The sequence below is a fragment of the Lygodium microphyllum genome, chromosome 4 (assembly GCF_053477565.2).
Source record: "Lygodium microphyllum isolate KBCC chromosome 4, Lygodium_microphyllum_v1.1.10, whole genome shotgun sequence".
NCBI classification, from domain to species: domain Eukaryota; kingdom Viridiplantae; phylum Streptophyta; class Polypodiopsida; order Schizaeales; family Lygodiaceae; genus Lygodium; species Lygodium microphyllum.
The window spans coordinates 26261643-26405821 of NC_141138.1; positions in this window are offsets into that span (position 1 = coordinate 26261643).

Consider the following 144179-nt stretch of genomic DNA (forward strand, 5'->3'; position numbering starts at 1 on the left):
GGCTGAAGCAGTTGCTACAGTAGTCTACATAATGAACAGGACTCCCACTGCAGCAATACATGGGATGACTCCAGAGGAGAGGTATACTGGTAGGAAACCAGATATTTCTCATTTGAAAATTTTTTGTTGCATTGCCTATGTTCATGTACCAAATGAGTTGAGATCCAAGTTGGATCCAAAAGCTGAGAAGTGCATCTTTATTGGTTACTCTCTGTAGCAGAAAGGGTATAGATTCTATAACCCTTCCACTCGTAAGTTTACAGTGAGCAGAGATATTGTTTTTGATGAGATGAGTAGCTGGTATAAACCAGTAAATGTGATTGATGATGTAGATGCACAAAATGGTAATGCTGCACAGAATTCACAGCAGCAGTCACAAAATATTAGTGGACCTAGAGTGTCCTCTAGCAGTGGTTCACGTTCTTCGCCATGGACAGGCAGATTGAGATCAGGAGAATCTCCTCCAGACAATGCAGATAGTGGTATCCAGGTTTCATGAAAAGGAAAAGAGAAGGTAGATCAGCCCATGTTTGATGTGAATGCAGGTCACTCTTATGTGGATGGTGAATCCAGTGGCTCAGAACAGAGCATTGATGATGAGTTGGGTATTCCTTCTATTGTTACACCTGGAGTAAGGAAGACCAAGGATGTTTTGAGAGCACCTGGGAGTGAACCTATCTTGCGCAGGTCTACGAGAGCTAGGTATCCTGTGGATAGGCTGAAATATGATGGATTTACAACCATTCACTATGCATATATGGTCAAAGTGATACAGGAACCAGAACCCACTTCTTTTGAGCAAGCCATGGGAAAAGAAAAATGGGAGAAAGCCATGGATGAAGAAATGGATGCCCTGGCAGCAAATGCTACATGGGAATTGGTACCTTTGCCTAAAGGTAAGAATGCAATTGGCTATAAGTGGGTTTATAAAGTGAAGCACAATGCAGATGGTTCTGTGAACAGATATAAGGCAAGATTAGTAGTCAAGGGGTATGCACAAACATATGGCATTGACTATGAAGAAACATTCAGTCCGGTTGCAAGCATGGCAACCGTAAGAGCACTCATTGCTATGGCTGCATCAAAGGGATGGTCTTTACATCAGATGGATGTAAAGAATGCGTTCTTGCATGGTGATTTGCAAGAAGAGGTCTATATGGAGCAGCCACCAGGTTATGTGCATGCTGTTCATCCTGAGTTTGTTTGCAGGTTGAAGAAAGCCTTGTATGGCTTGAAGCAAGCACCTAGAGCATGGTCTGACAAGATAGGACAGTATCTTGTCAATATTGGCTTTCAGATTTCCAAGGCAGATTTCTCACTTTATGTGAGAAAAACAGAGAAAGGTATTATGCTACTTGTCATTTATGTTGATGATTTGATTATCACAGGTGATAGTGAGGAAGATATCCTTCATGTGAAAATGCTATTGAAGCAGAAGTTTGAGATGAACGATTTGGGAGAGCTACATTATTTCTTGGGCATTGAGGTGATTAGATCACCAAGTGGGATATGGCTCTTGCAAAGGCAGTATGGATTGGACATGTTGTCCAAATATGGAATGACAGGCTGTAAGCCTATTTCAGTTCCTTAGGAGCAGAATGTGAAGTTGAGCACAGATGCAGGTGAGCTTCTCGAAGACTCTACTATGTACAGTCGCATAATAGGAAGTTTGATTTATATGACTATTACCAAGCCAGATTTGAGCTATGTTGTTGGATTGGTAAGTCAGTTTATACAGGCTCCAAGGAAACCGCATTTGGATGCGGCTAGATGCATACTCAGGTATGTAAAGTCCACATTGCAGTATGGACTATTTTATGAGACTGGGATTCAGATACAGTTGCATGGATACACTGATGCTGATTGGGCTGGTAAAATTTCTGATAGACGATCTACCAGTAGATATGTGTTCTTGTTTGGAAGTGCTGCAATCACTTGGAGCAGCAAGAAACAGCCTACAGTTGCCTTGTCGAGCACAGAGGCTGAGTATAGGGGTGCAGCAATGGCTGCATGTGAGGTAGCTTGGTTGCATAAGCTACTTTATGATATGGATCAGCCTATAGATGGGCCAATTGTCATTTATTGTGACAACATGAGTAGTATACACTTGGCAAATAACCCAGTCTATCATGCTAGAACAAAGCACATTGAGGTGCATTATCACTATGTGCGAGAGAGGGTTTTACTAGGTCTTATTGATCTAGTTTATGTCAACACAAAGGATCAGGTAGCTGACATATTCACGAAATCATTGGGCGCAGAGAAGCTGCGCAAGTTCAGAGACCTGCTTGGTGTGCAGGAATTGGGGTTGAGCTCGAGGGGGAGTATTGAGATATCGAGCTCCACTCATGATATGCCAGGGTGACCGTTGTGCATTTATGTCACCGACTTGTCAGTTGCAGATGCGGTTGGTACACCGCCCATGAATAATAGCTACATGACAGCTATCCTTATCTACTCTAGTTCGTGGCTCAGTTAGTATGCCACCTTAGTTAGTTGAGTTTGGTTTGAGACTCATATATAGGGTTCTTCTATTTCTCTGTACTAGAGTTCTTTTGGCTTACACAACTAAGAAGAGGAAAACTGTTTTCAGCCTCCACCCTTGTGTGTATTCCCCCATTGTGTAAATGAGAAAGGTACAAGTGAGACTCCTTTCTTCTCTCCCACAATCTTGACATTGCGTCCCCTTATCCCCTTGCTTAGGGTTTTCCTCGACCAGTTTTGCATTATCTTTATCACTCTCTTTAGCCTTTTGGCCTCTTGTCACGGCTCGTAGGTTAGATGTTTCAACTGCATTGACGCGTACAGCCTCGATAAGGATAGCTCCATTGCCTTGTGGCAACTCTTCTATAGTGGTCTTTCCCCTTTCCAGTATTTGTCTTGGTCTGTCATTTTGCTGGAGGTTATTACCTTGCGCTCTATGATTAACTGGACCTGGCTATTTACTCCCTTGTTGGAGGGAACTAATCTTACTCCAACAGGTAGTGGCTAAGTGGCCCGACTTCCCACAAATATCACATTTAACATTTGGACAATTCCTAGGAAAATGTTGTCTGCCACACCACTTACAACTGAATCTTGAGGGACCACCCTCTTCATAGCATCGACTCCCTATCAAATTCTGCTGCTTCTTCAGGAAATTGACGTCAACAGCTATTTGCTGATATTGTTCAAAAATCATGTCGGTGTAATGCTTCATCATATCCTTAACTTCACCAAGGACATTAGATGCACTCGACTCATAGCCTTGATCATCTATCCGTCGTTCCATTGGCTTAACAATTTGATTGGGTATTGGTTGTTGACTCACAGGAACAACATTAGGGTTCGAAACTTGGCCTCCAACATTTGGTGGAGCCAAATGACTAGCCATAGGCATAGTCACACTGGGAGGAGCTGGCAGCAAAGGTACATTTTAAACCATGCTTCCTCTCCCATTAGGGTTATTCATAGGCATCCCTTGACTTCCATTTATTAATGGTAAATTGCCTCCAGATACTAAACCCGCATTAAGATTTATTCCAGAGGAGTAGGCCGTTTGTAATCGTGACTCTACTCCTTCTGCCTGCGTGATGGCGGTGTCTAAATCAGCCAAAGCCACACTGCTCAATTGTACCTGAATATTGAAATCCAATCCATGCAAGAAGTATTGCAATTGGGTAGCCGACGGAATAGGAATGTAAGTTTCTAACTTACGAAACACTTCCTTAAGCTTCTTGGCATAGGCTTTCACATTCTCATAGGGGTCTTGGCGTGTTACATTCAAAACACGCAACCAGTATTGGCTACCTCTTTCAGGGGCATATTCTCCTCGGAAAGCTGCATAAAATTTGTCAATTGTAGTGATGGTTCCAGTCTCTATGCTATGATACCATAATGCAGCCCTTCCTTTTAATGTCATGTTAAAGTACATCATAAGATGTCCCTCATCTTGGATGCGGTAATTAAACATTAGTCTTTGGAACTCACAAATGTGAAACTCTGCATTTTCTTTAGCTAACCCATTAAAAATGGGCAAAGGTACTCCTAAAGTTGGCAGATCCGGCGTCCCTGCAGGAATTGCAATGGGTTGTGCCATGACGACAATCGGATTGACAATAGGAGTTTGAACTGATGGGATCACACCCCCACTTGAAGTGGGTTGACTTGGTGGAAGAGAGGAAGAACTTGCGCTTCCTCCTCCACCTAAAGGGCTATGTGCAGTAGTTGGGTTACTAAGACCATTGCCTCTTATGCGTATCGGGCTACTCCTTTGAGGAGAATAGCGACTTACAATCTCCAACCACCGTCTAGTCCTCTCAGCACATTCTGCTTTTTGTATTTCGGCTTGAGGTCCTTGTCAGAGGACATAAACCAACTTTTTGGTCCCTAAAAACCCTAGATTCGGGAACCACCACTTGTTGGTAGCTCCCGGTAGACGCATCACTGATGGGACCTCAAATGGGCCGGCACTGGCTATGGCACTAGCCGGACCTCATACTCATAACAGACAAACACACCCTCACGGCCTCACGGACTAGGAGCATCTATCTTTTGCTAAAGTACGAATTGTCCTAAAGCCTAATCTATGCGTTTATAGTTTTGTAGTCCCACGTTTCCCTTTCTATAAACTCCATAGAGGGAGAACCCATACACATTAGCAATAAATACCACGATAATCACATACATGGGAGGCAACCTCTCGGTAGAAACCACCGCGGCCCCACTGCAACTCTCCTACATCGCAAGGATTGGCCCCTTGATGCGATGCTCAATATATAGAACAAACGAATAAACTCCACTCTTCCATTTCGAAAGTATTCCAGGAGATACCATGTTTCCTTACCAAATAATCCCCCAAGAAACGAACGTCTATCTTACGGCTTAGGATACCTTTTCACACTCAAGAGTGGGTCATTGTCATTGAAAACAGGTGCTATGCATCCAAGCCTTTTTATTTCGATACCATGATCGTCATGCACATGCAAAGGTGAGTGCTTCTAAAGTGCTCAAACATAATTTTAAATCAGAAACACGTGGTGCACAACCAGGCTTTCCAATGCATTTACTAACCCATGTGGCGATGTAAGGATAGCACCGAGACAACACTCGTGCTACTATCCTCTTAATTAACATACCACGGACTCTATGTCATGATGTACATCGGAAAATCAGCAACAATCAGCACGCAAATCACACCATTCAAACATCCCAACCCCCTACATTTAGGTATTGCTTTCATTGCATAGGTGTAGAGGTTCATTTTGTCATGTTTTGATATATAAAAAATGATAAATCACAAACTTTGACAAGGAGATAGGGCAAACTGAGGCTAAACCTCATACTTTGCCACTACCATACATCCACAAACAATCATTATATTTTTCCTTATTTTTGTAAGACGTATTTCTATTTTTTCCCTTATTTTTTTCATTTTCTTGATTTATTTGGTAATAAAGTATGATATTTTCTGATTTTTCTTGTTTCAATCACTTAAGCATACTAACATTCAATTTATCTTCCATTTTTCCCCCATGGGAATACCTTTCACCCACCCGAAACGGGAAAACTACCATTTTACCGCTAAAAAACCACATTTTGGGTTTTTGGGAATTAAATAGAGCATGTAAATCATTGCAAAATCAAGATTTTCTGATAAACAGCAATTACTCATGGTGCAAACAGCACACAAACAAATTTTCATCCAAAAAAAACATAATTATCATCATAAACTATCAAAAATCCTTCATTTTCTTCATAAAAATGGTCATACCGTGTTTTTACGTAACCCGAGATGCCTTGAATGACTGCATAACTTGCAAACGGAGCCTGCATTACTCTCAATCCAATGTTGTACATCAATCTTCAACATCTCCATCAATCTCCATCACCATTTCCTTCATTCTCCTTCCCGATTTCTCCTTCAAGATGATACACATGAACAACCCATAGAGGGGAGAGAGAGGGAGGAGAGAGAAATACGAGATTCTATTCTCTTCATCCAGACAACCATTCCTCGCGCGAAGACCGGTGATATGATCAGCCAAGAGGGAGAAGTTGAGGCCCAATGTCAGTTGGATAGGTTGCTCACAGCCTAGAATCATCATCCATGAGGATGAGGGCGCAAAAATCGGCGCCATCTGCACACCATGTCTTCACGTTTTCTCCACGCTTTTGTTTCATAAAAAATGAAGGGGGGTTAAAATCCCCAAAGGGCACCCCCCCTTTGGTCCTAAGTTTTGTCCACCTTTTCGTATCTTGGCCAATTTACGTCCGGGCTCCGTTTCAGCCTCTGAAAAATCCTGCGCATCCGTCTTGGCATCCTGCACTGACTGGCAACTCTTGGCATCTCGCAGGGCAGTCAGAAAAATTATAAAAAATCCACAAGTGTCGCTCGGGCGCCTTTTAAAAGCCGTCTTTCACTTGGTGCTTAAAATCGTCCTAGCTATAGTAGTAGCCGCCTTCGATGTTAAATATTTTTTCCCTAAATTTTGGATTTTTTGGTAAATTTTAGGCACATCTCGGGCTCAAAACTCCGCTCTCACTGACTAAAATTGACATATCAAAGGATTTGTATTTAGGCCCTAGACCATTCATGGTCACAGCTACCAAATCCTCATCATTTACCTCAGTCCCAATGGACACTAGTTGATCTATAATAGTCTTTATCTCAATCATATAGTCTTGAATGGACCGTCCTTTCCTATCCATTGTGTTAAACTTCTTCTTCAGCTGTGTTTTTCTGGCACTAGTGGTAGTACCATAGTATCTCATCAAAATACCCCATGTATCCTTTAGTGAGCTGCAATTCATTATTTGCATAACCATAGCATAAAAAAACATAGGGATAGCCAATGTAATGCCTACAATCTCTCTTAGTCCATGGTTGATGTGCCCTAAGTTGATCAGGAGATGCATTTCTATCGAGGAGTTTTGGCTCAGCCTCTACACCTATAACCAAGTCTCAATAGCCCTTGCCAATTAGAAAATTCTCCATTCTAAACTTCAAGATATCATAGTTGTTGTTGTCTAAATTTTCACCTACTGTTTGAGTTATATTATCAGTCCTTTCAGCATTTGTCATCTTTGCAACTCTATGTATTCAATGCAGTCTAAATTAGATAGGGTCTAACTCCCTATAGACCAAGTAAACTGTGCACAAGATAGTTTCCAGTCCTCAGATTTATGACAGAAAGTTGCCTACAAAAATCAATGATTTCTCAACTCGAAAACATGGCAAACATCTCCAGACATATGTCGTAACAACCATGTTCAATAGCATGCTAAGTAGGTTTCATTCACTGCATGCAAGACATATATGTATGTTCCCAAAAGCATTTATAGATCATAGTCTGCAATTTCCAATAACAATTCTCTATGCAAAATTGAAGAAATTTCAGGCCACAAACATCCTCAAATCACATTAGACATGCTTCATGACTCGTAGGGAACAATACATGATTGCATAGGCATAAATGCTTGCTCAATTTTCCATAATTGTAATATACAATTTTCAATTAGTTCAATGGTGTAACTAGTAGTAAATTCTCTATGTAATTTGAAGTATTTCCAACTCAAAATAACCTCAAGACATCATAGACATGTCCCATCACATCAGGGATTCATCAAACAAGCATCAATGCTTGCACCATATGCAAGTAGCAATGCCAAATATTCTTCCAAGAGGCTGTTTACAGCCATTCCACTATTATAACTAGCAATATTTTAGTCCAAATAAAAGCATTCAATGCTCATTTTTATCCACAAAACATCTTACACTCATGGACCAACATCCAAGCATTTACGAGTACCAAATAGGTGTCAGGATACTCCAAAACTTCAAGTGTAAGCTCTCATATATTCAATGATAGATTTCAACTTGCAATTTCAAATCTGTAAAGCATTTCAAAACTGAATTCTTAGCCCCTTTTTATCATGCCAAATGCACATAGTCTAAGGCATATACATTGCCAAACATATCATATACTTGTCTGTGCCCAACACAAGCATTTCAACACTGAATACTTCCCACAATTCGAGCAGCAAGTAGGCATAGTTTCAACCTATTTACAATGTTTTCCATGTTCAAATGGGGGCTTCTCCTACTATGTTTAGTGCTGCCAATAATTCTTGCTTTGATTAACTCCTTATTGAGCTACATAACCATCATTATATCAACTCTTCAAGTTGTCCATTTACACATTCTAGAGCAATCGTAGATCTGCCCACGTTTTTGGGTTTGTTGTTGTCCTTCCAATGAATGCTCATGCAATAGAGCTCATTCATGTGGCAAGGAAACCTCTTGAAAAGCCTCAACAAGCTGTAGGCACCTCCAGCACAAGATACATACCAATGAACAAAGCTATGGCTGCCATTGCTGTAGGACATTTCAGGACATCTCTCTTTTCTCTTGTAGACCACTTCAGATCTTTTGAAATTCTGCCATGCCAGAAAGAGGTCTCAAAAGGCCTATCTAACTGGCTGTTAAAGACGAAGAACATGGAGCAAAGGAGGAGGAGGAGGAAGAAGAAGAAGAAGAAGAAGAAGAAGAAGAAGAAGAAGAAGAAGAAGAAGAAGAAGAAGAAGAAGAAGAAGAAGAAGAAGAAGAAGAAGAAGAAGAAGAAGAAGAAGAAGAAGAAGAAGAAGAAGAAGAAGAAGAAGACCACTAGGAGAAGGACAAGCCTCATCAGTCCTTCTACTCCTATTCTAAAAGACTTTTTTAGCCTTGTATTGCCTAGCCCTCCTATTTGCTTGTAAACTCCTCCTATTTTAGCCCTCCTATTTTCCTTTTTTAGCCCTCCTATTTGCAATACAAGCTTGTATTTAGCCTTTTTTAGCCCTCCTATTTGCTTGTATTTGTACTTCCAATCAAGTCTTGATTCCTGTCATGTCCAAGTACTCATGAGTCTAGTATTGCTCTATGAGCCACCATAGATGCCATGCTCCAGATCCATGTTTTTCACAATTACAACATTCTCCAAGTATTCAAATAGCATATGGCACACATATGGAATTGATCCTCAACTTTTGGATATCATCAAGCAAGACTTACAGCATCTGTAGAGATACAATGGACCCCATCTCAAAGGAACTTGCTATTAGGATTGAATGACCCTTTACTAAAGGAGAAGTGTTATTGCACTCAAAGTTATAAAGCATAGAAAATATTTAGGCATTGATGATCTTTTTCTTAAGGTCTTTCTTAAGCTTTGGGATGTTTGTGGCAAGGATATGATTGAGATGAGATCCTTCCTGAGTTAGATACTAGAATCATTTAATTGGCTTTCCAAATTGCAAGAGAGAAAGAAGCCAAGCCATTGGCACCCCCTTATAATGTAGAATTTTTCTTACAAAATTCTTACCAAGTTTTTGGCCTTGAGAGTTAAGTTTTTGCTACCTCGAGTGATACACTCCGGGCATCATGGATTTACTTTTGGAAGGAAAATACAAGATGCTATTCTTAACCTTGCTCCATTTATAAACTATGCATTGAGCTTTGATGCTAGCTTTATTGTTTGAATATGGATTTAGAGATAGTTTATTATCATATTAGTTGATGATTATTTTATCCACACTCACTAATTTGGGCTTTGGGCCCCAACGTTAAGGAAAATGTTGCGAGCTCTATTCTCTAATGCCAATGCATGTGTATCCATAAATGGGCAAGTGTGTACCCCTTTTGTATTAAGAAGGCTTATAAGACAAGTTTGTCCTCTAGCCCCTCCTCAGTTTGCTATAGTTACTAATCCTCTACAAGAAGGAGTGAAAAAAGCTCTTCTAAGTCCAAAAGCGCAATGAATACAAGCACAATTCTTTGCAAATGACAATAGAAGTATTCTATGGGTTAAACAACAATCTACGAAATTTTTATTTTAGGCCTACCAATAATTCATCCTCCTTGATTCAGGAGAACCCCTACAATTGATGTCATAGTTTGGGTTTTAGTTTTGTAACATGTCTTGTCCAAGCACATTTTTGCAGCCCATAGAGAAATGAGTCTAAGCATCATTGCTCGACACCCCTTGGAATGTTCCGGGGCTTATCACTTAGGGTTTCTCGAGTCCACCTCATAACGGAACGATTGCGGCCAATGAACCCACTAGGATCGACCTGAAATTCAGGTTCCTCGTGGTCAAGGTCTACTGACAACATTCTAGCTTCGGGTCCTGGACATCCTACTTACCTAGAGATACCCAAGCTAAAGCAGATCCATGCCGCACTTGGTTCAAAGAGAATGGGAAAAGACAAGGATGCTCCGCTCAACCTCTCTGCCATGGGGCATAGTCCCATTCCGGTGGTCCCCTAAAATGGTATGAATTGGGTTCTAACTTAACACTACTTAAAGGTCATCAGACATTGATAAAACCTTATAAGAAGCCTCCCAATTCTCTGGGACCACCCTTCCATTGGATGGACTTGTTGGGGGTTCCATCCATTCGCTTCCCTCAATAGGTGTTCTTTAGTTACGTAATTAGATCATACCACATTTAGGTGTGACATTTAAAATCAGCTTCTTTAATTAATCCCTTTTAGGGAACATGGTTTATTCACATAATCCTATGGCACTGACAAGAAAACAATTCAGACAGGTTCCTTGGAAGTAAACTTAATATTAGCATTTTAACTGAGATACAAGTCTTGTTCAAAAGGGACAATTTTCGCAATCCGTGAGGATGCACCTTATTTCTTCCAAGATTCCACCCTTGCACTAGTAACAGGGGCCTTGAGAATCTATCTCAATTCATGCAAATTTTTTGAGTAAGACCTGGAGAGGTAGGGAACTTATAGCCAGAGCCCCACCTGGCATCCAAGCATCCTCCCACGTTCAAACTATCCCACGGAGAGACCTTTCGTGGCGGGTTTGTTGGTCCACGTCCCCAACACGGTTATTTAGAACACCCTTGGTTAGGGTTGGCAACCAGTTGGGGGTAGCTTGGCGCGCCCTCCATGAATTCAACCTGATTCATTATTTTGATTTCTTGTGAGTTTGGGGTCATACAATCCTTTCACAGATGGTGTTCCTAAATTTACAAGCACAAACAATAGTGAAGGTGAGTGCTTGGGACATTTGCTAAGGTGGAGTACATATCTTTGATGTTTAGCATTTTCCCTTCTTGGGTCTTTCTTGCCTTGGTGTTAATTTCCATTATCCTCTGAGGGATAGAGAATACCCTCTTTCTAACCCCACTCCTATGTGATAAGAGTGAGCAATTATGCAATTGGATCTATATCTGATAGTTCTCAGATGGTACCTGCCCTAGCTTGCTAGCCTTTAGTCTAGGGTACTCGTCTTGGGAATACGACACTCGAGTTTTCTTGTATTAGCATCGAGATGTATCATGGTTAAAGGTGATATCTCCAAGGTTGTTTTGGATTTTCCAGATGCAAGATATAAACCAATGAGGGGCTTATTTGTCTCTAGGTTAGCCTGTGTTTATAACAATAGCTCGGCTTGTTTACAACTAAACCCTAATTAAGTCAAATTGAACCCTAGCCTTATGTAACGTATAGGGTTTCATTTATCAATTTGCCTCAGACAATTAAGTTTGGAAATTCATATGCGCATCTTATATCTATCTTTAAGATGAATCCCTAGCATGTAGTGTAACTGAAATTGTCCATGGATGCCACACAAAACGAGATGCAAGTCCTTCCTAAGTTGATGATGCAATGTAGCTCTTCTATTCTTGGGGATTCATTTCAATATGCTCATGCAAATCATAAATAGTGATTGTATTTTTTTTCTTTATGCGAGGAACATGAAATCATCACGCCTAATGCAAATGCAAGTTGCTTCTCTTTAACGGTTTATAGGATGCCATCATCTTGCATGGTCTTGCATATTTGCAAATTTTGTGATATAAAAGTATGATTTCTTCCTAATGATGACTATTCTTTATCGTCTCGATAACCCATTTTTCAGTTTCTCTTACCTCTCAACCATGCCAATGTTAGTGCATAAATCTAATGACCTACAAACACAACCAATAAAGTCCTTGATTTCAGTGTGCACCAATGCATAATCTTTTGTGCAAATTGTTCGTTCTAAAACATGCCAGAGTGCAATAAAACACAATACCAAACATGATTTTATAATACAACCTAGTTGGTGGTTAGCTATCGTAGATTTTTGCATGGATACTCCTCCTAATGTAGTTGATCTATGTTTTTCAAAGATTCCTTCTAGAGTAAGATTTATAGAATGCACTTGGTTACCAAATGTTGCAGTTCTTTGACCCATAGCTCCATTGGTTGATGTGGGATTCATGCTTGATTGGACCTTACTTCACTTGGGAGAGACATTGTATGGTTTGGCATTTTCTTCGCAGATACGTACTCGGGCTACAAGGGAGTTGACCCTCGTGGAAGAAATCCGCTGTGAGAACCCTCTCAAAGAGGGGGGGGAAAGAGAGGAAGCTTGAAAGATTCCAAGGGAAATTTCTCTTTCTCTCTCTCCTCTCTCTGTCTCTCTCCCTCTTCTCTCACTCTCTCTCTCTCTCTCTCACACACGTGCTCTCTTCTCTCACACACACACTCTCTCCCTCCAATCTGGCAGCACAGGGGAGAGTAATGATAGTAATGCCCTCCTTCTCTCGCCTAAGGGGGGATTTTATAGTGGTATTGGGGGGGGGGGGGGGGATAGTATGGCATGGAGCCCCCCCTTATCCCCATCAGAGCGGCTAGGTGGATGACCACCATGCAGAGTATGGGGGAGGGGGAGAGAAGGGGTAGTCATTGCAACTCCATTGCCACTTGTCGTCTCGCCCCACTTGGAGTCATTGGCCACACTGCAGCTCTCCCTCCCTCCACTAGATGTCATCATCACGGCCATCGTCCCATAGCAGCCCCCCGTCCGCTAGTTGGTGGTGTGAGTAGGGGGCATTTAAAAAAATGGTTAATTTGTAAAGGGGGTCTTACGGTTACGGGCAAGTGAGATATTACATCCTTCCCCCCTTAAGGAATCGAGATGTGCTCATCTCGAAAGGAATTGGGGGTATTTTTGGTTGAGAGTACTCTCGCCAATCCATGTGGCATCTTCTTTTGGATAATCCTTCCACTGGATGAGGTACTCCTTGAGGATTCTACTCCTCAATCTCTCTTCTCGAATGTCTATGATTCTATCTGGAAAGAGCTCAAGGACTCCTTGGCTTGGCATTACAACTTGTTGATCATTGAGTAGATGGATAGGATTGGATACATATTTCTTTAGTAGGCTAACATGAAATACATTGTGAGCCTTCACATTCTCAGGGAGTTGGAGGTTGTAGGCATTGGGCCCTAGGAACTTGAGGATCCTGTAGGGTCTGCAATACCTTGGATTCAGTTTTTTAAATTCTCCCAAAGATAAGGAACTTTTCTTGAGTCCTACACGAATAAAAACCATATCTCCCTCATTGAAGAGTTGCTCTTGTCTATTTAGATCGACATAGGCTTTCTTCCTATCCTTGGCGGCTCTAGTGTCTTGTTTGATGGCTTTGACTTGTTCATCCATTTCCTCAAGCATTTCCTTGGAAGCTTCTACCCTTAAAGTAGGATCTGAAAAGTTCATTGGAGTACGACAATCATGCCCATACAATGCTTGAAAAGGTGTCATTTTAATGCTTTGTTGGTAGGAAGCATTATAGGCAAACTCTACCAATGGTAGATATTGGATCCATTTCTTGGGCTCACGACAACAATATGCCCTAAGAATATATTCAATGACTTGGTTGACTCTCTCTATTTGGCCATCAATTTGAGGGTGATAGGATGTACTGAAATAGAGTTGAGTCCCAATGGCCTTGAATATCCTTTACCAGAAATGAGATGTATGAGATGTGAAGACAGCATCACGGTCACTAATGATCCTTCTAGGCAACCCATGGAGTTTGAATATCTCCTTGATGAACAATCTGGCAATATCTGAAGCTTCATAGTTTTTCTTAAGTGGAACGAGATGTGCAACCTTGGTGAGCATGTCTACTATAACCATAATTGAATTGTAACCTCCTTTCACTGAAGGTAACCCAACAACAAAGTTCATGCTAATAAATTCCCACTTCATTTGGGGAATGTCAAGAGGTTGGAGCTTCCTAGGCATCTTGACATGTTTTGCCTTAATGCCATGGCAAGATAAACATTCCGTGACATGTTTGAGTACATCTCCCTTAAGGCTTTCCCAGTCGTAGCTTTTCTTGACCGTGTTGAGGGTCTTGACGTATTTGGGATGGCCCAAAAAGGGGGAGTCATGTGCTTCCCAAAGTATCTCTATTTGAGTTTCTTGCTTGAGGGTATGCATAATCTAGTTCTAAAGTAGAAAAGTTCCTCATTGACAAAGAATTCTTGATACTTGACCTTAAGTCTGGGGTTTTGGTCCTTTTCAAAAATCTCCCTCATCATCTTTAGATATTGTGGGTCATGGCCAGCTTCTTCCTTGGCTAGTTCAAGGATAGGGTTGCTAGGCATTGACACCATAGTTGCCAATGATTCTGCCATTGAGGGTTTCTCCATGATAAGAGAGTTGAGGAATGCCTTGCGACCTAAGGCATCAACGACCACATTCTTTTTACCGGATCGATACCTGATCTCAAAGTCATATTCTTGCAGAACCTCAATCCAACAACGTTGCCTCATATTGAGGTCAGTTTATGTAAAGATCCATTTGAGGCTCTTATGTTCTGTGACCAAAGAGAACTTGCTACCAAGAAAATAGTGTTGCTAAAGTTTGAGAGCACGAATAACTACTAGTATCTCCAGGTCATGGGTTGCATAATTTCTTTCATGGGGTTTTAGCTTCCTTGAGGAGTAGGCTATTGGATAACCTTCTTGCATTAGTGAGAGCGGAGTTTTGAGCTCGGGATGTGCCTAAAATTTGCCAAAAAATCCGTAATTTAAGGAAAAAATATTCAACATTGAAGGCGGCGGCTCGAGCTAGGACGATTTTAAGCACCAAGTGAAATACGACTTTTAAAAGGCGCCCGAGTGACACTTGTTGATTTTTGATAATTTTTCAAACTGCCGTGCGGGTTTTCAGGAGTTGCCAGCCAATGCAGGATGTCAAGCCGGACGCCCAGGATTTTTCAGAGCTCGAATCGGAGCCCGGACGGGGAAATGGCAATGGCCAAGGAACCGGTCAAGATACGAAGAGGTGGACTTATTTTTGGCCAAAGTGGGCATGACCTTTGGGAGCCCAAGTTTTTCATGCAACATGAAATGTGGCATCAAAATGTGGAGAGAGAGAGGATGGGAAAAGCGTGGCAGGAAGGCACCGATTTTTGCGCCATGATCTTGGGAGATGGAGGATGGAGGTTGCAAGCAACCCACCCAATGAACATTGGGCCTTGATTCCCTTCTTCCTGCTAATCATTTCGCCGCCCTTCTTCTTGCTGATCATTGAAGAGAGAGAAAATCAGTCTTTCTCTCTCCTCCCTCTCTCTCCCCTAAGGGGTTGTTCTTGTGTGCAAGAGGAAAATAAAGAATGGTGAAGGAAAGCTTGTCCGGATGAGACCAGATTGCTTCCGAATCAATGTAGACATGAAGATTGCTGATCTTGAAGATGCTGGACATTGAATGAGGGCTGATCCGCAGTCCTGTACCAAAACCGAGATCCCGAGACATGAAGCCTAAGCGGTAATTCAATTTTTATGAAGGAAAAATGAGTTTTTTTACTATTTGGTTGATGAAATGTTGTTCCCATGGGCTGATTATGCATCATGATGTTGTTTATTATAAGTTTTATTAGTCTATGCTTTGAAAATCAGAAAACCATAAGTGATATGGCTGAAATTAATGGTATAAAACCTGTAAAACACTGGGAGTCAAGAAAGAAGCGGTGCATACTATGGATGGAATCAGCTTGGCTGACATCCCGGACCCAGTGGTGAAACTACAAGCAAAGATGATCCATACCCTCTTCTCGGGCCAGCGTTACAATGTGCTGATGAATAGGATCGGGGTCCCACTGTTGGAAAGCATATCAGCGGAAACCCCTGAAGAAATAGACTGGAATGGATTCTTACAGAAGACCATTCAAAGTTCAGCTGCCCTCCTCACTCCGGCGGAAGCATCAGCAGAAGGAGAGTCCCCTGCCTCAATAGCGCGTTCCGCAAGGAAGAAACTGGCGTCGAAAGCGGCTACAATCAGATATGGGGGAATTCTGATAGCCATCATAGACGAAGCAATAAATAATGAGGGCGTCAGGGAGGGGGAAGCGGCGCATCAAAGCTTAGCTCACCATGGCGGAGGGAGATCGAGCGAGAGAATAGTGAGCGACGAGGGAGAGCAGGAAGTGCCACCTCCGCGAGCAACCAAACCCGCAGAACAAAGCAAAAGTGATAAGAAACAGAAGGAGAAAAAAGAGAAATTAAGTAAGGAAGAACGGGCTGACATCAAACAGGCTAAGAAAGAGTCTCGAAGGGCTGAGGAAGAAAGGAGGAGGAAAGAGGAGGAGGAGTTCGCCAGAATAGGAGAGGAGTCGAAGAAGGCTGAAGTGGACAGGAAAAGGAGGGCAGAGGAAGAGGGTGAGAAGCAACGACTCCAGGAACTGGCCGAACTGGCAGAAGCCACCCGAAAGTCGATGGGAGAGACTCATGGGGACGGAGAACTAGAACCCGCGAGCCCCGGCCATAAAACTGAAGCCAGTGCAAGTGTGGAGGCAGCACCAGTGGGGTCGTATGCAAGGGCAAGTCCCTCCTACATCCACTCCCTCCCTCCTTTGTGCCAACAACAGCCGAAATCACGACCACTGCCACTGCACACCCCATGCCTCCTCTCGATGCGGCACAGCTCATGACCATGATGCAGATGCTTGTGAGAAAGGTGGCCGAAATTGCCCCTGAAACTCGATTGAAAAGGCCCGCCGCCGCAGATACAGAGTCTCGGCAAGATCCCAAACGACAGAGGCTAGAGGCATCGACTACCACGCCCAATACTCCCATACCTATTGCAGACTATGACGCATATGTGGCCAAGTTGCTAACGCAACTGGACAAGGCAAAAGAAGAAAAGAAGGTGGCGCTGCTGGAACTAGAGAAAGAAAAGGAGACGTCAGCAGCCCTCAGGCTAGAGGTCTCAAGGCAGGAAGCTGACAGACGGAGAGAGATGAAGGCCCTGCGAGACCAGCTAGAAGAGAAAACGAGGCAAACCCAAACCAATGAAAGCTGCCTTAGGCAAAGGCTGAAGGATGAGGAGCAGAGCCTGGTAGCGGAACAAAGGAACATAAAACTTCTGATGCAGCAATACAGTGATCTCCAGCAAAGGGTGGCCTGAGTGGAATAGCTCTATCGGGAGGTTCAGGAAGGTGAAGCCGCCGTTCCACAAGAATATGCAGCGGAGCCCCAGTCATGGCATGAGCAAGAGGAACAGGACAGGCTAATCAGGGAAATTGAATTCCTAAAAAATGAAGGGCCGGGGGTCTCAGCAGCAGCTGAAGCCAAACGACTATAGGATGAAGTCAGAGACTGCAAGACGCGCTGGAGACCTCCCAGGAGGATGTGGAAGCCCTCATGGCCATGATCTTTAATCAGAAGAGGCTGCTCCGCGCTGAAATCCAGAGCCTAGAACAATTGGTCCAAGAGAAATCAGAAATCCTAACCGAAGCGCACCACAGACTCAGCATTGTTGATCAAGCAAGAGGGATCGCGGAAGAGCAGCTCGCTCAGAAACTAAACGAAAGAAACCAGTTATGGTTCTATTCAAATGAGCAGCAACAGGTAATAACCACCCTGGCAGGCCAGCTAGAGGAACAAAGGCAAAAGATGGAGGAGAGAGCCGTGGAGTGGGAAAGAAAGAACTTTGACAGGGTGAGGGATTTAACAGAACGGCTTGCAGTGGCAGAGTGTGAAAGAATGCTGGCCGAGGCTAGGGTTGAGGCTGCAGAGATAACGACTAAGACCTAGCGACGGGCCTTTCTCAACACGGTGCTCCATGTGACGCAAGTCGAGGGCGATGATACAGTGGAACATGTAAAAAGAAAGTTGGAACTAAGCACCCGGGCACTACGATACAGCCTTCAAGAGCGGGAGCTTCCAACGAGTACCGGAATAACTAAAGAGCAATAGTTCCACTACCTGCACTGTACAGGCCTTTCCACTGCAGAGCTCGAGGAGTTAGGTTTTCAGGAACAAGAGCAGCCACTGCCACCACCACCAGTTGTTCCTCTTGTGGTAGCGCGAAATGCCAAAGAGGTGCCGGACTTCAAGCAAGATGAGGAAGACAAGCCGCAAAGGATGCCGAGTCCGCCTCAACCAGAGATCCTACAGGAGGAACCTGCCGACGCTGAGCTACCTGAACGCATAATTGCAGCAAGGAGAAGGAGGCAGGAGTTAGCAGAAGAGGCCCAACGCCGAGCGCGCGTACTTCCACGATAACTTCCTGAGGAGCCCATGCCACTACGAAATGATACGCATCCGGTAGATTGGCCCCAGGAGTTGGTCATATGGCGCCAGAGAGAGCTACATAAGAGGCCATTCGAGCTCTCATTCGCTTTTCCACAATCCCTGGACCGGTCCCTACCCCTAGGAGTCATAGCCAAGATCAAAGATTTGGCTAACGAACTCGCAAACAAATGGATGGAAGAGAGAAGCATAATAGTAACCAGGTGGAGGCAAGAGCCACGAGAATATTGGGAAGACAAGGTCGGTCTGGTTCCCAAATCCGTCCAAGGCTACCAGGCACAGCCAAAATGGCGGAGGAAGATTTGGGATACCAATTTTGATGCTTGGACCGCATTTTGTAGCTCCCTCCCCGAAGAGCGCAATGATCCTATCTACATGCCCTACCCCCATAGGCATGGAGTGGATTACAACAGAGATTTGCATGGGGATTTTGACTTCCCGAGAATCTATAATGTAAATGCTAGAAGCCCAGAGGAATGCTTAGCATTTAGGGCAGAAGATATACTTCCCTCCATAAACCGTTTCCTTGTAGATTTCTCCTCCTTCCCCGATCCAGCATTCTGAACTAGTTGTAATTACCTTCGACTTCTCAAATTCTTGCTACTCCAGAAACCTACCCCATAGAGGAAGCCCATCTCCCTCCACTCTTTTTTTATCTTAACCTAGGAATAGATAGTAGAGCCATGGTGAGGTTGATGATGCGCGCTACTCTCCTTTCGGCCTTCTGCTTAGAACTATTAGAAAATATGAGTGACACCCGTTTTGCAAGGTGTAATCACCCCTTTTGGTCCACCACTCCTCTAAGAGCTAGAGCCGGTATTAAGGAATACCTACAAAGTTGCGCATTTTTATCACAATGCTTGCCACCACCCCGTGACTAAAGGGGTGCCCCATGCATCCCCCAATGCCCTCTCTCTCATTCACCAAAAAAAAAAAGTGCTTGCTGCCTTCGTTCACTATCGTGGTGCACCATCCTCACTGCATCTAGAGTCCTCTCTAGCCCCTCCCCCACTTCACGCTCAGGGTACATCAAGGGCAGGACTTTCAGACCTGTCACCCTGAGCTTCGCATCGCACCTCAGAAGCTGCACAAACTGGGTCCTCAAGTGTGGGACATTACCAAGGGCTTGCCCAAGGTTAGACCCATCTCCCAGTTCCACTCACACGGGCACCATGCACTGCACAGTGAGACAGACACACCCCCTAGGAAGTGCACCACTTTTCTTGCAGATTATCTTCATCCAAAACGGGCTGCTTGGCTGAAGGCGATTGTCTACTACATCCTCCAATGACGAGGAATTTTTCCAGAAGTCCGACATGACCCCGTTACTGCAACTTCAGGAGCTTCGCTGCGAAGGTTCCAATAGCTCCATAGATTTCATGTTGACAACCATCCGCCCACTGATGGGCTGCCATTGGCATAGATCTTGGAACCTCACCGTCCGATGATCCATGACCACTACATCAAGATCTACGGATCGCTTATTAGCACCACAAGCCTGAAGACTTTCACCTCAAAACCGAAGATCCTCTGCTCCCAGACAAGGGTTTTTCAGCCCATGCCACGGCTTTTCACAACAAACAGCATTCGGGGGTTTCTCCAGAATAAATCCCCCCAATACCATCTTCCTAAGGGACCAGTTCCAGAGGGGCGCCAGAACAGTGAGACAAATGCGGCAATTGTCAGCAAGCCTAAAGCACGCTGGAATCTCTCTTGGACATCGTCATCACACCCCATCACCTCTCATTCACAAGCCTCAGTGTCCTCCAATCGCCAGTCACACCAACCACTAGCATCCCTTATCCCTTATCCCTTATCCCACTACTCGTCTAGGAGGGGGTAATGTTAACCCCAACACGAAGAAAGCAAAAGAAAGCGGGAAAGACACAGGGCAAAGGCGGAAAAAACAAAAAGAAGTAGCCCGACTGAAGTAGGAATAGGAGGGCGCATTTTAAAATATAAAGGCGCACCCTGAAATCTTGTAAAAGAGCGCCGGGCTCTCACCCGTGCAATTTGTAAATGTAGACGGGCAGTGGAAAGGAATCTAGGAAGATAGAGGGACAATGGGAAAAAGGGCATAAGGGCATGTATATAAAGTTAAAAGGTAAATGAGAAGAGCATCCTCGTGTGTGGCAAACAACGCCTCCTTCTTCTCCTCCTGTTTCTCACCTTCGTGCCTCCTTGCTTGTGCTTGTGAGAGGGACTGAGAGCGTGAGAGTATGTGAGGGAGTGATCGTGGGAGGGCAAGGGAACCTGGAGAAGAAGCTCCCCATTCTCCCTCTTCATCTTCTCCTCTCCTCTTCTCTCCTCTGGTCTTGAACGTGGCTATGGGGGATGAAGCTCATGGGAGAGGGATTGAGGTTGCTTGAGTTCGCCTCAAGGATCATGGAGCTGCAGGGGTGCAAGAAAGAGGAGGGTACTCGATCGAGCATCAAGGTAAGCTCACTACACCCACAAGGTAGGCGTAGCACGATGGCTATGTGAGAGGTAGCCATGGTTGCTCAGTTCGAAACACTTGAGCAATAAGTGGTCCGTAGGTCTCAGGGTAGAGCTTGAAGAGCTCCCACAATGTTTGCATCCAATGTAAACATTCTGCCCTTCTTCTTTCCTTTTGCTATCAAGCGACCTTTATTTTTCATATCCTCAACAAAGCATCCATAAGAATTAAATCTGACCTGCAAGCCCTACTCAACCATTTGACCAACAGAAACCAGGTTCTTGGTGATATTCGGGACATGAAATACATCTGACATGTATTTCTTTTTCCCATCCTACATAGACAAATGAATATTTCCAATCTGCACAATAGAATGTGCAGTATCATCACCAGTCTCCACAAATCTTGGTTTTTCGATTTTCCTTGCATCCTGCATCCATTCTGCATGACCTGTCACGTGGTTGGATGCACCTGAGTCAACATACCACACATCGTTGCTTTCTTCTGCACTTGTCATAGAATTGGTCATGTGCTGCACCATAAATAAATGCTCATTTCTGTCATCACCCTATCTACTAGAAGATGCATAATTCCCTTGTTGCAATTTTCCATTCATGATGTCATTCTGCGTTTTATAGTAGTCTTTAGCCATATGACCCATTTTACCATAGTAGTAGCATTCAACATTGTTGTTTGCATTTTGGCCTCTTTGCCATCCACCACGACCTCTTTGGCTCCCCTTGCCTCTAGAGTTATCACCACCTCCTCCATAGGACTAGTTTTCTTGAGTTTGCTGCATATTCTGATTTCTACCATGGCCTCCAGATCGGCCTCCTCTACCTCTGCCTTTACCTCTTCCAGCATTTGAGTAGAAGACAGCTTCTTTTGAAATTCCTCCTGAAGAAGATGCACCACCATTTCTTTGCTCCTAAAAAATTAACAGAGCAATCAACTCCTCAAAATCAAGAAATCTTTCACGGACGGATATGGATGTTCGGAACTGTGTATAATCCTTTCCTAGACCATTCAAGGTCACGGAAACTAAATCATCATCTTCCACTGGCGACCCAATGGAAGCAAGTGCATCTGCAATCTTCTTCACCTTCATGTGGTAGTCATTGATGCTCATACTTTCTCTTTGCACATTGTGCAACTCTTGCTTGAGCTGCATTGTCCCGGCTTGCGTATTTGTGCTATACATTTTTGACAAAGTATCCCATCCCTCCTTTGGCGTACTTGCATCCTGAATATGCACAATCATAGAGTCTGAAATACTGATAGACAGCCAGTACATAACTTTTCTGGCTCTCTCATGCATCCTTTAAATGCCTGCATTTGTTGTTGATTGGGAACATTAGGAAGAATTGGTTCTTCTTCGTTTCCTGCAACAAATTCCCAATATCCTTTTCCCATAAGGAAATTCATCATTCTAAACTTCCATGCTTGGAAGTTGTTCTTTTCAAGCTTTTCAGTGACAATCTGTGAAAGAGAATCAGATGCCATTACAGAACACTGCAAAAAATTCTGTCACTGCAAAAAACACAATTTCAACCTCACAAGGGCAAATCTGCAAAACTGACGAAAGTGGTATTTGACCACACAGTCACTTCCTAGTGACGATTTTGCATCAACAGGAAACAAGGATGATTCTGTACTCCCAATGTCTGTGCGCACAGACATACGATGCAATTTCTACGGTAACTTTTCACCAACCTGTAGAACAGTGGTCGCACATCAAAAAATAGGGTCTTTTCTTGAGTGCGTGCAGAAAACTTCCGCCTCCAAAACAGGCCCCGAAACGGCCTCAAATAAAAAAAACAGAGCAACCAAGGGCTAAAGCCCTTGCCCACAGCATATATTGCCCCTTGCTACACCGCGAAGGGCGTCTCAATCTGAGACAATGCACTCTTGCACTTTCCGGCTGTGCTACCTACAGAGACTTGCTCCCAAAAACAGAAAAATGAAAGCAACACTAGTCCTCTTACCAGAACACCGCGAACTTGGTTTGCTTTCTTGAGCTCCTTACCACAAACAAGGCTCTGATACCATGTCAAGATTGTGGGAGAGAAGGAAGGAGTCTCACTTGTACCTTTCTCACTTACACAATGGAGGAATACACACAGGGGTGGAGGATGAAAACAATTTTCCTCTTCTTAGTTGTGTAAGCCAAAAGAACTCTAGTACAAAGAAATAGAAGAACCCTATATATGGGTCTCAAACCAAACTTAACTAACTAAGGTGGCATACTAACTGAGCCACGAACTAGAGTAGATAAGGATAGTTGTCATCTAGCTATTATTCATGGGCGGTGTACCAACCGCATCTGTAACAACTGACAAGTCGGTGACATAAATGCACAACGGTCACCCTGGCATATCACAAGTGGAGCTCGATATCTCAACACGCAAGTCCTGAATCCTGGCGTGGAAGGACCTCTAAGGCCTGTTGACAAGAAAGTCGATCCTAAAAAGGATGAGAAAGTGCCAAGAAAGAAGGCAAGAGCTAAAAAATAAGCACCAAAGCCGGTCCCGAGACCAAAAGAAAGAATGGTTTGGTGAGAAAAGAGAGCTTTGGCTACCTATCATGATTTTTATTTAGCAAGTTCTCTTTGCGAAGTCAAACCAGATGTAAACCTCTTACAGTTGATTAAATTATCTCCAGGAGTACGCAAGGAATTCAAGAAGATCTTGTGTATTGGGTATATTGTAGAACCTTTGGGCATATCACAAGTAGGGGAAGATTGGTTTGATCATGCTGAAAAGAATTGCTTTAGGGTTCCAACATACATGGATGGGATATTAGTGGAGCATGCTATCGTAGACAATGGGTCCTCCGTCAATATCATGAGTTCAGAGTTGATGGAGAGGTTGGGTCTAGGCATCCAAAAAGATAGCTCCACCCTTCTTAGAATGGTTGATGATAGTTTAAGGCAACCAGAAGGTTGCGTTACTAAAGTCCATATCACAGTGGCAAGTGTGGAATGCTTCTTGGACTTTAGGGTGATAAGATTTGCAGGATGTCCTAGCTATCGAGTCTTGCTAGGCAGGCCTTGGATTTTACGAACAGACTGTTAAGTCAATATACCCGCCGGTCGAGTGGTTCTAGGTAGAGGTGCTAATCGAGTAATAGTCGATGCTTACCTTGAGTCTCCTCAGAGTGAGAGAGCTCCTTTATCCTCCACTGAATTAGAAACAGTAGATGATCCATCTGATAGTGAGACATCATCCAGTGATGAATCTAAAGAGGGGTCCACTACAGAGGATATTTATCAGATAACTCTAAATAAGCCGATAGAGTCGCAAGATAGGATAAGAGACGCGGATGTGATTGAGTTGGACCTTGGCATGCCGAATGATTCGCAGCTAATTAAATTAGGTTCCATGCTCAGTTCAGCAGAAAGGGAGGACTATGTGTCATTGATTCAAGAATTCCGTGATATTTTTGCTTGAAGTTATGACGAGCTGAGAGGCATTCCTCCCAGCCTGGCTGTTCATACTATTCCTATAAAAGAAGGTAGTCCTCCTGTGCGTCAAAAAGTAAAGCGTATGCCTTTTGAATTGAGGGACGGGCTGTTTGAGGAGTTACAAAAGTTACGGAAAGCTGGTTTAATCTTCATTGTATAGCACACTGAATGGTGCTCACCAGTTGTCATCAGGAAGAAGAAAAACAACCAGATCCGACTATGTGTAGATTTTAGAGAGCTAAATAAGCAGACAGTTAAGGATTACTACCCATTGCCGTTTATTGACCAGATTTTGGATCATTTAGTGGGTAGGGAAATATATTCGTTTATGGATTGCTTTGCGGGATACAACCAGATGGCAATTGTAGAAGAGGACAAGTTGAAAACAACTTTCATTACTTTCTTTGGTACTTTTACATACCATGTGATGGCCTTTGGATTGTGCAATACACCTGGATCATGGCAACGAATAGCAAACAAGACCTTTGGTGACAACTCCCCAGATGAGTTGAAAGTATTTATCGATGACCTCTAGGGACAGCCATTGTAAGGAAAAGGATGCTGATTATCTTAAGAAAGTGCTTTGAGTGTTGTAGACAATTTTGTATCGCTCTTAATCCATGGAAGTGTGTCTTTGGAGTGCCTTATGGGCTATTGCTAGGCCATGTGGTCAGTTCAGTAGGGATCGCAACTGACCCTGAAAAGATCAAGGTTATAGTCGCTATGAGTCCACCACGCACTCCGAAAGAGGTACATAGCTTTCTGTCTCATCGATAGGGCACTATCCGAGGCTTATAAATGCCTTGGCAGAAAGGACGTTGCCAATAACGAACTTGTTATCCTTTAGCTGTCTATTTGTATGGAGCGACCCTTGTAAGGTAGCTTTCGAGGATGTGAAACATGAGCTAGTAAAAGCACCAGTTTTAAAAGCACCTAAAAGAGGTGAGGTAATTTACATATTTTCAGCAGCCACCATGCATAGTATCAGCTGTTGTTTAGCCCAAATCTGGGAGGAAAAGTGGTATCATCCGATAGCTTTTGCTAGTCAAAACTTAGGCATATCAGAAATTAACTACACCTACATGGAGAAGTTGTGCCTTGCAATGGTCTTTGTGACTAAAAAATTCACGCACTACATCCTCTATGAGAAGGTAGTTTTCTATACGAAGGTGAAAGGGCTTAGATTGCTTATGAACAAGCTACAACCGCCTGATCATTTAGCAAAGTGGTTAATCACTTTGCAGGAGTTTGATTATGAGATTAAGAGTAAGCCACCGAGGTTGCAGGGGATTGTGGAATGCCTTGTGGATTTCGGGGAGCTGAAAGAGACTTTGGCTAAAGGAAGTGATATTGAAGAAATGTTTAAAATTGATACAGCTTCTATCCCATCTTGGTATGCGGCTATCATGCATTACCTATCAACAGGAGAGACTAGAGCTGGTTTATCAAAATTAGAAAAGAGGAAAATCAGACAACAGGCTTTGAAGTTTTCCTTGATCGCAGGAACGCTATATCGGCAAGGTGTTGATGATATCTATCGCTGATGTGTGATGCCTGACGAGGTTCCTTTCATCTTGGAAGAGTGCCATGACTCTGCGTGTGGAGGGCACTTCGTTGGGACGGTTGACGGCACAGAAAGCTTTAAGAGCTGGATATTGGTGGCCGTCCATCTTCCAAGATTCCTTTGAGTATGTTAAGAGATGTGATACCTATCAAAGACATGACAACAAAGAGAAAATAGGTCTACGGCTCTACTAGTTGATCTGCAGGGAGTATATTTTAAAAATAAGGTTAATCTTAATAAGATTAAACCTTATTATTTCTAAGTATGCTAACATGGAGCAATGCATTGCAGGTCCATGCTGGGCTAATTTGAGACCTGCAAAAGGAGCTTAAAGCTGGTTGATGGGGCGGTTAATTCCTTATTTGGAGCACCCATATCTGGAGCAGAGATACCATTAGGGGAAACTTATCTAGTGGAGAAAAGGATACAAAGTGATTGAGCAAGAAGATGGAACCTTTGTGTGGGAGATCAAAGTCTTTTGCCATCACTGCTTACGAATGTTGACAAGTATCCTTGTTGAGTTTAATGAAGGTGGGATGGAGCCGTCAATTCATCCTCTAAACATGTTAAATTTTGACTATCATAATTACGAATAGAGGAGTTCATGATGTAGCCTATGTAAACCCATTGTGGACATACACATTATATTTTGAAAGAGCATCCAGGGGCCCTAATAAAAAAGGGAGTGTTGGAGTAGTAATCCGAGACCCCCGACGTAGAGTTACGATGAAGTTAGCTACTTATCTCGGGGTAGGATTCGCTAGCAATATGGTGGAGTATAAAGCCTTGATTATCAAAGCATGCAATATATGGCAGGTGATGGTTGATATGGGTGATGCAAAGAGTAGCCGAGACCCATCTACCATTGTTATCCTGGACCCATAGGTTGATTAGACAACATGTTATGCGTACGCCTCTTGCTATATATGTAGGAGGGATGGGTCATAATCTTATGCATTTACCTTAGGGCTGTGAGCCCTATTTTTTCCCCTTGGTAAGGAGTATATTATTGTATATATGTACTATTTCGGGGAGGGATCTATAGATGCTATTTTGTTTGATCTTGTTAGGCCAAGAGGGCCGATCAGTTTTATAGAGAAATGCTTTATTTCATTAGGCCAAGAGGGCCAGTCGTCTGTTTAGTATGGGTGCGGTTAATGGTTTCTTATTTTAGTCCTGTGCTAGACAGGTTCAAAGAAGAGCTTGGGAGGAGCCTATGGATGTGGAGACTTCTTGTGGCCTATCCAGGTGATATCTCTCCTTTACGAGTAACGTGTTTTTTATGCTATATGTGTCTGTGTACTTGTAGGGGATCTTCTTTTCTTGATTGGGGACCGGCAACCAAGGCATGAAGTCCTAGGTTTAGGTTAGGTATGTCTGAGGGAGGGCCGAGTAGTCGTTGCCTCTTGTAAAGACATTGCCAGGCATCGAAAGACCTATTTTTAGAGGCAGTTCTAGTGAACCTGTTCTACTAGCCTGTTAGGCAGCCATTCTAGGAGTTCTTGTTGGTTGTGAGGCAGTTAGAGAAGCCTGCCAAAAGGAAAAACTGATGATGATAGAGCGAGAAAAAACCCTAAATATCTCAAAGAAAATAAATATATACAAAGGTGTGTAAAAAGGGGTTCTAACCCCTATAAAAATAGAAGAGAAAAGAAAGGAAAATCTAGAAGCAGTTGATCATCGCCTTGCGAAGGCTTGGTAGGTTCCTGGGGACGAGTTAGACTCGGGGCCGATGCCTTGTCTTCCTGGGGATAGCGTCTCGCTGGAAAAGAAGTAAGTAAGGAAGGTTGGAGCGAAAATAAAAGTGAGCGTCAGAAAAGGATTAAGTGTCACCTCGCGAGGGCTTGGTAGGTTCTTGGGTACCGAGACAGGACCTGAGGCCAATGCCCTATCCTCCTTGGGTCACTACGCTCAGCTCCCTCCTTTTTACATGCCCAAGTATGGGAAAATCAAAACCTAAAAGAAGAAATGTGTTAAAAGAAAATACTTCTTGATCAAGCTATAGGAGTCCTTGCCTAGTAGGAGCTCTTGGTTGTGTTGTCCTTAGTAAGGTAGGTAGTTCAGACCACCACTTAGGGCAACCTCTTTGATTGTTCTTTTTAGTTTGGCCGTGTTGGAGCAATCTATTAGTGACTAGCGTGGGCCCTTCTATCAGATTACGCTAGGCCTACTCCTTGTAGATTTCATGCCTTGGTTTTGTCAGGGGGTAGGGTGAGCATTGTGTTGTGTTTTAGTATGTATCTATTTTGTATCAGCTTGATACTTCCTTTGGTTGTTTTGTGCAAATCTGTTGTGAGATTCGATGGGCTGAGTCACCCTATCCCGTGGTTGCCAATGAGAGTGGAGTTTTGAGTTCGAGATGTGCCTAAAATTTGCCAAAAAATCCAGAATTTAGGGGAAGAAATTTAACATCGAAGGCGGCGGCTGCAGCTAGGATGATTTTAAGCACCAAGTGAAAGACGGCTTTTAAAAGGTGCCCTAGCGATACTTGTGGATTTTTGATAATTTTTCCGACTGCCGTGCGGGTGCCAAGAGTTGCCAGTTAGTGCAGGATGCCAAGACGGACGCGCAGGATTTTTCAGAGGCTGAAACGGAGCCCGGACGAGGAAGGGGCCGAAAATTGGCCAATATACAAAAAGGTGGACAAAACTTAGGACCAAAGGGGGGTGCCCTTTGGAAATTTTAACCCCCCTTCATTTTTTATGATACAAAAGCGTGGAGAAAACGTGAAGGCATGGCGTGTAGATGGCGCTGATTTTTGCGCCCTCATCCTCATGGATGATGATTCCATGCTGTGAGTAACCTATCCAACTGACATTGGGCCTCAACTTCTCCCTCTTGGCTGATCATATCGCCGGTCTTTGCTGCGAGAAATGGCTGTCTGGATGAAGAGAATAGAATCTAGTCTTTCTCTCTCCTCCCTCTCTCTCCCCTCTATGGGCTGTTCATGTGTATCATCTTGAAGGAGAAATCGGGAAGGAGAATGAAGGAAATGGTGATGGAGATTGATGGAGAAGCTGAAGATTGATGTACAGCATTGGATTGAGAGCAATGGAGGCTCCATCTGCTGGTTATGCAATCATTCAAGGCATCTCGGGTTACGTAAAAACACGGTATGACCATTTTTATGAAGAAAATGAAGGATTTTTTATAGTTTATGATGATAATTATGTTTTTTTTGGATGAAAATTTGTTTGTGTGCTTTTTGCACCATGAGTAATTGATGTTTATCAGAAAATCTTGATTTTGCAATGATTTAGATGCTCTATATAATTCCCGAAAACCCGAAATGTGGTTTTTTAGCGGTAAAATGGTAGTTTTTCTGTTTCGGGTGGATGAAAGGTGTTCCCATGGGGGAAAAATAGAAGATAAATTGAATGTTAGTATGTTGAAGTGATTGGAACAAGAAAAATAAAAAAATAGCATATTTTATTGCCAAATAAATCAAGAAAATGAAAAAAATAAGGAAAAAAATAGAAATACGTCTTACAAAAATAAGAAAAAATATAATGATTGTTTGTGGATATATGGTAGTGGCAAAGTATGAGGTTTAGCCTCAGTTTACCCTATCTCCTTGTCAAAGTTTGTGATTTATCATTTTTTATACATCAAAACATGACAAAATGAACCTCTACACCTATGCAACGAAAGCAATACCTAAACGTAGGGGGTTGGGATGTTTGAATGGTGTGATTTGCGTGCTGATTGTTGCTGATTTTCTCATGCACATCATGACATAGAGTTCGTGGTATGTTAATTAAGAGGAGAGGTCCCATCAGTCAGGGCTGGAATGCTTGACTTTAATGAATTGGTATCCTTACTTATTTATGAAGTGAAATTGGGGTTGGCTACAAGCTGGAGTAGCTCTAAAAATAGAGATTTAGCTTTTTATTCTAATCAAAGAGGCCGTTGGTCTTCGTTGCAAAGATTTTAGCCATGGTAGGGGAATCCAACAACATGCATCTCAGTATGGGTAGAGTCAGCATGGATTTGCTAGTAGAGGTGGTGTGGATACTCTCATGGGAGGGGGAGATCTCAGTCTCTAGGGGAAGAGGATCTTGGCATACTCATTCTACTCATGTAAATGCTAATAAGGATAAAGATTACCATTATTGTGGGGTAAGCATAACCACATTGCAAAAAAGCACTAGAAAAAGCAAGCTGATTAGAAGGGTAGGCAGCAATAGGGACACTATGCATATTCTAGTCATGCAAAACACCTGAGGGTAGGGAGATATTGAGCTCCACTCGTGATACGCCAGGGTGACCGTTGCGTATTTATGTCACCGACTTGTCAGTTGCAGATGCGGTTGGTACACCGCCCATGAATAATAGCTACATGACAGCTATCCTTATCTACTCTAGTTCGTGGCTCAGTTAGTATGCCACCTTAGTTATTTGAGTTTGGTTTGAGACCCATATATAGGGTTTTTCTATTTCTTTGTATGAGAGTTCTTTTGGCTTACACAACTAAGAAGAGGAAAAGTGTTTTCAGCTTCCACCTCTGTGTGTATTCCCCCATTGTGCAAGCAAGAAAGCTACAAGTGAGACTCCTTTCTTCTCTCCCACAATCTTGACACACTATGCATATTCTAGTCATGCAAAGCACCTGAGGGTAGGAAGAAACTATTTGCTATGACTTATGTACGCAACAAAGGTAAGCGACAAGGAAAGTCTAATGATGTTTGGTATATAGATTTTAGTGCCTCAAATCACATGACACCACATGATGAGTGGTTTGATGAGCTGAAAATAGGTGTTAATGGCTATGTATGTACTGGAGATGATTCTTAGCATGACATAGCACACACAAGCATTCCTCCCTTGGTTTTGCTCGGATGGCAAGAAAAAGTAGCTGCATGATGTATTGCATGTTCCATCGATCACCAAGAATATGCTATCTATTGGTTAGATGGTTGAACAAAATCTTGGCTAGATGGTTAGATGGTTGACCAAGAATCTGCTATCTATGCGATTCAATAGAAATGGCTGCTTCTTCATAGAGGAATATGGTAGAGGCTATATATTGGTTGTTAAAGGTCAGAGACATAGTAGGATATTTACACTAGATGCAAACATACCTGAATTAAATGCTGTTATGTTTGCTCATGGTGGGGGAAGTATACGAGACATTGATATGTGGCATAAATGGATTGGATATATAAATATTCAAAAACTAAGAAATATGCAACATAAGGAGCTTATTACATGGCTACCAAGGTTTAAGTATGCTGATTTGGGAATGTAGGCTTAGCATGTCAGTTTGGGAAACAAGGTAGGTTTCCATTTTCTAGGAATACACGGAATAGCAGTAGGCCTTTACAGCTTGTGCACTCAGATGTCTAGGGACCTATGCATAATGCATCACTTGGTGGGTCTCGATACTATGTGACATGTGTATCCAGAGATGACTACAGTAGGTACACATGGATACACATCTTAAAGCATAAAGATGAGGTGTTGGACAACTTTATGAATTTTAAAGCTCATGCTGAAAAAGAGCATAACTATTATGTCTCATGCTTATGATCTGACGGGAGTGGAGAGTATGTCTCTAAGGAGTTTGATAGATACTTAGCAAAGCATGGATTAGGAGACAATTGACTTATAGCTATACTCCATAGTAGAATAGAGTTGCTAAAAGAAAGAATAGGGTGATTATGGAGGCAGTCAGGGCCATGTTAAATGAGAAGGATATGCCTTTATCGTATTAGGCTAAAGTAGCACTTACAGTTATCTTTATTATGAATAGAACACCTATTGTAGGAATACATGAAAATACAGCTTATGAGCAGCTATATGGCTACAAGACGAGCATACAACATTTGGAAGTATTTGGTAATATTGCCTATGTTCATGTTCCTGATGACAAATGGAAGAAATTTGACCCTAAATCAATGAAGTGTGTTTTCATTGGATACTCACAGGAAAGAAAGGCATATAAGTGAATTGTTCCAACTACATGAGAGATATTTCTCAGCCATGATGTCGTATTTTATGAGTTAGTATCTTGGTATGGTGCTAAGTAGGCTACAATATATGATGGCACTCCATAGGGAACATATACTGAAAATGGACAGCAAGGCACTCCTTTTATCAATGGACCTATTCAGGATGCATCTGGTAGTGTAAGTCCTTGGATGACAGGCAGGCTACACAGCCATGGGTCTCCATCCATTGACATGGATATGTCAATGAGGGGGAGAGATACACGAAAAGAAAAGGTTTCTCATAATGTTGTTACAGGTCCATAATTGACTTCAAGATATGACTCTAATGAGAGACTTGATAGCGAGTTTGGCATACCTATAGTGGTTACACCTATAGTTAAGCAAGATATGTACCACCTCATGAGAGAGCGAAATCTAGTTCACCTCTGTGTTGCGAGATTGCACAGAGAGAAAGGAAGCCTGTGGATAGGCTTACCTACAGTGGATACTCAGTGAGACATTATGCATATATGACAGAAGTGCTGAAGTACAAAGACCTACATATTTTTCATAAGCAGTTAAGGATGAGAATCAATGCAAGGCTATGGATAATGAATATAAGGCTTTGGTGAAAAATAGAACATGGGGTTTGGTTGAGTTGCCTGATGGCAAAGTGCCTATTGGATGCAAGTGGGTCTATAAAGTAAGATGTAAGTTTGATGGCTCACTAGAAAGATACAGCATCCAAAGGCTAGAATCTTTATGAAATGGATGTTAAAAATGCCTACATGGCAATTTGGAAGAAGAGGTTTATATGGATCAACTAGAGAGCTATGTGCATCCTGACTATTTGTCATATGTATGCAGATTATTGAAGAAAGCATTGTATGCCTTAAAGTAAGCCCCACAAGCCTAGAATGCTAGGATTACTTTCTACTTGTAGACACTTGGATTTCAGCTAAAAAAAGCTAATCACAGCCTATTTACCAAGAAAACAGAGTTAGGATATTTGATTTTGGTGCTCTATGTAGATGATCTTGTGATCACAGGTGATGATATACAGGGCATTGGTAACATAAAAGCTATGTTGTAGAAAGAATTTCAGATTATAGACTTGGGAGAGCTGAAATTTTTCTTAGGCATTGAAGTTATGCATACACTTCATGGGATATGGATGATACAAAAACAATATGCATAGAATATGTTGGAGAAGTATGGCAGGCTGGAATGCAAACCCATGGACACACCACTGAAGTAAAATGTAAAGATGGATGTTGATATAGGAAATGTGATAGAGAATGTGACTATGTATAGACAGATGGGTGGTAGTTTGATCTATGTCACTATCACTAGACTGGCTTGAGTTATGCAATTGATTTGATAAGCCAATTTATGCAACAACCAAGGAAACCTCACCTAGATGCTGTGAGGAGGATTTTGAGATATGTGAAGGGGTACATTGCCTTATGGACTATTCTATGAGCATGGTAAGCCTGTTGAGCTTATAGGTTATTGTGATGCAGATTGGGCTGGCTATATGTATGACAGGAGATCGACTAGTGGATATGCATTTGATCTTGGAAGTAGCATAATCAATTGGAGTAGTAAAAAAACAACACACTATGGCTCTCTCAAGTTAGAATTAGAATACATGGGTGCAACATTGGCTGTGTGTGAGGTTGCTTGATTGGTTAAGTTGATGGATGACTTGGGGATTCATGTGGATAAATGAGTCAAGTTGTATTTTGATAACATGAGCAGTATGTTCTTGGCAAGCAATCCAATTTATCATGCTTGGTCAAAGCACATAGAGGTACATTACCATTTCATCAAGAAAATGGTGCTTGGAGACAGGATAGACCTCATACATTGTGAGGTGCCCGCCCATCGGCTTTCCAGGCACTCTTTTAGCGGTCTATCGATAAATGAATCTAAGCATCGCTGCTCGGCACTCCCAGGGAATGTTCCGAGTTTTGTCACCCAGGGTTTCCCGAATCTGCCTCGCAACGGAATGTTCACGACCGAACCCACTAGGATCGACCTGAAATTCGGGTTCCTAGTTATCAAGGTTTCCTAATAGTATTCTAGCGTCGGGTTTTGAACATTCTACTTTACGCAAAGATACCCAATCCGAAGCAGACCCATGCCGCACTTGGTTCAAAGAGAATGGGAAACGAGAGGGATGCGCTGCTCAACCTCTCTGCCCATAGGGCATAGTCCCATTCCGCTCCCCTAAAACGGCATGAATCGGGTTCTAACCTAACAACACCTAAAGGTCGAATGACGATAAAAACTTATGAGAAGCCTCTCAGTTCTCTGGGACCACCCTGCCGTAGGACAGACCCGTCGGGGGTTTCGCCCACCCACTCCCCTTAATAGCTTTAGTTTCCTAATTAGGTCCTACCACATTTATGTGTGACACTTAAAATCAGCTTCATTAATTAAGCCTTTTAGGGAACAGGGTTCATTCGCATAACTTATAGCACAGACACGAAAACAGAGCAAAGCAATCTATTGACAAACAAGTTCAAACAAGTTTCTTAACTTATCTTCAAGTTAATCTTTGTCTCCCGCCCATACAGGAGAAATTATGTATCGCTTCTGTCCAACAGAAGTATCCCTTCTACCCTACAGAAGTAATTGGTCCAATTCACATGGCACCACAAACTCAATCCTTTTTCTAGAATAGGATCTCCCAACATGCCCAGATGTTGGGGGCCACAGAGGTCTTCAACTCCATTCTAGACCTAGCAAGGGGTGTCCAGAGCTCCAATTGACCCGCAAGCTGTCTAGGAGTGAAACATCATTCCCGTGGTTGGCCTTTTCACCACTCGACCTTCGGCCCATGAATCGAGTAGTGCCCTCTCGGGTTAATACGCGGTGCGATCATGGAGGTGATCCACCCATGCAATATATCCTTCCTTAATTAAATCCTTTAAGAATCAAACACAAACAAGGCATTCAGCCCTAATATCATTTTCCAAGAAAACATTCCTTTATTCCCATGGTGACTTGTCATCACAGACCCTTGCCATGCATTAACCATAGATCACAAGCACTTGGAATAATCATCCAAACAACAACTAACAACCAGTTGAATGTAAAAGCATTTAGGATGTTGTTTGATCAATCAACAAAACTAATTGCATTGTTTCCAACCAATGTAAGAATAGACGATATAACATTTCCATCGTATATTTGCTCTTTCCCTTGGGATCTAAGAGCAATACTATGCAAAAATGTTTCTTAACACTTCCTTCCTTCGGCTAGAGCATATGTTAAGGATTCAAACACTTTTCATGATATAAGTTCTATATGTCAATTACCTTGATTGATAACCCAACCCTGGATTTGGATTGGCAAAAGTCATCATTATCGGACGGATCTCAATACATCTTAGTTTTAACCCTTATGATTAATTTCTTGTACTAGCTCTTAGTCAAGTCATGAGGCAACTAGAAAATTATCCTCATATATCAAACATGTTATAGGCATAACGTGTGAGTACTTAATAAGATAAGTGCGAGATGATCTCAAGTAATTAGACTCCAATAGGCCTTGCATTGAGCTAGAATCTAGTTTTTCTTAATATTTGGGCTCTTAGGCTAAGTACTTTTGAAGTATCTAAACTTTAAACTAGTACTTTCTATTCATGATTCTCAATATCATATTCTTTTAGTAATTATGCTATTTGTAACCCTTGACTATACTTTAATCTTTCACTTGTATGCACAATCTTTTAATGTCGTTCTTTTGGCGACTATGCCATTCATAACGCTTGACTAATTCTTCCTTGTAATTGCTCTACTAGCAAATAAGTCATATGTAACTGGGTGCAATTATCTTCCCTTGATATATGCACTTTACAAACTCCATCTTCCGAGTAGGTGAGATGAAATTTATCCTTTCCCATGACCTATACTTGTGTAATAGTATGGGGCCTATCATATCTCATACAAGAATCAAGGCAAGCATCTATTAATTTGAAAATACATTACTTATGACCGGAACCTTAGTTGGATTGACAGTGATGCCTTTGCCCAAAGCCTTGTTGCTAGTTGAAGGATTGTCATCCGCATGCGACATTATTCACTTGGAGGCCATCGTCCCGCAAGTAGACTCAAGAGATTAAGAAGGTAGAATAGATTCAAGATGGGAGAGCGTAAGAGAAGACGGTTAAGTCGAGGATCGAGATAGAGGGAATTGAGCTAATTCTCTTCCTTGCAACCTCTCGGGGTGACTCTTCTCTCTCTCTCTCTCTCAAGCTCTCACTCACAATCTCTTGGAGGGGTATATTCTCTCTCTCCCTCTCTCTTGCAGCCTTTCAGGGTCTCCTTATGCTTTCTTATGCCTCTCCCATGCCTCATATTTATAGTGAATTAGAGAAAAGGGCTTGTGGTTGAGAAGTGGAGCTCTTTGTGGAGGGGGATCTTGGAAAGATCAGTGATCTTATGCTCAGATCATAAATCTGATGGTTCCATTGGCTCCGAAAGGGGGGTAAAACTCCAAGACACTTGATTAGAAAGCTCTCAGTTCACTCCTTCTTCTTTTCTCTGTTCAAAGTGCTGTCCACTGCCCGTGTACTGCGATCGCGGCGCGCGCGATTTTGCAAATCCTCTCTTTATTTTTTTATTTTTATAAAATTTCCAAACTAACTAAAATATCACTTGTCTTTTCTTTTAAATGACATTCAGTTCTAAAAATCTCCATATCTTTTTTAGGATAATATCTAAAATATATTAGTTTTGCCCAAAATCTAATATTTTTGGACCATCCAAACTATACACATTAGCCTAGTAATTAATATAACTCATAAGTCTCGTTCACGTTGTAATTTACGTGAAGGGTGAATACGGTCCTTTTCAATCCGAGAAAATATCGGATTTATGACTCTTGATTTTTTGAAATAAAAATATTTAAAATTAAATAAAAATTATTAATAATTAATGTTAGTTAGTTTTTACCTTAGTTACTCTTTAGTTAGTAATCTTACTAACTTATTAATTGACTAGCTAACTTTCGAACCAACCAACTAACTTTTATTGAGCGGAGATATTACATCCTCCTCCCCTTAGAGAAATCGAGATGTCCTCATCTTGAGAGAAACGGGGGGTATCATTTTGGAACCTGTGGGTTATGGACCCACCATGCTTTCGCTACGCTACTCTAATCTCTTATAGACATACGGTCTTTTGAAAAAAAAACAACCTATTGTATTTGATATATCCGAGTCTTGATGACAAGGGAAAATTTATTGTAGTTACATCTCATGGATACCTTCTAGGTTTTTCCTAAGCACTTGGTATATTCTAGATCACTGGAGCTTGTACAGCTTATTTCTTGTAAGCTCAAGTTCTCTTCGAGTTCCATTAGGACAATTGATATAGTTATGTCCAATGTTATAGCACTTGGAGCATCGGTGTTTAGGGTGCTTTGGACATTCCCTTTTGAAATTACCTAAATCCCTGTAATAGAAACAGTGGTCCTTTATCTTGGAAACTACATTCCCAGATTGTCATGTCCTTAGTTCGGGACTGAGCTCCATAGACAATTGGCTTTGCTTGTAATACTAAAGAATACTTTCAAGCTTCGACATTTTGGTAAGACCCAATCTATATTAGTTGAGACGAAATGACTTAAGAAAAATTCATTGCACGTTATAACTATCATTCCTTGCTAGAGTATCTCTAATCATTTGCAAGTTCTAGGCTCAAAATAGATGCAACTCATATTACTCAAGTTAAGAGTAAAGTTTAGTCCGATACAAGCTGTATTTCATGTCGACAAAATTTCTAGGATTTCTAATAATCCTGAAGTGGAGTAGTAGGTTCTAAGTCTTCATCTTCATCTGATTCCTCTATATATTTGAAGACTGCACTTGTGTAGCTTCGTTTTCTTGGAGGCTCTGTAACTTTGGACTTAAGTTAGGGCAATCTGCTTGGACATGTCCTAGTTCATTGCAATGGAAACATTGACGGTAAGGACATCTCCTACGGATGTGCCCTATCTCTCCACATGTATGGCATCTCTTACCCAGATCTCGGGAGTCATCTTTACTAAAATTTTCCGATTTAAATTCTTGGACGATTGGATTCACTCGGAGTAATGCGTCTTGCAAGTCCGTTGGACGCGTTGCTTCAAGACGGTGGTTCAGAGGAGTGTTTAGGCCATGGCAAAACTTGGATACTTGCTGCACAATATCCATAGGTGGTGCGTATTTTAGTAGGGTTACAAACTTTGAGTAGTAAGCTTCCAAAGTTAATTCTAGCTACCTTAGCTTGAAGAATTCATTCATCTTCAAAGTCTGATAGGTTGGCAGAAGGTATCGTCCGCATATAGCATCTTTCAGCTGAACCCAAGTAACATCGGCTTCAGAAACACCTTCATCTTTGCACCAATACTTCCACCATAATCGAGCCTGGCCAACTAACTTAAGTTTGGCTATCATTGCTTGATTGGTAGAGGCAGTTCCCGAAGCAAAGAAATAGTCATCCATCGACTCAATCCATATCTCTGCCTCTGCTGCGATGTCTATCCCTTCTCCATCAAACTTGGGTGCCTTAATTTGCTTGAGAAGGAATTTCTTCTCTTGCATGTCAACATTCGTGGGTGTAGAAGCTGCCTAACAATCAAGCCATATTGCTTAGATTATATTGTTTAGGATATGCCTACAATCCATACATTAATCAATCATGTATCATTACAAAGTTTCGCTCTGATACCAACTCTGAGGTGCCGGTCCATCAGCTTTCCAGGCACTCTTTTAGCGGTCTATCGAGAAATGAATCTAAGCATCGCTGCTCGGCACTCCTAGGGAATGTTCCGAGTTTTGTCGCCCAGGGTTTCCCGAATCCGCCTCGCAACGAAATGTTCACGATCGAACCCACTAGAATCGACCTGAAATTCGGGTTCCTAGTTGTCAAGGTTTCCTGATAGCATTCTAGAGCCGGGTTTTGGACATTCTACTTTACACAGAGATACCCAATCCGAAGCAGACCCATGCCGCACTTGGTTCAAAGAGAATGGGAAACGAGAGGGATGCGCTGCTCAACCTCTCTGCCCATAGGGCATAGTCCCATTCCGCTCCCCTAAAACGGCATGAATCAGGTTCTAACCTAACAATACCTAAAGGTCGAATGACGATAAAAACTTATGAGAAGCCTCCCAGTTCTCTGGGACCACCCTGCCGTAAGATGGACCCGTCGGGGGTTTCGCCCACCCGCTCCCCTTAATAGGTTTAGTTTCCTAATTAGGTCCTACCACATTTATGTGTGACACTTAAAATTAGCTTCATTAATTAAGCCTTTTAGGGAACATGGTTCGTTCGCATAACTTATAGCATAGACACGAAAACAGAGCAAAGCAATCTATTGACAAACAAGTTCAAACAAGTTTCTTAACTTATCTTCAAGTTAATCTTTGTCTCCCGCCCATATAGGAGAATTTACGTATTGCTTCTGTCCAACAGAAGTATCCCTCTTGCCCTGCAGAAGTAACTGGTCCAATTCACATGGCACCACAAACTCAATCCTTTATCTAGAATAGGATCTCCCAACATGCCCAGATGTTGGGGACCACGGAGGTCTTCAACTCCATTCTAGACCTAGCAAGGGGTGTCCAGAGCTCCAACTGACCCGCAAGCTATCTAGGAGTGAAACATCATTCCCGTGGTTGGCCTTTTCACCACTCGACCTTCGGCCCATGAATCGAGCAGTGCCCTCTCGGGTTAATACGCGGTGCGATCATGGAGGTGATCCACCCATGCAATATATCCTTCCTTAATTAAATCCTTTAAGAATCAAGCAAAACAAGGCATTCAGCCCTAATATCATTTTCTAAGAAAACATTCATTTATTCCCATGGGAACTTGTCATCACTGACCCTTGCCATGCATTAACCATAGATCACAAGCACTTGGAATAATCATCCAAACAACAACTAACAACCAGTTGAATGTAAAAGCATTTAGGATGTTGTTTGATCAATCAACAAAACCAATTGCATTCTTTCCAACCAATGTAAGAATAGACGATATAACATTTTCATCATATATTTGCTCTTTCCCTTGGGATCTAAGAGCAATACTATGCAAAAATGTTTCTTAACACTTCCTTCCTTCGGCTAGGGCATATGTTAAGGATTCAAACACTTTTCATGATGTAAGTTCTATAGGTCACTTACCTTGATTGATAACCCAACCCTGGATTTGGATTCGCAAAGTCATCGTTATCGGACGGATCTCAATACATCTTAGTTTTAACCCTTATGATTAATTTCTTGTACTAGCCCTTAGTCAAGTCATGAGGCAACTGGAAAATTATCCTCATATACCAAACATGTTATAGGCATAACGTGTGAGTACTTAATAAGATAAGTGCGAGATGATCTCAAGTAATTAGACTCCAATAGGCCTTGCATTGAGCTAGAATCTAGTTTTTCTTAATATTTGGGCTCTTAGGCTAAGTACTTTTGAAGTATCTAAACTTTAAACTAGTACTTTCTATTCATGATTCTCAATATCATATTCTTTTAGTAATTATGCTATTTATAACCCTTGACTATACTTTAATCTAGCACTTGTATGCACAATCTTTTAATGTCGTTCTTTTGGCGACTATGCCATTCATAATGCTTGACTAATTCTTCCTTGTAATTGCTCTACTAGCAAATAAGTCATATGTAACTGGGTGCAATTATCTTCCCTTGATATATGCACTTTACAAACTCCATCTTCCGAGTAGGTGAGATGAAATTTATCCTTTGCCATGACCTATACTCGTGCAATAGTATGGGGCCTATCATATCTCATACAAGAATCAAGGCAAGCATCTATTAATTTGAAAATACATTACTTACGACCGGAACCGTAGTTGGATTGATAGTGATGCCTTTGCCCGAAGCCTTGTTGCTAGTTGAAGGATTGTCATCCGCACGCGACATTCTTCGCTTGGAGGCCATCGTCCGCAAGTAGACTCAAGAGATTAAGAAGGTAGAATAGATTCAAGATGGGAGAGCGTAAGAGAAGATGGTTAAGTCGAGGATCGAGATAGAGGGAATTGAGCTAATTCTCTTCCTTGCAGCCTCTCGGGGTGACTCTTCTCTCTCTCTCTCTCTCAAGCTCTCACTCACAATCTCTTGGAAGGGTATATTCTCTCTCTCCTTCTCTCTTGCAGCCTTTCAAGGTCTCCTTATGCTTTCTTATGCCTCTCCCATGCCTCATATTTATAGTGAATTAGAGAAGAGGTCTTGTGGTTGAGAAGTGGAGCTCTTTGTGGAGGGGGATCTTGGAAAGATCACTGATCTGATGCTCAAATCATAAATCTGATGGTTCCATTGTCTCCAAAAGGGGGGTAAAACTCCAAGACACTTGGTTAGAAAGCTCTCAGTTCACTCCTTCTTCTTTTCTCTGTTCGAAGTGCTGTCCACTGCCTGTGTACTGCGATTGCAGCGCACGCGATTTCGCAAATCCCCTCTTTATTTTTTTTCTTTTTATAAAATCTCCAAACTAACTAAAATATCACTTGTCTTTTCTTTTAAATGACATCTAGTTCTAAAAATCTCCATATCTTTTTTTAGGATAATATCTAAAATATACTAGTTTTGCCCAAAAGCTAATATTTTTGGACCATCCAAACTATACACATTAACCTAGTAATTAATATAACTCATAAGTCTCGTTCACGTTGTAATTTACGTGAAGGGTAACTACGGTCCTTTTGCAATCCGAGAAAATATCGGATTTATGACTCTCGATTTTTCTAAATAAAAATATTTTAAGTTAAATAAAAATTATTAATAATTAATGTTAGTTAGTTTTTACCTTAGTTAGTCTTTAGTTAATAATCTTACTAACTTATTAATTGACTAGCTAACTTTCGAACCAATCAACTAACTTTTATTGAGTGGAGATACTACATACATGTGAAGACTAAAGACGAAGTGGCAGATATCTTTACCAAATCACTTGCTAGAGATAAGTTCACTCATTTTAGATCGTTTCTTTGGGGTATAGGAAGTGACTTGAGCTTGAGGGGGAGTGTTGAGATATGCAAGCTCAGTCTACCTACTATGTACATGCCGACTGTATCTAGCAGTAGATTAGCTGGATAACTTGTGTGTGTAATAAAGTCAATCAGACTTAGTTGGTACAATTAGACTAAGTCTTTTAACACTACTAGACTTAGGTTGTAGTATATTGTACGTTTTGATACTCAGTTAGAGTAAGTGTGGTGAATAATAAAGAAGAAGAACATTGAGAGTTGTCTGCTCTATGTTGCCCCTATCTCTCTCTTATCTTTCTTTCTAACAATTCCAAAGGTGTTGTCCAATAACACATCATTAATGACTCATCCCTAGTACTTCACAAAAATCATCACGATAGTAGGGTCAAGGTGGCACCAGCACACCCTAAGCTTTCTTTACTCTCTATGAGAGAATGGCCATTGTTGTCATAGGTAGCTGCTAGCTTTGTTTTGGAAGAGTAGGTCAATTTGGTTTAAAAATTTTAAGAAGGTGATCTGAAAAGGCTAGAACCGAATCCAAGAGTTGCCCTAAGGGATACTAGTATAATAAGGAAAATGAATAAGTTTCATTGGTGGGGCTTAAACTTCCACCACATGCCACATCCTTTCGAATTGCATGGTTGATTTTTTTCTTGAATAGGGAATAATCTACAAATTGGCCATGATAGTTGGAGCCCTTGTGGGCCATTCCACCACACTTGATGTTTGACAAGAGTGACCACCCATGAGACCCATGTTGTTTTATTTAGTGCTAGCTTTACTCATTTCACAAAATGAGTAACCCCATTCATAACAAGGTCAAGGAGCTCTTCCAATACCACCATGCTTACTAAAGGCATTGAGGCCTTGTCTTACTCTTTCTACTTCTTTGCATCATATGCTTGAGCCTCAGACATCCAATCCACTAGTGGCCTTCTTGTAGACAAAAGAAGCATTGTTTTCTTGATAATCAAGATGCTTTGCCAACCACCTTGGCCTCAACCTCTACCACCTCATCCCATGTTAGGAGCAAGGAAATCCTATTGGGCATAGATACTATTGGCCTTGATGTATCAATTGGCAAATGCATTTATCCTTGTGCCCTCCTACCTACTAGTACAAGCTATGAGACTATAAGCATTATCTTGGTCCATGTGAGTATTATGAGTAGATGTTTGGTAGATACCACACCAATGTCGATTTAGGCTAAAACTTGTTGCCATGTGGCCTGGACTATTACACTTGGAAAACTACAAGTACTTTGTAGTAAATTTGTGAGTATCGTATGAGGACTTCTTACTCTTTTCATTATTATTCGACTTTGAGGACTTCTTCCTAGACATCATCCTCATTTGAATCCTCTTTTCACCTTTGCAATCTGCCTTTGGGTCCATGCTTGAATTTGAGTCATTGCCTCAAGATGTTTGGACTTTTTAAGGGGGTTTGGAAGATTTCTTGGACTTCTTGATAGGACCACCCATCAAGGTGTGTTAAACCTAAGTGTTTCCTTAAGAAAATGGTCATGATCATGACTAGTTAAATCTTCAGTAAAGCTAGAGCCACATGTAGAGAGTGAGATAAATCCAAAATATAAATAGAATGGAGCATTTTTCCAATTATTGGTAGTAATTGAAGAAAAATATGAAATTGGACCATCTTGGTCTCCTTGTTTTAGGCTCTAGAGTTACTTTGGTTTTTGAGGGTCGGTATGATCCCACTGAAATCAACTTAGAAGAGACTTCTTAGCATCTGCATAGGTGAACATCATTATTCCTTTGCCAACTAGGTAGTAAGTTGTTTCCACATGGTAATTACAACACATTGGTCTTCATCCACTTGACCTAGAGAATTGAATCCATAAGCTACTTCAAACTAAAAGATGTGAGCATTTGGATCCTACTCCACAATACTATAGAACCCATATAGTAGCCACCATCAAAGGGAAAGGAAGAGATGGAATGCCATATGGTTGGATAGTAAAAGCACTAATAAAAAAGACAACGAAAACAATTGATTGGGAAGAATTAATGGTTGAGAAGGGGGGAGTCGTTGTTCTAGATTGAGCCCACCCGCAAGAGGTTGTTAACACATGAATGGAGAGGCTACGACCTCCCAGAAGAGGCATCACAATCCAAAGTGCAATTAGTAATGCCAAGAGAGGTTGTAAGTGTGTCACAAGCTCTAGTGATGCCAAACACCACAACTCATGCCTGAGCCATCAGTCACCACAAATTGGAGTAAGTGATGGGGATAGCGGACCATAAGATCACAGATACATGCATACCCATAGTTGAGGAAAAGATCATCATGGTCGAAAAGTGTAATTAATGTTGGGGTAAACGCCAATGTAGCCAATTTCCATCTTACTCCCTAATCCTAATTCTTTATTCTTTGAGTGATATGACAATAAAGTATTACTCATAAGAGAGATATTGGAGACACCACAAACATAGCTCTCTCTCTCTCTCTCTCTCTCATAGGCCAAATTGGCCTTCAAGTTCATCATGGTCGAAAAGTGTAATTGGTGTTGGGGTAAATGCCAATGTAGCCGATTTCCCATCTTACTCCCTAATCCTAATTCTTTATTCTTTGAGTGATATGACAATAAAGTACTACTCATAGGAGAGATATTGGATACACCATAAGGATAGCATCCTCTCTCTCTCAGCCGACATATACACATTGCACCACTTTATCACAGCCGACAGTTGTTCCCCTATCACAGCCGACATTTGTTCCCCTTTTGTAGCCATTATCTGGAGTACCAGAGCTACATACACACATACACATACACGACACTTATCACACTCACAACACCGTATTTTCAGTTTCCAGTTTTTAGCTTTTCATTCAGCACTTTTATTTTGGATAGCTATACCTCATCAGTTGTATCACAGTTTGTCTCATAGGCCAGTTTTGGTCTTTAGAAGACGTTAATATAACTTTCTTTCTTTCTTTCTTTCTCTCTCTCTCCTTGTGGCTCCAACCAATTGATATCAGAGTGGGATGGTATCTCTAGCCCACTAGTGCCGCCAATAGGAATCTTCCTGGTCTTTATGATTCAACATATGTGAAGAGGTTGAAATTTTCTTGGGATGAGCTCATTAAAGCATAGCTCTATTTTTTTTTATATGAGGCTATTTCAGGCTTCGTTTTTTACTTGTAGGTGCTGCAAAGGTTGTTTTGTCTTTCTTTGTAATTTTGCATAGGTTGTTTAGAAATTGTAAAATAGGTTAGGAATTATAGTGTTCACTATAGAGACACTATATACAATTACTAGGCATCAATAAACTAGTAGAAATAAGTAGCTCCAGGTTGCAAGTAGTTGATACAAGTTGCAAATTATTGTAGATTTAATAGTTTTGGAGGTTGTTGTTGCTTATTGTTATATGTAGCAAGTGCTACTAGAGTGGAAACTTTGATGTATATGCTGTAACGATTCTTGAGCTACATGTATCATTATACTATCTATGCATATTTTCTCATGAATGAGCAATAATATTATTCCTCAATATTTTGTGGTGTTTTCAAGGAGATTATTCTTTTGATGTACTTTGAAAATTTGGATGTTATTATGCTACTGTATTTATGAGGTTTCATTGATGCTATAATACCATGCTTTAATGATATGTAGTGATTGCCATATCATTTGGATAGTGATGTATGCATTATTGCTAAGTACTGGATCATTTTCTATTTTATCTTAGTTTTAGTTATATTCAATAGGTATGGTAGAAAGTTTGATAGCTTTGTGGTGTAATTTGTTGACATTTTGATTGTTGTCACTTGATAGTTGGCTGTTGGTTTGTACAAATGGCTTTATCTTCTGCAATGGATAGGGGATTGTATAACATCATGAAGTTTGATGGTATCAACTTCAATTTATGAAAGGACTAGATCCAAGTTGCCATTTAGAATAAGCAATTAAAGCCCATAAGATCCATAGATGGAAAACCAACATACATGTTTGAAGATGATTGTTCAAAGCTTGATACATTGGCCAAATCCATTATTAGGTTGCACTTGGCAAATTCTATATATTTTATAGTTGTGAATGAGACCACTATACATGGATTATGGAAGGAGATATGTGACACTTATGAGAAGGAAATTGCCTCGAATACTATGTATCTCATGAAAATCATTTGAGTTGTAGATGAAGGAGGGCTCTACTATCACCTCCCATCTCAACAAATCCAATGCCATATTCAATTAGATGTAGGCTCAAAAGTTGAAGTTTAAAGATGAGGATAAAGCAATCTTTTTATTATGCTCCTTGCCTGCACCATGGGATACCTTTAGAATAACCATCAATAATGCATCTTCAAATGGAGAGTTGAAAATTAATGATGTTGTAGGCACTTAATTGGTTAAAGAGATACACATCAAATCCATGGACCAAGGTAGAACTGGTTAGGCATTGGTAACTTAGGAAAAATGACAAAAAATAGTATAAAGACAAGAACTAGGACCGTGGATGGTCATGTAGCAAATCTACGTGTAAGAAATACATCGAATGATTCCATTGTGGTAAAATAGGTTATATCAAGAAGGATTATTACAAATGTAAGAGAGAAAGAAGGTAAGTAAAATGTAAATATTAAAGAAATCAATGCAGTGACTATGCATAATGATGATGGTAAAGTGCTATTTACTTCTACTCTTCCTACACATATGCTAGTTATAGCAAATAGACAATTCCTCTAGATTAGATACTTGATTCTTTTGTATCTTTTCATATAACTCTTCATAAGTAGTGGTTCTACTCATATGGCATTCACAGACGTGAATTAGTCCAACTTAGAAATGACTATGTATGTGACATAGTTGATGTAGGTGATATCTAGTGTGCTTTTCGAAATGGATCTACCTTTACTCATTGAAATGTATGCCATGTACCTAATCTCACCAAGAGCTTAATATCTATTGGTAAGTTGGATGACTTGAGATACTCCTCTACTTTTGGGAGTCAATCTTCTAGGCTCCACAAGGATCATTTGTTGGTGCTAAAGGATCCAAATCTAGCACTTTGCATTCTCTTCATATATCTTCTATCACACTCATAAAATTGTAGTAACTAAGTAGCCAAATATATCTTTGTGGCATTGTTGTTTGGGAAATATATCTAGGAAATGAATGGAAATGCTATCTCATTTGGATTATTTACATCCTCTTGATTTGTCTGATCTTTCTGTTTGTGAGTATTATATATATAGAAAGCATGCATGTTCAGCCCATAACAACAACTTACAAAGAAAAAGGAGTGAGTCACTTGACTTAGAGCATAGCAATATATGTGGGACTACAAAGGAGGCATCCTATTTTATCACATTCATTGACGATGCAACTAAAAAAGTGTGGGATTTCACTAATTGGGTAGGAAAGATGAGACTTTGTCTTGTTTTTAGAAATTTATTGCACTTGTAGAAAATGAATCTAGAAAGAGACTTAAGTGTTTTAGAATTGATAATGGTGGAGAATATGTCCCTCATGAGTTCATAAATTTTTATGAAGCATGAGGGATAAAAGAAAACTTATTGCACTTGGTAATCTTTCCCAAAGTGGTATTATCAAGCATATGAATAAGATGATAAATAAAATGATATTGAGTATGCTATATAATGCTAGTCTTATTCAAGGATTTTGGGGTGAGGCTATGGTGATTGTTGTACATTTGATAAACATGTCACCTAATACTACTATGGATGATGGAATTTCTCAAGAGGCATGGTCACACAAGAATCCCTCTTATGATCAATTAATAGTATTTGGTTGTGAAGATTATATGCATGTGCCAAAGGAAAAGCACAATAAGTTAGAACCAAAAATCCACTAAGTGCATCTTTCTGGGCTATGGATGGTGTGGTGAGATGGATTATTGTCTTTGGGATCCAGAAAATAGAAAGATCATCCGTAGTAATGATGTGATCTTCAATGAGAAGATTATGGATATATCACCTCTTAAGAAAGTGGAAACAAGAAATATTACTTTCTAGGATGTAGTTCCACCTATTATTTTGCCACCTATGGATGACAAGTTTTGGTGCAGTAAGTATGCAAACAAAGGACACAAGTGATTCTTTAGCTATGGTTAGTGTGAAGTAGCGAGATTTATTGAGTAGCACATTAAGAGCCCTATGGTGCCTCATGAAGAAGTGGAGGTTGAAATTCCCACTCTAAGTTAGCCCATTTTTCTATGTAGATCTACTCATATCTCTTGAGCTCATGAGAGATTTCAGCATGGTGTTGACTATGTGATGTTGATAGATTGTGGGGAGCCATTTTGTTATAAAGAGGCCATGGATTATAATGGTAAGCTTAAGTGGATGTTAGCTAATGTAGTCTAAAATGGGTTTTATTATGAAGAACCAAAATTGGAAAAGGTTCCTTTGCCAAACAAAAAAATTATTTTGCCATCCAAGTGAATTTTTAAGCTAAAGGTTGTAGGTGATGATGATTCAAATTACAAGGCAAGTTTATTACTAAAGATTTTAAGCAATACAAAGGTGTAGACTTTGATGAGATATTTTCACATGTGGTGAAATTGAATGCTCTTTGCACTGTGCTTTCCTTGGTGGCTGAAGATGACATGGACCTTATACAATTGGATATCAAGACAATATTTCTATATGGTGACCTTCATGATGAGATCTACATACATCAACCAGAGGGTCTGTGGAATGTGGCAAAGAGAAGCTTATTTACAAGCTATAAAAAAGTATATTTGGTTTAGAGCCAGCCCAAAGAAATGGTACAATAAATTTGATGCCTTTATGCAGTCTCATGGCTACAAGAGAAGTGAGACAAATAATTGCTTATACACTAAAAAGGCTAAAGATGGCAGCTTGATATTGTTGATCCTTTGAGTGGTTGATATGCTAATAGCTAGGAAACAAAAGTGTGAGGTTGATGCCCTAAAGAAAAGGTTAATGAAAATCATTGAAATGAAGGATTTGGAATATACAAATCATATTCTTTGCATGCACATAATCAAGGATAGAACAAAGAGATTTATTCTATCTATCCCAAAAGGATTATGTTAGCAAAGTGTTATAACATTTCAATATGGAGGGGGGAAGATAATTAGTACTCCATTGCCTCCATATGTGAAAGTTAGTGTTGATGATGATTGTCCAAAATTTGATGAGGAGAAGATTGCAATGGCCAAGCTTCCATATTTATTATGTGTGGGTAGTCTCATGTTTATTATGATTTGGACAATACATTTGTAGTGGGGCTAGTGAGCAGGTACATGTCAAATTTTGGCAAAAAGCATTCGGAAGAAGTGAAAGAAATCTTAAGGTACTTGAGTGGTAAAAGAGATATATGCATATGCTTTGGGAGAAGTAGTAGTGTTGTACTTGGATACATAGACACAAACTATGCAAGGAATGTTGACAACAAAAAGTGTTTTTGCCTTGTATGGTGGTGTAATCTCATGGATGTTTTGTTTGTAAAAATCATGAAATGATCTAGTAGTGAAGCTAAGTATATGTAACCACAGAGGTTTGTGAAGAAGCCACATGGCTTCTCATCTAGTGGGAGACTTGTGCCTCAGTGAATACATGGCATTGTTTCACAGTGATAGTTAGAGTGCCATTGCGCTGGCAAAGAGTCTTGTGTTTCGTGTGAAAAACAAGCACATATAAGTGAGGTATCACTTCAGTTCATCAGGTGCTTTGAGGATAATCAAGTTAGGCTTATCAAAATCAATACTAATGATAATCCTCTAGAATTTCTCATCAGGAGTTTCTCCTCCAAAAAATTTACCGTAATGGGAGCTCATGGTCAACCGCCAAGACCCACGGACCGCTTATTGTTTCAAGTGTTTTACATGAGCACAAATAGCTATCTCTGACCTGGCCAACACGCCTTCAATCCTATGAAGGTATAGTGATCTTACCTTGATGCCCGATGGAGTAGCCTCCTCCTTCAAGCAACCCGGTAGCTCCACAATTCGTGATGTGAGCTCAAGCATCCTCAAGCCTCCACCTTCAAGCTCCATCCTCCATAACTGCATCACGTGAGACAAGAGACAAGACAAGAAGAGAGGAGATGATGGAGAGCTTCTTCTCCTCGATCCCTCACCCTCACACACTCACTCCCTCACACTCTCACACTCGCTCTCTCAAGCACACACAAGCCTGCAAGAAGGAGAGAAGAAGAGAAGAAGAAGAGATCACTCTTGCCACACACCAAAGAATGAGCTTCTCATTCACTTTTTGAGTTTATATACAAAACCCTAATCCATTTTGGACAATCATCCCCTTTTTTACATGGTCAATCGTGGCCTAGGCCTTCTTTCCTATTGTCCTCCTATCTTCCTAGCTTCCTTTTCCTACTACCACCCATCTACCCTTACAATTTGCATAGAAAGGAGCCTGGCGCTCTTTTACAAGGATTTTGGTTGCGCCTTTACATTCAAAGGTATGCATTTTCTTTTTTAGCACTTTTTGGGCTCAAGTGGTTGTGCCTTGGACTTCTTGTGGCCATGCCTATGATTTTGGGTGCTTCCATGTTTGATTTCCTTCTGGGCTGCCTCCTTTAGCTCCCAATCCATGCTTTTCCACTTTTTCTTGTGCTGAGGTTAACATTATCCCCTCCTAGCCAAGTGCCAGTCCCATGGCATGGATGGGTACTTGCTAGAAAGTGGGGTGGGTGTAGCCAGATGACTTTTTGAGTTTATATATATGCCCTTGCTGAGGATGGTGTTGGATGGATCTGCCCTTTGAAATTGAAGACGGTGTTGGGGTGGCGGGTACCTCCTTGATGCTAATGGTGGGTGGATCTATCCTTTGAAATTGAAGATGGTGTTGGACGGATCCCTCTTGGAGAATGGCGGGTGGGTGGATCTGTCTTTGAAATTTACGATGATGTTGGATGGATCCCCCCTCAAGAATGGCGAATGGGCGGATCTGTCCTTGAAATCAAGGTTGGTGTTGAACCGATCTCTCTTTGTGCCCTCCGAGGTCAATACAACGTGATCTTAACCTGCAAGACAAAGTTGTGCACTTCCTAAGGGATGTATCTACCTCTCCGTGTAGTGAATGATGCACGTGCCAATGGAATTGGGAGTTGGGTCGAAAGCCTACGATGTTGTCCCACACTTGAGAACCTAGTTTGTGCATTATTGAGGTCCCATGCACGGCTTAGGGAGACAGGTCTAACCATAGGAGAGTGTGACCTCCCTAGGTATGTCCTGCCCTTGATGTGCCCCAAACATGATGCGGGGAATCAAAATGGGCTAGGGAGTTAGAGACAAAGCTGGCCAACTCAAGCCACCGGATGTTGCTAACTTTAGGACCCCTAGGTGCAGTGACTGTGACTTATGTGTGGTACATTTCCCTGGTGATTGTCTTCTTGGGGGTTTTTTTTTCACATGGTTGATTTAGCCATTGCACAAATATATTTGCTGGTGTTTGAGGTAAAAAAGAGTGGCGGGAGGTGGTATTCTTGCAAAGTAGGGTCTCATCTTAAGAATCTTCAACTAAGGAGCCGTGCCCTGCTGGTGTGGGCAAAAGGGCTCCTTGCATGGTACAAGTGTCCATGCAGGACTTCAGAGGCAAGAAATTATGGAGGCAACTAGGAAACTCACACGCTTATTTATTCAGTGTGCTATCCCTTTCAATGTGGCTACTACACATCAATGGAAGAAGACAATTAGGGTAATAAGCCACATAGGGTGTGAGTGGGAAGGCCCATCCGCAGATGCATTATGCACACAGGAGCTTCAAAAGGAGAAAGCATCCATAGAGGCTCAATTGGAGCCCTTGAAGGAGACATGGGTGAAATATGGATGCACAATATTATGCGATGGATGGTCAGATATGTGCCAAAGGAATGTTTACAATGTTTTGGTGTCTTCATCTAAAGCCACCATGTTCATTCCTTTCAAAACTTGGCCATGTGTCTTTAGTCCACCTTTGCCTCTCTTCTCCCCTGTGCTCTGGTGGCTCTGTTTCTTTAGGCCTTGCAATGTGTGGCGATTGGACGTATAGCCTATGTCTTAGATCCCTACGAGTGATCTCAAGCTTTCTCCTTAATGACTCAACGGTCTCCTTTTATTCAAATTGTGTGGCATCCAAGAGAGTGTGGAGGAAGGCGCATTTTATGGCTTCCAAAGTCACTTGTGCGGCCTCTACTTACTCTCTACTAACACCATGTTGCCTTCTACAAGGGCTACCTGGTGCACTAAGTCTCTCTTTCTTCACTCCTATCCACCCATTCATTTACTTTTTTTTGCATTTCTTCCAGGTTTTCGTTGTGCCTATAGAGGCTAATGCCCTTAGCATCCTCTCCTATTCCTCAATTTCTCTTTCCAAGCATTGTTTCTCTTCAAGCTCCAAGGCCATCCTCTTTTCTAGATTTTCTATGTGCTTTTGGTGTCGTCAACTTCTCTCTTCTTTTGCTACTAAAAGCTACTCCATGGCATTTTGTATCTTTTCATTTTCCTTTTGCAATTCTTTATACAATACTACCAGCTCATCATAATGGTATTGTAGGCTCATGAGGCTATGTATTTCCACCGCAAGCTTTGCTTGCCACCTCTCTTCTTCTCCTCTCTTGGCCTCAATCTTCTCCTTTAGCTCCTTGATCTCTTTTTGATATGTGGCCACTTGTTGATAGGTTCTTTCTAATTGAGGCTGCCATTGTCTCTCTTTCGGTCTCAAGCTCAACAACAACTATTTCTTGTCTTCTTTTGCCTGCTCCAGCTATGACAGGAGTTCCTACACATAGTCATTATAGTTTGTAGACAACGATGGCAGTGTGGTGGGACCAATGGTTGTAGATGCTTCTATCTTCTACCTTTTGGGGTCCCATCTAGATTTTTCATTTGCAGTTGCTTGTCTTTTTGCTCCTAACATGGGGGTTTCTCCACTTGCACCTTGAATTGACCAGAAACTACACCCAAGCCACAAGATTGCTAGTATCCATCATGGTAGAAGAGCCTTGGGTGGGTGCACTGACCAAGGTGGCGGGCAATAGGACGGGTTGGATGGGGTTGATTAGACCCTTGCCCTTATCCTTGATTACTAGGGGTGGCAAGTTTTTGGGTGCTTAAGAGCTAGTGCTTGGGCCTTCACATCTTGGTGGACTCATAGCAACCAGCTCTTCTTCACTTGAAGGTTGCTCCACTGAGAGGCGGATGACAAGGGCTATGTCTTCTTCTTCCTTCCTCCTTAACTCCTTGGCCTGCTACTCTATTTTCCTCCTCCTTTCCTCTTCAACCTTCTTGGATTCCTCTTTTACTCTTTTCATCTCCTCTTCTCTCTTCTTTTTTTTTCTTCGGCACTTTTGGACTCCCTTTGGGCTTGTGTCAGATTTGCTTTTTATTTCTTCCTACTCTCTTCTTCAACCTTCTTCTGTGGAGCCTTTTTCTTCAATTTATTGGCCCCTCCTTGGCTAGATTGTGCTTGCCACTCTCCTTCTTCCTCACTCACGGTCTTTTTGTTGGATTGCTCTCATTCATTGTGGGGAGGCGACCATTCTGGTGTCTTGTTGATCCCTTCTTCTTCATCCTTCTGCATCTCTTTCACTGCCTCTTGGATAAGAGCCATTAGAACTCCCCCATACCCAATGAATGAGGCTTTTGATGATGATTTCTTTCTTTCTCCACCTTTTGATGCTGGGGATTCTCCACCTACCGGCCTGCTTTCAAGGGTTAGTACCCTAACTAATTGGTCAATCATCTTTCTCACATACCCATTCCAATCGACCTCATCCAATGGGTGGGTTGCCAAGCTTTCTAACATTGGCACACTGATTCTATGCATAAGCAAATTATACCTTTGGCTGGAAAACAAGGAGTGGATGACATTTTCTTGGAGCCTTATCTCTGGGCCTTGGATGTTGATGCCTTCATTGGTCAGAACTTGCTCTTTCTTCATGTTCAACATGGCATAGACATCTCTTTTTGGTCTCCTTTCCACCTTGGGTTCCAGCCCTAGTGCCTTCTCCACCATCAAGGCTTTACTGAGCTAGACCTATACCTACTTGACTCCTACTCCTCTTCCAACTGTCACCTTGCCACATTCTCTGTCAGGATCATTGGTTCTTAAGAACTCTATGCATTTGGTGTGGTCGGTTTCCTACCCAAATTTCTTGATGTATTTTGCCAAATTACACTATTCTACAACTCTTTTGGCATCCTCCTCCTTGGCCACGACTTTTCCAATGTTATGGATAGTTCTGAAATTTAGCTAGCTATAGGCATGGTTCTTGAGGGAGATGTGGTACCTTGCCGTTTCTTATTTTGTGAATGAAAGCCTATGGGTTTGATCCTACTATGCTACCAGTTTGAGTTCTTGCCATGATACCATAGTTCACCATTAGTGTCCTTAAGATGATTTCTTCCTGAAAGGTAAGTAGGAATTGATTATGCTTTTATGGAAAAAATAAAATGCTTAAGTACAAAAAGAGAATTTTCCCTTCAAGTAGTCCGTTCATTCCAAAAAAATTATGACTTTTTTCCTCAATCACAAGTTGATTTTCATCCACTCTTTTCTACTTTTGGACATTGATTGAGGCTTTTTTCCTTGCATGTTCATTCACCTTGATTCCATTTTTGATTCACCTTAACCCATCTCCTTTGGAATTGAGAAGAATCCTTCCTAGGATTAAGGTGTGAGAGGTCAAGGGCATTTAGTGCATGCTTGTGTTGTTTGACTTTCACATGAGCCAAGCATAGAAGTTTGGATTGCGTTTTAGATTAGCATAGCGGTCCATGTCAAAAGGATGGATGTCTACTTGAGTGATGTAGGTGAGAACATCCAATAGGAAGTCATCAAAGTCGATCTTGCTTGCAATGTATAGCTCTTCTTTAGTAAGGACTCGATCTAGTGAAGGGTGGCTCATGACATGATCTTCCAATGATCGATTGCGAGTGATGGCCAACACCCTAAAAGAGGTAGGAGCTACGTAACTGGGATCATACTTGGAGGTCTTCCTAGTGTGTTATTGCTTTGCATTGGTCATGATTTGGAAGCCTTCTTGTTCCCACTAGAGTCAAAGGGCATACCACTTGCATAAGAAGGATGAGTCATTATTAGCTAGCTTGTGGAGCTCATCCAAATTTTGTCTCATGGCAGTAACTCTACTCTTGCTATAAGAGGTGCTCATCTCGAGATATCTCAGCATTGGAAATCAATTCCTCCATGGACCATGGGGGGTTTTACCGTCACGAATTCGTATTCTCCTGTGTTTTAGTGCTTGATGCAGGTGACCGGGTCATCTCCTATGTTTTCAACTAGGTCTTTAGCCAACATGAGGATCTATCGTCATTGGCTTAAGACTTGCTAGCGGTTAGGGTCGAGGAAAACAAGCTAGACAAGGGAGCTTCTAGTGACCAACCCTTAGGAGGGTCCTTAGGAATATTGGCATCCTTAAGGACCATGGGTTGGGCTTGTGGCTCGCTATGCTCAGCTTGTGAAGTAGCTCGATCTCACTAGGCTCCTTGGGGGTGGTCGAGTCAATGGGAGTTAGCTCCAATTTTGGTCGATGGACTTGCTGTAGTGTCGGCGGTTCAATGATCTTAGGCTTTATAGGTTTAGTAGCTCTGGGCTCTACATGCTTGGGTATGAGGGTCTCTTGGGGCCTTGCTTAACTACTATTCGATCTTGTGTGGATGGGTTTGAGGGTGGCACATGAATAGTGACTTGATAGTTTTGGCTTTAGGCACCTATATACAGGCATTGCCCTCGTAATAGCCTTGCGCTTGCCAATAAGGTTTTGGGAACCCATTGTGCCTTAACCATTCATCTTTGCATGTATCGCTTGTTCTACGGCCTCCTAGCTCTTGGGTGTGAGGTTTTAGCATTGCGAGATTGTGAGCGTGTACTTTTAGGTGGCGGCCCTTGATGTTTAAGCATCCATTTGAGCTACGGTTCCTAGATCTTAGCTCTAGTTTCTATGGTTTGCTAGCATTGAGGTTTGGCGTGTTGTGACAAGTCACAACCCCCCTCCTTAGGCTTTATGGTGGGTTCCTCTACCGGTGGCTTGGCAGACTTTGATAGAGTCACGCATCCCTTGCTAAAAATCATAACTATACGTACGTTGTTGATGGTTAGGTGAATGCATTGTGACTAGTAGTAGACATTGTACAGTGCTTGCTTCTTTGTAATGTTCCCATTACTTAGTTTTTTTAAATGTGCATATACATTCCAAAGAAAATTGATTCATGTTGCACATTTTTAAAAAAAAAACTAGTTCTAATTATGAAACGGGTTCTCATTATGAAGATTATTATTATTATTAATGAGGTACTATATGTCAATTCATAGAAAAAAGACTTGGAAGACCCTACCAAGACTAGCTTATTGAAACTTTGTTTGTAGTATAAAACAACAAAAAGAACTAGCCTAGTGGATAGTCACTTGGCAGTTAAGTGCACTTGGGTGACGACACTGCCGGAATGGGTGACCTCTCGGGAAGATTTTCCTACAAGCTAGTGGGAGCTTCTCACGCGCAGCCAATGGCGCCAACAAAGACTTCGTAGCCCGTTGCTAGTATGCCAAGGTCTATGTCTTGGTCGCTGCCTTAGTCATAAGCCTTGGAGTGATGGCTATTGAGATGACAAGCTCAACACATGCGGACATTGATGATGGACCGCCTGGTTAGATGGGTCCACATGTCTACACTTAGCACGTCGGTGGTCATTATGACTCTCACATGGCCACTGACTCATTACTTATTATATTCAAGTTGTTACACCTATTTACAGCTGGCATAGTTATAGTGCCAGTTAACTAGTGTAGTCGGTTATGCATTGTTTGACTTAGTAGGCAACTTTCCTTTATGTTGTATGTTATCTATACTTTGTGTACAATGTAAAGAGTGTGGAAGAAGAAGAAGAAACTAGCAAGAAAACGTTTTGGCCTCCATCTCTCTTCTTGTCTCTTGAGTGAGCTTCTCCTTGTGCATTCTGTGTGTGTTCGGCGCAACATCTTAAGCAAGTCCCCCCACGATGCGATTCTTGACATGGTATCAGAGCCGTGCCATTGAGAGAGGCTGATTTCGAAGGATGAAGTAAAGGAGAAGAAGCAAGGTTCGAGCAAGCAAGCCACGGGTAAGAAGCTCTCCCATCCTTTCACTCTTTCTCTTGGATAGTGCCTGTGGAGGCACCGGAAGCAGGGCAGAGCAAAAATCTTAGATTGCAGTGAGATTTGGTTGCGGACAGCGGTTTCAGGGTACACTGTGATTTTGATTGTTTTGACCAAAAGTGGATGCGCAGGTTACAGATTGAGAATCTGTAATTCTTGAGGTGTTTGCAGGAAGCAAGCATAAGGTTTATCTGCAAACAGGTTACAGATTGCATGTATTGTTGAGCAGACAGTGAAAAAGGCTGTCTAGTGTATTGCTATGCACTACAGGTCGAGGGTTGCAGAAGATTTGCTTGCTATTTGGTATTAGTTTTGTGATAATGGCAGAGAACAATGGAAACCCCATCATTGAGAAACTCGACAAGAACAACTACCCTTCATGGAAGTTCCGTGTCATGAACTTCCTTATTGGAAAAGGCCTCTACGAGTTTGTTTCAGGTGAAGAAAAGGAGCCGGAGGTGAGTGATCCTCCAACTGCAGAAGAGACAAAGGCACGGAAGGAATGGAATGCAAAAGACAAAAAGGTTATGTATTGGTTGTCTACAGTAATTGACAATAATATGATGGGACATATTAGAAATGCAAAGAATTCATATGCAGCTTGGACCATACTTGAAAGTATGTTTTCTGTAAATACAAAGGCACGAAAGATTCAACTCAAGCAAGATTTGAATACATTGAAGAAAGGGAAGATGTCTATCAATGAGTATGCACTGAAGGTAAGGAGCATTATAGATGCCTTGGCAACGATTGATGCAATGACCGATGATGATGATTTGGTGTCGTCTATCTTAGGTGGACTTAACAATGAAAAGGCTTGGAAGTCTTTTATAACTTCCGTATATGTCAGAAAGCCATTTCCAGATTTCGATGAGTTGGTCTCCCTTATGATCACTGAAGAGATCAACATGCAGAGTGAGACATTTGAAAAAAGTGGTGAATAGGTCCAAGCTTTCTACTCCAGTTCAGGAAGGGGACGTGGTAGATTCTCTTCAAGAGGCCGTGGTACAGGACGTGCTAGTGACAACCAGCAAAATAGATTGAATCAGTAATTTGGCAATATGCAAGTTTCAAGAGGTCGTGGTAACTTTAGAGGCAGGGGGAGCTTTAGAGGAAGAGATGGATGGCAGAACAAAGGTTCTAACAACTCTGGTATTGTGTGTCACTACTGTAGCAAAACAGGTCATATTGCAGCCCAATGTTATGCTAAGAAAGATTATATTCCTAGTGGTAAGTTGCAGCAAGGAAACTATGCATCATCTTCACGACAGAATGAAGAAAAAAATGAACGTCTGTTTTTTATGCAGCATATGTTGAATGCTGTTACAGGAAAGGGAACACATGATGATGTTTGGTATGTTGATTCAGGTGCATCCAATCATATGACCAGCCATGCAGAATGGTTTGGAGAGATGCAAGATTTGCAAAATGCAAGTTATGTGTAGACGGGTGATGATTCATGCCACCCAATTTCACACATTGGAAAAGTTCCCTTGTCCTTGCATGATGGTAAGACAAAGAGTCTTTCAGATGTATTGCATGTGCCATATATTACAAAGAACTTGGTATCAGTCGATCAGATGGTAGAGCAAGGGCTACAAGTCAAATTTAATGCAAAGGGCTGATTTGTAGAAGACTTCAATGACAAGTGCAAGTTAGTTGCAAAGGGAAGTAGAGTTGGACATATCTTTACTCTGGATGCTGGAATTCCTACTATGAATGCTGCTATGTATACTAAAGGAAAAGGTGTTGTTGTAGATATTGAAATTTGGCACAAACGCATTGGACATGCAAATGTACAAAGGCTGAAATTAATGTAGTCCAAAGGGTTGGTTACAAGTTTGCCTACATTTAGAGCTGCAGAATTTCATAAGGTATGCGAAGCATGTCAGTTTGGTAAGCAGGAAAGACAACCCTTTTCACATGACAGAGATGTAAGCAGAAATATCCTTGATGTTGTGCATACAGACATTTGGGGGCCTATACAAAATGTATCTCTTGGAGGCAGTTCATACTTTGTCACATTCATTGATGATTGTTCTAGAAAGCTGTGGGTATATTTTATGAAGGAAAAGAGTGAAGCGTTTGAGCACTTTAGAACTTTCAAGGCTGCAGTTGAAAGAGAAACAGGCTTGAAAGTAAAGTGCTTGAGGTCAGATGGAGGGGGAGAGTACCTCTCGAATGAGTTCAGTGATTTTCTGAGGTCTCATGGGATAAAGAGACAATTCACATGCAGGTATACCCCACAACAAAATGGGGTTGCAGAAAGGAAAGACAAGCATATTGCAGAAGTTGCACACGCCTTGATGGCTAAAAACAATATGCCTAAGCATTTTTGGTCTGAAGCTGTTCATACTGTTGTTTATATTATGAACAGAACTCCCACAGCTGCAGTTCATGGGATGACTCCTAAAGAATGCTTTACTGGCAAGAAGCCTGATGTATCGCACTTGAAGGTATTTGGTTGTGTTGCATATGTCCATGTGCCAAATGAGCTATAGAAGAAGCTTGATCCAAAGGCAGAAAAATGTGTCTTTATTGGATACTCTTTAGAGTAGAAAGGGTATCGTTGTTATAACCCTGTCACATGTAAGTTCAGAGTGAGCAGGGATGTCATCTTTGATGAAATGACCAGTTGATATGCATCTAGTGGTGATGCATTGGATGATGATGATGATCATGACACTCATGTGTAGGCTGAAAAGCAAGAATCACGGACTCTTAGTGGACCAGAGACATCATCTAGTAGTCCATGGTCTGGGAGACTAAGGAGTAGCTCTACATCTTCAGGTGCATCTAGTAGCACTACAGGTAAAGACAAAGGAAAGAATAAAGTGTCAGATGGCATTGATGCAGTTCTTGATGGAGACTCCAGTGGCTCAGAGAGCTTGGATGATGAGCTTGGCATTCCTTCTATCAAGACACCAGGTGTACAGAGAGCTCATACTAATGTAAAGGCTCCATTGAGTGATCCGGTGGTACGCAGATCTAGTAGGGTTAGATACCCTGTTAAAAGATTTGGTTTTGAAGGTTATGCAGATCACCATTATGCTTATATGGTGAAACTAGTTGAGGATATTGAGCCCACTTGTTTTGAGAGCGGAATTTAGGAGACGGCAAGTGCTTAAAAATAGCTAAAAATTATGAATATCAAGGGAAAAATATTCACTGTCAAAGGCGGCGGCTCGATCTAGGACGATTTTAAGCGCCAAAGTGCTTTAAAGGCGCCCGAGCGACACTTGTTGATTTTTCATAATTTTTCAGACAGTTGTGCGGGTTGACACAAGCTACTGGCCAATGCGGGATGCTAAGACGGACGCCCAGGATTTTTCAGAGCTCAATTCGGAGTCCGGACAGGAAAATGGCCAAGGAAACGGTCAAGATATGAAAAGGTGGACACTTGGGAGGCCAAAATTGAGCATGCCTTTTGAGTTTGGACCCCCCCCAAAAAATTTATGCACCTTATGAAGCAAAAAACGTGGAGAGAGAATGAAGAGGCATGAAAAAACGTGGAAGAAGATGGCGCCCGAAAAATGCGCCATGAATGGATGAGAGGCATCATGGCTGCTGCAAACAACCCCCCCAATGGATTATGGGGCTTCATTCCCCTCTGTCTGTGGACTCTATCGCCGCCCTTCGCCCGTGGAATGATGGCCTGGTTTGAAATTTCTGATTCTAGTCTTTCTCTCTCCTCCCTCTCTCTCTTCTAAGAGGCAGTTCATGTGTGGGAAGGAGCAATGAAGAAAGAATGATGGAGACTTGTCCGGCATGGACCGGATTGCTACACGGGCTGAGAATGGTGATTTGGGATGTTGCTGGACATGAAGTGTTGCTGTTTTCCAAATCTACAGCCATGGACACAAAACCCGAAACACGCGTTTAAGCGGTAAACCAAAAAATTACAAAGAAAATTTAGTGTTTTATGCTTTTGATTGATGGAATGCCGTTCATATGGACTAAGATTTGATTATGCTGCTGATTCTTCTGAGTTCTTACTGTTTATAACCAGAAATTATGAAAAACATGCATTTCATGGCCCGAAATAATGTCAAGAAACCCGAAAATGCATGAAAAATGGGGAAAAACAAGGGTTTTAGGCATATAAATGGGGAAAACCGTCGATACACATCAACTAATCTTTCAATTTTGTTGCAAATGAACTAAGGGCCACAGCCCACAAACTGGTTTTCATTTTCAGCAATTTAAAAAAATACAAGAAAATGAAGAAAATGGGGAAAAATGATAAAAACACCATGAAAAATAGGGGAAAAATACATTTGGGGCTACGAAAAATATAGAAAAATAGGATTTATGTTTGTTGATGTATAGCAAGGCTGGGGCATGAAGTTATGCTTCAGTTCAGCCTTGTTTATATGTTGTAGTGTGTGTTTCCTTCCTTTCTCCACATAAAAATGGCAAGGAAACCCTGAAAGAAATGAATGCAATGATGCACTATCAACGGGGAAGGGTAGAGTTGTGGAAAAATGGTTAAATGCCGTTGAGCATGAGGAATAATTTGCTGATTTTATATGCATTGCAACTAGGACGGAATAATAATGATAAAAATTAAAACCTAGTAGCACGAAGATCACTTCGGTGCTAGGTGTTGCAGCGAAGCACAAAGCGGTTAGAAAGAAAAGCATGAAAGAGATGTTTTGCACTTGCACGCTGGTGGTTTTTAAAATGTTTGAGCACTAGGCATCCACCTCTTTGCATGATCATTTAGAGGAAATTAAAAGTATCAGAGTTAGCTCCTGGATACGCATAGCAATTGTTTTCAGTAGGCCTGTGACCCACCGTTGAGAGTGTGAGGTTCCTATGCTGTAGGCTAGTCGTGGGATCCTAAAGGGGAAATTAAGTAAGGACAATGGTACATTCCTGGATACGTTTATTTGGTACCTTGAGTGACGTTTGTGCGAAATGTCTACATGTTGAGCGGCGCATCGAGGGGCCAATCCCCAAGGTGTAGGAGAGTCGCAGAGGGTTGACGGCATTCAGCCGTAGGAGGAACCCCATGTGTATGTGATTCGAGCCTTTTGGCTATGTGAAAGGGACTCCCTCTGAGGAGCAATATTGGGTTAGGATCAGTTGGACTACAACGTATTACAAACGCAATGTTTAGGAAGGCAGAGATTTTGATAGACGCTCCTGGCCGCGAGGCCGAGGGGGTTGTCTTGCGCATAGTGACGAGGTCCGGCTAGTGCATGAGCCAGTGCCGGCCCGTTTTTAGGTCCATCATGTTTTGAGGATGTTGTTGGTCATATTCATTGGGATGCAACAATGGATGAGGAGATGGCTGCATTAGAGGCCAATAAGACTTGGGATCTAGTATCATTGCCAAAGGGCAAGAAAGCTATTGGATGTAAGTGGGTTTATAAGATTAAGCACAATGCAAATGGTTCTATCAGTAGGTACAAAGCTAGGCTAGTTGCAAAAGGCTATGCCCAGACATATGGCATAGATTATGATGAAACCTTCAGTCCAGTTGCTAGGATAGCAACTGTCAGATGTGTGATTGCTTTGGCAGCAGCCAAAGGTTGGAGGTTGCAATAAATGGATGTGAAGAATGCCTTCTTGCATGGTGATTTGTAGGAAGAAGTGTATATGGATCAGCTAGCAGGTTATGAAGATTTAGAGCATCCCACGTATGTGTGCAGGTTAAAGAAGGCACTCTATGGGCTCAAGCAAGCACCTAGAGTATGGTCTAACAAGATCAAAGAGTATCTTGTCAATATTGGCTTTTATGTTTCTGATGCTGATCACTCACTTTATGTGAGAAAGGGAGATGCAGGTTTGGTCATCATAGTCATCTATGTGGATGACTTGATTATTACAGGTGATAATGATAGTGGGATTGCTGAAGTCAAGGACTTTTTGAAGAAGAAGTTTGAGATGAAGGATTTAGGTGAGCTAAGGTACTTCCTTGGCATTGAGGTGATCAGATGTGATGATGGTATATGGCTGTCCCAAAGACAATATGGCTTGGATATGTTGTCCAAGTATGGTATGACAGCATGCAAACCACTTTCAGTCCCGTTGGAGCAGAATGTAAAGTTGAGTGCTCATGTTGGGAATGAGATAGAAGGCCCTACTATGTTCAGGAGGATAGTGGGAAGTTTGATCTACATGACCATTACAAGGCCAGACTTGAGCTACGCTGTTGATCTTGTGAGTCAGTTTATGCAAATACCTAGAAAGCCACATTTGGATGTTGTCAGATGTATATTGAGATATGTGAAGTCCACATTACATTATGGACTTTTCTATGAGGCAGGTATAGATGTAGAGGTATTTGGATACACAGATGTAGATTGGGCTGGTAGTATGTCTGATAGAAGATCTACGAGTGGATACATGTTCTCTCTTGGTAGTGCAGCAGTTACTTGGAGCAACAAAAAGCAATCTACAGTTGCTTTGTCGAGTACAGAGGCTGAGGATAGAGGTGCTGCTGTTGCAGCATGTGAGGTAGTATGGCTACAAAAGTTAATGGTTGATTTGGATGTGCAGGTGGAAGGTCCAGTTGTCATTTATTGTGACAACATGAGCAGTATGCAGTTGGCTAGGAACCCTGTGTTCCATGCCAAGACAAAACATATTGAGGTACACTACCCCTTTGTGAGAGAAAAGGTACTAGCAGGTGAGATTGACTTGGTGTATTGGATACAGAGAAGCTTCAAAATTTTCGAAGCTTACTTGGAGTTGTAGAGATGCAGTTGAGCTTGAGGGGGAGTGTTGAGATGACAATCTCAACACATGCGGACATTGATGATGGACCGCCTGGTTAGATGGGTTCACATGTCTACACTTAGCATGTCGGTGGTCATTATGACTCTCACATGGCCACTGACTCATTACTTATTATATTTAGGTTATTACACCTATTTACAGAGCTGGCATAGTTATAGCACCAGTCGACTAGTGTAGTCGGTTATGCATTGTTTGACTTAGTAGACTACTTTCCTTTATGTTGTATGTTATCTATACTTTATGTACATTGTAAAGAGTGTGGAAGAAGAAGAAGAAACCAGCAAGAAAACGTTTTGGCCTCCATATCTCTTCTTGTCTCTTGAGTGAGCTTCTGCTTGTGCATTCTGTGTGTGTTCAGCGCAGCATCTTGAGCAAGTCTCCCCACCACGCGATTCTTGACAACGGCCATCCGATGACGCACCATGTGGTGCTCGCCCATATATTCGCATTACAAAAATGGATCTCCCTCTCTGACATCATCAGTGATGTCATCAAAAACATTAAAAGAGAGTGTTCTCTCTTTGTCATCGATGATGTCATCGAAAAACACTAAAAATCAAGTGTCCTCTCTTTTACCCCCTAAAAAACTATAAATTGAGGGCTTGGGGATGACCAGGAAAAAGGACAAGAGCAATATTGACGAGGACGAGACGTCGATCAGAAAGGAGAAGACTCTATTCGGCGAGACGAAGAGACATCATTCCATTCAACCCAAGGAAGGGGTTATGCTAAAGGTCTCTCATCCTCTTCTACTCTAATCTGAGAAGAGAAGACACTGAAGAAATTTATCCTATTCTATCAAGCCGGTTAGACGTCATATCTCTACTCTCATCCCTATTCTTTCTACTAGAGAGAGACAGAGAGATCATACCTATTCTCTCGCTCTTGCTCTATATTAGAGAAAGAGCTACCCTTGTTCTTACCCTTGCTTGCCAAGGTGAGAGAGAGAGAGAGAGAATTATTGCTCTTCACGAAGCAAGAAGTTCCATCTGTGAGGCCTACATCAAATCCCACAATAACCATCATCATCATCGTAAGTTTTACACCTTTGCTAGCCGGTATTACTGTCGTGTTCTTCTTCTTCTACGAATCATATTTCCGTCATGGCCCCAAAGAAAAAGAATTCAAAAGCGAAAATTGCAAATGACCCTACTAACAGAAAGCAACAGTTGGAGTCACATGCATGGATAACAATCCTTTATCAATCGCGTTACCATAGGTTTTTCTTCAAAAAATTCTATTCAAATTCAATAGGAATAAGATAAGTTTCTTAATAAATATTGGAATCTTAGAGCATTCACTTATTAAATTATTAGAACATCTTATAGGCTAGAAACTATTAGGGGAACTATGAAAACCTAGAATTCAAGAGAAATCATGAGGAATTTTAATGTTAACCCCATAGAAAAGAAGACTAGTGAATTCAAGACGAATTTACTATGAATGAAACCCTGAAGAAACCAGCCAACGATATAGTTTTAATCTAGAAGCTCTAATAGAATATTTTAAAAATAAAAAATAACTCTAAGTCAAAGAAACTAACTTAAGGCCAAGAAACTTGGTTACAAGAATAAACCTTAAACTGGGAAGTTAGAGACCCCAAAATCTAGATACCCTTAGCCAAATTCCAAGGGGAAGAGTTCATTATGTGAAATTCAAGTGTCAATTGCTACTAGATTAATCATCACTTGAAAGTTGCACGATTGATTGAAGTCATAATTACTTGAAGACATCAATCTTATTTGTGATTTTCTAGATTAGATCTTGATTGAATGAAGTATTGGAACTGATAAATTTGAGGAGTCCTATACCTCCCGCAAGGATAGGTGCTAAATCCCCACACCAAGAGGGGATGTTTTTTTTACCACTGCGAAAGCATGGATTGGCTTTGATGACGAGAGGTCTCCCGATAGGGATCGCATTAAGTAGGAGGTGGTTAGAGTCCCACGGGACTTTGTCTAGTAAATCCTTTACGCACCTAGGAACTACTTGGTCCCCTGTATGGCCCACGTTCTACTTGGGACACCTAAAAATACTAGATATAGGTGGATTTGATATTGGTGATGTGCAGATATGCCAGATGAGGTAGCACGTGAAATTGTAATTTTTATCCTATATGGGTGAGAGAGCACACATTATGGAACATAATCAATGAATTTGTTTTATTTTGATTATATGTCTGTAAGTAAATTATGCCAACAAACAACTGTGCATAAAAGGATTTTGTAATTAATGAAGCTATTTTTATATGTTTCACGTAATGTGGTAGGTAATTAGATAACTAAGAACTTCCATAGAGGGAAGCGGGTGGATGGATTCCCGACGAATCCAATCCTATGGCAGGGTGGTCTCGATTAGTGGTCTCGGTTAGCCGAGAGATTTTTCCAAAAACAAATGCTAGGAAGAAACTCTAGGAAGGGCCGATTCGCTGACTTACATAGGGCTTGGTATTAGAGCCCAAACTATAAATTATCTTAGGGGAAAGGTATAGTGGATGTGGCAGAGCACTGCGAGGGATTTCATAAATCCTTAGCCTACTACTAGAAAAAAGCATTGTACTCCATAAGCCAAGGGTAACGATAGTCACTCCTTTCGGACAAGAAGCCTCTCAAAGGACACCTCCGGATGTGAGCTAGTTATTGATAGGTGATAGTTAGGTCAATTAGGAACCTTCAGGTCATTCCTCCATGGGTAACGGCAAGATGCTTCACCTGCGGGGTAGACCTAGGGTTAACTAGTCGATCATTTTGGTTAGAGTTGGTGCGCAGATCGGTCGCAGATAGCTCACGTGGTGAATCCCCGAAGGTCCCCAAGAACAAAGTACTCTACTTTTTAGCACAAAAACCCATGTAAAAGCAAGCACGACATGAAGCAAGAGACAAATTGGGTTCAATCTCCCCCATGCCTTGTGTGAGCGCTTCACAAAGCATGTATTTAATGTATATTTCCAATCTTCATGCTCAAAAATAGCCCAATTACAAAAATATGACAAGCTTTTAGCTTTTGAGTTTGCTTTCTACCAAAAATAAGAAAATAAAGCTAATGGACGGTGCCCATAGAGTCTGGCACGCCCAATCTCAATGTCCAAATAGAAATAACATATCCAGGCGCATAAGTGCATATAAAATAATAATAAATAATCAATGTCTCTATAGACATAACAAAATATAGGCGTGGCGCCTATCAAAATATAGTCCAAAGGTCGAAAACCCGCTAGACTCCAATGCTTTCCTCCGCCACTGCTGCTATCTCTACACATCAACTGAAGCATTCACAATCGTTAGTAAAATAACACAATTAAACCGACAAAAGTGAATACCTAGCAGCCTTCAGCTACATAAATAAATCAACTGGTTAGAAATAAATCCTAACCTTAATTTATTACGAGTGCGCACTCTAAACTCATAAACGTTTATTAATTTAATATGCATTTTGGGGAATCACCCGCTATGGAATCACCCATGTACACACTAAATTAATGAAACGCCCGAAAAGGACAGGCGTCCCCATCAACTTCTCGCACAAAGAATCCTCTTTGTGTACGAGCCCCGGTCATCTAATTTTACAGAATCCATCGTAAAACCTCACGGAATCCACCGTGGAATATGCCAGGATCATCTAATTTTACGGAATCCACCATAAAACCTCACGGAATCCACCGTGGAATATGCCTCCTGGCATCATACCCCCGGGTGGGATAGCAATTGACCTCAATTGCTATTAGCTCAATGTGGAGCTAACAGAGTGGGGAAAGCATTTAAGTCTCTAGCGTGCATCCATTGTGCTTCCTCTACAGGATGGTTCTTAAATTTCACTAGATATCTAGAATACCTTCGGCCAGTTCTAGTGGTCATGTAGTCAGTGTCTATAATGGCTTCTGGTTCAAGTATTTCAGTCTCTTCTTCTAGTAAAGGTGGGTTTTCATAGACAGGGTGGATAGGTAATTGTCCTCTAAATGGTCTCAATAAACTAATATGAAATGTATTATGAATTTTCCAATGAGATGGCAATTCTAACTTGAATGCATTGTCATTAATCTTATGAATGATTCTAAATGGTCCGTAGAATCTAGGAGCTAGTTTGACAACTGGATGTCTATCTACACTTTGCAGTCTACGCTTTTCTATTCTAAGCCAAACATAATCATCAACTTTGAAATTCATGGCTTGTCTTTTCTTGTTGGCTTGTTTGGTATATGATTGTTGGGCTTTAGCAATCATATCCTTGACCTCATCAAAAATAGTGTTATGCATAACAGCAATATCATCGGCACTTTGTATTCTATTAGACAAAGATGCAACAGGTGTAGATAATCTATATCCATAAATAATTTCAAAAGGTGCTTTCTTTGTAGATGTGTGCGGTGTATTGTTATATGCAAACTGTAATAAATGTAAATGAGAATCCCATGTCTGAGGTTTAGAGATAGTGTATGCACGTAAAAGATCTAGAATGGTGCTATTTGTGGCTTCTGTTTGTCCATTTGTTTCTGGATGAAATGCAGATGAGAAATCAATCTTTGTGCCTAGATTTGCAAACAGTGTAATCCAAAAATTATTACAAAATCTAGAATCTCTGTCTGAAATAATCACTTTCGGCAATCCATGGTTAGTAAAAACAGTTTTCAAAAATAACTGTGCTGCTTGTGATGCTGTTAAAGTTTTCTTACATGCAATGAAATATGCTTTCTTACTAAATCTATCTACAATTATCCAAATCATGTCATGGTTAGATTTAGTATTTGGTAAGCCAATAATGAAATCCATAGATATATGTTCCCAAGGTTTAGATGGAATAGATAAAGGCATTAATAGTCCATACTGTTTACCATGATGTCTCTTTATTCTTTGACAAATCAAACATTCAGAGACAAAATTAGATACATCTGCATCCATATGCGGCCAATAAAAATCTTCAGTTAACATGCGTAATGTAGAGATGATACCTCTATGACCTTGATATGGGGGACAATGAATTTCATTCAAAACAAAAGATCGGAATGGAATAGTAACACACAGTCTCTTTTCAAAAAACATGAATCCATCATTATATGACAATGAATCAACAGGAATGAAATTATTTTTAACTAATTTTTGCCAATCAGAATGAAAAGTAATATCCTGGTGATATGTGTCTTTCATAGCAATTAAAGAATCAAAAGATATGATAGAAATGTTATGAATTGCAGGTCTTCTACTTAATGCATCAGCAACTACATTTTCTTTTCCAGGTTGGTATTGAATGATAGGATGGAAACTTTGAATGAATGAAGCCCATTTGATATGACGGTCAGAAATTTGGGGTTGGCTAAGTAGATGTCTAATGCTTTGCTGGTCGGTCTTTATCATGAATTCTGAACCCATTAAATAATGCTTCCATTGTTTTAATGCTTGTACAACTGCTAAGAGTTCCTTGTCATAAGTGGAATATTTGAGCTCAGAGGGTTTCAGCTTAGAACTAGAATATGCTATTGGATGGTTGTCTTGCATTAGCACGGCTCCTATTCCTGATCCGCTAGCATCAGTCACAACTAGAAAGAATGGTCTGTTAAAGTCAGGCAATTGTAGAACAGGGGCATTGGTCAATGCACGTTTGAGTAAGTCAAAGGATTTCTGCTGGTTTTCAGTCCATTGATAAACAATGCCTTTCTTAAGAAGTTTGGTCAGTGGTAAAGCAAGTAATGAGAAATTACGTACAAACTTCCTATAGAAACTAGCAAGACCAAGGAATGAGCGTAATTCATGTACATTTTTAGGAATAGGCCAATGCAATATTGCATCAATTTTCTTAGGATCAATTTTTATTCCTTCTTTTGATACAATATGACCTAGATATTCTATTTCTGTCTTAAAGAATTCACTCTTGTCAGGATTTGCAAACAATTGATTTTCTTTCAGTAATTGAAAAACTAATGTTAAATGCTCATAATGCTCTTTTTCACTTTGACTGAACACTAAAATATCATCAAAGAAAACAATGACACAATATTGATATTTTAGAAAAATACGGTTCATCATTCTACTGAAAGTAGCAGGTGCATTAGTTAATCCAAATGGCATGACTAAAAATTCGTAATGGCCAAACTGTGTCCTGAATGCAGTCTTAAATATGTCGGATCTATCAAGCCTCACCTGATGATATCCAGACTTAAGGTCAATTTTACTAAATATAGAAGATCCTTGCAGTTTGTCCATAAGGTCATCAACTCTAGGTATAGGATATCTATTCTTTACAGTGATCTTGTTTAATGCTCGGTAGTCAATACACATCCGATAAGTATTATTCTTTTTCTTGACTAAGAGCACAGGTGCACCGAATGGAGAACTGCTAGGTCGAATTAAGCCTCTATTTAGTAATTCTTCTACTTGACTCTGGATTTCTTTTTGCTCTATTTGATTGTGCCTATATGGGGCTTTGCAAGGTGGTTGTGTGCCAGGTATTAGGTCAATCTTATGGTCTTCTGGACGTGATGGAGGTAAACCTGGTGGTAAGTCTTCTGCAAAACAGTCCTTAAAATATGCAAGAAATTCCTTATGCTGAGGGTGCATATGAGTTTCTTTTGCGTGCAATTCATTCACCCAAATGAGATATGATTTAGTGTTCTTGCGTAGTGCACGTTTTGCTTGAGTATGCGAAAGTAGTGGAAACATATGAGATGCATGCATACCAAATAATGTAATAGATTTTCCTTGAAAATTTATATTCATTGTGTGTGTGGAATAATCTATATTGGGATTATGTTGGTGTCTCCATGGCATTCCTAGAATAATGTCGCTAGACTGTAATGGGACAACTAAGAAATTTCTTCTTTCAATATATGAACCAATTTGAATTTCTAAATCTTGAACTTCTTGTGTGCCATTGTACCTAGTGCCTAAAAATGCAGCTTTTATGCGATAGTGCGTAGGTACTGTATGCAATTCCAATTCCTTTACCAATTTTGCTGAAATAAAGTCATGCGTACTACCGTCATCATGCAATATAGTTCTTTCTTTTCCATGCACCATACATTTCATAGTCAACAATGAATGTGAGGTAGGCATACCTGGTAAAGTGTCGGAAGTAGTAGTAGGATCATCTTCTTCTTCAGTGAAATCCGGCATATCCTCATGCTCGTCTTCGTCCATAGCTCCAAGGTAGTTGATATCTGCTGATGGCTTCTTTGAATGACAATTTGCTGCGAGATGCCCTGGCTGGTGACACTTGTAGCATACGATGGGCTTGGCTTTGGTCACATTATTTGCAATGGCTGGGAGTCTGGGTATATTTGGATTTGCTTGTGGAATAGGCTTAGAATTTGGATTGACAGTGGATGGTAATGCAGGTGGTTTAGGCCAATTCTTGCGGAAAGATGGTGATGAGAAACGACCTGGATTAAACCTTCTGAAATTGGAATTGAATTGTTTAGATCCATAATTACCGTTTGCTTGGAATGGCTGTGGTCGTCGATCTCTTCCACGTAACTTATCTTCAGTGTCGTGAGCTAAAGAGATGGCGTCTTCAAGGGTAGCAGGCTTGAACATATTCACCTCAGCGTAGTAATGTCCAAGAAGTCCAGACATGTACTTCCGCTTATGTGTCGTCTCTGGTACGTCTTCAAGCATGCGCTATAGGAGTGCATTCCAAAAACGCTCTGTATACTGTGGAATAGGCTCACGATCGCGTTGTTGAAGTAAATCCCATTGCTTGATAGCCTTCTCATGAAATTGCGGTGGAAGGAAATTTTGCATGAACTTCTTCTTGAAATCTTCCCATGTAGCAGGACATTCTATGCTCTTGCGGACTACAGTCCACCAAAGTGATGCTCTGTCTATCAGATGATTAGTAACACACTTGATTTTATCTTTCTCGGGATAAGTTTCCTCATGGAAATAGTCATCAAATTGGCTAATGAATGATAAAACAGTCTTTCCTTCTCTTATGCCATTGAAAGTGCGAAACTTGAAACTTCGTTTACTTATCTTGGATTCCTTGCGGATGGTTTGTGCTTCAAGAGTGGCGTCGATGGTACGGCGAATCAGATCTTCAGCTTGAGGTTCTTCTTTATCAGTGGACGCTCCTTGTAGCTTTGTCAATTGCGCTTGCAAGGCTTGCCTAGCTCTTCGCTCTTCTTCCAATTGCAGCATGATAAGATCCAGCTTTTGTTCCATGGTAGGCTCGGGTAGATCGTCTTCAGCCATAGGATCATCCATATATGGGATAGTCATCCTGTAAAACTCAACAAACCTTTCTCACTCAAAATCAGTTAGCGGGATGAGCGTAGCTCAAATTTGGGGTTACAAGGCTATGTATTTTTGGGTATTTTCTTCTTCAATTTTCAGAAATTCTGCAATATTTCTGTCTCCGTTTGCTGAAAGTACTTCAACGAACTTGTAGATAGGTAGAACAGCTTGCTGCGAACAACTTTCCAGTTCAGAGTTTTTGCATACGAACAAGTCTTCTATGAGTTTTAAGCACTAGTCAATTCTGATTTAGTCTGACTTGCAGAGTTGCAGACTTAACAGACTTGCAGAGTTGTTGACTTGCTGGACTTAGGCCGACTTGCAGAACTTGATTCCAAGTGACTTACTGAACTTGACTTCTGGAGTGCGAGACCCGGAGTATATCGACTTCTCTGCCCTGTATAACTTGCAAAGTATGGAGTGACTTAAGCTTAATGAATTAGGCTTAAGCTTAATAAGCTTAATAGCTTAAGCTTGTTAGGAAGGGAGAGGCGACTGAAAACGGCGTGATTCGTGGAGGACGAGAGGAGGTGTTTGATGACGTCGCGGATTTCTCGGACATATTCAGATACCTCGTTGACAAGTTTTGTGGGTCTTCTCCAATTTCTTAAGCCTTTAAACTACAAGACTAAGCTTTTTGAAGCAAAAGATATGGCTTCTTACTGTTTTATCCACGACTTGTTCATGGAGATGAAGGAGTGGTCCTCCGCCTGCTGAGATTGGTCCTTCGCGATCTGACAGTGGATATAGGGGTTCTTGATTGCCAGAAGTCTGCCTGTATCGACGGTTCGCGACGAGATTGACTGTAGAGGCCGTTTGTTCCTGGAGCTCCGCCTTCGCCTGAGATTGGTAGCGATTGGAAGCTCTTGATCTCTGCTCCGCTCTGATACCACTGGTGCGCAGATCGGTCGTAGATAGCTCACGTGGTGAATCACCGAAGGTCCCCAAGAACAAAGTACTCTACTTTTTAGCACAAAAACCCATGTAAAAGCAAGCACGACATGAAGCAAGAGACAAATTGGGTTCAATCTCCCCCATGCCTTGTGTGAGCGCTTCACAAAGCATGTATTTAATGTATATTTCCAATCTTCATACTCAAAAATAGCCCAATTACAAAAATATGACAAGCTTTTAGCTTTTGAGTTTGCTTTCTACCAAAAATAAGAAAATAAAGCTAATGGACGGTGCCCATAGAGTCTGGCACGCCCAATCTCAATGTCCAAATAGAAATAACATATCCAGGCGCATAAGCGCATACAAAATAATAATAAATAATCAATGTCTCTATAGACATAACAAAATATAGGCGTGGCGCCTATCAAAATATAGTCCAAAGGTCGAAAACCCGCTAGACTCCAATGCTTTCCTCCGCCACTGCTGCTATCTCTACACATCAACTGAAGCATTCACAATCGTTAGTAAAATAACACAATTAAACCGACAAAAGTGAATACCTAGCAGTCTTCAACTACATAAATAAATCAACTAGTTAGAAATAAATCCTAACCTTAATTTATTACAAGTGCGCACTCTAAACTCATAAACGTTTATTAATTTAATATGCATTTTGCGGAATCACCCGCTATGGAATCACCCATGTACACACTAAATTAATGAAACGCCTGAAAAGGACAGGCGTCCCCATCAACTTCTCGCACAAAGAATCCTCTTTGTGTATGAGCCCCGGTCATCTAATTTTACGGAATCCACCGTAAAACCTCACAGAATCCACCGTGGAATATGCCTCCTGGCATCAAGAGTACGGATGGCGATGACTGGAAGCTAAACTCTGGGAAACTACTAAAATGTTATCCATCACATAATCAAGGACGTTACATTTCATTCTTAAATGTATGTCCTAACAATGATATCATACCCACATCCTCATATTTGGCAACACATAAAAGATCATGGACAAGCTTTCAGAGTACTCAATAGAGATAATAGCCTTGCACTTTCCCAGAAGTGCAAATGATCGGTCCCCCATATGGGCTGAGTTTGGCATTAGTGGACTGTAATTGTGGTTTGCCAATTTAAATCCAATGATCATGAGTCAAGATATTAAAATCAGCACCCTTATCGATCGATGCATCAAATGTATGTGTTTGCTGGGCAGTGACAGTCACTTGCAGGTAGGCCAAAGCTACAGCTTCCTCATCTTCATCTTCAATTTCTGTGATAGTGGCCACTCGTGCCTTGACAAGGTTGTGTTGTCTATGCGAGCTCCTTGCCATCATGCAAACTGGTATAGAGGACGTGTCACTAGGCTTACCAATTGCCTTAGCGGCTTGCTCATACTTCTCATTATTCAAGAATGGCAAATCGATTGTGGCTAGCACATGCATCCAATCTTTCTCATCCTCAAGACAAGGGATATACTTGTGCTGAGTGGCCCGTACAATTTTCTAACTTGCACACCACCCTTTAGCATGGTTAAGATGGCATCTAGGTCGACTAGCATAGTCTTCCAAGTATCCATCTCTACCCTTACCACTTCTATTTGGTTACCTAAGAATATCAAACTTTGGTTGTGGAGGCAAAGCTGGTGTGTTAACGCTTGAGAGATCATTGATCTCGTCCTCCAAGATGGGCGTAATGTCCTTAAGGTGGTCTTGGGCCTCTTTCACCTACTCCTTGACCTTCTCTATGGATTATTTGCCACACTAGAGGGTGGTTTTTTTCTAGGAAATTCAGCAAAAAAGTGATAATCCACATTTTGGGCACCTAAGATCGGTCTTTTCTCAATTAGTTTGCTCCCATTCGGGGCAGCACGAGGAGATGTGTCCTAGGTGATCGCAAATCCAACAAGAAATTGATTCTTGGGTCTAACCCCCTAAGCCTCTACCTCTACCTCTACCTAGTGCCATCATCGGTATTGGTCTATAATCCATGAGGATTGGATTTCCCTCTTCATCGTACGAGACGTAAGCATTCACATAGGGCTCGTTGTCATTGGACTCCTCCATATAGTGGACTGGAGTGTCGCTCAGTGATGGGTTACGAAAGGTTTGGGTGGCCGAGGTATGCCTATGGGATTTATCTCCATCCTAGAAAGCATAACTCCAAGATTGGCTTTGGTCATGGCTTTGGTCAACCTTGTGCATTGATACCTCACATATAACAAAGGTGGGTCTGATGGGCCAATAAAGCATTTCATGAATTTCCTTATCTCAATCACCTATTTATCTTAGCCTACTAAGGTGTCACCATAGTACCCAATGACTATCATCCTATTTCCTACAATTGTCCTACTACCTCTTGCCCCCTGCCAATCCCTCTCTCCCAATAGCGCCCTTGAAGCAAACCCCCCCAACCCCATAGAACTCTTGTTTGAGTAATAATTTCTCCCTTCCTTTGCAACAACATTTTCTTCAACAATCAGTAAATCACTCAAATAGTCTTCAAAGAACACACACAATGGAAATCTCAAGTGAGATGCTAGTGCACCCTAGGATTGCTCCGCAATCGCATACCTTGTTAGTTGTCCCCTTTGGGGAATTGCTTCAAATACTCCATGTTGTAAAGAAGGAACTAGAGGAGATCCTAGCCTTTAAACATGCATGGGTCACTCCCTCTCCAAAGCATAACTCCAAGATTGGCTTTGATCAACCTTGTGCATTGATACCTCACATATAACAAAGGTGGGTCTGATGGGCCAATAAAGCATTTCATGATTTGCCTTATCTCAATTACTTGTTTATCTTAGCCTACTAAGTTGCTGCCATAGTACCCAACCACTACCATCATATTGCCTACAATTTTCCTACTACCTCTTGCCCCCCGCCAATCTCTTTCTCCCAAGAGTGCCCTTGAGGTAAACCCCCCCAACCCCACAAAACTCTTGGTTGACTAACAATTTCTCCCTTCCTTTGCAACAATATTTTCTTCAACAATCAGAAAATCACTCAAATGTTCTTCAAAGAACACACACAATGGAAATCTCAAGTGAGATGCTAGTGCATCCTAGGAGTGCTCCGCAATTGCATGCCTTGTTAGTTGTCCCCTTTGGGGAATTTCTTCAAATACTCCATGCTGCAAAGGAGGAACTAGAGGAGATCCTAGCCTTTAAACATGCGTGGGTCACTCCCTCTCCAAAGCATAACTTCAAGATTGGCTTTGGTCAACCTTATGCATATATACCTCACGTATAACAAAGGTGCGGTTGATGGGCCAATAAAGCATTTCATGATTTGCCTTATCTCAATGGATGCAACACGATAGCTTGACACTAGCTCTTTGATTGCATCCCTTAAAGGAGCTATACACATGGTTTGGGTGGTATAACAATTTAGCCATCTCATCCCTTGGGTGTATCCACCATGTCCACAAATATCCTATCACCCTCCTCTTCCAAGGTCTTGTTGTTGACCTACTACTCATCGGTGGAGGACTTTGAGTGAATTTGACACATTACACCTCACTATATTTGTCAATGCAACAATAAGAGTCAGGATGCCAAAGGTGCATGTGGCGATGGTAGACGTCAAGAAAATACCTAAAGTTTTAGAGATTGTGGCTAGAAAACTCAATTAGTTAGTAGGTCAGAGTCATAGGACCAGTTAGGTAGTAGATACCATGAGTTTGAATACAAGACCTCCAAGTGCACACTCTTTGGATATAAAGGCCACTCAAAAGGAGATTGCTTTATTAGTTCATATTAATGGACAAGGACAACTTTATGGATACCATGCATTTGGATACTACCCCTCCAAGTGCACATATTTTGGGTGTAAATGCCACTCACAAGGAGACTGCTTTACTAAATAGAGGCACATCTGTTAGTGGACAAGGACAACTTTAGCAAAGTCCAATATCACCAACAAGTGCACATGCTTTGGGTGTAAAGCCCATTCAAAAAGACACTACACCATCAATTAGATGCACACCTGCTAGTGGACAAGGACAATTTTACCAAAGTTCATGATCTCCAAGGGCGCACGCTTTGTGTGTAAAGGCCAGTTAGAAGGAAACTACTCTATCAATTAGAGGCGCACCTATTAGTGGACAAGGACAACTTTTGGATACCATGCGTTTGGATACTAGGTCTTCAAGTGCACATGCTTTGGGTATAAAGGCCACTCAAAAGGAGACTACTTCATCAATTAGAGGCACATCTATTAGTGGACAAGGCTAACTTTACCAAAGTCAGCATCTCCAAGGTAGGGGCTAACTTGATCCTTAAAAGCCCTAGCCAAGAGCAAGTGTACCAAATGGCCCCCCACCAACAAGGTCCCTCATAGCGGCAATCTCTCCATGCAAGAGTTTCATCACCCCCTACCTTCTAACTCCGACACCACCTCCTCCTCCTCCCTCCCACCCTTGACATATCCCTCCCCCCCACCACCACCACCTCCATCTCCCCAATGGATCAAGAACAAGTTGAGCCAATACATTGACTACAACAAAGGTAATTAGAGTATTAACCATAAAATGGAAAGGTGGTAGAACCTTAGAGCCAATTAGCAAAGGCCTATACTATAGTAGCAAAAGCAAAGAGAACTACAAATTAAGTAAAGGGTGCAATGCATGCAATAATTTTCTATCAATATCCACACTCACACAATTAATTGTAATATTATTTGAGAGCTAGGTGTAGTGCATGTGCGAGTTGTAATATTTTCTACCAGGAGGATAGACCTATAGCTTGCCAAGGGTATAGATGTCAAAGATGCAGGATCTAGAGCATGGCAAAGGCGGAAGCTATGGAGGATGGAAGATAAAGACACAACTCATGTTGACATGACAATGTAGACAACTGTTACACAAGTGAATTAGGTTTCAAGATTGAGACTTGAACTCATAAACACAATCTTGTGTATGGACAACAATGACATAGACACTTGACAGAAAGAGACAAGTACCATTACATTATCATCATGTGAAAGTAATAGTTCAAGTACATCATTATATAGAGTTCTTTGGTAGCAGTTAACATCCACAGTGCATATGGGATCTATCTCTCTTCCTAGAATGGGCTGCATCTTCCTAACCTAGCTGTCCTATACAAAGGGATTAAAGTAGGTGTGATTGCAAATATCTCAACACCCCTCCTCAATCACAACCAAAAGTACAAAGTGTGTAGAGGCTTTAGTGAAAGCAACACCTGCAAAGTGTGGGCACACCATAAACATGGCAAAACACCAGAGGCTGTCGCAAAAAAGGCTAAATGTGGGTACCACAAACATGATGGACATCTAGAGGCTGTAGCATGGGCCTTACAAAGTGTACAGAGACTATAGTACAAGGATAATTGAGGAGTTTTACAAGCTTATGTTTGAGGCATTAGGGCTAGGAAATACAAAACTAAAAAAGTCTATCTGAATAGAAGGACTGATGAGGTTTGTCCTTCTCCTGGTGGTCTTCTTCTTCTCCTTTGCTCCATTTTCTTCTTCTTATTTGACTGCAACTAGATAGGCCTTTTGGGACCTCTTTCTTGCATGGCAGAACTTCTCAGTGTGTCCAGTCCTTTTGCAGAAGTCATAGAAGAGTTGATCCTTCTTGCCTTTGTACATGTTGCCAACATATAATGCATGCTCATCTCTAGAGGTACTTGGTTCTTCCTTAGTTTTTAGCTTCTTTTCCTCTTCTAACAGTGCTGCCTGGATATCAACAAGTTCAAGATTTGGCATGTTGATTAAAGTTATTGATACATTATTATATTCAGGAGGCAAACTCTTAAGTAGAACACCGATGCAAAAATCTTCTTCCATTTTAATGTTGATTCCTGCAAGTTGGGTTAGAAGTCCTTCCATGTAATTTAGATGTGTGGCAAGTGATGTGCTAGACTTCATTTCAAGACTGAAAAACTCAATCAGGAGACTATACTTTGATGATTTAGACTGTGCACACCGAACAAGGTGTCAAGTCTCTTCCATGTATCCTATGAGGTCTCACAGTTATCCACATGGTGGATATAGCTATCGTCTAGCTCCAGTTTGATAATGGCCTCGGCCTTATCATTGTTCTTTTGCCAAGTTATAGCAAGATCTGCATCATGAGGCTTCTTTTCTTTTTCAGTGTGGTAATGGCCCAGAGGCCCTTCTTCATCAGGATGAGTTTGATGCAGGTCTGCCATGTGTGAAACCCGACTCCTTTGAACAGAGTAGTTGGAGAATCTTTGCCCATGTTAGACTTACAGGAATAGTAGCAAATAAACTTCATAATTTTGAGATTTTTCAGTGGAAGAATAGATTACAATGTGTCAAGAGACACAAGTAATGACAGTGTGAAAACACACTATGTAGAGACTATGTCTGTGTTGATGTTGAGCTTGAATCTTCTTTGTTCGGGGTCATCGATCCTTCTTCAATCTTTCCAGGTCCTTCCCCTCCTTGATTTGATGCTGGGACAATAGATCAGAGTGGCAGTGTGTTGCTCCAGGTTGTAGGAGAGAGAAAATAATGAGATTTTTTAGCTTGAGTGAAAATTTGGCTATGGTGGATTTTAGGGTTTCATGACAGGGGCCTGGTTTTTTGCTGATTGCATGAGGTATGGTTGATCATTTTCAAAAAAAAATTTATGGAAATGTAGCTCTTTTCAAGACCTATCAAATCCCTATGATCCTGGTCCAGATTGCGGCCCGTAGCAATGGCGGCGGCAGCTCAAACGTCAGCAAGCGCAGTCCAGACAGATTTTTGCAATTTCATCAATGCTGATGTATACAGTGGCCAATGTCGAGTTGTGTTGTGCCACGATGATTTTCCTGAATTTGGAGAACAAATTTGTAGAAGACAGCATGGAGAGTTATGCCCCCTATTGCAATATCCAACTCCTCAAAGTTGGCACGGTCTATCTGGCTATGGCAGACACACAGGGCAGCAAAAACTGTGTAGACTCACAATGCTGAGCTTGAAATGGCTAATGTTGAGCTCTGAGGTGATAGAGAGGAGCTCCAGGAGTAGGGCTATAGTTCTCCAGAAGAAATCTTGTCAAGATCTTGTCTAATTGAAGAGATCTAAGAGCTTGAAGCAGGATAGGTGCACGGTGGCTATGGCTGCCACAAGGTCAAATGGAGAAGGAGTAGAAGATGAGCTCCTAGACTTAACCTGAGCTAGACTGAGCTCAAGCTCAGCTAGATGAGAGTACAATGGAGCTGAAGGAGCAGTGCCATGCTCGACTGGGCTCTGATACCATGTCAAAGATGTGGGATCTAGAGCATGGCAAAGGCGAAAGCTATGGAGGATGGAAGATAAAGACACAACTCATGTTGACATGACAATGTAGACAATTGTTACACAAGTGAATTAGGTTTCAAGATTGAGACTTGAACTCATAAACACAATCTTGTGTATGGACAACAATGACACAGACACTTGACGGAAAGAGACAAGTACTATTGCATTATCATCATGTGAAAGTGATAGTTCAAGTACATCATTATATAGAGTTCTTTGGTAGCACTTAACATCCACTGTGCATATGGGATTTGTCTCTCTTCCTAGAATGGACTGCATCTTCCTAGCCTAGCTGTCCTATACAAAGGGACTAAAGTAGGTGTGATTGCAAATATCTCAACAATAGACACTAGCTTCCATTCACTTTTGTGACTGTCAATGTAATCTATATATGTGTGCTTAAATTAGGAAATACCAATCAAGAGCCAAATAGGAGAGATGGGCTTCTTCTTCTTGGTTCTATTATATCTATTTGTGCTCCATCTTGAGAGCAAGAGAGACTTAGTATATGCGAGTGAGGGAGAGAGTGAGAGACTTGAGAGGTGAAGTTTCTTCCTTGCACACACTCTTCTCTTCTTCCCTTTGTTGGGTGGGAGGAAGATTGAAGGAGAGATTTGGTTATCTTTCTTCTTCTTCTCATTTCCTCTCTTGAATCAGTGCTTACTTGCTTTCATCTAATTTGGGAGAAGAATGGATAGATCAATAATAGCAAGAGATGTATCTACTATGTGAGAGGTATCCATTGCCAAATTGGATAAAGTGTTTGAAACATAAGTGTTTCGTCAAGTCCATTGTTTGAGCTTGCAAAAGCTTCGACATTTTGGTTCTAATATCAAGACACAATAGAATCACCCATGATAAAATATATTCTCTTCATCATTTATAGGAATAAAAGCATGATTCCAAAATGAATTAGGAGTGGATGTTGAAACGAGTGTGAGCTAGAGTACGATGGATGGAGTAGAAGAGATTAGATGATTTTGGATTGAAAATTTTGGATTTGAAGTAGATTGGTGAGTTAGCAAAGCCTAGGGAACAAAGCTTAGAAAATAAAAATCATTTATTTTTAAAAAAATATACTTTTTTAATCTTTGTTTTACATCCCATGGAATTGGTAAGGTGAGGCCAAAGCAAGGGGCTTGTGAAAGCAAGGAGTTTAAGACATCCTATATATCTCTGTGGCTTTTATTGATTGAATGAATAGCTAAGTCCTTGCTAGTTGAATTTTCTCTTTGAGATTTTGGGACATGAATATTGTCCTTGGTGAGTTTTAGGACTGGGGAATAAGAAGAGGAGGTATTGTGCCATGTGGACCTTTCCATCATCTATATCTAAAGACAAAGCTGCAATAGTCATGAGTCCTTCAAGCTTTCCACTTGGCCATCTCCCCCTCATCTTGCTTGAACAAGTATCCTCAACCACATTCATTTGAATTAAGGCCTTGGGGACCTTTCCTGATTCAAATCAACCAAAAAGCCAAAAGGATAGGCTCGAAACCCTTAGGCAGAAGGAATTGGTTGCTTGGTCTTTACAAAAGCCATAAGGCTTAAGACCAAGAACTAGGTTGATTATAAGCTGCTTGCTTTTTTAAAGCCATAAGGTTGAAAACTCTAGGCCTTCATATTGGCCTTCTTAGGCTACCGCATGTATTTTAGCCAATAAGGCCTTAACTAAGGTCTTCATGGCCTTGCATATCAAAATCAGCTAGTAGGCCACCTTACTAGCTTAAACAATTGATATTTCCATGAGGCAACCACCATTGAAAATAATTAATCGGCTGTCTAGGCCTTTGTTGATTTGTATAGAATTTTTTGGGGAAAAAAAATAGCAATGCATCACCTTGATCGAATGGCCTTATCCCAAGCAGCCATTTTGGCAAACCAAGAGGACTCCTCCCCTGATTGACTAGTCACTTACTACCCCAAATTTGACTGCCACCCCCATCCCCTAAATCGGCCACCTCATCACACATGTACATACATATGTATCTACCTACACACACATGCACGCACGCACACACACAGATACATACATACATACATACATACATACATACATACATACATACATACATACATACATACATACATACATACATACATACATACATACATACATACATACATACATACATACATACATACATACATACATACATGCAAGCATGCATACATATATGTGGGTGGGTGAAAGCATGGTATAATATATCCTTTTAGTAGTGTTTTTGGCAAAAAAAAAATGAATGATGCTAAATACACTTATAGTACTAAAATGGTGGAAAAAAGAATTTCAAAACTCAATTAAAGTAAAACAAGTCTAGAATTTGTACATGCATGGTAGTTTGTGTCACCTCCCTCTCCACACTTTACGTTGGTGTTATTATTGCATAATTTGCATTCACGTTGTTCTCATCCTCTGTGTACCAACCTTCATCCCTCACTCTTTTGACCAAATCTATCCCAAAGCTCCTGCTTCTACTCTCTTCTGTGTCACTCTTTCCTTGCATCTCCCTTCTATCTAACCCCCTCTCTCTACTTCACTGCCTCCCTTGACCCTCTCCCTCTTTAGCTCTCCCACCAGCACACATATTCTTTATCTCATTTATGAGTATCCAATGATATTAAACAAATGTCAACTAAGCCATGTGTGTCTACAAGATCATCTAGTGGATATTCAAAGTGCTCTGATAGGAGCAAATGTGGTATTGCACTATCTGTAATGCATTACTTTCTCGACATTAACAACAGTTTTGATAGAGAAACATGATCACAAATAGTTGAAAGGATTTTATGATATTTGAAACTACAAAGAATTGTGAAGAAGACAATCTCTTCTAACCAAACAATTTCAAAGGTAATTGTAGAGAACATGAAGACATCACTAGGCATGGTCAAAGCTATGGAAAGTGTAGATACACTAGTTGCAAAGAGAGCAACACTTCACATAGTTGACAATGCAACAGAAAGGAAACACAGCAATAGGAAAGTTGCTAAAGCCTTGGTATCTAAGCAAGAACTTTCAAGAAACTCGTTCCAATGTGAAAGTTCAGAATTTCAAATGGGTAGAAATGGGTAGGAGAAGGTTACAAATATAGGATTGATTGTTCAAGTGAAGAGGTTGTTCACTCCATTATTCAGTTTTGTACAAGCAACATAAGGGTGTCTCCAAACAAGAAGGATGTCTATAAGCAGCAATTAAGTCAAAAAAAAGTATAGAACTCATCCCTGCCATTACCTAGAATTTATCGAGCTATATCTACATCAAACATTACTGCGTTCCCCATAGTATAACTTAGCTTTGCCTTACTTTTTTCAATGAACTATCCGAGACTTATTTTTTCACAAAATAAATGATTTTTTAAAGGATTCTTTGAATGCACTAATGCAAATAGTTTCAACAAATAAATTATCTTGTGAGAGTCCTATTAGCATTGTACTATAACAATTGAAACTCCTCTTGATAGCATTCAAGTTCATCCTTGGTATTTCTTGATTTTGTTCATTGTGTTCTAGTGACATAGGTAAAATTTTTCATGAACTTCAAAGAGCAACATCCCTCTATTTGCATCAAGCTTTGTGCTTCACTATTAGTACTATATGGTACTAGTATCGGTATTTCATATTAGTCTTTTACATTAGTGTCTAGAATTGCGTGGTGGGGGGACTTGCTTGAGCTGCGGCACCAAACACACACTATATACACAAGAGGAAGCTCACTCAAGAACACACAAAGAGAGATGGAGGCCAAAAAGTTTTCTTGCTAGTTTTTTCTTCTTCTTCCACACACTATACAATGTACACAAAGTATAGATAGGATACAACATAAAGGAAAGTGGCCTACTAAGTCAAACAGTACATAACCGACTACACTAATCGACTGGCGCTATGTCTTTGCCAGCTGTAGGTAGGTGTAACAAACTAAATATAATAAGTGATAAGTCAGTGGCCATGTGAGTATCATAATGACCACCAACATGCTAAGTATAGACGTGCGGACCTATCTAGCCAGGTGGTCCATCATCAATGTCCGCACGTGTTGAGCTTGCCATCTCAACACTCCCCCTCAAGCTCAACTCTATCTCTGCAACTCCAAGTAAGCTTCGGAACTTTTGAAGCTTCTCTGCACCCAATGCCTTTGTGAAAATGTCAGCTATCTGATCCTATGTGCTGACATATGCCAAGTCAATCTCTCTTGCAATTACCTTCTCTCTCACAAAGTGGTAGTGCACCTTAATGTGTTTTGTCTTAGCATGGAACACTGGATTCCTAGCTAGCTGTATGCTGCTCATGTTGTCACAATGAATGACAACTAGACCATCTCCCTGCACCTCCAAATCACCTAATAACTTTTGTAGCCATACCACCTCACATGCTGCCATAGCAGCACCTCTATACTCAGCCTCTGTACTCGATAAAGCAACTGTAGGTTGCTTTTTGCTGCTCCATGTAACTGCTGCACTACTAAGGAAAAATATGAATCCACTTGTAGATCTTCTATGTGACATGCTACCAGCCCAATCTGCATCTATGTATCCAAAGACCTGTACATCCTTACCTGCCTCATAAAAAATTACATGGTGTAAAGTGGACTTCATGTACCTCAATATATATCTAACTGCATCCAAATGAGGCTTTTTAGGCATCTACATAAACTGACTAACAAGTCCAATAGCATAGCTCAAGTCTGTCCTCGTGATAGTCATGTAAATCAACCCTACTATCCTCCTGAACATAGTAGGGTCTTCTATCTCATCCCCAACATCAGCACTCAACTTCACATTTTGCTCCAATGGTACTAAAAGAGGCTTACATACTGTCATACCATACTGGGATATCCAAACCATACTGCCTTTGGGACAGCCATATACCATCATCACATCTGATCACCTCAATACCAAGAAAGTATCTCAGCTCACCCAAATCTTTCATCTCAAACTTCTTCTTCAAGAAGTCAACTTCAGCAATCCCATTATCACTATCACCCGTAATAATCAAGTCATCCACATAGATGACTATGATGATCAAACCTGCATCTCCCTTTCTCACATAAAGTGAGTGATCAACATCAGAAATACAAAATCCAATATTGAAAAGATACTCTCCAATCTTGTCAAACCATGCTCTAGGTGCTTGCTTCAGCCCATAGAGCGCCTTCTTTAACCTGTACACATATGTGGGATGCTCTAAATCCTCATAACCTGCTGGCTGCTCCATATACACTTCTTCTTGCAATTCACCATGCAAGAAGGCATTATTAACATCCATTTACTACAAACTCCAACCTTTGGCTATTGTCAAGGCAATCACACACCTAACAATTGCCATTCTAGCAAGTAGACTGAATGTCTCTTCATAATCTATGCCATATGTTTGAGCATAGCCTTTTGCAACCAGCCTAGCTTTATACCTGCTAACTAAACCATCTGCATTATGCTTAACTTTGTAAACCCAATTACAGCCAATAGCTTTCTTACCCTTAGGCAAGGATACCAAATCCCAAGTCTTGTTGGCTTCTAATGCAGCCATCTCCTCATCCATTGCTGCATCCCAATGAGCATGACCAATAGCATCCTCAAAACAAGTGGGCTCAACATCCTCAACTAGTTTCACCATATAAGCATAATGGTGAGTTGCATAACCTTCAAAACCAAATCTTTTAATAGGGTATCTGACCCTGCTAGATCTACGTACCATCGGATCACTCAATGGAGCCTTTACATTACTATGAGCTCTCTGTGCACCTACTGTCCTGACTGAAAGAATACCAAGCTCATCATCCAAGCTCTCTGAACCACTGGAATCTTTTTCAAATCCCAAATGACTGGTAGATGCATCATTACCATCCAGCACTTTCTTCTTTCCTTTGTCCTTCCCTGCAGCACTTATAGATCCACCTGAAGATGTGGGGCTACTCCTTAGTCTCCCAGACCAAGGGCTCACTGTAGGTATAGTACCAGATGATGTTTCTGGTCCACTAAGACTCCGTGATTCTTGTTTATATTTCTGCACATAGCTATCCTGATCATTATCATCATCCAAAACATCACCAGTAGGTGTATACCAACTTCCCATCTCATCAAAGATAACCTGCTCACTCTGAACTTACTTGTGATAGGGTTATAACAGCGATACCCTTTCTAGTCTAAAGAGTATCCAATATAAACACATTTTTCTGCCTTTGGATCAAGCTTCTTTCGTATCTCATCTGGCACATGAACGTATGCAACACATCCAAATACCTTCAAGTGCAATACATCAAGCGTCTTGCCAGTAAAGCATTCTTCAGGAGTCGTCCCATGAACTGTAGCTGTGGGAGTTCTGTTCATAATGTAAACAACAGTATGGATAGCCCCATACCAAAAATCTTTGGGCATATTCTTTTCAACCATTAATGCTCATGCAACTTCTCCAATATGCCTATTTTTCCTTTCTGCAACACCATTTTATTGTGGGTTATACCTGCAAGTAAATTGCCTCTTTATCCCATGAGTCCTCAAGAAGCCACTGAACTCATTAGAGAGGTACTCTCCCCCTCCATCTGATCTCAAGCACTTCACTTTTAAGCATGTTTCTGTTTCAACAGCTGCCTTAAAAGATTTGAAGTGCTCAAACACATCACTCTTTTCCTTCATGAACTATACCCATAGCTTCCTTGAACAGTCATCAATAAATATGACAAAGTATTTGCTGCCACCAAGAGATACATTCTGTGTAGGCCCCCAGACATTTGTATGTACTACATCAAGTATGTTTCTGCTCACTTCTCTATCATGCGAGAAGGGTTGTCTTGCCTACTTACCAAACCGGCATGCTTACAGACTTTATGCAATTCTGCAACTCTAAAAAAAAGGCAACCATGTAACCAATCCTTTGGACTACATTAATTTCAGCCTTTGCACATTTGCATGTCCAATATGTTTATGCCATATTTCAATATCTGCAACTACTCCTTTTCCTTAAGCATACATAACAGTATCCATTGCAGGAATTCCAGCATCTAAAGTGAACATTCGGCCAACTCTACTTCCTTTTGTGACCAACCTACACTTATCATTAAAGTCTTCTACAAAACAACATTTTGCATTGAATCGGACTTGCAACACCTACTCTACCATTTGGCCACAATAGATACTAGATTCTTTGTAATTGATGGCACATGTAATACAGCCGTTAGACTCTTTGTCTGTCCATCATACAAGGACAAGGGAACCTTTCCAATGTGTGAAATTGGGTGGCATGAATCATCACCCGTCTGCACATAACCTGGGTTTTGTAAGTCCTGCATCTCTCCAAACTATTCAATATGACTGGTCATATGATTAGATACACCTGAATCGACATACCATACATCATCATGTGTCCCCTTGCCTGTAACTGGTTTCATCATATGCTGCATAACAAACAGATGCTCATTTTTGTCTTCATTCTGTCGTGAAGACGATGCATAGTTTCCTTGCTGCAATTTACCACTCTCAATATCATCCTTCTTTGCATAGCAATGAGCTGCAATATGGCCTTTTTTGCCACAATAATGGCAAACAATAGCAGGATTGGCAGAACCTCTATTCCGCCATCCACCTCTTCCTCTAGAGATCCCCCTGCCTCTAAAGTTTCCTCTACCTCCAGAAACCTGCATTTCACCAAACTGTTGATTGAACCTGTTTTGTTGGTGATTGCCAGCATGTCCCATACCACGGCCTCTCAAAGAGGATCTACCATGTCCGCTTCCTGAACTCGAGTAAATTCTTGGACCTGTTCACCATTTCTTTCAGACGAATCACCCTGCATATTGATCTATTTAGTAATCATGAGAGAGATCAGCTCATCAAAATCTGAAAATGGCTTCCGTACATATACTGAAGTAACAAATGATTTCCATGCCTTCTCATTGTTAAGGCCACTCAGAGTGGATGAAACCAAATCATCATCATCCGGCATTGTATCAATCGCTGCTAAAGCATCTGCAATCCTCCTCACCTTCAACACATACTCATTGACAGACATTTTCTCTTTCTTCAAGGCATTCAACTCTTGCTTAAGTTGAATCTTTCGTGCCTTTGTATTTACTGAAAACATGCTCTCAAAATTTATCCAAGTTGCATGTGAATTTTATGCATTCCTGATATGTCCCAGTATAGTATTATCAATTACTGTAGATAGCCAGTACATCACCTTTTTGTATTTCGCATTCCACTCTTTCCATGCTTTTAACTCATATGCAGTTGGAGGGATACCCAGCTCTGGCTTCTTTTCTTCACCTGAGACAAACTCATAAAGGCCCTTTCCAATGAGGAAGTTCGTCACAAGGAACTTCCATGAAGGGTAGTTGTTCTTGTTGAGCTTCTCAATAATGGGATTTCCACTGTTCTCTGCCATTATCACAAACAAGGATATAACACAGCAAGCTAGTCTTCTGCAATCTTCCACAACACATGCACAGTAATACACCAAGTAACCTTTTTCACTAATTGCTCAATAGTGCATGTAATCTGCAACTTGTTTGCAGATAAACCTTATGTTTGCTTCCTGCAAACACCTCAAAAATTACAGATTCGCAATCTGTAACTTGCGCACCCACTTTCGATCAATACAGCCGAAATCATAGTGTACCCTGAAACTACTGTCTGCAACCTTGCAGGTCTAAAACGGGGCCTGAAACGGCCTCAGACGCCCAAAATAGCTGCTGGACAGTCCTAAAGGGATGATTTGCAGAATATACAATAATCTGCTTGCATACCAAATCTCACAGCAATCTGAGATTTTTGCTCGGCCTTGCTTCCGGTGCCTCCACAAGCACTATCAAGAGAGAGAGAGTGGAAGAATAGGAGAGGTTCTTACTCGTGGCTTGCTTGCTCAAACCTTGCTTCTTCTTCTTCACTTCAGCCTTCAAAATCAGCCTCTCCCAGTGGGGAAGCTTTGATACCATGTCAAGAATCACGTGGTGGGGGGATTTGCTTGAGCTGCGGTGCCAAATATACACTATATACACAAGAGGAAGCTCACTCAAGAACACACGAAGAGAGATGGAGGCCAAAACGTTTTCTTGCTAGTTTTTTCTTCTTCTTCCACACACTATACAATGTACACAAAGTATAGATAAGATACAACATAAAGGAAAGTGGCCTACTAAGTCAAACAGTGCATAACTGACTACACTAATCGACTGGCGCTATGTCTTTGCTAGCTGTAGGTAGGCATAACAAACTAAATATAATAAGTGATAAGTCAGTGGCCATGTGAGTATCATAATAACCACCAACATGCTAAGTATAGACGTGCGGACCCATCTAGCCAGGTGGTCCATCATCAATGTCCGCACGTGTTGAGCTTGCCATCTCAACAATTAGTACTATACACTAGCCTTTATTAATATTAATTAGTACCCTATGTTAGTAATCTATGTTATAATTAAGCCTAATTACTAATGGTATTCACTATTAGTACTATTTGGTAGCACTATCAACATTAGTACTATCTATGTTGGTACTCTTCTCTACCAATACATTGTGATGGTAGCCTATATTGCATTGTTTTAGTGCTCTATGATTGTGGTCTATGTCAGTGTACATTATGCTTTGTGCAGTATGTTAGCTTAATGTGGAAATAATACATTTGTCTATGCTGGTAATGTCAGGTACCTATCATTAACGAACAGTCGAATGCTACGGAGCCACTTTGGTATTGGGCATGGTAAGGGAGAGCATAATGGTGCAGGCACTGTGATAAAGCATGCTCTAACATCTGAGCAATCAAAGAAAATGGTGCCAAGCTACAGAATGCCCATGATGTTGTTGAATGATTGGCTTGGAAGATGGTTAATGATGGAAAGAAAAGGCTTTTTGTAGATATGAAGATCAATGATGTTAACAGGAGCAATGCATATGCCTACCAAATAGTCAAAGATACTCGCAACACACATTATGTGTTGTGATTTAGTTGCAAAGACCTTGCCCAAGTTTTATTTCAAAGTTTGTCATGATTTTCTACCTTTTGTATTGATGAGTTTTGGGACAAGTGCATCGAAAGACGGGATTGTCTCCTCAAAGCAGAATGAACAATTGGCTTATATTTTGGAGGTTGGAGACCATTTGGTAGTTCTAAAGTCTCCTATGAATATAGACAATGAGGATTACTATATTGTTCTATGCAAAAAGGCCAAGATAGTCCTCATTGAGCAAAACTGAAGGATTCCTATGGCAATGTATTTAATTTTGGAGACACTATGGTGTGAGTGTCCACTATGCTAAATTGCCATGATGCAAAAATAGTTATGCCTTGCTATGAGATGTGCCTATAGCAATGTTACATGATGATGTAATACTTGCAATAACATCTCCAATTATACAAACAAAGCATAAGGTAAAAGGATAGAGAAGCATTTATCATGTTGCTCGGGAGGTGTATGAGCACATCCTTAGCAATGTCGCACCTTCTTAATTCCTAGCCTGGAAGCACAAAATTTGAGGGGTTGCCCAATTTTTAGTTTGAAAGGCCTTATTAGAGAACTCCCCATTTCTTTATAAAGAGATTGGAAGGATGTATAAGAGTTTTCTAAGTTAGCTACAATATATTCAAAGGATAATATATTTAAACCCTTCAATAGCATTTGAGTCACAAATTTTAATTGTAATTGTTGTTTTTTTCTGGAAATGCAACAGCACTTATGCATTAATTGGTAAATTAATTATTATGGGTTAAGAATGCATATAAAGTAATTTTAGAAACTGCATAATTTTTCTCAATTGTATTAATAAATTATGTGGTTTTAAAAAACTAGGGGTTTTAAAGTGTAATAAATGAGGTTGAAATGAGAGAGAAGAATGAGAAAAAAAGAGAGAAAGAGAGGAACAAGACGAGAGACAAAGACTAGAAGAGAAGAGAGAAAGACATGAAAGAGAGGAGAAGAAGAAAAGAAGCCATGTAAGATGAAGGAGAAGGTGAAGAGTTAGTACTTGATTATATCTAAATTCCCTAAACTAAGTCTCCTACACCTTTTATACCATGGTTGGAGGTTGATGTGATTGGGTATCTAACCCTAGTTCCTATGTATCCCACTCATTACATTCTATCACAACTCTAAAAGTTTTTTCCCTCAAAAATAGAAGACAACTAGAGGGACTTGACAAAGTAGGTAGGGAGTGGGGGTGCAGAATACTACTCTAATCCACATTACAATGAGAAGATTTGGTAAAGACCATGGATAGCATGTTATCCACCATATGCCTACTAAGGTAAATATGTCATAACTTTTGATGGGCTCCTCCAAATGCAGTGTTGAGATTTCTGCAATCACACCTACTTAGCCTCTTTGTATGGAGCAGTGAGGGCTCAGGAGGACTAGAATCCCATAAGCATAGTAGGAGAAGTGATACCATCCAGTTTCCTATAAAGCATTGTACTTGCTCTCTTTTCTAATGCAATGTCATAGTACTTTTGTCCTTCAGTAAAGTCTCTGTGTCATTATCAGTCTATACACATGATTGTTTTTATGAGTCCAAGCTTCCATCTTGGAACCTAATTCACTTGTGTAATAGTCAATCATGCCAGTGTCTTCATGAACTCACTCTTTCTCTTCCAACCTCCATAGCTTCCGCCTCAAGCCATGTTCTAGATCCATGTTTTTACATGGTATTAGAGACATGGTGAGCATGGCATACATCAATTCAGATTAGTAAACCCCCCTTCTAGCCTCTCTCCAACTCTGCTCAGCTATGAGTTCATTTTCTTACTCTATCTTCACCAACCTTCTATGGCAGTCATAGCCAAGCAGTACCAACCTTGCTTGGAGCTCTTATATCTCCACATCCATGTAGTATCTCTTGACGCTTCCTTTCGAGGACTTGTTCCCACATCAGGGCTTCTTCTTGTCACCTACGACCTTGACATTAGGCTGTATATGGCCTAGCATTGTGAATTTTTCAGCATGTTGCTCAGAATTGCGCCCACCCTATTCGGACTCTTCTTGTTCTCTGTACACATTGTGTCTCAAGCTGCCATCATAGGGCATTGATAGCCCATGAAGTAAGCTTCATTTCTATAAAAAACGTTTTGGAAATGATGCACTACATTTCTTGCAATCTGTGAAAAACCAAGTTGCACTGCAAACCCTAACTGTGATTGCAATAGCTAAGAACTCAAAGCTTCATCTTTCCATTATTTTCTCTCTCTCTCTTGACACTCAAACCAAGCCTCTACCACTCTGATTCACTGAATCTGAAGTTGTTCAGCACTTTGTTTAGCATCAAATCAAGGACAGGAGATTTTGAAGGTCATTATGAAGGTCTCAAGCTTCGAGCCACAAGCATTAGTATCTCTTGATACTATTCATCTAGTGTATTTTGGCACTTGTGCTTATCAAGTACACTCAAGATCAATTCTTCTGCTATACTGAAATCTAAGAATTTTGAAGCTAATTTTCTATTGATCCTCGAACTCCAGCATGGGCAAGGACTCTCCAACAATTCGCTTCAAAGGGGTCGAGTTTCACACTTGGCAGACCTGCATTAAGCTCATCCTAACGAAGAAGGGTCTTTGGGCCATCACCAGTGGCAAAGATAAGAAGCCTCATGATGCAAACCTTGCAGTCACTTGGCAAAAGAATGATGATAAGGATCAAGCCATTATCAAACTGGAGCTAGACGACAGTTATATCCACCATGTGGATAAATGTGATACTTCACAAGATACATGGAAGAGACTTGACACTTTGTTTGGTGCACAGTCTAAATCATCAAAGTATGGTCTCTTGATTGAATTTTTCATGCTTGAAATAAAGTCCAACACATCACTTTCCACACATCTAAATTACATGGAAGGACTTCTAACGCAGCTTGCATGAATCAACATTAAAATGGAAGAAGGTGTTTGCATTGGTGTTCTACTCAAAAGTTTGCCTCCTAAATATAATAATGTGTCAACAACTCTAATCAATATGCCAAACCATGAGCTTGTTGATATCCAAGCATCTTTGTTAGAGGAGGAAAAGAAGCTAAAAACTAAGGAATAACCAAGCACCTCTAGAGATGAACAAGCATTATATGTTGGCAGTAGGTACAAAGGCAAGAATGACCAACTTTTTTGTGATTTTTGCAAAAGGACCGAACACATTGAGAACTTCTACCATGCCAAAAAAAGGTCCCAGAAGGCCTATCTTGTTGCAGTTAAAGAAGAAGAAGACCATGGAGCAAAGGAAGAAGAAGAAGAAGAAGACCACCAGGAGAAGGACAAGCCTCATCAGTCCTATTCTCATAGACTTTTTTAGCCTTGTATTGCCTAGCCCTAATGCTTCTGACATAAGTTTGTAAACTCCTCATGTAACCTTGTACAACAGCTTTTGTACGCTTTGTGAGGCCCCTGTTACAGCCTCTAGATGTCCACCATGTTTGTGGTACCCACACTTAGCCTGTTTTGTGATAACCTCTGGTGTTTTCCATGTTTATGGTGTGCCCACACTTTGCAGGTGTTGCTCTCACTAAAGCCTCTACACACTTTGTACTTCTGGTTGTGATTTAGGAGGGGTGTTGAGATTTTTTCAATCACCCTTTTTTTTGGAGCAGTGATGAGGGCTCAGGACTAGAATCCCATAAGCATAGTAAAAGAAGTGCTACCATCCACTTTCCTATAAAGCATTGTACTTGCTCTCTTTTCTAATGCAATGTCATAGTACTTTTGTCCTTCAATAAAGTCTCTGTGTCATTATCAGTCTATACACAAGATTGTGTTTATGAGTCCAAGCTTCCAACTTGGAACCTAATTCACTTGTGTAATAGTCACTCATGTCAATGTCTTCATGAACTCACTCTTTCTCTTCCAACCTCCATAGCTTTCGCCTCAAGCCATGTTCTAGATCCATGCTTTTACATGCAACATGCCACATGTTGAAATGGAGCTTATGGCGAGTACTTTCAGTCCATCTAGGAAGCACATTGCTATAATAAATGCATGTACAAAACTACAATAAAACAGTGTGTAGTCTACAAGCAGCGTGGGGCATATCTAGCTAGACTATCGATTCAGCCTCTTGGAGGTGAGGAAACTCTTCCACAATGTTGGATAGGTGCCAAGAGGCCTCTTTTAGGAGGGTAGGCCTTTCCATTTGATGAGTTATTCCTTGATGGATTGAGATCTCAAGTATTTATATCATTGCCCAATGATTGCCTCAAGGATATATTGAATGATGCCTTCTTCATCTATGGGAGATAGCTCTTCCACATAGTCCACTAAGGTGCCAATGAAAGGCTTCAGTTGGCTAATATGAAACACATTATGAATCTTGGTGGTGGAGGGAGCTCTAATCAATAAGCCAAGTTTCCAACTCTCTTGAGGATTTGGTAGGGGCCATAAAAATGGTGGGCCAACTTATTACTATTACCCTCCTCCTTGAGAGTAGAGTAACATGACTCAAACACTTTCAAGAGGACAAGCTGTCCCTCTTGGAATTCCAAATGCCTTCTTTTCTCATCAACATAAAGCTTCATGTTGTCTTGTGCCTTCTGAAGTTTCACTTTGCATTGCTGAAGTAGGGTCTGCATGCGCTCTAACTCCTCTTTACTCTGGGGGTTGATCTTATCATTAAACAAGACCATAGGGAGGGGAACCTTATACACACATTATGCCTCAAAAGGAGAAACCCTAATGCTAGAGTGGGTGGAGTTATTATATGTAAATTCATCCAAGTGGAGTCACATACCCTAATTGTGTTATACATCATGGAAAAAGTGTCGTAAGAAGCCATTTATTTACCCTTTTGGTCTAACCATCAGCCTGTGGGGGTGGTATAAAGTGGATGAAGCAAGCTTGGTATCCATAGATGTGAAAACCACCTACCAAAAGCTTCTCATAAACTTGGCATCTCGATCATGCACTATGACTTGCAGTATGTTAGAATATTAGAATGTACTCAAATGAACATGTACTTAGAGAATATCTAGGAAGACAATATCTAAATATTTAGAAGAACTAGATAATATGGATCTAGACATGTGGATGATACTTCACTAAGAAGAGAACCTACCATATCCACACCTTCATTGTATATATATGTGTACATTCTCTCACCATCATTTTCACTACATGGTATCAAAGCACACCAAGCTCCTGAGAGCCTAGGTTATTAGCTTCCAGCTTTTGTCTACTCAATTAATCCTTAGATTTATTTCTTGATCCAAATCAATTACTTTGTGTATAGATTGGTATGATTTAAATCCATGTCAAGGTAAACTAATCTTATCCACATGCACCTTATCCTCATTATCTTGATCTCATTTTATCTTGTCCACCTACTTTTTGTCTGTTCTTATCATCTTCGCCTACTCTTATCTTCTTCATTATCACCTCTCATTTATATTCATATTTTTATTTATATTTATATTAATTTATTAAGCATTTTCAAACCTTAGAAGGCTTTTATCTCCACATTACATCATCAACAAAGGTGCAAGATTTGATCAAAATCAAGAGGTGACCATTACTCAGCAATCTCAGCCAGGTATTGACGTCACTCAATGCTGCAACCAGGCCACTAGGCTCCACATAAGCCTGTCAGGTGGCACCATCATAGCAATCTGCATCATCAACAAACTATTTCTACATAGTGAAATTCACGTCAAATTTGACAACAAGCTGGTCTGATTTACTGTCATTTTGAGCTGCTTGCATTGTCAACTCCAGCTCATTAGTTAGCATCAATCATGACTTCTTCAACTCCAATCCACATGCACAAAGCATGCGGTGACCTCCAGCATCAGCATTGGCAAAAGTACAACAATACTATCCTGACACAACTAGCCAACCTCAACATTATCGGTTCAGCGTAGTCCAACGGCTATGAGGCGCCAAATTCAATGGACTAGTAGCTTACATTTTCCATCAATGTATTAAAACCTTAATGTAGTAAGCACCTTTTCACATTGAAATTCCCCAAGTTCTTATTCACACTGAGGTTCTACTAAAGTTTCTCAATTCTAGTTCATGTGCTATTGATACATTAACACCTTTTAACTTAGAATCAAAGCTGAAGCTCACCATTTTTTTACAAGAAGTAGCAAAATCTATATCAAGAAGAAGCTTCAAGAGTGCAACATGAAGTCAACTCATGACAAGCATCTGCAATCAAAAGAGCATGGGACCAAGAAAAGATTAAGCTCATAAGCTACACATAAAGGAGAGCTGGAAACACTATTAATGGCCATTAAGAGCATTCATTTTATATCTATCTCTCTTCACAAACTCAATATCTCTTATACAGAGTTATAGCAACTACATAGTCTATGTGTTGACTGATGTATCTACAAGTTATGCCACATGTTTGTGGATGGTCTTGAGAAGTTAATGGGCTGAATTACCCTAATTACAACAGACAGTTAATTGCAAAAAATTATCATGAATAGTCAAATACTGCAATAGGTCAGATAGAATTGTTGGCTTGCAAGAAGCTAGGCACTGACTAGCCATTGTCTATTACAATATGGCAAATGCAGACAGGACCAACAACATAACCCAATTAGTGGGGGAAAATCTTGACAGCAATAATTATGCCATATGGAAGTTCTGCATGGAGAACTTCTTGATAGGTAAAGGATATTGGGACTTGGTGACACGTGTTGAAGCTGAACCTAAAATCCCAGAGAGGAATCCTACACAGCTGATCAAAGATGAGTGCACCGAGCTTAAAAATGGGTCAGCACTGGCTAAGGCACTAGCCAGACCTCAAGCACTCAACAGACAACCCCACCACATGGCCTCGCGGGTGGGCCAGGAGCGTCTATCGAGGGATACACTATCCTAAACACTAATCACTGCATGTTTATAGTCTATAATCTAACGAATGTTCCCTTTCCCCGTCTAATCACTGCACATTTATATTCTGTAATCCAATGAATGTTCCCTTTCCCCGTCTTCTCAGAGGGAGATTATACATATATCGGCAATAAATGTCACATATTATACACACAGGGGCACCCCACCGGCTGATTGTCATGGCCCTATTGCAGCTCTCCTACATCTTGGCGATTGGCCCCTCGATGCATTGCTTCCACACATAGACATATTCAAAACAAACTCCCCTCTTAGTGCCAATATATTTAATGTTCCAGGAATGCACTTATTCTCACTTATCCATCCCCTTTGACCCACCGTCTCTAGACCTACAGCCGGGTTGCTCACTCTCTCTATGTGGGTCAAGTCCTAAAGAAACCAAGTGCTATGCATCCAGGAGCTTGTAATTGATACCATTTAACGATGCTTGATGCAAATGTGTATATGATTAAGTGCTCAAACAATTGAAAAATAGCCTCGTGCATTGTGCAAATCCATTATTTTCATGTTTCCATACACTAACGCGTAATTGATGTGATGAGAGAAGACACTGAACCTTACACTCGTGCTATACTTCCCTTTATTTAACTTAATGTCATCCTATATGAATAATGCAGCAAATACATTATATTTTATATTATATTTCAGCACTCAAACTTCCCTCCTCCCCTACCGTTTAGGGTTTTGCCTCATTACATAGGTAAAGGGGTGATTTCATGTGTATTTCACACGAAATAAGCAGTAAATACTCACAAAAACATATAAATGGGGATAACCTAAGGAAAACCCTCATGATTTATCCTCATTATACACTCACAGACACATCCATAATTTTCCATAATTTTCCTCGTCCGTTTCCTATTTTTCCCTTTTAAAAAACATTTTTCTCCATTTTTTCTTATTTTTCATTATTTATTATCAATAAAAATGGAAGAAAATTAGCATTATTTCAGAGCTGTGGCTCTTGAGTCCTTAAATAGCAAACATGTAGATTTTATTGGTGTTTTGTTTCATGCTTTTCCCATTTTAAGCCCAAAAACCCCATTTTTACTCTAAAAACTATGCTTTTCGGATTTTTTTCATTTATTTTCCACACTTTAAGTGTATATCTTCTGAGTTTTTTATTATGAAAGACTAAAACCAATAGGAAATAACATGTCCATCAATTTTCAGCCCATATGAACATTGCTAACCTCATCAAATGCGAAAAAAGAGTCATTTTCTTTATAAAAATACAATTACTGTGTATTTTTTATTATTTTGGGTTTTGAAACTTCTTACAGGTCTGCAAACCCGGGCCTGTTTGATGCTCAGCCCACCTCCACACTGCCATCTTCAGCCCACCTTTAGTTTGGAAGCAATGCGGTACCGTGCCAGGACGAGCATTCACCAACCGAGCTTCATTCTTCTTCACATGCAGGAAACTGCCCCTTTGCAAGAGAGAGAGGGAGGAGGGAGAAAGACTGAAATCTGATCTCCACAACCGGGCAACCATTTGACGTGCGGTCTGGAGCGATGGGGAGCGAAGATCAAGAGTATCTCAGGCATGTAACCAGTTGGGGGGATTGCTTACAGCCCCTGTGGAAGCTTTCACTCAACCGCCAAGACCCTCGAACCGCTTATTGTTTCAAGCGTTCCAAGCCGAGCACTAATGGCTACCTCTCACATAGCCAACGTGCCATCCATATCTATGGGTGTAGTGAGCTTACCTTGATGCCGTTCGAGTTACCTCCTCTCCCGCGCACTCTGGTAGCTCCACGATCCAAGTGCAAGCTTCAAGCAAGCTCCATCCTCAAGCTCCACGCTCGAAGCTCCATTTCCACGAGCAAGACAAGAGAAGAGAAGAGAAGAGAAGAAGAGAGGAGAAGAGAGGAGAAGATGGAGAGCTTCTCCTCCTTGGTCCCTCACCCTCACACGCTCACTCCCTCACACTCTCACACTCCCTCTCTCAAGCACAAGCTCAAGCAAGCAAGAACAAGAAGAAGAAGAAGAAGAGGAGAGCTACTTTTGGCCACACACAAGAATGAGCTTCTCATTCACTTTTCAACTTTATATACAAAACCCTAAATCCCTTTTGGGCGGTCATTCCCTTTTCCCCTTTTTACATGGCCGGCCGTAACCCATGCCCTTTTTCCCATCCTTTCCACTGCCCATCTACATTTACAAATTGCACGGGTGAGAGCTCGGCACTCTTTTACAAGATTTCAGGGTGCGCCTTTTTATTTTAAAATGCGCCTTTCCCCTTTTGCTTTTGCCTTGGACTTTTAAGGTTGCCCTTGCGCTTTTGGCCTTTTCTCCTTTTCTTTCTTCAGTCGGGCTTCCTTTTTTCCGCCTTTGCCCTACATCTTCTCCACTTCCTTTTGCTTTCTTCGTGTTGGGGTTAACATTATCCCCCTCCTAGACGAGTGCCAATCCCATGGCACTCACCGTCGTAGGTAGCAGGATGTAGCATGCACCGAAGACATGGGTGACAAGGACGCCTATGGTTTCCATGGAGGAGTGTTGGTGGTGGTGTGGCAGAAGGTCCTGGGGGCCTGTTGGTGGCCAAGGTGGCTAGTGGAAGGTTGTTGGAGTTGGTGGTAGGGCTATGCTATGTTGGGGATTGCATTGATGGCCAGCACAAGTGTTGGTTTGTTGGGGATTCTGCACATGACGATTCTTTGCGGGCTTGTTGGATGGTAAGGGACAAGTATCACAGTTGAGTGTTGATGAAGAGCAACCAACACCTTATACTTGCAATTGGAAAACCTCACCTGTGATCTCTCGTTAAGGGGTAGTGCTAGGCTCCTCATCGTGCACAAGACATATTTTGATTAGTTTGGGAGACAGGTCGAACACTAAGCAAGCCTAGAGTATTGTCCTGCACTTGAGGACCCAAACTATGGATATACTTCGGTGCAAATATTATGTGAGTGCTCGTGCATACTTAGATATTACATAGTTAGAAGACCGTGGGCTAGTTTCTCATAACAATTCGTGGATGAAGCAAAGTTGTCCATGTGGAGAAGGAGTGCGTGTGAAGGCATATGAGACATCCTTTACATTGTGACTGCACGATGGAGCATAATGGAATACAAGGACACCACACTTTCAGTAGCTGGAAACTATTGGACTTGCTTGATGAGTACGGTGTACTTTTCATGGTTAATCGTGCGGTGCTTATCACCACTGATTGCGATGGCACGAAGGCAGAGTGCAAAAGAAAATTGTGCAAGTGGGTCAGGGTGACAGGTCTAACCCTAGGCGAGACAAGCTCCCCAGGTATGTCCTACCCTTGATGTGCCCTGAACAAGTGTGGGTGAGTGTAAGGGGCTAGGGGACTAGGGATGAAGCCGGTAGACCAAGGTCACCAGTCGTACCTAATTTGAGGACCCCTAGGTGCTGTGCTGTGATCGTGGGTGCTTCTTATTTTTCCATTCATTTCTTTTTTTCTTTTCTTTTCTTTTCTTTTCTTTTGTTTTTTTTTTTTTGCCTGGGTACAACCATTACAATCTGTTGAGGCTATCAGCCTTTCAATGGGTTGGAAAATGTCAAGCTTCGAAGGCGCAGAAAATGAATAGTACAATGATGATGGTGCCCTAGCCTCGTTGTTAGAGAAGCAGTTGGCGAAAAGGGGAAGATACACTTGAGATATTGCAACCCTCCTTGCGGCACATGCGATGTGGGTACAGTTGAGGTAACGACTGCTGTGACCCAACTATAGAGCTTGACCCAGGAAGGGGGCGTGGCCCAAGAATGTTTTGTGGGCCATGCAATGTGGGCGGTTGGCAAGGGTGCTTTCAACAGCGTGGCTTTGCTGCGGCTCGTTGTGGGGTTGTGGGTGTTGCGGTGATTTGGGCATTGAACATTTTCGCACAAGGACCTGTATTATCCTGCATCCACTTGTCGCTTCATGAGAGCATATGCATTGTGTATGCCGCAACTATAATAAACCAGTGCAATGCAAGGAGACATCACTTGTTTGAATTCTATGGTGTTGACTAGACATTTATCACCTACGCTTGATTAGCTTTTTCTTTTGCTACTACTAGTGCTGCGGCCTGTTGCGGGTTTCGAGTCTCGACTTTCTTGACTCGAGGATTCTTCGGCCTTCGCCCTAGGCAATGTCGCTTAGGGCCTCACTTCTTGGCATACCTCTTGATGGTGGGCACGTAGCGCTCCGGTGGAGGGGCACGTGCCACATGCTCCCGTCTCTTGCGAAGAGCATCTTTGCAAGCCAAATCTACATGATTCTCCATGCGTTCCGCTAAAAAAGGAAACCTGCAAGATGCAATCCAAGGGTTTAGACCTTGATACAGGATACAACTGTTTGCATGGAAAGGATTTTAGTGTGATTTATGAAGCGCATATGACAAGAAGGGGAGGGGTGAGGCATGCAGTGTTTCGTTGCAAAGGGATGGCCCTCATGATGATGTTTGGTTTGCCTCCAGCCATTAGCCGATATTGGCTTATGCTACGTTGTGTGGACTAGTTGTCATGGAGTGGGATAGGGCACATCCTCGGAAGGGTAGACCAAAAAGGGAAGAAGGTGTATAGGAAGGGACTACACCCTGTCTACACCATCAGAGTTGTTGGTCAAGGCCTCCTATGGCGGCAATATGGGTTGCATGCCCTTCACTTGGAGGTGGGGATGGTCACACGACTTTCAAAAGTGTGATGAGAGGAGGACCTGAGGAGCTTAGCCTGTCCAACCCGACTCTTCTCCCTACGCTTGACTATCATTGCTTGTGTGTGTTGATATTGTTTATACATGGTGACACAAAAATCAGTGTTTATTTATATACATATCTATGAATCCATGTCACATCACGAGGATAAGAACCAAGTGTAGAACTCGGGGTTGTACCGGAGCGTGGCACACGCATCTAGTATTCGTGGCAGCTGACTTAATACTGATAGATATTTTGCCACGTCGAGTAGCATGGAACCTTGACCGAGTCTACTGGCAATATGTAACTCCTCCTCAGTGAGAACCTTATCAATTAAAGGGCCATGTAGCCTAGTTCCAGCTAAGTCCGTACCCCGAATCTCAAACAGCACTCGAAGGGAAGTCGGTGCCACATAGGTTGGGTCTCTTTGAGACCGCCATTTGTCCAATCGCTCTTCTAAGACCGTCATGATCTGAGCCCCTATTTCAGCCATTACAACGCGGCTTTCACACCAACGCTGCTCAAATTGACTCTGGCCTGCCTGACAGTCGCTGTAGTAGCTCTATGTCTACGAGATTCTATCGGCAGAGCACTTCATTGAACGTGAGGGTTAAGCGCAATTTGTCAGCCTCCTCGTCAAGGATGAGTCACATATGTTCATGCAAAAGCCTGTCATAGTGCCCGTTAAGATGTTCTTGTTCTTCCCATGATAGAGGAAAGGTCAAGTAATCTCCGAGCTTCTCTTTGGGGATTGTGCCCATGTCCGCAAGGACATAGACACGTGCGACCACTTTGAGCTTAGCATCCAACTCAGTTAAGCATTCTGTGACACTCCTATGTTCAACGAGGGCTTGCTCGGCTGCTATCTCATGCAAAGTTCTAAGAGTTTCCTTAGGCTTCAGCATGGCTGGGGGCTCAGGCCTAGATGAGCAAGATTGGTCAATGCTAGGATTTCTTATGCTCTTGGGGTTCTCACGTTTCTCCTGAGGTTTTGCTGCTATTTCATCATGGTTCTTCTCGGATGTGACTGGTATAGATTTGTCACCCTGTTGTGGCAGCATTGTATCCACTCTTGATCGATCAATGTGAGTTTTATTGTCAGTGGATAGAGTGTTGCAAGCAACTGTTGATGGCAACTGTTGCTTTGGTTTGTCAGAGCACACAGATGTGTCTGAGGCTTCACCGCTATTAGGAGAGGTATCAGTGGGTTCATCGGTGGGTGGACTCAATGCTTCATTCCCCAGCTCTCTAGCGCCCTTCGTCTCAATGTTCTTAGGGTCCACAACCACCTGCAACTGTTGCTGTTTTCTCTGCTTTCTCCTTTTTTTCTTGGTTAGTGCAGGTGCATCTAATGGCTCAGGACCTTGGGCTAGGTTGACCGCTGATGTGCTTGGTTGAGCCTTAGCATTTCCCTTCTCTAGTGTGTCCTCATGGGACCTAGTTGTGGCCTGCGGAACAGCCTCGCTAGGTTGTGAGAGCACAACTGCCTCCCTTTTTGGAGAGTCTAGCCCTTTAGCCAACTCCCTTGTGTTTAACTCCTCTAGCCTAGGCTTCAGGCATTTTGAAAGTGCTGGAGTTGTCGAGGGATTTGGTTGCGACACCTCCTCCATAGGTAAACTATTAAGAACACGTTCCACAAGGGGCATTGTCACAGCCAAGGGCTGTGACTGCTGTGGTCCCTGATTGGAAGTAGTAGCAGCTAGTTTAGTGGGCTGGCTACCCTTGGTGGATTGCGGTGTCAAGTCCCTAGGGCGATCAGAAGTGGTTGTGTCTTTTGTTGGCCTTTGAGCACTCATCTGTGTAGATCAAGCATGAGTTGATCTGGTCACATTAGGTTGCTCATGCGTATCCTTGGGTTGAGAGCTGCAGATGGAGCCATGTCCCACCTCTTGGACATTTTGAAGCTTAGATGGAGATAGAGGTTGGGATTGAGCAGTTTCCCTTGACGACCGCTGTTGTGCTTCCTGTGTCCTTTTGGAAAAAGAGGATGTAGGAGATCTAGGCCTCTTAGGTGGACTTGGCACTGGCTGAATTATTTGCTCGAGGCTATTCGACGATTGTGCCACTTGCCTTGTTGAGATATCAGCCTTGCCTTGAGCAATGTTGTGCCTATGATGCTTGCTCTCCCCTTGGGAAATCAAAGGCTCCTTGGGCACTACTGATTTTTGTGCATGCTCAATGGCTACATCTGATATCTGCTTGTCAAGCACGCTAGGCTGAGGATCTACTTTTTGATAGGCCATGTTTGGTTTCTTGATTTTAGTAGTGAGGGGCTCAATCACTCCAATATTTTTGGTTCGAAACTTGGCCTTTCGTTTAGTTTTCCTCCTACGCCTCTTTGCTTTGGACATAATTTGGGCTTCTGATAGAGGTGGCTTAGCAGGGAGTTTGCATACCCAAATCCAGTGATTGCCTGCATAATACCCTTGAGCACGAAGCAACGCTTTGGATATCCATTGCGGCGTTGTGCTAGCTCTCCATTGATGCCTTCGCCTGTAAGGCTTGGGCTTCTTTCGTGGTCTTCTATGGTTTTTGTGAGTCCAAACCCTGTCCTTGGCCTTGTCTCTTGACCTTCTTGTTTCCAGCATGGCCTCACTCATCACTGGTTCTCGTTGTTCGACCTGTGCTTGTATCAACTCTTCCAACAAGTCCTTGCCCTTGTTTGTAGGCTTGACTATTATGTCATCACCTTCCTTGCCTTTCGCTTGAGGTTCGATGAGGTCACCCTTGCTAAAGGTGGTGACTATCCTCACACCCGGTAGTGTCAAGTGTATCCTCTGTGCCACATAGTCAGCCTCACATTTGGTCGCCCTTTTGAAGGGTCTTCCTAGGAGGGTTTCTTTCCTGCAGCTAGCACTTTTTGGAGGAACATGGAATAGGATAGGCAAGCTTTCCGTTTCAATTGTCGCAAGGATTTTGCACTTTCCTATGAGTGCTTGTGGGTGTCCCCCATAAGGGCTAACAGTTGCACTAGTCAGTGTGATCTCTGGTTGGCCTAGTAGGGTCCATGATTCATAGGTCAAGATGTTAAAATCTGCTCCTTCATCAATCAGAGCATCGATAGTATGCTCTCTTTTCGCGGTGAGTTTGACCCTAAGATAAGCAGGTGGTACTATGTCTTCATCTTCCGGGTCCTGGCTTGTAAATTTAAGCCTTCTGACAGATGCCCTTGAGTTCTCGACTGCACGACCAGATGTGGATTCTCCACTGCTGTCTTGGATCGTCAGTGCAATGCTATTCAAGGTACATCTCTCGTCAAGAGTGTCATGTCTAGTCATCTTCGCATTTGTAGCTTGCTGAAGTTGCATTATACTCTGACTAGACACGGTTTGAACACAATGTCTTTGTGTTCTCGTGGTGTGGCCTTTTTGCCCTTGATGGCTAGATTGGCCCATTGATGTTCTAGGGTCTCTGTTTCTCTCTGTTCGGGTATGGACTTTTGGTTGCTCTATTGCAAGTGAGACTCCATGCTGGTGTAGAGCCATTACTTCACTAGGGTCCAATTTGGCCTGTCACAGCGCGCGTTTTCTCTCCAACCTACTCGGGGGAGGTGCGGAGGGCAGAGCCCCTTCTGCGGGGGTCCGGGGGGGCAATCCCCCCCGGCCCGCAGGGCCGTTACGGCAAACGCCATATGCGATTTGGAGGACCATTTATAGCCAAATTTTGAACTACGTGCTTGAGAACAGAATTTTGGTGCCGGAAAGTGTTTAAAAATAGCTAAAAATTATGAATTTCAAGGGAAAAATACTCACCGTCAAAGGCGGCGGCTCGATCTAGGACGGTTTTAAGCATAAGCAGTCGACGAGTGCCCAAGTGACACGTCCGGATTTTTAGTAATTTTTCTATCATTCAAGATAGGATGTGGGAGCTGCAGGCCTGTCTGGGATGCCGAGAGGGACGCCCAGAAATTTACAGCACATCAATCGGAGTCCGTATGAGGAAGTGGCCCAAAAACCAGCCAGGGTGCCCAAAGAGGGGCCAAAGTGGAAATTCCAAAAGGTGTGGATAGAGGGGGGTGACCTTTAGCAACCCCCCCCCCCCCCCCCCCCCCCCCTCAACAAAAAATCCTAATGGAGGGGGGGCAGCGGCTATTTTCAGCCGCCGAAAAAAATGCGCGCCCCCCCCCCCCCCCCCCCCCCCAAAAAAATCAAGAAGACAGGCTGAATGTAAGCCATGAATTCAATTGCAGAGGGCAACCGCACTCATCATCCGCTCCGTATCGCTTCAATCCACACGGGGAATGGCAGCTTGTAGAGGAAGAGAGAAAATCAGTCTTTCTCTCTCCTCCCTCTCTCTGTCCTAAAGGCAAGTTCATGTGTGAAGAAGAAGGAAGAAGAAAGAATGATGGAGGCTTGTCCAACATGGATCGGATTGCTCCATGGGCTGGAAATGGTGATTTGTGATTGTGCTGGACATGAAGTGCTGCTGATTTTCAGATTTGCAGCCATGGACATGAAACCCGAAACACACAAATAAGCGGTAATTCAAAATTTTTCAAAGTAAATTTGAGATTTTATGGCTTTTGATTGATAAAATGTTGTTCATGTGGGCTAAAATTTGTTTATGTTGCTGTTTTCCATGAGTACTTGCTGGTCATAATCAAAAAATTAGAAAAATATGCATCTTGTGGCTCAAAATAATACACTAAAACACGTAAAATATGGAAAATCAAGGGAAAATGATATTTTTGGGCATAAAAATGGAAAAGTGGATAGGAACACCAACTAAACTTTCATTTTTGCTGCAAGAAGGAACTAAGGGCCACAGCCCATAATCTATTCTGAATTTTCAGTAATAAAGTAATGCAAAAAATAAGGGAAAATACAAGGAAAATAGAGAAAAATCACTAAAAATAGGAGAAAAATGCATTTTGGGTGCGGAAAATTAATGAAAATTAAGAGCAATGTTTGTGAATGCTTGTGGGGACTGAAGCATGAGGATTTGCCTCAGTTCAACCCCACCTTCTTGTTCTAGTGTGTTTTTCCCGCTTTCTACACATAAAATGATGGCAAAATGCCCTATAAATCTATGCAACGATACAATATTTAAACGAGGGAGGGTAGGGTAGTTGAAATATGTCTAAATGTTGTGTGAGATGATGGGAAAGTTTCTGATTTCTGTGCATAGCATTTAGGACGAATAATAATTATAAAATAAGAGCCTAGTAGCACGAGGGTTTCCTCGGTGCTAGGTTTGTGCAGCGCCGCATAAGAACGGTAGTTGGAAATCATTAAAAGGATGTTTTCCGCATGTCCACAATATTGATTTCATAACTGTTTGAGCACTTGGCATCCACACAAATGCATAAATCATGGAAATATTTAAAGGTATCAGAAATCCTAGATGCACAGCAATTGTTTTCATTAGGACATTGACCCACGCTGAGTGAGAGACAGGGCACCCTAAGCCATAGGCTAGTCATGGGGTCTAGGGAAAAGAGAAGTAAGGACAATGGTACATTCCTGTATACGATTAAATAGTACCTTGAGTGGACTTTTTTGCGAAATGTTTAAATGTTGAGCGACGCATCGAGGGGCTAATCCCCAAGGTGTAGGAGAGTCGCAGAGGGTGGACGGCATTCAGCCGTAGGAGGAACCCCATGTGTATGTGATTCAAGCCTTTTGGCTATGTGAAAAGGACTCCCTCTGAGGAGTAATATTGGGTTAGGATTAGTTGGACTACAACGTATTACAAACGCAATGTTTAGGAAGGTAGAGATTTTGATAGACGCTCTTGGCCGCGAGGCCAAGGGGTTGTCTTTGCGTAGTGATGAGGCCCGGCTAGTGCATGAGCCAGTGCCGGCCCGTTTTTAGGTCCATCAGTGGTGCGTCTGCTGGGAGCCCCTTAAAAGTGGCGGTCCTCGAATCCTGGTTGTTTAGGGACCAACTAGCAGTTTATGCCAAAGGATACTGAGATTGATCCGTTATTTATTGATAAGCATCGTCTAGCAGAAATCCAAAAGCAAGAAAGAGACGAAAGAGCTAGGCGACGTGCTGAAATTTTTAGGAGATATTCCCCTAAGCGTAGCGGTGCTGAACCCTTACGAGGGAGTGGATCTAGTGGTCTTGGGGCCACAAGCGGTAAGTTAGGAGAAGGTGGAAGCTCTAGTGCTCCCCTTCCTCCTATAAGCGAGTCCACGTCAAGTGTGGGAGGTGTAACCCCACCGTCCCTTATTCCTAGTGCAAATCCAATCCGCGTCATGGCGCAGCCTATTGCAATTCCAACAGGAATGACGGATTTACCGGCTCTAGGTTATCCGCTACCCATTTTTAATGGGCTAGTTGAGGAAGATGCGGAACTCCACATTAGGGAGTTTCAAAAGCTGATGTTCAACTGTCGCATTCAAGAAGAAGGACATTTAATGATGTTCTTCAATATGACTCTCAAAGGAAGAGCCGCTATATGGTATCATGGTTTAGAAGCCGAAACCATATTGAACATTGATGCATTTTATGGAGCTTTTCGAAGGGAGTTTGCCCCCGAAAGGGGTGGGCAATATTGGTTGCGTGTACTCAACGTGAGCCGCCAAGAACCACACGAGGATATTCGTGCTTATGCGAAGAAAATAAAAGAGGTTTTTCGTAAGTTGGACACCTCTATTCCTATCCCCGCAGCTGCCCAATTGCAATATTTCCTACATGGTTTGGACTTTAATATCCAATTGCAGTTGAGTAGTGTCCCCTTGGGGGATATAGATACTGCCATTACACGAGCACAAGAGGTGGAATCCCGACTACAAGCACCCTATGCTTCTCAAGGCAATTTGAATATGGGTTTAGTATTGGGAAACAATATGGCAATGGCCAATGGCAGTAGTGGTCAAGGGATAGCGATGGCTAACCCTAATGGGAGAGGGAACATGATACAGAATGTGCCTTTATTACCAGCTCCCCCTAGCATGTCGATGCCTACGGGCAGTCAAATGGCTTCAAGTGGTGGAGGCCAGGCGGTCAATTCTAACGCCATGCCTGTGGCTCAACAACCAGTGCCTAATCGAATTGTTAGGCCAATGGAACGACATGGGAATGACCAAGGCTATGAGTCGAGTTCTTCCAATGTTCTTGGCGAGGTTAAGGACATGATGAAGCATTATACCGACATGATTACGGAGCAGTATCGACAAATAGCCGTTGATGTCAACTTCCTTAAAAAACAACAAAATTTGATAGGAAGTAGATACCCAGAGGAGGGTGCACCTTCGAGGTTTAGTTGCAAATGGTGTGGTGGGCAACACTATCCAAGAAATTTCCCAAATGTTAAGTGCGACATTTGTGGAAAATCCGGCCATTTAGCAGCTACTTGCTGGAGTAAGATCAGTTCCCTCCAGCGAGGAAGTCGGCAACCAGGGCCTGTTAATCATCGTGCCCAAGGAAATGATTCCCAGCGAGAGGACGGGCCTAAACAAATACTTCAACGACCAAAGACTACAGTGGAAGAGCTACCAAGTGGTAGTGGGGTTAGTTTGATTGAGGCTGTACGCGTTAACGATGCTGAAAACTCTAATCTACGAGCTGTTCTTACAAGAGGTCAAAAGGGTAGAGAGGCCGACAAGGATAAGCCTGTCGACAGAAACCCTAAACAAGGCGACAAAGGAACGCAAGTTTTGGATCCTGCCATGGAAGGGGGACCTTTGAAGCCCGTAGAAAGTAAAGCCGATAAGGAACCACCAAAGAAGAAGGTGAAAGTTTAAAAGGAGGCATTAAAGCCAGTTCAGCGACCTAAAGAGCAGATGGTTTGGCGTGAAAAGCGAGCTCTATTAAACTATCATGAATTCGATTTAGCAAGCTCTCTTTGCGAAGTCAAGCCGGATGTGAATCTCTTACAACTTATTAAGCTTTCCCCAGGAGTACGCAAGGAATTTAGAAAGATCCTACGTACTGGGTATATCGTAGAACCTTCGGGTATTGCGCGAGTTGGTGATGACTGGTTCGAGCATGCTGAGAAGCATTGCCCAAGGGTTGCAGCCTATGTCGATGGAATATTAGTAGATTATGCCATTGTCGACACGGGATCATCTGTTAACATTATGAGTTCTGAACTGATGGAAAGGTTGGGTCTTGCGATCCAGAAAGATACCTCCACAATTCTCAGAATGGCAAATGATAGTTTGAGACAGCCGGAAGGTTGCATTTCTAAGGTCCATGTCACTATTGCAAATGTAGAATGCCTGTTGGACTTTAGGGTGATTCGTTTTGCAGGCCGTCCAAGTTACCAAGTATTACTCGGACGACCTTGGATCTTGCAAGCGGACTGCCAAGTGGATATACCCATCGGTCGGCTAATATTCGGCAGAGGTGCCGAGCGTGTGGTAGTTGATGCCTATCCTGAGTCCCCGCAGAGTGAGAGAGCTCCTCTATCTTCTACAGAATTGGAGACATTAGAAGATTTATCTGCCAGTGAGACATCATCGAGTGATGAGTCCAAAGAGGGATCCACCATGGAAGACATCTATCAAATCACTTTGAATGAGCCGATAGAGGGCCAAGAGTGTATAAGAGATGCAGATGTTATCGAGCTAGACCTTGGTACGCCTGATGATTCGCGGCCAATCAAATTAGGTTCTATGCTCAGCTCAGCAGAAAGGGAGGACTATGTGGCCTTGATCCACGAATTCCGTGATATCTTTGCCTGGAGTTATGATGAGTTGAGAGGCATCCCTCCTAGTCTTGCTGTTCATACAATTCCGTTGAAAGAGGGCAGTCGTCCTGTACGGCAGAAAGTAAGGCGTATGCCTTTCGAACTGAGGGACGGCCTGTTTGAAGAGTTACAGAAGCTTCGAAAAGCGGGTTTGATTTTTCCTATGCAACACACGGAATGGTGTTCGCCAGTTGTGATTAGAAAGAAGAAGAATAATCAAATCCGTTTATGTGTAGATTTTAGGGAGCTGAATAAGCAGACAGTTAAGGACTACTACCCGTTGCCATTTATTGACCAGATTTTGGATCAATTAGCAGGTAGGGAGATATATTCGTTTATGGACTGCTTTGCAAGATACAACCAAATGGCAATTGCAGAAGAGGATAAGTTGAAAACAACTTTTATCACTGTATTTGGTACTTTTGCGTACCATGTGATGGCCTTTGGTTTATGCAATGCGCCTGGTTTGTGGCAATGAACAGCAGATAAGACATTCGGTGACATATCCCCTGAAGAGTTGAAGGTGTTTATTGATGACTTAGGGGCCGCCACCGTGAGAGGAAGGCAGTTGATCATTTTAAGAAAATGCTTTGAGCGCCTAAACCCATGGAAGTGTGTTTTTGGAGTGCCTTATGGGCTGTTGCTGGGTCATGTGGTCAGTTCGGTAGGATTTGCGACAGACCCTGAGAAGGTTAAAGTTATAGTTTCCATGGGTCCACCACGCACTCCGATAGAGGTTCATAGCTTTCTGTCTTCGGTTGGTTACTACCGTAGATTCATCAACGCCTTAGCGGAAAGAACGTTGCCGCTTACAAATTTATTGTCCTTTAGCTATTCGTTTATATGGGGTGACCCCTGTAAGGTAGCATTCGAGGATGTGAAACAAGAGCTAGCAAGAGCACCCGTTTTAAAAGCACCTAAAAGAGGTGAGGTGTTCTATATATTTTCAGCAGCCACCATGTATAGTATCAACTGATGTTTAGCCCAAATTTGGGAAGAGAAGTGGTACCACCCGATTGATTTTGCTAGTCGAAAGTTGGGGGTATCCAAAATCAATTATACCTACATGGAGAAGCTGTGTCTAGCGATGGTCTTTGGGACCAAGAAATTCAGGCATTATATTCTCTATGAGAAAGTCGTGCTGTATACGAAGGCAGAGGGGCTTCGATTATTGATGAATAAGCTACAGCCGCCTGATCGTCTAACAAAGTGGTTGATCACTTTGTAGGAATTTGATTATGAAATCAGGAGTAAGCCACCAAGGTTGCAAGGCATCGTGGAATGTCTTGTGGACTTTGGGGAGCCGAAAGAATCTGTGGCTGAAGGTAGTGACATGGAGTTGTTATTTAAAATAGATACGGCATCTATTCCCTCCTGCTATGCTACAATAATGCATTATTTATCAACAGGAGAGGCGGGATCCGAATTATCTAAAGCTGAGAGAAGGAAAATTAAGCAGCAAGCGTTAAAGTTTGCTTTGATCGCAGGTACATTATATCGGTAAGGGGTTGATGATATCTATCGCCGGTGTGTGATGCCTGACGAGGTGCCATTCATTTTGGAAGAGTGCCATGATTCTGCTTGCGGTGGCCATTTTGCTGGACGGCTTACAACACAAAAGGCTTTAAGAGCAGGTTATTGGTGGCCTACCATCTTCCAGGATGCGTTTGCGTATGTTAAGAGATGCGATATTTGTCAACGACATGATAGTCGAGAGAATAGGAAACAACCATTCACCCCTATTATGGTGATACTTCCATTTGAGAAGTGGGGAATAGACTTTGTGGGTCCTATTACTCCGTCGTCGACTACACAAAAGAGGTACATCATTGTAGCAACTGACTACACAAAGTGGTCAGAAGCACATGCAACAAGGAAAGATGATGCTAAAGAAACTGCTAGTTTCCTTTTAGAGCAGATAATATGCCGGTTTGGTCCGCCGAAAGAATTAGTGTCGGACCGCGGAACACATTTCCTGAATAAGGTGATTAAAGGTTTGACAGAGATGTGGCAAATCAAGCATAACAAGACAACCCCATATAATCCGCAAGCTAATGGGCAAGTTGAAAGCACCAACAAGCAGCTTGTGGGCATCCTGTCCAAAATTGTGTCGAAAAAGAAACGAGATTGGGATAAAAAGTTATACGTGGCAGTGTGGGCCTATAATATGACCTTCAAACGAGCCACTGGCCATACCCCGTTCAAGTTAGTATATGGGGAGGAGTGTGTCTTGCCTTTAGAAATTGAGCTGCCGACTATTCGGTTTGCCATCAATCATTCTTTGAGCGATGAAGACGCACTTTTTGAGCGCTTGATGACACTGGCACATTTAGATGAGCTTAAGCTGCAGAGCTTATTGCACCAAGAAGTGGCGAAGCGCCGAATGAGGCAGCTACACGACCTCAAAGCCAAGAAATACACCTTCAAGAAAGGACAGCTTGTTCTGTATTATGATGCACGACGTCAATTATTTCCAGGCAAGCTAGAGCCCAAATGGGATGGGCCCTATAGGATCGTTAGAATAGGAAAGAATAAATCCACAGTCTTGTTAGCTGACCTTGAGGGGATAGAATTTAAAAATAAGGTTAATCTTAATAAGATTAAACCTTATTATTTTTTATTGCACTAATGCTATGACTGCCTTGCAGGTCTAGGCGAGATCGATCAAACATCTGCAAGGAAATCGTGATAGAGGTTGATGGGTCGTCTGATCCCTTATTTAGAACGCCCATATTTGGAACAGAGGTATCATCAGGGAAAGCTCATTTGGTGGAGCAAAGGATACAAGGTGATTAAGCAAGAAGGCGGGACATTTATTTGAGAAATCAAGGTCTTCTGCCATCACTGCCTACAAATTTTGACGAGCATCCCTGTTGAATTCAATGATGATGGAGGGATGGAGCCTACAGTCCACCCGTTGAATATGCTGAATTTCGATTACCATAATTACGAGTAGAGTTCCGGATGGCGGGATATGTAAACCCTTTATGGACGTACACCTTGTACTTTGATGGGGCGTCCAGGGGTGCATGCAAAAAAGGAAGTGTAGGAGTTGTCATCCGAGACCCCCGACGACGCATTGTCATGAAGCTAGCTGCTTATCTCGGGGCGAATTTTACCAATAATATGGCAGAATACAAAGCCCTGATTATGGGTTTGAATATTGCAAAGAAGGGTGGTATCCGCCAGTTGTTGGTGAAAGGGGACTCTCAATTGGTTTTAAATCAACTCAATGGGACATACATGGTATGAAACCCCATCCTTTGTATGTACCATCATACTGCCATAGCCGTACTAGACAAATTCGATAGAGTGTCTTTTCAACTGATTCCACGGAATTGGAATCAGTTTGCCGATTCTTTGGCTAATTTTGCATATGAAGAAGACCTCTTCTTTAATTGTGGCCCTTGTCCCGATATATCTATTGATGGTGAGATAGGACCCGGTCGTTTGTGGGGTATGCTTTCTGAACATGCCCTCTTTGGCAGACGATGGTTGATTTGGGTGATGCAAAAGGTAAGCGAGACTCATCTGCCTTTATTATCTTAGACCCATAGATTGATTAGACGACATGTGATGCGAACACCTCTTGCAATATACGCAGGAGGGATAGGTCATAATTTAATGCACCTAGTTTAGGGCTTCGAGCCTCTGTTTCCCTGGGAATGGTATGCTTTGCTGTCTATCATGGTTGTTTCCAGGTGGATGTTATACGTAGTATTGTTGATTTCATTAGGCCAAGAGGGCCAATTCAGTTTTGCAGTGAAGTGTTTCATTTCATTAGGCCAAGAGGGCCATTCCCCTGTCTAGTGCAGGTGCATTTAATTGGGTTTTTGTTTTAAGTGTTGTGCTGGACAGGTTTCGTGGTTTGTGGAATTTGGTGGAGCTTGGAGGAGCCTTTGCTGCGATGGAAGCTTCTTGTGGCCAATCCAGGTGATACCTCTCCTTTACGAGTACCTTTCTTTCCTGTTATATGTGTTTTTGTACTTGTCGAGGGGATATATTTTTGTTGGGGACTGGCAACCAAGGCATGAAGTCCCATGTTCAGGCTAAGTATATTTGAGGGAGGTTGGAGTAGTCATTGCCTCCTGTAAAGACATTGTCAGACATCGAAAGACCTGTTTTAGAAGGAAGTCCTAGTGGCCCTGTTCTGTTAGCCTGCTAGGCAGCCGTTCTAGGAGTTCTTGTTAGCCGTGAGGCAGTTAGAGAAGCCTGCCAGAAGATAATAATGATGATGCCCAGAAACTCGGTACATCCTAAAAGATGAATATAAATATGAAGGTCTGTAAAAAGGGTTCTAACCCCTATCAAAGAAAATAATCAGACCTGGGGCCGATACCTTGTCTTCCTAGGGGTGGCTTCTTGCTGGAAAAACTGACAAAACCGGAAAGGTTGGAGCGAAAATAAAAGTGAGTATTAGAAAAGGATTAAGTGTCGCCTTGCGAGGGCTTGGTAGGTTCTTGGGTGCCGAGACAGGTCCTGAGGCCGATGCCCTGTTCTCCTTGGGTCACTACACTCAGCTCCCTCCTTTTTACATGCCCAAGTATGATGGATAAAATAAAAACCCTAAAAGAAGAAATGTACTGAAAGAAAATACTCCTTGATCAGGCTATAGGAGTCCTCGCCTTGTAGGAGCTCCTAGTTGTGTTGTCTTTAGTCGGTAAGTAGTTCAGATTACCATTGAGGGCAACCTCTTTGACAGTTCTTTTTAGTTTGGCTGTGTTGGAGCAGGTGGTCAGTCACTCACTTCGCCTCTTTTATTAGCTAATGCTAGGCCTACTCCTTGGGGATGTCATGCCTTGGTTCTATCCAGGGGTAGGGGGAGCATTGTGCTGAGTTTTATTATATAATTGTTTTGTATCAATTTGATGCTTCTTTGGTTGTTCATGTGCAGATATGTTCGTGGATTCGACGGGCTGAGTCGCCCTATCCCGTGGTCGCCAATGAGAACGGAATTTTGGTGCCGGAAAGTGTTTAAAAATAGCTAAAAATTATGAATTTCAAGGGAAAAATACTCACCGTCAAAGGCGGCGGCTCGATCTAGGACGATTTTAAGCATAAGCAGTCGACGGGCGCCCAAGTGATACGTCCGGATTTTTAGTAATTTTTTTGTCAGTCAGGACAGGATGTGGGAGCTGCAGGCTTGTTCGGGATGCCAAGAGGGATGCCCAGAAATTTACACCACATCAATCGGAGTCCGTATGAGGAACTGGCCCAAAAACCGGCCGAGGTGCCCAAAGAGGGGCCAAAGTGGAAATTCCAAAAGGTGTGGATAGAGGGGGGTGACCTTTGGTACCCCCCCTAAAAAAAAAATCGTGATGGAGGGGGGGGGGGGGGGGGGGGGGGGGGGGGGGGGGGGGGGCGGCTATTTTCAGCCGCTGAAAAAAACGCGCCCCCCCCCCCCCCCCCCCAAAATCAAGAAGACAGGCTAAACGTAAGCCATGAATTCAATTGCAGAGGGCAACCGCACTCATCATCCGCTCCGTATCGCTTCAATCCACGCGGGGAATGGCAGCCTGTAGAGGGAGAGAGAAAATCAGTCTTTCTCTCTCCTCCCTCTCTCTCTCCTAAAGGCAAGTTCATGTGGGAAGAAGAAGGAAGAAGAAAGAATGATGGAGGCTTGTCCGGCATGGATCGGATTGCTCCATGGGCTGGAAATGGTGATTTGTGATTGTGTTGGACATGAAGTGCTGCTGATTTTCAGATTTGCAGCCATGGACATGAAACCCGAAACACGCAAATAAGTGATAATTCAAAATTTTTCAAAGAAAATTTGAGATTTTATGGCTTTTGATTGATAAAATGTTGTTCATGTGGGGTAAAAATTGTTTATGTTGCTGTTTTCCATGAGTACTTGCTGGTCATAATCAAAAAATCAGAAAAATATGCATCTTGTGGCTCAAAATAATACACTAAAACACGTAAAATATGAAAAATCAAGGGAAAATGATATTTTTGGGCATAAAAATGGGAAAGTGGATAGGAACACCAACTAAACTTTCATTTTTGCTGCAAGAAGGAACTAAGGGCCACAGCCCATAATCTATTCTGAATTTTCAGTAATAAAGTAATGCAAAAAATAAGGGAAAATACAAGGAAAATAGAGAAAAATCACTAAAAATAGGAGAAAAATGCATTTTGGGTGCAGAAAATTAATGAAAATTAAGAGCTATGTTTGTGAATGCTTGTGGGGACTGAAGCATGAGGATTTGCCTTAGTTAAACCCCATCTTCTTGTTCTAGTGTGTTTTTCCCGCTTTCTACACATAAAATGATGGCAAAATGCCCTATAAATCTATGCAACGATACAATATTTAAACGAGGGAGGGTAGGGTAGTTGAAATATGTCTAAATGCTGTGTGAGATGATGGAAAAGTTGTTGATTTCTATGCATAGCATTTAGGACGGATAATAATTATAAAATAAGAGCCTAGTAGCACGAGGGTTTCCTCGGTGCTAGGTTTGTGCAGCGCCGCATAAGAACGGTAGTTGGAAATCATTAAAAGGATGTTTTCCGCATGTGCACAATATTGATTTCATAACTGTTTGAGCACTTGGCATCCACACAAATGCATAAATCATGGAAATATTTAAAGGTATCAGAAATCCTAGATGCACAGCAATTGTTTTCATTAGGACATTGACCCACGCTGAGTGAGAAACAGGGCACCCTAAGCCATAGGCTAGTCGTGGGGTCTAGGGAAAAGAGAAGTAAGGACAATGGTACATTCCTGTATACGATTAAATAGTACCTTGAGTGGACTTTTGTGCGAAATGTTTATATGTTGAGCGACGCATCGAGGGGCTAATCCCCAAGGTGTAGGAGAGTCGCAGAGGGTGGACGGCATTCAGCCGTAGGAGGAACCCCATGTGTATGTGATTCGAGCCTTTTGGCTATGTGAAAAGGACTCCCTCTTAGGAGTAATATTGGGTTAGGATTAGTTGGACTACAACGTATTACAAACGCAATGTTTAGGAAGGCAGAGATTTTGATAGACGCTCCTGGCCGCGAGGCTGAGGGGTTGTCTTGTGCGTAGTGACGAGGCCCGGCTAGTGCATGAGCTAGTGCCGGCCCGTTTTTAGGTCCATCAGTGCTCTAAATTTTAGCTCGGTTATAGATCTGTGATGTGCTTTCAGCTCTACGTAGCCTTGGGGGTCAATCTCGGGGTCATGTCTATGTCATGTGTACTTTCAGCTCTACGTAGCCTTGATGGCTAGATTGGCCCATTGATGTTCTAGGATCTCTGTTTCTCTCTGTTCGGGTATGGGCTTTTGGTTGCTCTATTGCAAGTGAGACTCCATGCTGGTGTAGAGCCATTACTTCACTAAGGTCCAATTTGGCCTGTCGCGGCGCGCGTTTTCTCTCCAACCTACTCGGGGGAGGTGCGGAGGGGGCAAAGCCTGTTGAGATATCGAGCTCCACTCATGATACGCCAGGGTGACCGTTGTGTATTTATGTCACCGACTTGTCAGTTGCAGACGCGGTTGGTACACCGCCCATGAATAATAGCTACATGATAGCTATCCTAATCTATTCTAGTTCGTGGCTCAGTTAGTATGCCACCTTAGTTAGTTGAGTTTGGTTTGAGACCCATATATAGGGTTCTTCTATTTCTTTGTACTTGAGTTCTTTTGGCTTACACAACTAAGAAGAGGAAAACTGTTTTCAGCCTCCACCCTTGTGTGTCTTCCCCCATTGTGCAAGCAAGAAAGCTTCAAGCGAGACTCCTTCCTTCTCTCCCACAATCTTGACATGGTATCAGAGCCTTGTTCGTGGTAAGGAGCTCAAGAAAGCAAGCCAAGCTCGCGGTGGTCTGGTAAGAGGAGCAGTGTTGCTTTCATTTTCTGTTTTGGGAGCAGATCTCTGCAGGTAGCACAGCCGGAAAGTGCAGGAGTGCATTGCCTCAGGTTGAGACGCCCTTCGCGGTGAAGCAAGAGGGCAGTATATGCTGCAGGTGATAGCTTTAGCTCTCGGCGACCTTGTTTTTTTTATTTGAGGCCATTTCGGGGCCTGTTTTGGAGGCGGAAGTTTTCTGCACGCACTCAGGAAAAAAGCCCTGTTTTATGCTGTGCAACCACTGTTCTACAGGTCAGTGAAAAGTTACTGTAGAAATCGCATCGTATGCTTGTGCGCAGAGACATTGGGAGTTACAAAATCATCCCTGTTGCTTGTTGATGCAAAATCGTCACTAGGAAGTGACTGTGTGGTCAAATACCACTTTCGCCAGTTTTGCAGATTTGCCCTTGTGAGGGTGAAGCTGAGTTTTTGCAGTGACAGAATTTTTCGCAGTGTTCTGTAATGGCGTCTGATTCTCTTTCACAGATTGTAACTGAAAAGCTTGACAAGAACAACTTCCAGGCATGGAAGTTTAGAATGACGAATTTCCTTATGGGAAAAGGATATTGGGAATTTGTTGCATGAAATGAAGAAGAACCAGTTCTTCCTGATGTTCCCAATCAACAGCAAATGCAGGCATTCAAAGCATGGCATGAGAGAGCCAGGAAAGTTATGTACTGGCTGTCTATCAGCATTTCAGACTCTATGATTGTGCATATTCAGGATGCAAGTACGCCAAAGGAGGCATGGGATACTCTGTCAAAGATGTATAGCACAAATACGCAAGCCAGGAAAATGCAGCTCAAGCAAGAGTTGCACAATGTGCAAAGAGAAAATATGAGCATCAATGACTACCACATGAAGGTGAAGAAGATTGCAGATGCACTTGCTTCCATTGGGTCGCCGGTGGAAGATGATGATTTAGTTTCTGTGACCTTGAATGGTCTAGGAAAGGATTATGCACAGTTTCGGACATCCATTTCAGTTCGTGAAAGATTTCCTGATTTTGAGGAGTTGATTGCTCTTCTAATTTCTGAGGAGCAGAGAAATGGTGGTGCATCTTCTTCAGGAGGAACTTCAAAAGAAGCTGTCTTCTACTCAAATGCTGGAAGAGGTAGAGGCAGAGGTAGAGGAGGCCGATTTGGAGGCCGTGGTAGAAATCAGAATATGCAGCAAACTCAAGAAAACTAGTCCTATGGAGGAGGACGTGGTAACTCTAGAGGCAGGGGGAGCCAAAGAGGTCGTGGTGGATGGCAAAGAGGTCAAAATGCAAACAGTAATGTTGAATGCTACTACTGTGGTAAAATGGGTCATATGGCTAAAGACTGCTATAAAAAGCAGAATGACATCATGAATGGAAAACTGCAACAAGGGAATTATGCATCTTCTAGCAGACAGGGTGATGACAGAAATGAGCATTTGTTCATGGTGCAGCACATGAACAATTCTGTGACAAGTGCAGAAGAAAGCAATGATGTATGGTATGTTGACTCAGGTGCATCAAACCACATGTCAAGTCATGCAGAATGGATGGAGGATGCAAGGAAAATGGAAAAACCAGGATTTGTGGAGACTGGTGATGATACTGCACATCCTATTGTGCAGATTGGAAAAATTCCCTTGTCTATGCAGGATGGGAAAAAGAAATACCTGTCCGATGTATTTCATGTCCCGAATATCACCAAGAATCTGGTTTCTGTTGGTTCAATGGTTGAGCAGGGCTTGCAGGTTAGATTTAATCCTCATGGATGCTTTGTTGAGGATATGAAAAATAAAGGTCGCTTGATAGCAAAAGGAAAGAAGAAGGGCAGAATGTTTACATTGGATGCAGACATGTCTGAATTGAGTGCAGCAATGTTTGCACATGGGACCGGTGTAGTTGCAGATATTGATATCTGGCATAAACGCATTGGTCATGTTAATGTACAGCAACTTAAATCAATGCAGGCCCAAAATATTGTTGCAGGTTTGCCGAAATTCAAGGTTGCAGAAATGCATAAGGTATGTGAAGCCTGTCAGTTTGGAAAACAGGCAAGGAAACCATTTCCTAGACATGTTCAAGAGAGTAAGAAGCCATTGGAATTAATCCACTCTGATGTGTGGACTACTAAAGCTGCATCTCTTGGAGGCTGTCATTATTTTGTCAGTTTTATTGATGACTACAGCAGAAAAGTTTGGGTGTATTTTATGAAAAAGAAAAGTGAAGTTTTTGGGCATTTCAAAACTCTTAAAGCTATGGTTGAAAAAGAAACAGGCCTGCAAGTAAAATGCCTAAGGTCAGATGGAGGGGGAGAGTACCTCTCAAATGAGTTTGCAAGGTTCTTGCAGGAGCATGGCATAAAGCACCAATATTCATGCAGTTATATCCCACAACAAAATGGAATTGCAGAAAGAAAAAACAGGCATATTGGAGAGGTATCTCGTGCCATGCTTAATGAAAAAGACTTGCCAGATTTTTATTGGGCTAAAGCAGTTGCTACAGCAATCTACATAATGAACAGGACTCCCACTGCAGCAATACATGGAATGACTCCAGAGGAGAGGTATACTGGTAGGAAACCAGATATTTCTCATTTGAAAATTTTTGGTTGCATTGCCTATGTACATGTGCCAGATGAGTTGAGATCCAAGTGTTGAGATATCGAGCTCCACTCGTGATACGCCAGGGTGACCGTTGTGTATTTATGTCACCGACTTGTCAGTTGCAGATGCAGTTGGTACACCGCCCCTGAATAATAGCTACATGATAGCTATCCTTATCTACTCTAGTTCGTGGCTCAGTTAGTATGCCACCTTAGTTAGTTGAGTTTGGTTTGAGACCCATATCTAGGGTTCTTCTATTTCTTTGTACTTGAGTTCTTTTGGCTTACACAACTAAGAAGAGGAAAACTGTTTTCAGCCTCCACCCTTGTGTGCCTTCCCCCATTGTGCAAGCAAGAAAGCTTCAAGCGAGACTCCTTCCTTCTCTCCCACAATCGTGACATGGTATCAGAGCCTTGTTCGTGGTAAGGAGCTCAAGAAAGCAAGCCAAGCTCGCGGTGGTCTGGTAAGAGGAGCAGTGTTGCTTTCATTTCCTATTTTGGGAGCAGATCTCTGCAGGTAGCACAGCCGGAAATTGTAGGAGTGCATTGTCTCAGGTTGAGACGCCCTTCGCGGTGAAGCAAGAGGGCAGTATATGCTGCGGGAGAGGGCTTTAGCCCTTGGCGACCTTGTTTTTTTGATTTGAGGCCATTTCGGGGCCTGTTTTGCAGACGGAAGTTTTCTGCACGCACTCAAGAAAAGGCTCAGTTTTATGCTATGCGACCACTGTTCTACAGGTCGGTGAAAAGTTACTGTAGAAATTGCATCGTATGCTTGTGCGCAGAGACATTGGGAGTTTCAGAATCATCCTTGGTTCCTGTTTATGCAAAATCGTCACTAGGAAGTGACTGTGTGGTCAAATACCACTTTCGCCAGTTTTGCAGATTTGCCCTTGTGAGGGTGAAGCTGTGTTTTTTGCAGTGACAGAATTTCTTGCAGTCTTCTGTAATGGCATCTGATTCTCTTTCACAGATTGTCACTGAAAAGCTTGACAAGAACAACTTCCAAGCATGGAAGTTTAGAATGACGAATTTCCTTATGGGAAAAGGATATTGGGAATTTGTTGCAGGAAATGAAGAAGAACCAGTTCTTCCTGATGTTCCCAATCAACAGCAAATGCAGGCATTTAAAACATGGCATGAGAGAGCCAGGAAAGTTATGTATTGGCTGTCTATCAGTATTTCAGACTCTATGATTGTGCATATTCAGGATGCAAGTACGCCAAAGGAGGCATGGGATACTTTGTCAAAAATGTATAGCACAAATACGCAAGCCAGGAAAATGCAGCTCAAGCAAGAGTTGCATAATGTGCAAAGAGAAAGTATGAGCATCAACGACTACCACATGAAGGTGAAGAAGATTGCAGATGCACTTGCTTCCATTGGGTCGCCAGTGGAAGATGATGATTTAGTTTCCGTGACCTTGAATGGTCTAGGAAAGGATTATGCACAGTTTCGGACATCCATTTCAGTTCGTGAAAGATTTCCTGATTTTGAGGAGTTGATTGCTCTTCTAATTTCTGAGGAACAGAGAAATGGTGGTGCATCTTCTTCAGGAGGAACTTCAAAAGAAGCTGTCTTCTACTCAAATGCTGGAAGAGGTAGAGGCAGAGGTAGAGGAGGCCGATTTGGAGGCCGTGGCAGAAATCAGAATATGCAGCAAACTCAAGAAAACCAGTCCTATGGAGGAGGACGTGGTAACTCTAGAGGCAGGGGGAGCCAAAGAGGTCGTGGTGGATGGCAAAGAGGCCAAAATGCAAACAGTAATGTTGAATGCTACTACTGTGGTAAAATGGGTCATATGGCTAAAGACTGCTATAAAAAGCAGAATGACATCATGAATGGAAAACTGCAACAAGGGAATTATGCATCTTCTAGTAGACAGGGTGATGACAGAAATGAGCATTTGTTCATGGTGCAGCACATGAACAATTCTATGACAAGTGCAGAAGAAAGCAATGATGTATGGTATGTTGACTCAGGTGCATCAAACCACATGACAGGTCATGCAGAATGGATGGAGGATGCAAGGAAAATGGAAAAACCAAGATTTGTGGAGACTGGTGATGATACTGCACATCCTATTGTGCAGATTGGAAAAATTCCCTTGTCTATGCAGGGTGGGAAAAAGAAATACCTGTCCGATGTATTTCATGTCCCGAATATCACCAAGAATCTGGTTTCAGTTGGTCAAATGGTTGAACAGGGCTTGCAGGTCAGATTTAATCCTCATGGATGCTTTGTTGAGGATATGAAAAATAAAGGTCGCTTGATAGCAAAAGGAAAGAAGAAGGGCAGAATGTTTACATTGGATGCAGACATGTCTGAATTGAGTGCAGCAATGTTTGCACATGGGACCGGTGTAGTTGCAGATATTGATATCTGGCATAAACGCATTGGTCATGTTAATGTACAGCGACTTAAATCAATGCAGGCCCAAAATATTGTTGCAGGATTGCCAAAATTCAAGGTTGCAGAAATGCATAAGGTATGTGAAGCCTGTCAGTTTGGAAAACAGGCAAGGAAACCATTTCCTAGACATGTTCAAGAGAGTAAGAAGCCATTGGAATTAATCCACTCTGATGTGTGGACAACTAAAGCTGCATCTCTTGGAGGCTGTCATTATTTTGTCAGTTTTATTGATGACTATAGCAGAAAAGTTTGGGTGTATTTTATGAAGAAGAAAAGTGAAGTGTTTGGGCATTTCAAAACTCTTAAAGCTATGGTTGAAAAAGAAACAGGTCTGCAAATAAAATGCCTAAGATCAGATGGAGGGGGAGAGTACCTCTCAAATGAGTTTGCAAGGTTCTTGCAGGAGCATGGCATAAAGCAGCAATATTCATGCAGTCATACCCCACAGCAAAATGGAATTGCAGAAAGAAAAAATAGACATATTGGAGAGGTGTCTCGTGCCATGCTCAATGAAAAAGACCTGCCAGATTTTTATTGGGCTGAAGCAGTTGCTACAGCAGTCTACATAATGAACAGGACTCCCACTGCAGCAATACATGGAATGACTCCAGAGGAGAGGTATACTGGTAGGAAACCAGATATTTCTCATTTGAAAATTTTTGGTTGCATTGCCTATGTACATGTGCCAGATGAGTTGAGATCCAAGTTGGATCCAAAAGCTGAGAAGTGCATCTTTATTGGTTACTCTCTGCAGCAAAAAGGGTATAGATGCTATAACCCTTCTACTCGTAAGTTTACAGTGAGCAGAGATGTTGTTTTTGATGAGATGAGTAGCTGGTATAAACCAGTAAATGTGATTGATGATGTAGATGCACAAAATGGTAATGCTGCACAGAATTCACAGCAGCAGTCACAAAATATTAGTGGACCTGGAGCATCTTCTAGCAGTGGTTCACATTCTTCGCCATGGACAGGCAGATTGAGATCAGGAGAATCTTCTCAAAGCAATGCAGATGGTGGTATGCAGGTATCACGAAAAGGAAAAGAGAAGGTTGATCAGCCCATGTTTGATGTGAATGCAGGTCACTCTTATGTGGATGGTGAATCCAGTGGCTCAGAACAAAGCATTGATGATGAGTTGGGTATTCCTTCTATTGTTACACCTGGAGTAAGGAAGACCAGGGATGTTTTGAGAGCACCTGGGAGTGAACCCACTTTGCGCAGGTCTACCAGAGTTAGGTATCCTGTGGATAGGCTGAAATATGATGGATTTACAGCCATTCATTATGCATATATGGTCAAGGTGATACAGGAACCAGAACCCACTTCTTTTGAGCAAGCCATGGGAAAAGAAAAATGGGAGAAAGCCATGGATGAAGAAATGGATGCCTTGGAAGCAAACGCTACATGGGAATTGGTACCTTTGCCTAAAGGTAAGAATGCAATTGGCTGTAAGTGGGTTTATAAGGTGAAGCACAATGCTGATGGTTCTGTGAACAGATACAAGGCAAGATTAGTAGTCAAGGGGTATGCACAAACATATGGCATTGACTATGAAGAAACATTCAGTCCGGTTGCAAGGATGGCAACCGTAAGAGCAGTCATTGCTATGGCTGCATCAAAGGGATGGTCTTTACATCAGATGGATGTAAAGAATGCCTTCTTGCATGGTGATTTGCAAGAAGAGGTCTATATGGAGCAGCCACCAGGTTATGTGCATGCTGTTCATCCTGAGTTTGTTTGCAGGTTGAAGAAAGCTTTGTATGGCTTGAAGCAAGCACCTAGAGCATGGTCTGACAAGATAGGACAGTATCTTGTCACTATTGGCTTTCAGATTTCCAAGGCAGATTTCTCACTTTATGTGAGAAAAACAGAGAAAGGTATTATGCTACTTGTCATTTATGTTGATGATTTGATTATGACAGGTGACAGTGATGAAGATATCCTTCATGTGAAAATGCTATTGAAGCAGAAGTTTGAGATGAAGGATTTGGGAGAGCTGCGTTATTTCTTGGGCATTGAGGTGATTAGATCACCAAGTGGGATACAGCTCTTGCAGAGGCAGTATGGATTGGACATGCTGTCCAAATATGGGATGACAGGCTGTAAGCCTATTTCAGTTCCTTTGGAGCAGAATGTGAAGCTGAGCACAGATGCAGGTGAGCTTCTAGAAGACCCTACTATGTACAGACGCATAGTAGGAAGTTTGATTTATATGACTATTACCAGGCCAGATTTGAGCTATGCTGTTGGATTGGTAAGTCAGTTTATGCAGGCTCCAAGGAAACCACATTTGGATGCGGCTAGACGCATACTCAGGTATGTGAAGTCCACATTGCAGTATGGACTATTTTATGAGACTGGGGTTCAGATACAGTTGCATGGATACACTGATGCTGATTGGGCTGGTAGCATTTCTGATAGACGATCTACCAGTGGATATGTGTTCTCTTTTGGGAGTGCTGCAGTCACTTGGAGCAGCAAGAAACAGCCTACAGTTGCCTTGTCGAGCACAGAGGCTGAGTACAGGGGTGCAGCAATGGCTGCATGTGAGGTAGCTTGGTTGCATAAGCTACTTTATGATATGCATCAGTCTACAGATGGGCCAGTTGTCATTTATTGTGACAACATGAGTAGTATACACTTGGCAAATAACCCAGTCTATCATGCTAGAACAAAGCACATTGAGGTGCATTATCACTATGTGCGGGAGAGGGTTTTACTAGGTCTTATTGATCTAGTTTATGTCAGCACAGAGGATCAGGTAGCTGACATATTTACGAAGGCATTGGGCGCAGAGAAGCTGCGCAAGTTCAGAGACCTGCTTGGTGTGCAGGAATTGGGATTGAGCTCGAGGGGGAGTGTTGAGATATCGAGCTCCACTCGTGATACGCCAGGGTGACCGTTGTGTATTTATGTCACCGACTTGTCAGTTGCAGATGCGGTTGGTACACCGCCCCTGAATAATAGCTACATGATAGCTATCCTTATCTACTCTAGTTCGTGGCTCAGTTAGTATGCCACCTTAGTTAGTTGAGTTTGGTTTGAGACCCATATCTAGGGTTCTTCTATTTCTTTGTACTTGAGTTCTTTTGGCTTACACAACTAAGAAGAGGAAAACTGTTTTCAGCCTCCACCCTTGTGTGCCTTCCCCCATTGTGCAAGCAAGAAAGCTTCAAGCGAGACTCCTTCCTTCTCTCCCACAATCGTGACACCAAGTTGGATCCAAAAGCTGGGAAGTGCATCTTTATTGGTTACTCTCTGCAGCAAAAAGGGTATAGATGCTATAACCCTTCTACTCGTAAGTTTATAGTGAGCAGAGATGTTGTTTTTGATGAGATGAGTAGCTGGTATAAACCAGTAAATGTGATTGATGATGTAGATGCGCAAAATGGTAATGCTGCACAAAATTCACAGCAGCAGTCACAAAATATTAGTGGACCTGGAGAGTCCTCTAGTAGTGGTTCACATTCTTCGCCATGGACAGGCAGATTGAGATCAGGAGAATCTTCTCAAAGTAATACAGATAGTGGTATGCAGGTATCACGAAAAGGAAAAGAGAAGGTTGATCAGCCCATGTTTGATGTGAATGCAGGTCACTCTTATGTGGATGGTGAATCCAGTGGCTCAGAACAGAGCATTGATGATGAGTTGGGTATTCCTTCTATTGTTACACCTGGAGTAAGGAAGACCAAGGATGTTTTGAGAGCACCTAGGAGTGAACCTACTTTGCGCAGGTCTACGAGAGCTAGGTATCCTGTGGATAGGCTGAAATATGATGGATTTACAGCCATTCACTATGCATATATGGTCAAAGTGATACAGGAACCAGAACCCACTTCTTTTGAGGAAGCCATGGGAAAAGAAAAATGGGAGAAAGCCATGGATGAAGAAATGGATGCCTTGGAAGCAAATGCTACATGGGAATTGGTACCTTTACCTAAAGGTAAGAATGCAATTGGCTGTAAGTGGGTTTATAAGGTGAAACACAATGCAGATGGTTCTGTGAACAGATACAAGGCAAGATTAGTAGTCAAGGGGTATGCACAAACATATGGCATTGACTATGAAGAAACATTCAGTCCGGTTGCAAGGATGGCAACCGTAAGAGCAGTCATTGCTATGGCTGCATCAAAGGGATGGTCTTTACATCAGATGGATGTAAAGAATGCCTTCTTGCATGGTGATTTGCAAGAAGAGGTCTATATGGAGCAGCCACCAGGTTATGTGCATGCTGTTCATCCTGAGTTTGTTTGCAGGTTGAAGAAAGTTTTGTATGGTTTGAAGCAAGCACCTAGAGCATGGTCTGACAAGATAGGACAGTATCTTGTCACTATTGGCTTTCAGATTTCCAAGGCAGATTTCTCACTTTATGTGAGAAAAACAGAGAAAGGTATTATGTTGCTTGTCATTTATGTTGATGATTTGATTATGACAGGTGACAGTGATGAAGATATCCTTCATGTGAAAATGCTATTGAAGCAGAAGTTTGAGATGAAGGATTTGGGAGAGCTGCGTTATTTCCTGGGCATTGAGGTGATTAGATCACCAAGTGGGATACAGCTCTTGCAGAGGCAGTATGGATTGGACATGCTGTCCAAATATGGGATGACAGGCTGTAAGCCTATTTCAGTTCCTTTGGAGCAGAATGTGAAGCTGAGCACAGATGCAGGTGAGCTTCTGGAAGACCCTAGTATGTACAGACGCATAGTAGGAAGTTTGATTTATATGACTATTACCAGGCCAGATTTGAGCTATGTTGTTGGGTTGGTAAGTCAGTTTATGCAGGCTCCAAGGAAACCGCATTTGGATGCGGCTCGACGCATACTCAGGTATGTGAAGTCCACATTGCAGTATGGACTATTTTATGAGACTGGGGTTCAGATACAGCTGCATGGATACACTGATGCTGATTGGGCTGGTAGTATTTCTGATAGACGATCTACCAGTGGATATGTGTTCTCTTTTGGGAGTGCTGCAGTCACTTGGAGCAGCAAGAAACAGCCTACAGTTGCCTTGTCGAGCACAGAGGCTGAGTACAGGGGTGCAGCAATGGCTGCATGTGAGGTAGCTTGGTTGCATAAGCTACTTTATGATATGCATCAGTCTACAGATGGGCCAGTTGTCATTTATTGTGACAACATGAGTAGTATACACTTGGCAAATAACCCAGTCTATCATGCTAGAACAAAGCACATTGAGATGCATTATCACTATGTGCGAGAGAGGGTTTTACTAGGTCTTATTGATCTAGTTTATGTCAACACAGAGGATCAGGTAGCTGACATATTTACGAAGGCATTGGGCGCAGAGAAGCTGCGCAAGTTCAGAGACCTGCTTGGTGTGCAGAAATTGGGATTGAGCTCGAGGGGGAGTGTTGAGATATCGAGCTCCACTCATGATACGCCAGGGTGACCGTTGTGTATTTATGTCACCGACTTGTCAGTTGCAGACGCGGTTGGTACACCGCCCATGAATAATAGCTACATGATAGCTATCCTTATCTATTCTAGTTCGTGGCTCAGTTAGTATGCCACCTTAGTTAGTTGAGTTTGGTTTGAGACCCATATATAGGGTTCTTCTATTTCTTTGTACTTGAGTTCTTTTGGCTTACACAACTAAGAAGAGGAAAACTGTTTTCAGCCTCCACCCTTGTGTGTCTTCCCCCATTGTGCAAGCAAGAAAGCTTCAAGCGAGACTCCTTCCTTCTCTCCCACAATCTTGACAGAGCCCCCTCTGCGGGGGTCCGAGGGGGGCAGTCCCCCCTGGCCCGCAGGGCTGTTACGGTAGACGCCATATGCAATTTGGAGGACTGTTTATAGCCAAATTTTGAACTACGTGCTCTAAATTTTAGCCCGGTTATAGATCTGTGATGTGCTTTTTGCCCTTGATGGCTAGATTGGCCCATTGATGTTCTAGGGTCTCTGTTTCTCTCTGTTCGGGTATGGGCTTTTGGTTGCTCTATTGCAAGTGAGATTCCATGCTGGTGTAGAGCCATTACTTCACTAGGGTCCAATTTGGCCTATCACGGTGCGCGGTTTCTCTCCAACCTACTCGGGGGAGGTGCGGAGGGGGCAAAGCCCCCTCTATGGGGGTCCGGGGGAGGTAGTCCCCCCCAGCCCGCAGGGCCGTTACGGTAGATGCCATATGCAATTTGGAGGACCGTTTATAGCCAAATTTTGAACTACATGCTCTAAATTTTAGCCCGGTTATAGATCTGTGATGTGCTTTCAGCTCTATGTAGCCTTGGGGGTCAATCTCGGGGTTTAGATGTATCAAAATTTGTGTTCTAGACACGTGTCCAACAGTTTTCTGTCCGATTCTCAGATGTCCAATTTTCAGGAGTCCGATTATCAGAATCGGACGTCCGATTTTGGGTGGGTCCGATCGGGCCAGTGGTCCGATTTTTGGTCGTGTCTGATTCTAGGAGTCGGATCAAAAAGTGGTCTGATTTTCAAGTGGCCCAATTCTGGGAATCGGATCGGACAGGGTGGTCCGATTCTGGTTGGTCCGATTCTGGCTGGTCCGAGTCTGGGACTCGGACGGCCTGGTCCGATTGTGAGTGGTCCGATTATGGACTCGTCCGAGTGTCCGAGTCGGACGGATTGGTCCAAGCGTCCGATTCTCAAAATCGGACGGGTCGGTCTGAGTGCCACGTGGCACGTCTGATTCGGAGCTAGTCCGATTCTGGGAATCGGACCAGACTGGTCCGACTCCCTCTCAGTCGGGTGGTCCGATTCTAGAAATCGAACAGTCCGACTCCAGAACTCGGGTGGTCCGATTCTGGGAATCGGACCACTGCGAGTTGGTCCGAGTGTATCGGCGGCGGGTGCAATTCCCGCGCGTTTGACCCCTCCTCACTGTCTGGTGCACACAATTACCACAGACTTTCTAGATCTGATCAGGATACTTGTTGGAAAACACCAGACTCACCTGGAGCAGCACAAATCACCGACGCCTAGAAATCGGGGCAGCGCTTCCTCGTCCTGTGAACCAGAAGTTCTCTCTCTCTCTCTCTCTCGCTCACAAGGCAAACCAAGGAAATGAGGTCTGTCCTGGCCTCCCATGCCTCTTAAGGTCCTTTCCCAGCACTGCAGAACCTCACAGCTAGTTCCATGTCCCTGTCTCACCCAGAACTTGAATCTGGTCCCCTGTCTCCCTGTTTCAACCTGTTATACAACAACAGAAAACCCTACTGTTTGCCTTTTTTTTTTCTTCTTCTTTTTCTTTGTTTTTTCCTACCCTAAATGCATCCAAATCACAAAATAAATACCTATACTACTCCATTCCACAACATAAATCTCAGAAAGCAAAAAACCTACTTGCCAAGGAGATCGAATACCATCTTCAACCCCCTTGCTTCCCACCTATCTACCTCAAGCACCGGTTTGAGGGAAACCCCTTACTTTGATGCTCGATTCGAAGCGCGCAAGCGCTCAAGGCTTGAATCCATTGGTCTCGGCAACGGAACCAAAATGTGGGAGCTTTCACTCAACTGCCAAGACCCTCGGACCGCTTATTGTTTCAAGCATTCCAAGCCGAGCACTAATGGCTACCTCTCACATAGCCGACGCGCCATCCATATCTACGAGTGTAGTGAGCTTACCTTGATGCCGTTCGAGTTACCTCCTCTCCCGCGCACTCCGGTAGCTCCACGATCCAAGTGCAAGCTTCAAGCAAGCTCCATCCTCAAGCTCCACGCTCCAAGCTCCATTGCCGCGAGCAAGACAAGAGAAGAGAAGAGAAGAGGAGAAGAGAGGAGAAGATGGAGAGCTTCTCCTCCTCGGTCCCTCACCCTCACACTCTCACACTCCCTCTCTCAAGCACAAGCTCAAGCAAGCAAGAACAAGAAGAAGAAGAAGAAGAGGAGAGCTACTTTTGGCCACACACAAGAATGAGCTTCTCATTCACTTTTCAACTTTATATACAAAACCCTAAATCCCTTTTGGGCGGTCATTCCCTTTTCCCCTTTTTACATGGCCGACCATAACCCATGCCCTTTTTCCCATTGTCCTTCTATCTTCTTAGCTTCCTTTGCACCGCCCATCTACATTTACAAATTGCAGGGGTGAGAGCCCAGCACTCTTTTACAAGATTTCAGGGTGCGCCTTTTTATTTTAAAATGCGTCTTTCCCCTTTTGCCTTTGCCTTAGACTTTTAAGGTTGCCCTTGTGCTTTTGGCCTTTTCTCCTTTTCTTTCTTCAGTCGGGCTACCTTTTTTCCGCCTTTGCCCTGCGTCTTCTCCACTTCCTTTTGCTTTCTTCGTGATGGGGTTAACATCCCCCATATCCCATCATCATCAAGCGTTGAGAAAATGGCGCCATCTCCCTGCTCACGCCCGAAAAAAATGCCCCCTCTCCTCAAATTCGTTTTTTTTGGGGGCTCCCTAAAGGGAGCCCCCAGAGGTCATGACTTTTGGACCATTCACACTTGCCTTTGGTCCTTGGTCTCCCGGACATCCTATCTCCCCCGTCCGGTACCCGAATCATAGTCTGAAAAATCCTAGGCATCCGTCTTGAAGTCCTCCACTGTCGGGCATCTCCCAAGGTCCCGTCTAACACACTAAAAATTTATGAAAATTCATTAACTGTCGTCAAGTGGATCTTTTAAGCCTTTTCCGGGCATTGCCGCTTAAAATCGTACTGATTGCCACTGCCGCCTTTCGATGAAGTCTATTTTTCCCCTGAAATTTGAAATTTTTGGCTATTTTTAAGCACTTATCGGCATCAAAAATCATCTGTCATTGGCAACCATGGGATAGGCAACTCGGCCCGTCGAATCCCACAAACAAATCTGCACATAAACACAATCACAAAGAGCATCAAGCTGATATAAAATAGATACACAACAAAACACAACACAGTTCTCACCCTACCCCCTTGTCAAAACCAAGGCATGAAATCCACGAGGAGTAGGCCTAGCATAACCTAACAGAAAGTCAAAAGCTAGTCACTAACCAACTGCTCCAACACAACCAAGCTAACAAGAACCATCAAAAAGGGCATCCTCAGTGGTGGTCTACCTACCTGACTAGGACAACACAACTAGGAGCTCCTACTAGGTGAGGATTCCTATAGCCTGATCAACAAATATTTTTTTTAGCACATTGGGTCTTTAGCCTCTTATTTTCCATATTCGGGCGTGTAAAAAGGAGGGAGCTGAGCGTAGTGACCCAAGGAGAGCAAGGCATCAACCTTAGGTCTTGTCTCGGTACCCAAGAACCTACCAAGTCCACGCAAGGTGACACATAATCCTTTTCTAACACTCACTTTTATTTTCGCTCCAACCTTCTTTTATTCTTATATTTCCAGCTAGAAGCCACCCCTCGGAAGACAAGGCATCAGCCATGGGTCTTGTCTCATCCCCAAGCACCTACCAGGCCTTTGCAAGGTGATAAACAACAGCTCGAGGATTTTTCTTTCTTTCCATTTCTATTTTTATAGGGGTTAGAATCCCTTTTTACACACCTCCGTATATTCATATATTGTATTTCAGATGTTTAGGGTTTTGTTTTCTTTTGATTATTTTTAGCAGGCTTCTCTAACTGCCTCACAACTAATAGGAACTCCTAAAATGGCCACCTAGCAGGTCAGCAGAATAGGGTCACTAGAATTCCCATCTAAAACAAGTCTTACAATGCCTGAAAATGCCTTGCAGGAGGCAATGACTACTCATGCCTCCCCCAGACATATAAAGCCTAAACCTGGGACTTCATGCCTCGATTGCCGGTCCCCACCAAACAAAAGAAAGTAACCCTTACATCCACATATTTCATTAATTGCTTAATGAAAAAGACTCGGAAAGGGGACGAAACCACCTGGAATGGCCACAAGAAGCTCCTTCGCAGCAAAGGCTCCCTCGAGCGACTTCGTGAACCTGTATGATGCAATCACTACAACAAAAACCCATTAACTGTACCTGTACCAAATAGACTAATGGCCCTCTTAGCCTAAAGAAATAGTACATTTCACTGCAAATCAGCTGGCCTTCTTGCCCTAAGGAAATAGAGCATTAAAACGTGAAAACAACTGGCCCTCTTGGCCTAAAGAAATAGAGCAAACCTGCTCATATAGATCTCTCCTTGGATGAAGGCAGATATACAAACACACGCTCCACTCCAAGGGAAAAGACAGGGCACTTAGCCCTAAACTAAATGCATCAAGTTATGACCCATACCTCTTGCATATACATCAAGAGGCATACGCATAACATGTCATCGAATCAACCTATGGGTCCAAGATAATAGTGGTAGATGGGTATCCGGTACTCTTCTCATTACCCATAACAACCATCTTCTGCCATATAACGCATGGTCTGATAACATTCCCCACAAGCGACCAGGTCCCGTCTCATTATCAATAACAACATCCGGACTAGGACCACAGTTGAAAAAGAGGCCCTCCTCATAAGCAAAATTGTCTAATGAATCCACAAACTAATTCCAATAACGTGGAGTGAGATGAAGAGATATGCTCTCAAATTCATCAAGTAGGGTTATAGCAGTTCGATGGTACATACGAAGGAGAGGATTTTGAGCTATATATGTCCCATCAAGTTGATTTAGGATCAGCTGGGAATTCCCTTTTACTAACAACCGCCTAATGCCACCTTTCTTGGCAATATTCAATCCATAATCAGGGCTTTATACTCCGCCATGTTGTTAGTGAATCCCACCTCGAGGTAAGCAGCTAACTTCATTATAACTCTACGTCGGGGATCTCAGATAACTACTCAAACACTCCCTTTTCTATTATGCCCCCTGGATGCTCCATCAAAGTATAGCGTGTACATCCTCAACGAGTTTACACAACCAACCATCAAGAACTCCCCTATTCATAATTATGATAATCAAAATTCAACATGTTTAGAGGATGAACTGATGGCTTCATCCCACCTTCTTCATTAAACTCAATAGGGATGCTTGCCAAGATTTGTAAGCAGTGAGCAGAAACCTTTAATCTCCCACACAAAGATATCGTCTTCTTACTCAACCACTTTGTATCCCTTGCTCCACTAGATAAGCCTCCCCTGAGATGATATCTTTGCTCTAGATATGGGTGCTCCAAATAAGGGATTAACCGCCCCATTGACTAGTTTAAGCGCTCCTGCAGGTCTCAAATCAGCCCCAGCATGGACCTGCAATGCATTTAGCACGTTAGCATATTTAGAAATAATAAGGTTTAATCTTATTAAGATTAACCTTATTCTTAAATTCCACTCCTTGTAGATCAACTAATAAAACCGTGGACTTATTTTTACCTATCTAAACTATCTTGTAAGGGCCATCCCATCTAGGTTCCAGCTTTCCTGGAAATAGCTCCCTACGTGCATCGTAATACAGAACTAATTGCCATTTTTTAAAGGTATACTTATTCGCCTTTAGATCATGCAACCGCTTCATCCGACGTTTAGCTACCTCCTGGTGCAACAAACTCTGCAATTTGAGCTCGTCCAAGTGGGCTATAGTCATAAACCATTCAAATAAGGCATCTTCATCACCCAAAGAATGATTGATTGCGAATCTTATGGCCGGCAACTCAATTTCTAAGGGCAAGACACATTCCTCCCCGTAAACTAATTTGAATGGGGTGTGGCCAGTGGCCCGTTTAAACATCGTATTATACGCCCAAAATGCCACATATAATTTTATATCCCAGCCCCGTTTCTTTTCAGAGACTATCTTGGATAGGATACCCACAAGCTGCTTATTGGTACTTTCAACATGTCCATTGGCTTGCAAATTATAGGGAGTTGTCTTTTTATGCTTAATGCTCTATGCTTCAGTCAGGCTTCTAATTACTTTATTCAAAAAATGAGTTCCACGATGGGATACTATTTCCTTTGGGGGACCAAAATGGCAGATGATCTGCTCAAGTAAGAAACTAGCAATCTCTTTTGCATTGTCTTGCCTTGTCACCCATGCTTCTGACCACTTTGTAAAGTAATCAGTTGCTACTATAATGTATCTTTTCTGAGTGGTAGATGATGGGGTAATAGGTTCCACAAAATTGATGCCCCACTTCTCAAATGGAAGGATAGCCATAATAGGTGTAAGTGGATGCTTCCTATTCTCTCGATTGTCATGTCTTTGACATGTATCACATCTCTTAACATAGTCAAATGAATCCTGGAAGATAGACAGCCACCAATAACCAGCTTGTAAAGCCTTCTGTGCAGTCAACCACCCAGCAAAGTGCCCTCCACAAGTGGAGTCATGGCACTCTTCCAAAATGAAGGGAACCTCGTCAGGCATCACACATCGGTGATAGATATCATCAACACCTTGCCGATATAATGTCCATGCGATCAAGAAAAATTTCAATGCATGCTATTTAATCTTCCTCTTCTCGGGTTTTGATAGAGTAGCTCTAGTTTCTCTCGTAGAAAGATAGTGTGTTATAGCAGCATACCAGGAGGGAATAGATGCCATATCAATCTCAAACAATGTGTTCATGTCACTTTCTTCAGCCACGACCTCTTTTGGCTCTCCGAAATCCGCAAGACACTTTGACAATGCCCTGAAGCTTCTGCGGCTTTCTCTTAATCTCATAATCAAACTCTTGCAAAGTGATTAACCACTTTGCTAAATGATCAAGCGGTTGTAACTTATTCAACAACAATCGAAGCCCTTCCTCCTTCGTATAAAAAACCACCCTCTCATAAAGAATGTAGTGCCTGAAATTCTTGGCCGCAAATATCATCGCAAGGCACAACTTCTCCATATAGGTGTAGTTAATTTCCGATATGCCCAACTTCCGACTGGCAAAAGCTATCGGATGGTACCACTTTTCCTCCCAAATTTGTGCCAAACAGCAGCAGCAACAGCTAATACTATACACAGTTGCTACTGAAAATATATAGAACATTTCGCCTCTTTTAGGTGCTTTTAAAATAGATGCTTTGGCAATCTCCCACTTTACATCATCAAAAAATACTTTGCAAGCATCAATCCATGAAAACTGAAAATTAAAGGACAATAGGTTCGTCAATGGCAACATTCTTTCTGCCAAGGCATTGATAAACCTTCGATAATACCCTACCGATGACAGAAAGCTATGCACTTCCTTTGGAGTATGCGGTGGACTCATGGAGAATATGACCTTGATCTTTTCAGGATCAGTCGCAATCCCTACAGGACTAACCACATGGGCTAACAAGAGCCCATAAGGAACTCCAAAGATGCACTTCCATGGGTTGAGAGCTATGCAGAATTGTCTGCAATGCTCAAAACACTTCCGTAAGATAATTAACTATCTATCCCTTATGGTGGCTGCCCCCAAATCGTCAATGAATACTTTCAATTCCTCGGGGACAATATCACCAAAGGTCTTGTCAACTGTTCTCTGCCATGAATCTAGTGCATTACATAACCCAAATGCCATCACATGGTATGCGAAGGTACCGAAGACAGTAATAAACGTCATTTTTAGCTTGTCTTGCTCAGGAATCGCCATTTGTTTATACCCTACAAAGTAGTCCATAAATGAATAGATTTCCCTACCTACTAGTTGATTCAAAATTTGGTCAATAAACGGCAGCATATAGTAATCTTTAACAGTTTGCTTGTTCAACTCTCTAAAATCTACGCAAAGTCAGATCTGATTATTCTTCTTCTTCCTGATCACAACTGGTGAGCACCATTCAGTATGCTGAACAGGGAAGATCAAACCCGCTTTCTGCAACTTCTGTAGTTCCTCGAATAACCTATCCCTTAATTCAAAAGGCATATGCCTTACTTTCTGACATATTGAGAGCGGAATTTAGGTGACGGGAAGTGCTTAAAAATAGCTAAAAATTATGAAGATCAAGGGAAAAATATTCACTGTCAAAGGTGGCGGCTCGATCTAGGACGATTTTAAGCGCCAAAGTGCTTTAAAGGCGCCCGAGCGACACTTGGTGATTTTTCATAATTTTTCAGACAGTCATGCGGGTTGACACGAGCTACTGGCCAATGCGGGATGCTAAGCCGGACGCCCAGGATTTTTTAGAGCTCGATTCCGAGTCCGGACGGGGAAATGGCCAAGAAACCGGTCAAGATACGAAGAGGTGGACAAAATTTGGCCCAAATGAGTAAGTGACTCTTGGGAGCCCAACATTTTATGCCAATTGACAAGAGATACATGAAAAAAAACGTGGGATGAGGGAGAAGAAGGCGCCATCAGACTGCGCCGAAAAATGCGCTAGAGAGAGGAGGAGGCAATCTTCAGCCTGCACACAACCCCCCTATTTGACATTGGCCCTTGCCTACACTCCGTATGCTGATCATATCGCCGCCCTTCGCCCGTCGAATGATGGCCTGGTTTGAAATTTCTGATTCTAGTCTTTCTCTCTCCTCCCTCTCTCTCTTCTAAAGGCAAGTTCATGTGGGGAGAAGAAGGAAGAAGAAAGAATGATGGAGGCTTGTCCGGCATGGACCGGATTGCTCCACGGGCTGAGAATGGTGATTTGTGATGTTGCTGGACATGAAGTGTTGCTGTTTTCCAGATTTGCAGCATGGAAAAAAAAACCCGAAACACGCGTTTAAGCGGTAAACTTAAAAAAATTACAAAGAAAATTTAGTGTTTTATGCTTTTGATTGATGGAATGCCGTTCATATGGACTAAGATTTGATTATGCTACTGATTCTTCTGAGTTCTTACTGCTTATAACCAGAAATTATGAAAAACATGCATTTCATGGCTCGAAATAATGTCAAGAAACCCGAAAACGTATGAAAAATGGGGAAAAACAAGGGTTTTGGGCATATAAATGGGGAAAACCGTCGATACACATCAACTAATCTTTCAATTTTGTTGCAAATGAACTAAGGGCCACAGCCCACAAACTGGTTTTCATTTTCAGTAATTTAAAAAATACAAGAAAATGAAGAAAATGGCGGGAAAATGATAAAAAAACCATGAAAAATAGGGGAAAAATACATTTGGGGCTACGAAAAATATAGAAAAATGGGATTTATGTTTGTTGATGTATAGCAAGGCTGGGGCATGAAGTTATGCTTCAGTTCAGCCTTGTTTATATGTTTTAGTGCGTGTTTCCTTCCTTTCTCCACATAAAATGACAAGGAAACCCTAAAAGAAATGAATGCAATGATGCACTTTCAAAACGGGGAAGGGTAGAGTTGTGGAAAAAATGGTTAAATGCCGCTGAGCATGAGGAATAATTTGCTGATTTTATATGTATTGCATCTAGGACGGAATAATAATGATAAAAATTAAAACCTAGTAGCACGAAGATCACTTCGGTGCTAGGTGTTGCAGCGAAGCATAAAGCGGTTAGAAAGAAAAGCATGAAAGAGATGTTTTGCACTTGCACGCTGCTGGTTTTTAAAATGTTTGAGCACTAGGCATCCACCTCTTTGCATGATCATTTAGAGGAAATTAAAAGTATCAGAGTTAGCTCCTGGACATGCATAGCAATTGTTTTCAGTAGGCCTGTGACCCACCGTTGAGAGGCAGTGAGGTTCCTATGTTGTAGGCTAGTCGTGGGATCATAAAGGGGAAGTCAAGTAAGGACAATGGTACATTCCTGGATACGTTTATTTGGTACCTTGAGTGATGTTTGTGCGAAATGTCTAAATGTTGAGCGGCGCATCGAGGGGCCAATCCCCAAGGTGTAGGAGAGTCGCAGAGGGTTGACGGCATTCAACCGTAGGGGGAACCCCATGTGTATGTGATTCGAGCCTTTTGGCTATGTGAAAGGGACTCCCTCTGAGGAGCAATATTGGGTTAGGATCAGTTGGACTACAACGTATTACAAACGCAATGTTTAGGAAGGCAGAGATTTTGATAGACGCTCCTGGCCGCGAGGCCGAGGGGTTGTCTTGCGCATAGTGACGAGGTCCGGCTAGTGCATGAGCCAGTGCCGGCCCGTTTTTAGGTCCATCACATATAGGGCAGGTACCTTCCTTTACAGGAATAGTATGCACAGCTAGACTGGGAGGAATACCCCAAAGTTCATCATAGCTCCAAGCAAAGATGTCGCGGAACTCCTGAATCAGAGACACGTAGTCCTCTCGCTCTTCCAAACTGAGCATAGAACCCAATTTGATTGGCCGCAAATCATTAGGTGTACCAAGGTCCAGCTCAATAATATCCGCGTCTCTTATTCGATCATGAGGCTCTATCGACTCATTCAAGGTTATCTAATAAATATCCTTTGTAGTAGTGGACCCTTTCTTAGATCCATCGCTCAATGACATCTCACTATTAGATGGATCATCTATTGTTTCTAGTTCAATGGAGGATAAAGGAGCTCTCTCACTCTGAGGAGACTCAGGGTAAGCATCCACTATTACACAATGGGCACCTCGACCTAGAATCGCTCGACTAGCAGGTATATCAACTTGACAGTCTGTTCGTAAAATCCAAGGCCTTCCTAGCAAAACTCGATAGCTAGGACGTCCTACAAACCTTATCACCCTAAAGTCCACATAGCATTCCACTCTTGCAACAGTAACGTGGACTTTAGTGATGCAACCTTCCGGTTGTCTTAGACTATCATCCGCCATCCTAAGAAGCGTGGAGCCGTCTTTTTGAATTTCGAGATCTAGCTGCTCCATCAAGTCTGAACTTATGATATTGACGGAGAATCCAGTGTCCACGATAGCGTGCTCCACTAATATTCCATCCACATATGCTGGAACCCTAGGGCAATGCTTTTCAGCATGATCAAACCAATCTTCTCCCACTCTAGCTATGTCCAAAGATTCTACTATATACCCGATACATAGGATTTTCTTGAATTCCTTACGTACTCCTGGAGAAAGTTTAATCAATTGCAGGAGATTCACATCTAGTTTGACTTCGCAAAGAGAACTTGCTAGGTCAAAGTCATGATAATTAGCCAAAGTTCTCTTCTCGTGCCAAACCATTCTTTCCTTTGGTCATTTGAGCGCCAGCTTTAGTGCCTTTTTTTTTACTTTTGTCTTCTTTCTTGGCACCTCTCTATCCTTCTCAGGATCCACTTTACCTTCAATGGGCCTTAGAGGTCCACCTTCCATATCCGAATTCAGGACTCGCTTTTCCCTAGCATCTTGCTTAGGGTTTCCCTCGACATGTTTTACAATTCCTTTATCACCCTCTTTAATCTTTCACCCTCTTGTTACGGCTTGTAGATTAGAAGTTTCAGCATCATTGACACATACAGCCTCAATGAGGCTGACTCCACTGCCATGAGACAACTCCTCTACAACAACCTTTCCTTGTTGCAGTATTTGTCTTGGTCCCTCATCTTGCTGGAGATTATTCCCTTGTGTGCAATGGTTAACTGGACCAGGTTGTTTACTTCCTTGTTGAAGAGAACTGATCTTACTTCAATAGGTGGCAACTAAGTGGCCTGACTTTCTGCAAATATCACATTTGACATTCAAGCAATTCCTAGGGAAATGTTGGCCACCGCACCACTTACAGCTAAATCTTGAGGGGCCACCCTCTTTAGGGCGTCGACTCCCTATCAAATTCTCTTGCTTCTTAAGGAAATTGACATCCACAACTATTTGTCAATACTGTTCAGATATCATATCGGTGTAACGCTTCATCATGTCCTTAACTTCACCAAGGACATTAGAAGCACTCGACTTGTAGCCGTGATCGTCAGTTTGTCGTCCCATGGGCCTAACCACTTGATTAGGGATTGGTCATTGACCTACTAGGACAACATTAGGATTCATTGTTTGGCCCCCACTATTTAGTGAGGCCGCCTGACTAGCCATGGGCTTAGTCATACTAGGAGGAGCTGGTAACATAAGCAAATTCGGCATGATACCTCCTCTCCCATTCGCGTTTGACATGGGATCCCCTTGACTCCCATTGGTCAAGGCCAAGTTATTACCATTCCAATTTTTCCTTGCTGCATAAGCCGCTTGCAAGCGTGACTCTACTCCTTCTGCTTGGGTAATAGCAATGTCAATGTCGGCCAAAGAAACACTACTTAGCTGCACCTAGATATTAAAATCCAATCCATGTAGGAAATATTGTAACTGGGTGGCCGCGAGAAGTGCTTAAAAATAGCTAAAAATTATGAATATCAAGGGAAAAATACTCAACGTCGAAGGCGGCGGCTCGATCTAGGACGATTTTAAGCGCCAAAGTGCTTTAAAGGCGCCCGAGCGACACTTGTTGATTTTTCATAATTTTTCAGACAGTCATGGGGGTTGACATGAGTTACTGGCCAATGCGGAATGCTGAGCCGAACGCCCAGGATTTTTCAGAGCTCAATTCCGAGTCCGGACGGGGAAATGGCCACAAACCGGTCAAGATTTGAAAAGGTGGACATGAGTTGGGCCAAATGGTAAGTGACCTTTGGGATCTTGGGAGGCATTTTATGCCACAAAAAATCGTGGCATGAAAGAGAAGACCAAAAAACACGAAGAGAGGGAGAGACAGGCTGTACCCGAAAATCATGCCATGTGGGAGGATGAGGGTGATGGGGGGCTGCAAGCAACCCACCCAACTGATCATTGGCCTTGTCTTCCTTCTCCCTGCTGGTCATATCGCCGCCTCTCGCCCGTCAAATGGTGACCTGAATGCTGAGAAATCTAGTCTTTCTCTCTCCTCCCTCTCTCTCCCCTAAGGGCAGATTCATGTGGTGAAGAGGAAGAAGAAGAATGGATGATGGATGCTTGTCCAATGAAGACCGGATTGCTCCATAGTGCAAGAAGATTGCTGATTGCTGATTGTGGACTGTCATGAGCATTAATGGTGGCTAGAAATCCGTCCCGAGATATGGCAAATAAAAACCCGCAACTTGCAAAGAACGGTAATCTCATTTTTACAAAGGAAAATTGTGTTTTTATGCAATTTGCTTCATGAATTCTTGTTCCCATGAGATGATTATGCATTATAATGTTGTTTGCAATGTCTTTCAATTGTTTATGCTTAGAAAATCAGGAAATCATAAGTGTTGTGGATGAAATTAGTAGTGAAAAACCCATAAATATGCAAAATAGGGGGAAATTGGGTGTTTTTTGAGATATCAATGGAAAATATCATAAGACACACCAACTAAACTTGTCTTTTTACTGCAAATGAACCTAAGGGCCACATCCCACAACTCATTTTGAATTTTCAGTCATTAATTATTGCAAAATTACAAGAAAAATAGGGAAAATAAGGGAAAAATGGATTTCGAGTGTCGAAATTAAGGAAAAATAAGAGTCATGTTTGTGGGTGTATGGGGGGTCTGAAGTATGAGGTTTAGCCTTAGTTCAGCCCTATCTTTATGTTTTAGTGAGTTTTTATGGCTTTTATGCAATAAAAATGTGAAAAATGAACCCTAAACCTATGCATGATGCACAACCTAAACGAGTGAGGGGGTAGAGTGTATGAAAGGTGTTTAAATGCTGAATGAAATGCTGAACAGCTTGCTGGCTTTTATGCATACCGTATAGATCGGACGGTATTTAAAAAATTAAGGACCTAGTGGCACGAGGGTTTCTCGGTGCTAGGTTCATGCAACGCCGCATATGAGTGATAGAGAAATCCATTGAAAGAAATATTTTCCACATGTGCACCAATGCTGATTTTTCTAATTGTTTGAGCACGTGGACATTCACAATTTGCATGAAGCATGAAATTTAAAAGGTGTCGAACAATACCTCCTGGATGCATAGCAATTGCTTTTTAGAGGAATATGACTAACGTTGAGTGAGTAAGGTTGCCCAAGCTGCAGGCCAGGCGTTGGGTCTAAGGGAAAGAAAGTGAGGAAGCATGGTATATCTCCTGGAAATACGTGAATCATAAAAGAGAGAAGTTTGTGCGTGAAATGTTATATATGTTTAGCGACGCATCGAGGGGCCAATCCCCAAGGTGTAGGAGAGTCGCAGTGAGGTAGCGGCATTCAGCCGTTGGAGGACCTCCTATGTTTGTACTTCATGCTATTTGGCAATGTGCTGGGACTTCCTTTGAGGAGTGTTAATTGGGTTAGAGTTGGACTATAAAACGTAGTACAAACGCAATATGTTTAGGAAGATTATGTATGTGTCATCCACGCTCCTGGCCGCGAGGCCGTGGGGTTGTTGAGCGCATGATAGAGGTCCGGCTAGTGCATGAGCCAGTGTCAGCCCTTTTTTAAGTCCCGTCAGTGGTGCATCTACCGGGAGTCGCTTAGAAGTGGCGGTCCTCGAATCCCGGTTGTCTAGGGACCAGTTAGCAGTTTATGCCAAAGGATACTGAGATTGATCCGTTATTCATTGATAAGCATCGTCTAGCCGAAATCCAAAAGCAAGAGAGAGACAAAAGAGTTAGGCGACGTGCTGAAATTCTTAGGAGGTATTCCCCTAAGCGTAGCGGTGCTGAACCCTTATGAGGGAGTGGATCTAGTGGTCTTGGGGCCACAAGCAGTAAGTTAGGAGAAGGTGGAAGCTCTAGCGCTCCCCTTTCTTCCATAAGCCAGTCTACATCAAGTGTGGGAGGTATAACCCCACCGTCCCCTATTTCTAGTGCAAATCCAATTTCTGTCATGGCGCAGCCTATTGCAATTCCTGCAGGAACGACGGATTTTCCGGCTCTAGGTTACTCGCTACCCATTTTTAATGGGCTAGTTGAGGAAGATGCCGAACTCCACATCAGGGAGTTTCAAAAGCTGATGTTTAACTGTCGCATCCAAGAAGAAGGACATTTAATGATGTTCTTCAACATGACTCTCAAAGGAAGAGCTGCCATATGGTATCATAGTTTAGAAGCCGGAACCATATTGAATATTGATGCATTTTATGGAGCTTTTCAAAGGGAGTTTGCCCCTGAAAGGGGTGGGCAATATTGGTTGCGTGTACTTAACGTGACCCGCCGCCAAGAACCACACGAGGATATTCATGCTTATGCGAAGAAAATAAAAGAGGTTTTTCGTAAGTTGGACACCTCTATTCCTATCACTACAGCTGCCCAATTACAATATTTCCTACATGGTTTGGACTTTAACATCCAGTTATAGTTGAGTAGTGTCCCCTTGGGGGATATAGATATTGCCATTACACGAGCACAAGAGGTGGAATCCGGACTACAAGCAGCCTATGCTTCCCGAGGCAATTCGAATATGGGTCTAGCATTGGGAAATAATATGGTGACGGCCAATGGTAGTGGTAGCCAAGGGATAGCGATGGCTAATCCTAATGGGAGAGCGAACATGATGCAAAATGTGCCTTTATTACCAGCTCCCCCTAGCATGTCGATGCCTACGAGCAGTCAAATGGCGCCAAATGGTGGAGGCCAGGCGGTTAATCCTAATACCATGCCTGTGGTTCAACAACCAGTGCCTAATCAAATTGT